Source organism: Ixodes scapularis, unplaced genomic scaffold (assembly GCF_016920785.2).
Source record: "Ixodes scapularis isolate PalLabHiFi unplaced genomic scaffold, ASM1692078v2 PGA_scaffold0__279_contigs__length_252992795, whole genome shotgun sequence".
NCBI classification, from domain to species: Eukaryota; Metazoa; Arthropoda; class Arachnida; order Ixodida; family Ixodidae; genus Ixodes; species Ixodes scapularis.
Window position 1 is genome coordinate 29,760,729 of NW_024609835.1, and position 135,315 is coordinate 29,896,043.

A 135,315-nucleotide genomic window follows, 5' to 3' on the forward strand; every position below is an offset into this window, starting at 1 on the left:
ATTGGGGACATTTTTTTGTTTTTAAAAGCCAAATTCATAAACCTAAACTAAACTAATGTTTGCTGAAAATCGAGGTATATCGTGTGCATCGTTTCAGAGAAGTATCAAGCGAAAACACCACGCAACACATTTGACGTTGTTTCACAACTCGAGACACTGGCTTGCACTGGCTATCAATACCCGGCCGATTGAGTCAAGGCAATCCGCTTTCCAAAGACGTTGTCATGCCGACGATTATCGCGGTCATTTAGGCTTAGGAATGGCCAAATCCAAAAACTATCTTAAAAATTCGGCGAGGTCATTGCTCATGCTTTGCGATTTACGTGAAGTAAGGCGAAGCGAAAGCCTCATGCACCGTTCGGTGCTGACTAACGCTCCCGATATTGCAGCTACAGCGACGTATTAGTTCCAAAGCAAGCGGCGCTCACTCACCGAGGTACCGCCATGTTTCCCCGCATCCCTACCGAGCCAGTCACGTGATTTCAAAATCCTTCTCCTAGGTACTGTGGCTAACTTTAGCTGCGGTTAGCGCTTCGAGCAAACGGGCCCAGATTGCGCGCGCTTCAAAATGCATAAAAAACAATTGTGAGGAAAAATGGCTGAGATGTCACCACTCAAGCAAAAGCGTGCGTGTGTATGAAGGCACTCTATCTTGCCCAAGGTTGATACGACACGTGTCGTGAGAATCGGGAACTAAAACAGCGTGTCTCAGAGAGCTGGCCATGTGTTTGAATGGCGGACGCAAGAACTGAGATCATTTATGAAGATATTGAATAGAATTGCTCCGCGAATGGACCCCTACCGCACACGTGAGTATGACACATAAGGCCTAAAAAGATGCCCCAATATCCGACAATTTTTTTTTCGTTCTGTAAGATAAATTTGATAAGATATGAGTCAGAATGCGCCTCATCTATAGGGCCTCCGAGGCAGTCGTACCTCACAAATAATCTAGAATCTGTTCAAAACAGAGCCATTTGTTTTATTAATAATAATTACCCAACATACACCAGCATATACCAGCATATCAGGGGAAATATCGTAAGGGTGCAGGCAACCTTGTGAATATTAAACATGTTGGATTAACCGGAGAATGGGGTAGAGAAGAAACATCAAAAGGTAGAGGAGACAAAAAGTGGACAGCACGACGTCTCAAACTCAGCTAACTCGTTTATTTAGCCCACCTCCTTATATGGTCTCAACCTCAAGGAGAGCGCCACCAACACAGAAGGACGAAGTCTACACAGTTCAAGCGCCACAGTCCGCATCACACAATCCAAGAATGTGGACAACCTCACAGGTCAACGCGATAAGGCAACGTCCATCCGCCTTCAAACATGAACAAAAGAATCTCTTCTCCTTCTACTCTAAACACAGTTCCCACTTCTGTTTCAAAAAACGCCATTTCAACATACTAACAAAAAAAAACAAAAAAAAATGAAACAGTTCTTAAGCCAACACATAAAAAAAACAAAAAAAAAAGACAGTATTTTAAAGATCGCACTTTAAAGGTCGACAATCACAATCAGGGTCGCACTTGAAGCAACCTAGTTTGCACTTTAAAAAAAATGTTCATTACATTTATATAAAACTCTTTGAACTGCTTCCGAACTGTAGCGAAACCTGGCTTATTCAACACGGTATCCTTTACTAATCTGTTTACATCGTTCCCCTCTTTGTGTATTATTTCAGTCTCCAACCAGAGCGCTATGCACTTGTTATATTCATGAATATGTTTTGCGATTTCCGAGTCTTGTGTATTGTTTTTGACACTTATTTTATGTTCGTTTAATCTGTCATATATCCAGCGTGACGTCTGTCCAACATACCTACACACTCCAATGGTATTTCATGCACTACACCAGTCTCGCAATATACCGACTTTTCCTGGCGGGCCTTTTTGCACTCACTCTCACCTCTTTGAAATCGCGTCCATTTACTTAACCTAAAATCGGAAGTAAAAATCGTGTCCACCTCAGAATACCTCGGGTATGCCTTCAGGTTGTGACAAATTTTATGACAATATGGGATTAGATCAAAACGGTTTCTTTATTTCTGTTCCGTTTCTTTCCTGCCCTTAATAAACCATTTTAATAGCCGTTTGATAAAAATGTCTTTATATCCTACACTAATTAACCTCTCCGCTGCCTTTCTATCGAATCAGTGACCCGACATTTCTAACCCTGCCTCTCAGACTCTGCCTGCCAGAGTATGTCGACGCCCTTGGATACAGTCCTCCATATCACTCGCGGAAAGGACCATATCCATACCAATCGTGGAGTGAACCGCATCCATCGTTTTAACTGCACATAGAAACACCACAGCCCACGCATCGCGGAAACATAAAGAGAAGAACAACGGCGACAGCCGAGCGGAAACTGAGCACGCCCGCTTTCCACACGCCTAAATTCAACGAGCGCGTGCTGGAGCAATACCACCTAGAAAACAAGGCCTGCGCGTTTCCTCTTCTAAGCGTCATTACTAGTAGATACCCTCAGCGCCGCCTAGCTAGCCCCGATGAGCACCATCGACTGCTACGTCGTCTGCTAAATCATCTGCGATGTCGTCTGCTCCACCACCAGCTTCAGTAGTCATGTTCAGAACGAGCGCACATTAATAGGAGGTATTCACTGGACGCCATATTTGAGGGCGATGTTTAGAGCGCATGCTCAAAACGAGCTCAGATTAATAGCCTGCGAAGACAGGCAACCTTGATGGTACTAAATGCACGCTCCGAAAGGGCTGCGGAAGCTCGCCGTCAGCACGTGCTCAGCAGCAGCGCACACGGATATGGCCGCCAATGAATACTCCCTATAGACTGCAAAGACGGGCAATCTTGATGGTGTCGCATGGCTCGCTATCAGCTCGCGCTCAACAGTCGCGAACACAGGTATGGCCGTGAGTGAACCCGACGTATAGTTGTAACGTGGCCCTTAAGCCTGGTTCAGACAGTTGCGTTTGACTGCGTTTGACTGCGTTGCGGCAGCGAGAAACCAGGACATCCCTGCTGCTTATATCGCATACCAAGATGATTCCTTGGATTGGATTCACGCTTCATACGAAGCACGGATGTGCCGGTGACTAGCTTTCCGCACTCGACGCAACGCAGTCAAACGCACTCAAACGAAGTGTCTGAACCGGCCTTTACACTCGGGGAAACTAAGTATTTGAAACCAAATAGTCAGGTGTCACCTTTTACATGGGTACCCTTAACCGTGGTTAACTCAGCTTTAACATCTATTACGCGGTACCACAGCTACCGCACTATACTCTCGGACAGCTATTCCAGAAGTAGTGAAAAGCGCGCGTGCACTGCTTTGATGGGTGCTCAAGATGCTCAAACGGGCGTTCGCCCATAGCTTTGACTGCATAGCCGCAGAATGTTATCCGCAAGTATTGTGCGCTAACTGTGGCTTAGCGAAAGTGCAGTTTAGTGTGCCCGTGTAACAAAGGCATACGTATTGTATACCATAAACAAAGAGCATATGAGCCACACTGGTATTTACTGACGGCAATGGCTGAATTCATGGCTGCTATGTGCGTGCTGACGATCAGCTTCTAAAGTGAGTTTTGCGATGTGCATTCCACACCATCAAGGCCGAACTCGTCGTAGCGAACACCGCAGTCAAATATTACGTCCAGTGAATGCCCCCTATAGTAGCATTTATAGAGGTCCAACTTTATCAATATCTTTTGTATTAGTCAGGGATGGGCAGTATTTCAAATGCAAGTATTTGAAATACGTATTTCAAATACTTTGTGTATTTTACATCTGTATTTCATTACAAATTGGGTAATGTATTTGACGTGTGTATTTAAATACTGAAACGTGGGTATTTCAATTACAATTGTTATAAATACAATTCTGTGGGCGAAAATGCATCCCTCAAATGAATTTTCACTGTCCAGAGCAGGAACAAAACTACGTTCTGCACCGAATGCAGTGTCTCTCAATCAAGCACAAGCGTTTAGTGACTTTGTGATTACGGTACTTGTCCAGGGCAAGAATAGTGACGAAATCGACGTTCACAGGCAGACTGGCTAAATAAGTGCCTGCGACAACTTGTGAAGCGTCCCAGCCCAATTTCCATCCATATTTTTGCCTGGAACATTCTAAATCAGCGGGTCGTCCAGATTTTCGTAACTGGTGCGAGCTGCAACAATAAAAAATTCTCTAGCAAGTGCTGCGCGTCTTGGTCGTCTCGGTTCTTTGCTGGTATATACCAAAATGTAATCGAAAAAAAAAAAAAAACTGCTTGAAGCTTTGTACTTTTTTCACCTATTACGTCCAAGCTGATTATATTTTTTTGTGATTATATTTCTATTACATTACCAGAGCCTCGCACACTAACTCCCGAGTGTGCGATGCAACATTAAAATGAGATACCCAGAAACCCGTTGCAGGTGCCCTGAAGTCGCTGACGCAAATTTTGAGGAATGTATTTAGAAAAGTATTTGGAGGAAACCAAATGCACATGTTTGTATTTGTATCTTGTACTTAAATGCTTTTTTGGAATTTGTATTTCCCTGGTATTCGTCATTGCCAGGGATGGGCAAAATACATGCAAATAAGTATCGAAATACAAATACAAAATACTTCTTCAAAAATGTATTTAATTACAAATCTAGTTACATTTCCAAAAAAGCATTTAAGTACAAGATACAAATACAACCAAATGTATTTGGTCTCCTCCAAATACTTTTCCAAATACATTCCTCAAAATTTGCGTCAGCGACTTCAGGGCACGTGCAACGGGTTTCTGGGTATTTAATTTTAATTTTGCATCGCACACTCGGGAGTTAGTGTGCGATGCTCTAGTAACGTAATAGAAATATAGTAACAAAAAGAAAATGTAATCAGCTTGGACGTAATAGGTGAAAAAGTACAGAGCTTCAAGCAGCTTTTTTTGTCGGTCACATTTTGGTATAGACCAACAAAGAACCGATACGACCAAGACGCGCAGCACTATACTCTGTTTCCCCTTGTTTTCTACCGCAGCAAAGGATACAAGTGCGTGCTCCTTGCTCTAGGGCACATCTCGGCGGCACAAGCTCTCGTGCACCAAGGGCAGCTGCCAACGCGATGGGCTCGCGCTTTTAGCTTTCGCTGCTGTACTACATAAGGTGAAACGGAGTATAGCGAGAGATTTTTTTTATTGTTGCAACTCGCACCAGTTACAAAAATCGGGACGACCCGCGCATTTAAAATCTTCCAGGCAAAAATATGGATAGAAATCAGGCTGGAAAGCATCACAAGTTGTCATAGGCACTTATTTAGCCAGTCTGCCTGTGAACGTCGATTTCGTCACTATTCTTGCCCTAAACTCGCACCGTAATCACAAAATCACTAAACGCTTGTGCTTGATTGAGAGACACTGCGTTCGGTGCAGAATATAGTTTTCTTCCTGCTCTGGACAGTGACAATAAATTTGAGGGATGTGTTTTCGCCCACAAAATTGTATTTAATTACAATTGTATAAATACTCACGTCAAATACATTACCCAATTTGTAATTAAATACAAATGCGAAATACACAAGGTATTTGAAATACGTATTTCAAATAATTGTATTTGAAATACTGCCCATCCCTGGTCATTGCGTAGCGATTTCGCGGCTTTAAGAAAGAGTTCCCTAGAAAAAATAAGAGGATTTTTTGGCCCGCGTAAATAAATTATGCATCGCAGAGAGCTCAAACTTCCTGAGAATGTGACGTTGGTGGTTGGGACAAAACGCGAAAGTTTGACAACATGACCTTACCCAAATAAAGAGGTAATTCACAAATATTAAATCGCTTTATGAGCCGTCGTCCCCCTAAGCCTAATGTTGTTAAAACGAGAAATTACATCCTGGGTGTCTGTAGCGTCCATTTCAGTGAAAAAAAAAACGTTTCAGCAAGGAAGAACACAATATCCTCTTTCTTGCTGACAAGTGTGTACGAGTGATATAAATCACACAAGCGTACACAATGTCGAGCTCTGTTTTGACAATAATACGCTTAGGTGGCCGTCGGCTTATAATGAAATTTCATTTTGGTCAATTATTATTTGACGTGAAACGTACTTTAACCATTTGCTCCGTATTTCGTAAAGCCGCATTTCGTGAAGCGATGGCCTGCGACGTCCCATGATGCAAAGCGCGCAGTGTTGCATTATGGGACTTCACAGACCTAGATACCAGTTCGGTTTCTGCGCTAAATTAAGCGAGGAAGTTAAATTCATATATAGTTCACGTAACATCTGGTCACGTAACATCTGGTCATGTAACATCCGGTAACATGACGTCAATGACACGCTTAATTTAGCTGGAAAATTAACGTCCCGTAACCTAGACGCCAATAAAGTTTCCTCGCTAAATGTAGCGGGGAAATTGACGTCATGTGACCTGATGTTACGTGAAGCGAGAATGTTTTACGAGTGCAACACAATTGCTCGTCAATTTTCCATATGATTTTTTTATCTCGGTAACATCATGTCCTCAAAATTTCGCATTATATCCCCTCCGCTCGAACCACAATCTCACGGAGCTCGATTCTCTGCAAAGCATAGTTAATTCACCCGGACCGAAAAACACGGTGCTTGTTTGTCGAGAACTCCCTCTACTTCTGAAAGGGAACTCATGCCATGCAGTACCAATGCAAAGGGCTAGGCAACTTTGGAATCTTTCAACGGTTGAAGCCAGGAGCATATACTGACCTAATAGACAATTTCGACTAGCGCGTCCTTGTATCCAGGACGACTTCGGCGCCCTCACAGGCTTTATTTTTATCATCGTGACATTTACTTCCGTGGTTATTTGTAGGTACTGGTCTCCATCGTAAGCAAACATCATCTTCTTTAAGCGCAGAACACGGTATAACACGGTGTATATCTCGCATATCTCTCTTGAGCGAAATAAATATAATTATGTTTTGATTGTGTCGTCTTTTCTCCAGCTGTCTGCATAACCCAAGCTTTCGGGGTTCGATGCGACACGCCCTTCGCCTTTGCAATCAGCTAAATGAAGAGCAGCGATTAGTGCATCACGGTAGAGTACACATAGGAGCGACGTAGCGAATGAGGAGCCAAACAAGCACTTACTTCCGTGGCCCCGTTCAGGATTTCCTCACCGGCGGCGTCGGGAACGAACATGGCGTATGCAGCTTTCTTCTTCCTGGGTGAAAATATGGATTTGTGATAAACGATAGGTGTCCCCTGTCGCGTGAGCGCGCCTCGTCTTCGTCGTTGCTGCCAGTTTTCTGTTCACTACTCTGGTCAAGCGATTATAATATTAGGATGCATGGGCCAGCTCGAAGCACGTGGAGCAAAGGCTCGCTCTGCAGAACCCAGGTTGGGTCAAGGCCGAACTGAATTCTCGCGCTTCTTTGTATCTTCGTGCAAGTCGCGTATGCAGTCCTGGCGTGGTAGGGTGTACTAAAACAAAAAAAAAATCTGCCGACCGCGTCGGCATCTCCAGAGAACATAGTTATAGTTGTCCACGTATTCTTCTCTGTCCCTGTCCTTTTGTACGCAACTGTAACTATGTTCCACCTATACCATCTCTCCCTACTGTCTACATTACTACAGTTTATCTGCATAGAAGCTGGGAGCTATGAGGCCCCAGCTATTATGCCGCGCGTGCTTTGGGTGACGCTGCCATCCACAGCGGGGCCATATGGTCGCTCGGCCAGCATTTAGCGAAGCCGGTTTGAGACTACTGAGTCTGTGTGCCGTTACCTGCAGTCTCGGGGTTTCTCGAATCATGGTTTGCGGTGTGTCGGTGTGCTGCGTTTTGTGCTAGCGACACATTATTGTATGACTGCTAGCTGTGCCACAGAAACTAGGGACTCCCAACGATGTCAAATATGGCGAACGAAAAAACGGAGCGGTGGTGCTTCGTACCTTGGTGTAACGTGGGGTACAGCACATGCTCAGAGAAACACTCCTTGTTCCAGATGCCGGGCGACGCCTCTCTAGCTGTTCGCGAAATGCGATAGTCTTATTAAATTAATATATACTCCGTTATGCAATTGCATTTCTTTCTAAAAAAGAAATAAACGGATGTATGAAAAAAATTTGTGGCCTGTGCGATTTGGCAGAGAAAAATTTCTCCAAATGAAATGGTCCTTCAATAATGACATCAGTTGAAATTTCTCTATTTAGCTTGTCAGTCTTGGTGTTTATTTTCATATGATGCATGCTCACTGTATGATACCAATTCATACATCTTCAGTTCAATAAGGTTTGGCTTAGCACGAAGAAGTCAAGAAGAAATCGGTTTTATTAATTCATGATACACGCACAAAAAAAAATGTATCGGGCATTTGCGAGAAAACCAAACCCTATTTATTTGCGCCGCAAAAATAAACTATGAAACGTGAAGAGCTCGAACTCTGTCAGCGTAGCCCCTGTCGTTCGGGCAAGATGCTAAATATTCAGCACCAACCGTTATCTTATTCAAAAGTCATTTTCAGAAATTTTTAATGGGAAAATGGGGCCCGAATTTGCCCGTTTTCGGTTTCTGGTGCCATAGAGCTCCATGTATTCGAGAGCTTCGTCGGCCGCCATTTTTCTATTAAAATCTTCGGGAAATGGCTGATAACATTTGAATAAGATAACAATTGGTGCGAACGGCTGGGGCTACATTCTGACAAAGTTGGAGCTCTCCGCGATGGCTAGTTTATTTTGTGGTGAAAGAAACAAGGTTAGTTTTTCTCGCAGAATTCTGTATTGACACCAGAAAAAAAAATCTAGGTATTTAAAACAAAAATGTAGAGCTGCAAAAAAAAAAAGAAAACTGTTTTGACACTAATGTGGGAGGAAAGCATCACATATCAGATTGTACTCAAAATTCGTTTTCTTGATTCTGGCATATGGTGCACAATCCCTCATTATAAATTATAGACCCGTGATTGCCCGTGCCACACGGGCAACTCGAATGCCATTTACAACGAATGACATTCGTGTGATCAACGAATCGGCTCGTGATCTGTCGCGCGTAGAACGCCCCACGCTCGGAGTGTCGCGCGCTGATTGGCCGATCGCTGAAATGTAATTTCTTGTAAAAGGCATTCGAGTTGCCCGCGTGGCACGAGTATTACTAGAGAGTTTTTGAATAGCGTAAAGACCCTTGCGTCAGCACTGCGTACAACGCACGCTAGCTGTCGACGTAACGTTACGGAGCGCGTTGAACGCGCACTTTTAGTATAGCAGAAGGCAAACGCATAGGTAACGATACGTAAAGACTTGCAGCGCCATCAAGATGTGCTCCTGCGAAGTGCTTCAAGCAATCCAAGGGGGGTATTCGATCAAGCCAATTTAACACAGCAAAACTCCTCGCTTTGCTACGAAGTGCGTGAATCTCTTTCCAGTTGCCTGTTGTAAACGTGTTTTGTCTTTTCTTTTTTTTTTTTTTTAGGGCTGTGCGATCAGCAGTTCGGTCTATGGTTCGCACCAGTGTGTTGTGGGATACCTACTATATTATATTGGCCTCGTCATTTGCTTGTTAGTATACAAGCAATAGGTCGCACCGCTCGCGTACCGACCGCATGGTAAACACCTTTTTGGGTTCGACGGCGTTGCTAACGTTCTTGGCTATCGACACTCATCTTTGTGGACGCTCGAAAGGGTTCGTCGCGTTGATTTCTTTGAGGAGGTTGTGGTTCGCCTGTCGATACCGCCCGATCAGGCCGAGTTCCGCTCGCTCCGAGGAAGTCATACGGGGAAGCGCTACTATTGGGAAAAGGTTTTGTCAGTACTTAAGTTCAGGGTTTGATGAAGAGGAGAGCCAAGTCTGTCTAGTGGTCCGGGTCTTCAGTTGGAGGCCTTGCTCGGCACCGGCTCTAAGTTCGCCTTTCTCCAGCTCCGAACTTCGCGTGTCCTCGCCCGCCCCGAGCCTCGCCCTTTTTTCCTTCTTCTTTCTGTTTTCTCCACAAGGTTGAAGTTATCTTCAATGGTGAAGTGAACCCGTACAACGCGCGCAGCACTTCCATGGTTTGCCTCACCGCCACCATTTTCCAAACTGAAGTAGTCTCGCGCTTTCGCGTGCGCGACGAGAGCAACGAGAATGGCACGCAGGGAACCGCTACGTACGCTCGCAAGAATCGATAGCGAGCGTACGTACGCATAGCTCGCTGCAGTACGTACACATCGCGACACTGTTAGCGTGAACCCGACATGGGCGCATTTGCGCATTTTACTTCAAAATAGTATTAGCGAGCGTGAAATTTTATCGCTTACATTATAAAGCTAAATGAGCTCTTTCCGTAGCAAAAGTAACTTGGATGACATCCTTTAGTTTCAAAGAGAAAAACTGGAAAAACCGGTGATCGCTTGTTCGCGCTAACTGTGTCGCGCTCTGTACGTATGGCTCATGCGCAGTGTGGAGGACGCAGCGTTAACGCTAGCGTAGGGGGCTTGCGTTCGCTCTTATACGCAATACTAAAACTCTCTACTGACCGCTCCCAAACGGCATTTGCTCTTTGAATATGAGTTTCTGCCGGTCACACCAATCGCGCTTTTTCACAAGGGCGTGAGGTAGGATACAACTTATTGTTTCTCACAATCGAGCAGACGAAGACAAACTAAGAATGTGACCTTTTTCACGCCGAGTAAAGCATCACTGCTGCGACCGTCAGGCCTCTGTCACCCTCCGGATGGCCGTGCTCTGCCCCACAGCGCCATCACCGGCGTGCTTACAAATCGCAACAAATTCATGGCCGCCGATGGTACTCCTTCCCATTCTTGTACGCCCAGACCCAGGGCTCCTGGATTTAATTCCCTCCCCTGCCCGTTTCGATCTGGATGAGCATCGTACCGCCGTGCGGTCACATAGCACTAACAGGCTAACAGTCGTATTGCACTGGCTAAATTTCTCATTTAGAGTGAGTAACAATGTCGCTATACTCTGGAAGACTAAACTCCTGCGGTTATACTATTATGTGTTGGACAGGCTAACTGGTACAGGCCTTAGCCCTTTCTGGAACAGCTCAACCCTCGTAGGTCGAAATTTAGATTATGGTACCAAAATACGAATTATTTATTTTTATTTTGTTTTGATAGGAGACGTTGGGTAGATTTTTGTTATACATAATTTTAGGTCATAATGTTTTTATACCTTAGCGCTATACTACGCTTCCCTTGAAGACAGACCGCAGGTGCTTACAGTTGTCCTTGGGAAAATTTATTGAAAATAAAGTGAGACGCGTAGAGCTAATTTTTTTTTTTTTAAAACATAGACGACTTGCATTTTAATACTGTACCAGATCAACGTGCACTCTGCAAGTTAACTGAACTGAACATTTACACCGTTATCATACAATAAATTTTGAAATTTCCTATTAACCGTAAGCAAGTTTCGTACGGTTGGGTGGGAAGATCTACTAGATTAATTGTGTAATCGGGGGTCACAGCGTACTGGGGTCACTTTTATTTCGAGTATATATGAACGACCTCCACACAATTCATCACCTCAGATAAGATTCTTCACAGATTATTGGCTTGTTTATTGTAGCATCATCCACCCAAATGATCAATCATTTTTACAAAACAATCTAAAACTATTATCACTTTGGTACAACACATAACATCTAAAATTTAAGCCAAAAATACTTAATATGTATCATTCGTAAGCCTATCCCCTTCCACACTTTTTCGATACGCACTCAGCAATGCTGACCTAAAGAAAGTTATATCTTATAAGTACCTTGGTGTAACATATATGTAGAGGTCCTCACTTGGAACGACCACATCACTAACATCGTGTCCATTGCATATAAAGCACTAGAGTATACTTTCAATGTAAACTTTTTCGATCATCAAATGCCGTAAAACACTAAACGTATGTAAAACATTTGTTAGATTGAAACTAGAATATGCTAATATCATCTGGTACCCTCTTCAAGCATACCTTCTTAATAAGCTTGAATCTGTCCAAAAATAAAGGATCACGTTACATTGCTCATGACTACTCAAACACACCAAGTGTCACAGCTATTAAAAAAAATTAAGTCTAGTAAGCCATAACACCAAAAGTGCACGTCTTGTCTTTTTTGATGGCATCTACTATTCATCACATGGGTTTCGCCGCATTCATCTCCAAAGCCCGTCCGTCTTAGGCGTTTAGAGTTCAGGGGAGAGTTAAGGGGCCATAGGGTGAAGTTTCTGATTCTGCGTGCGGCGGGGAAGAACGCGGACGGCGTGATTTCCGCTGATTTTGCTAGTCTAAATGTAATCGTATCCCCTGGTGGTTAGCAAGAACATCGACATGGTTCCACATTTTGCCGATGCTGTTCGGATACAGAAAGAAAGTATGCGGATGCGGATCGGATACAGATACAATAATGTAAAAAGTTTGCGGGTGCGGTTCGGATGCGGATACGAAGCCTGCGGGTGCGGATGGGATGCGGATACTCAAACTGTTATCCGCGCAGGGCTCTGCATATAAGGATGAAAATGAGTACTGAATGTAAAAATAAAAAATAAAACGGGGATTCCAATTATAATCAACATAAAAAGAAAACACAATTCATCTAAGGAACACACAAATAACAAACCTCATTATCGCTCACTTTATGGAAACTGAACAGTATATACCCAACAAAATATAACAAGGCGAGTCATGCACATCAAATAAAACAAGGATGAACTTTGAAAAAAAAAGTTTAATACAACGCTTTATTGTGATTAGGAAGCTTTGAAAAATATTATATTGTCGCGTACCAGCAGTATTCATTTTTAAACAAAGGGAACGATTTTGCATAGATCATATAGGGCATTTTATTCAATAGACTAATTGCTTGAGAGCACATACTCTGCCTTCCGCACTTTTTTCTTGTATGGGGTTCCCTTCTTTTAACATGATGGAACGGGTAGGATTCTTCTGTTGCGACTGGGGTGGCGTATAACCTTTTTTGATAGATTAATTGAGATATTTGAAGTAGTATACCTGATTTGCCTTTAAGATCTTGTAGTTAATAAAATGTGGTTCCGTCCGCATTTCTCTTATTTTCCCCTCATAGTTTTCGAATATGCATAGAACATTCTATTAAGATTAGTAATTTATAGTCATCGGATTAGTAATTTATAGTCATATAATATTTCCACAACACATTTTGGAAAAGTGTGTTATAGAACAAACCACCTCGGCAAAAGGCTTCTCACTTTATAAATACAGTCAAAACTCGTGAAAATTCGAAGTTTAGTTTATTTACGTGTGTATTCCATTTTAGTTCTTGGTTAAACCCCACACCCAGAAAGTTTTGATCGGTTACTTGTTCCATTAAATCATCTTCAAACGTAATCTTAAGGAAGTTTGTAAGACGTTTTGTTGCTGGTTTGAAATTCACATATTTTGTTTTGCTTTTGTTTAATTGTAAATCATTGGAACTCAGCCATTTTGAAAGCTTTACAAGATAGGCGTTTGCCCTTTCCTCTAGGCATTCTGGAGTTGCTTCACTGAAAAAAAAACAACATTAGTGTCATCTGCATACAATATTAACTCTGGGAAGCCAGAAATGCTTACGATATAATTTATTTATACTGGAAAATGTAAACGGAATAATATGAAAACCCTGCGGGACACCATGACGCGTTTATTTTTTCTTATTTGATTCTTGATTATCAATTTTTACGTATTGCTGCCAATTTGTTAACTAGATCTTTAGTAATGCGAGCGCGATTTCGCGGATGCCGTAATGTTCTAGTTTTCTGAGCAAAATAGTGTGCTAAACGACGTCGAATGCTTCCCTGAAATCTAAAATCAGTTCGAGTGTAATCAACTTGTCTTCGACATTTGCAACTAATTTCTCTTTTATGTCCAAAAGAGCTTGCTCTGTAGATTTTTCCTTTTGGAACCCGTATTGGGCGGTGGATTTTACACTACGCTTTGTGGAAAACAACTTTCTGGATGAATATTTGTTAGGCCTTCAAATATTTTAGAGAATATTGCCAGTACCCAGATATGGGCCTATAATTTTCAATACTTTTTTTTACTACCGCCTTTGTAAATCAGTCGGGAAAATACCGCTTTCTAACACGCTATTCACAACATTTGATATAGGGCTAATAATTCTAGCTGCATGCTTGAGTGATTGAGCCTTCAGCTCGTCGTGACCGCTGCTACGTCTTTCTTCGTTTTATCAATGAGTGTCTCCATTTCATACATTGTTGTCTGGAAGAACATAATTGAATTTGTTATCTTCGTCGTCATTATCACGTCGGCGTTTGTGTTGCCTTCTAATACCTTATTTCCGCCGATATTTATAAAACTTTACCAGATGTTTTGTGCATAATCTAAGTTACCCTGTTGCGAAAAAAAGAATGAATATGTGGTGAATCGAATCACCCACGTGCGACGCGGCTGGCGCGAGGCACGTCGGCATGCGTGAAAAAGAATGACGAGATAAGGGCGTTTTTTTAGTTTTGGAGCTTGGACTGAGTGATCGCTCATTTCACAGCTACTGCGGGCAACCCGACTCAAGAAATCCGACAGTGACCCCGGCAGCAGCAGCAGCTGCAGCTTTATCCCGAGAGAGACGAGGTCAAATCATCTGCACCACCGGCGTTCGAAGCGCCGCCATCTTGGCTTCCGAGGCTACTGACTACACGATAGCCTCTCTCGGAGCACCACCTCGCTAACACCGGCCACCTCGACAATGGTACATTCGGCATTCCGTTTAAAAGAACGCAAATTGGATTTGCGTTCTGAATTTAAACACCTATAGCACTTTAGTCTACTCTATAATGCGGAAGCGACGTTCACCGACATCAACCGGCACAGCCAAGTCTGAGAAGGTACAGACGGTGCCTCGCCAACCGCCCATGAAGGCGATCTTTGTGTCCAGGTTACATCCGAACACATCTGTGTCGGATATTGAGGATCTGATAACTCCTTTTCTTGAACGTAAATCTGTTAGCGTCACTAAGTTAAAACCAAAATAGCATTCCTATTCATCGTTCCATATCGGATCTAATCAATCTGATTTCGATATCTTGAACAAATCAGAACTTTTGCCAGAGGGATCGATCTTCCATAAATTTTTTGGCAAACTGAACAGTTCGCGAACTAATGAGGTAGCATCTGGAATTGCTGTAAGTGCTTAAGTCACTAGAGGCATATTATCAAAACACGCGGGGATTGCGTTCCAAGTCCAGTGAGTGCATGTCAAATATTTTACTGAGTTGTTTTGACGTCATATGTTTAACCGAGACATGGCTATGTGCCGGCATTTCCGATAGCAGCTATTTCCCTTCAACCTACGATGTGTTTCGACGAAACAGGCCTTCTGCTAACACGGGCATGAAATTCGGGGAGGAGTACTGGTGGCCGTTAAGTCTCCAGTTTAGTGCAGCTGGAAGAAGGATTTGGAAACTTATGCCGAGTGTGTCTGGGTAGAAATACCCACCAGTGACTTGAGTTGACTTTTCTAAATTTCGCGTTCTGATCTACGGTGACTTTAACTTGCCCGGAATTGATTGGTCAACCGGTGTTGCTTCTTGTTCATCATGTGTGACATCTAGGAAAGCCTCTTGGTTACTTTCGTTCATAAATTTCTTTTTTTGATTTTCATCAGTATAATGCACTTGCGAATACGCATAAAAACGTGCTAGATTTATGTTTATCAAATGCTCCGCTTAATCCTACAATTCCCTCTGCGAATCCGTTAGTGCAAGTAGATGCTTATCACCCGCCTTGAATTTCGAAACAAAATTCTGCTTGTCATGCAGGACTCCTGTTAATAGAAGTTCTGCAGCGTATTGCTATTCTCGATGAAATTATCTTGGCTTGTATATATTTATGGAGCAGTTAGACTGGTCGGATGTTTTAAATGACCATATAGCTGATTCAGCTACAGAAACCTTGACATCTATTGTCAAGATTATAATGAATATTTTTATACCGAAACGGTTTACGCGCTCTTCCCATTACCCTTGCTGGTTTTCAAGAGAGTTAAAAATCACCTCACGAAACAAGCTTCACTGTCGTCGTTTGTATAAAAGAACAGGATTAGATGTGTGGTATCAGAAGTCCAGCATTTATTGCGGTTTGGTAAAAAAGCTATACGAAGAAAAGCAACTGTACCTAAATGACATCGAGTATAACCTAAAGAAAAATCCCAAAAGATTTTGGCGCTTCACGAAGCCACATTTTCGTGAAAATAGGTCAAATATTTGCCTCGAAGACGTTAATAGTTATCTGTATTCTCAGCAGTCATGGGTAAGTTACTTTTAAAAGTGATTCGTTAGAGTTACAGTTATTTTCAGAAAACAGTCGCGAAGTTACCGTTACAGTTCCGCAACAAAAGAGTAGCTCGTTGCAGTTACAGTTACATTCAAAAAGTAACGACGTTACATTTCAGTTACTTTCCATAACGCAAAAATTAAGGAAAAACTAGTGTTTGAAAAAAAAAGATATAGATACGAATCAGTCGGGCTTCCACCATAGCGGTAAATTGAAACTTAATCATTCAGCTGGAAAATTGGTCAATATTATGGAAAGAATAAAGACCAAAATTCAACTGAATGTGTTTTCTCAGATTTGAACATGGAGACTTGTTGTCAGAGTACTCCTTGTTGCAAAGTTTGCATACTGGGGTCAAATAGTTAGCAACCACCTTCTCCACAGAAACTACTCTCTGTACGCCGGCCATGCTAGTTCTTTGTTCTCATCAACATCCCTATCCTTGGTAACACTAGCGCATTGCTGGCTCGTTGACGGTTGCGCTGGGTTCATGGACTCCTTTGATATATTTCATTCGTACCCGGCAAACTAGAAACAAGCCCTGCGCCAACAGCAGTAAACTTTGCTTCCATATGTTGAAACCACGCTGGAGTAGTGGCGCAAATCAAAATACGAAACATGCGCAGTGCGGAGTAGTGGCGCTAATCAAAATACGAAACATACGAAGTTCCCTCCGCGTGTATTGTTGTTTCACGGTTGATTCGCCCGATCAAAAAGCGTGCGCAGAAAAAAGAAAATCCGCAACAGAGATACTGCTTCAATATACTAAGATGTAAGTGTTCAGTCACAAAGTACAATCAAGTGCGTAAAGATAACTACATTCTTCTTTTTTTTTTCATCAAATCTACACGTGGCTATATTCCGATAGTTGTTCGCGAGAAAGAACGTATTCTCAAAATAGTGCAAGGCCAACTGACACTCGAAATGTCAGAACAGAGAATTTAGAAAGGGCAAGGAATAGCTAGATTATACTCGTTCAATGATATATTATTCACAAAGAAGTGAAAAGTAACGACAATAGTAACGTCGTTACTTTTATTGTTACCTCAGAAAAAGTAATAGAACTACAGTTAAAAGTTACATTCTTAAGAAAGTAACTCGTTGCAGTTACAAGTTACCGAAAAAGCAACAAAGATACAGTAACACGTTACTAGTAACAGGTTACTACCCAAGACTGGTTCTCAGGCCTATATTGCAACTCGTTTTGCTGAGTATTTCAGTTCGTGCTATTCTTCCTTTTTTACGAGCAGCTCTTTTAGTTCCGTTGACGTTGAGTGTTCCGATTATCCGTCTACAATGGCGGTTTGCATTGAAGACATTTTAGAAGCTATAAAAGAACTGAAACCCAAGCTATCACCCGGCATTGATGGCATACCCAGTTGCGTCACAAAAGGGGGGGGGGGGGGGGGGGCGGACCGCGCCTGGTGCAGCGCTCGGGGGGGTGTCGCGGCGGGCCACGAGAGCGGGAACAGCATGAATAACACTTAACGCGCTCTCTCGTCTGGTAATGCGGCCTTATTGGTTGGGTTGGAGTCCCTTGCTGGGTTGGCACCGCATGAGACAACATGGCTGTCCTTAAACGTGCACGAAAGGGTAGAGTTTTATTTACTTTTCTCAGAGCATGAGGCGTGCCAGTGAACACGATCTATGGGAGCGTCGAGCAAATGAGGATGAGCACACCCTAAGAAAAGTTGGTGAGTTCCCTTTCTTTCAGAACACGGATATGGGCGAACTGCGAACAATAGAATGATCCCAGCGAATGACCAAAGTCAGAATTCGATTTGCTGCGAAAAAAATCTGTTTGCGCAGCAGCAATATACACGACGTTTCACTCGCGCATTGCCCCTGCGCACTAGGTAATTTGTTTTCCAGAAATCCAGTCGCATTCTGAGCTTTTTCATTTGCTGGGATTTCTTCATTGTTAGCCGTGATTGGCTGTCTTCGTGTTCTTTCGGAAAGTAATCTCACAGACTGTTTTCAGAGGGCAGAGCGTGGTTTAACTCGTAATCACAGTCTTTGAAGGGATGGGTAACCAAAGCGTCACGACTATATGTTTTGTTTGTTTTGAACCTTATCAATTAGCTTAATTGTTAGCTTTCAGTTGACCGCAGCTATTGACCAGCTGGACCTTGTTAGGAAAAGCTTACGCGCAGACGCTGGTAGAGTGAATTTGAAAGCTGATGAAACGTTGCCCTAATGAGTCCCAGAGAGGTTCCCTGCACCATATCGGGCGAGTCGAAACGCCCATTAACTTAAAGGACTCGCAACATAGCAGACGACTTCCGTCCATTAACCCAGTTTGATGCCCCAACTTTCACTTCCTTTCAGGCCGTGGCCTTCAGCATCCAGGGGTAGCAGACACAAAACAAAAGACGCGTTCGCTCACACAGCCGCCGAGATTGTTGGGGCCTCTGGACAGGGAACTTCCGGCATCCGGTGGTGATATGTGGCTCGCAAGGGACCCGTTCAAATTAATAACGTTAAAGAAAAAGAAGACAGCATGCCTGAATTAAGCAGGTTCCTATTTCTGAAGGAATTCGGGGAATCGAATTCTTCCTAAAATATTTTTTTTTTAATGACAAAGCTACTTATACTACACAATACTTCGTTTGATTTTAAGTCTGACCGCAGTGGAGGGTACCATTTGATGGGGCCAATCATACAGCGCCAAAAGTGCAGCATCATGGCGCTCGTCGTCTTTGTGCGTTTGCCATCACCAACTATAGACCAATCACAAACAGCAAATGCGACCCAAAGCAGCATTTTTCTTGTTTTGTTTTAGTTTGTAGTGATTGTAAAATGCCCCCCCCCCCCCTCCCCCCAGAGGAGAAATGTTGGCCCCCCGCCACTGGACATTAAGCAGTAGGAGGCGTGCGATATACGATACGGCTTCGTACTTCAATGAACGCACGCGCGTATATTGTTGCACAAAATCTTGGGCTTGTTCTTTGACCGGATTGGCTCGTTTAGATCGAAATCATCTTTAGAAATGCCTAGTCGTCTATGCGGTGCTTGTTCACGCATACACCGCAGCCTTAACCCATCGTTATATTAGCGCTGTATCAGCGCTCCAATGCAGGTGACAGCCCCCTTCCCGCTGCGCTGAATTTACGTTTTACCAGCGCTGAGATGCACGTGTAAACCCGTTTTTAAAGCGTATAAATTGAGGTATTCTAAGTATCGTTCTTCATTTAGAATTGATGAATTCAATCACTTACTGTTTTCATGCGACCGACTACACATTTTTGGAGCGTGGGTCGGGGAAATTTTTCGCTAAATTTAGCGGGAAACATTTCTGCTAAATTAAGCGGGAAATCTTCCCGCTAAAGTTAACAAGAAAATTTTCCCGCTAAGTTTAGCGGGAAATGGACGTCACGTGACCTCACCAGTTCAGTTTCCCCGTCCAATTTAGCAGGGATAATGACGTCGTGACTTCGTGTCACGTTACCCATGAACCAATTCAGCGGCGGGAAGAGAGAAGGGAAGGAGGGAAGGAGGCGGAGGAAGCAAGAGAAGGAGGAGGTGGAGAGGAGGAGGGGAGGGTGCGGGGGAGGAGTGTGGGTATACCCTCCCCACCTCCTCCTCAAGAGCTGCTCTCTAGTTTCGCATTACAAAGATTTGTGAACGTCTTTCGTTTTTTATTGCAACAAATAATACTGCAAGTGAGAGGCGTTGTTGTTCGCCTCTACCAGGAAGCCGCCGCGTCTACCAGAGACTAGGAAACGCCGCGGGGCTTATGAAATTTTATCTCGAAATAACTGAAAAAGAAGACGCCAGAATAAACGCACCAAGTACACTCTAAGAAATGTCTGCGCGTCTACTTCCCCGCAAAACACTCAAAGAGCCAATAGCTGCGTTCTACGAAATCATCTCAGTGAATGATGAGGCGGAACATGCGTTTAGACCTAAAAATGAAATTTGCGCTGTGGCATTACGCAACGCAAAACGTCATGCTTGCGTTGCGTAATGCCACAGCGCAGACTTCATTTTAAGATCTAAACGGATGTTCCGCCTCATCATTCGCTGAGCTGATTTCGTAGATCGCAGGGATTGACTCTTTAAGTGTTTGGCGGGTAAGTAGACGCGCAGGCATTTCTTAAAGTGTACTCAAGATTTCTAGCCCTATGCGATCATCAGGCGACTTAGGCCAGACAGTCTTTCTTTTAGCTATCTTAAATCCCGGCAGTCAAAAGCTTTTGCTCTCTTGCCGTTTAAGAATACTCCCCCCACGGCATCCAAGGCGCAGTGCATCGGCTATGACGTTTCTTTTATCGCTCAACGCCGCTCACCAATCACGTCATATTGGCATTGCGCCACCGATGGCTCGCCGACCGTATCTATAGTCGAGCACACCGCCGCCGCCTTCCGGGACTTTATATAAATGGTGTAGCGTGAACGTTTATCTACACAAGAGGACCGACCGTCATCAGTCGACTTGAGTTGATACAGCGTACGTACAGAACCTTGCTCGTTTTATAGTCCTTTTTTGACGAGGTGTGTGGGAGCGGGAGACGCGTGTATTTTAATTTGCTTTCCAAGGCCCGTTCACAGACTTGCGTTTGCTTACGACCAGATCTTGAAATGTTTTACGACGAGATAACACACTGGCACACTGGCGCCATCTCTGAGATGATCTTGGAACTAAACTTCACTAAAACAAAGGCTTCGCGGTAAATTTCGAGATCGTATGCAGGTGCTATAGGAGAAATTGTCGTATATAACATTGTCGAAAGTTTTTCGAGCCGAAACACAAAGAATTCGAGCCAAACACAAAGAGTGGTATACGAAATAAATCTCCCGGAAACATGGAAGTGCCAGATAGCGCCAGCGTGTCCCCTCGTCGCAATGGTTTTTAAGAGGTTTTAGGCACACGGTTCTGAGCAATTAAAAATGTGAACCAGCCTTTAGTTTTTTTGTTTTTTTTTGTGGGGGGGGGGGGGGGGGTATGCATTAAAAAGATGCATATATACATAGAAAACGCTTCTGTATGCAAGAGAGTGACCACGTTAGTGCAGATCGTTGAGAAAGTGTATCTCGGGTTATCTACGGATAGATCTATGCAAGCTACGGGGAACCGTTGGAGGAACTACGGCTCTAAGTAGAACGTTTTGCTCAGTGTCCCATTGTGGATGTTCGTTTTAAACTCAAACATGTAATGACCAATTTTTTTTTCTTCAAACTATTTTTGTTTTGTTTTCTGTTTCTTTCTCAATTTCTCGCTTTGGTTATAATGTCTAAAAAACCACCAATTTCTCCCAATACAACATTTATTATGTGTCCCTCTCGACAGCCTCGTCATTTGCCGAGACTGCACTTATTGGCTCTCCCAGCGTTTGGCAGGAAAGTAGACGCGTTGACAATTTTGAAGGTAAATTCTGCACGAAGGAGAACTTGTAATTAGGTTTGCATTCCGAATCTAAACATCGATTACACTTAAAGGCGTACACAACACAAAGTCTCTAACACGGCTTAAAATATGTCCAACCAACACTAGCTAGTTTGCGCAAGAATTTCTTGTTCACCAACTACACGTTTATCTTTTTAACCAGCCAGCCAACACAGCTCACGAAATACCATATAATGCCTGTAACTTCTAAAGTATGGTTTTTGAGAGAAATGTTCCTATATAAGCCTCCGAATACATAGTTGGCACCTAAGTAAAAAGAAAACAACAACAACAAACAAAATTTTGGAGATTGACAATTTGTTATAGAGCTCTTTGGCTGAAGCGTTTGTCACTGTATAGTGTCTTTGTGTTCGAAACTAATTTTCTCGTGAACACTTTTATATACTAACACGCGTTTCTGATGTAACACCGCTGTGGTGGCGCTGCTGTCGGCACAGCGCATGCGCAGATGCTTCTTTTAAAACAATTCTGGTTTCTGGGCACGCACATCGCCCACCCATAAAATGTAGGCAGGTGTTGACTTGTTTGTACGTAAATAGCGCCTAGTGGTCTATATTAGCAGCACCAAGATATTTTGTTCTCGCACTTTTACGGTTTCCGTTCGTGAAGTCCCGACAAAGATTTCCCTCGCCGTGACTTGCAGGATTTGCCTCACCCGAAAGCGGCGATTGGCCAGGCGTTATAGGTTTACAGATAGGTAGGGTTTGGCCAATCGGGAATGCCGACCAAAGCGACGCTTTTGGACGCGCTCATCGCTTTTTGTTCACTGATTGCTTGAGAACACAGGCCTATTATCTTCGCGCTTCTTGCTTTGGGATTGCTTTTTTGTGTTGATAATTGTTAATGTCGTAATCTCACTGACTGCGGAGTAGCGATAATGCGATGCTTGGGAATAGCAGTGATGGAAAATTTATCGTTCGTCACAATATTGCGCGATATATTTCTTGCCTTTTTCAGTGCATATTTTTTCTTCCAGAATCGCAATGATATCGCCACAGCAGAATAAAAAAAAAAAATGAAAATGAATATCGTAATTTGTTTTTCTATGACGTTCACTGGCATAGAATGCGACAAAACATATTTTCCTTCTTTAAATAAAAAATTGTTTAGCCGTGTGGACGATATTTATGAAACTTAATTTATGCAACTTAGGGTAATTCATAATTCCGCGGCCACTTCTATAACCTTCGAAGCACTGCAGACCATTTCTGCTGTGAAACATGACCAAGGATCGACATTCCACTTGCCTGCATGGAGGGCCAAATCACGGTTATTTATATACTCTCAGAGGTTTCCCATGTGTACTGCACCGTGATGCACACGGTACACCAATTATCGGACCTTTGGTAGTCAGTCAATCACTGAAAAGGCGCTCGATCGGCAACATTTACCGAAGAAGCAAAGGGAAGCACAAAAGTATACAGCATATTGCCGAACCGTTCCTACTGAAGAAAATGTAATAGATAGGCCAGCTGGCGAAAGATAAAAAAATACTAAAACCAGAAACTGAGGAGAAAAAAGTAAACAAAAGGTCTCCACGATCCGAAGAAAAATACCTGTCGTACATCTTTTTTTTCTTTTTTTTCTTCCTTTCTCGGTTTTTGTTTTTTCGATTGCTGTACCTATAGTGCAAGGAAGTGTTCTAAAAAGTGCATTTGGCGCATGTGAACACAAAGAGGGGCCCGCCAACCAAATGGTAACATAGATGACGCGTTTGGGGGTAACACAGCCAGGTTCACTGCGTCATTGGGAGTTTTAGAATAACGTACGCAATTTTAGCGCACGCTAGCGCTAAATTTAGCGCTTGTATTAGCGCCCGCGACGCAAGAGAGTTTTAGAATAGCGTTTCTCCGTCGCGACGCAAAAGCCCAAGCATCTCGCGCTTGTGACGCCGCCAAGATACAGTCACAATTTTTATTTCACACACGAAATGCTGTAACTTTAGAAAGAAACAAGTTTTTTGGCCCAGAGTACCATTTTAGATTTGTTTAAACGCGAGAATGCGACTCGAGCGGTTGACCGGTCGTGCCCGCTTGCGTCGCCTCGGCAAGAGAGGTCTCGTGTACTGACCTTCGCACATCGTACCTTCGCCGAGAAGTGTTCGCGCGTGGCAAGCATCATGTTGCCGGTGATCGTTGCCGAACCGAGTACAATTTCGTCTCGTATTGAAAATCGCAGTCGCGAGGATGCCGCCGACGTTGCACTCACGACGCCGCCAAAGCAGCCGCCGACATAATCCCGGAAGGCGCCATTTTTGCTTAACTCCGCTCGTCTTGGCTTTAGCCTACTTCTCATCATGAATCCTCACTGGAGAAGCGCAAAGGCTCTTTGCGTACGCACGCTATTTCCGAGAAATAGCGCACGCTAAAATTGCGCACGCAAAGCACAAAACCTGGTTTGCGTTCGGAGCATGCGCAGTGGCGACAACGCTAATCTTTGCGAGCGCAAAGCTTTAGCGTGCGCTATTCTAAAACTCCCTATTGGTTGAGGTCGGGGGTAACACAATCGCGCGAGGTGCGCAAGGATGAGACGAACTTTCGCGGCGTATTGCCTATTGCGGAGCTTCTCAGAAGTAAACATTTGTTTCTCGAAAACAAATACATAAAATAATTAACTAGTTTTTTTGTTTGTTTGTTTGTTTGTTTTGGTTGGCGTTTGAGTTATTTGGTTTCATATTTTTATGCCGCGTCTGTTTCTTTTAGAGCTTTGTGTCATCCAGCAGAGAAGCACATTTAAAACCTGCAGCGTAGGGTGTGCAGCAATATTTCAAAATATCTAAAATGACGAATTCCAGGTTTAAATTTGGTAACGATCAATTTGTTGCCGCACAAAATCAAAATTTCCTGGGAGTAAATTCAACCGCGGCCGGTGCTCAGAGCGTACCAATTATTAGGTTCTTTTCACTCTGTCTGGTCAAGAAGTCAAGTTCGGTACTGTGCTCCAATTATCATTGAGTATCAGTGTCAAACCGGAGGCATATAGCTTAGCGTCACGCTATGTCAACACCGCTTGTAGATCTTTTCGCACTTATACGTTGGTTCGTGGCAGTTCAACGCTGTGAGCGCACGTGACTGCTCGACCCGAGCGTTGCTGCTCAACCCCAGAAGATCGCCCGACACTCACACGGCACTACGTTTACATTTAAATGCAAGAGTAGTGCCTCGAATTAAAAAAAATATACAACACGTGCCTTCTTCTGCTTCTTACCCAATCCCAATCGTCACATCTAGGCTGAAAACAGCACTAAACGTTAACACTAGCACTTCGTACAGTGCAGAGCAACAAGGTCACGCCAATATAATAAAAATTGTGAGGGAGGGATCGAATCAACAGCCGCTCGATACATTATAGAGCCCTTAGCGTGACTGCGGTGCCCGGAAACGCGCCTCCGGCTGGTGTGTTTACCGCGTCCAAAAAAGTGTTTCTTCGATTTCCACCCGATGACGTCACACAAGTGTCATAATATCGCCGGTAGCGATCCTGGCGGCGTCCCAACAGCTGTGGTGTGTACGTGGCAGACGCCCGTTCTGCTGCAGGTTGCTCTTCAGCTCGACAGTCCGCGGAAGCTTCGGCAGTCGGTAGTTGCGACGCTGGCGACGAAGGCGACACTCGCGTTCGCTCATTTTTTTTTTTGTCGGTACTTCTAGTGCCAACCGCCAGGATCGCGACATCTGAAAGCATGACACTCCGGCTTTTAGGACGTCATTTGTTGCCACTTCGCGAGCAATTTTTTGATGGATGGGCGGTATAGGACGCTAAGCACGCCAGTCGGAGAAGCGCTCTAGGCATTCTAGTCACTTCACGGGGGAGAGTAAGCACAACTCGTCAGCACCTATGCTGTTCAACCACTCGAAAAATGGCTGAGTCACTGGGCTTTGGAGGCACGTCCGGCGTCAGATATACGCGGAAGAGAGCTATTGCGCGTGCTCAGAACGGGATCCATAGCCTAATAGACAAAGATGGCAGCGCGCAGGAGGCGGTTATTGAAACGGACTATCTGTAGCCCCTAATTTTTGAAGAAAAAAAAAAATTCACGGGTCAGTGGCGAGTTTCGAGCACCTCATTATCACTCTGCAGCCAGTCAGATAGTTGCATTAAACGATAAGAACCTCGAAAAAGGAATAGCGAGGCGAAAATCGTAAACATAATAAACGACACCCCGCGTTTTTTTAAATTTCAAATCATTGTAGGTGGCCTTAGTTAAATGCGTTGAAACAGAATCGATTATGATGCCACTTAATGTTCCCAGTGGTATATTAAACGAAAACTAATCACTGGTGTACCAAGTATAATCCTTGGCAGTATACACTCAGAGACTAGAGAGTGTGCATTTCGTCACGTGCCACTGAGACGTCAAAGGCACACGTCATCCCAGCTCCTCAGGATTAGTAACCGAACCACACGCGCGTATGACGACCTCGACCTCACAAAAGAAATCTCCGATGGTCGGTGATTTTCCCGGAGCACCAGGGACAACCGAGCGGATCACGATCACAATCGTCATTTCCGACCCGACGGCAGCTCACATCGGCGGCCAGCCGCCGCGCTGCTCCCGTCTTGCCGACTTGAGGTAAACGGCGCGTCGTTTATATGCAACCTTGAAAGTGAAACTGGTCTCGGAGGTGGCTCGTCGTCGGCTCGCTAAGCTCCGACGGCGCATCGATGATCCGTGTGGCGGCGGCGACGGCGGCGTTAGTGGCGGACCTCAGCCTACAAGGCCGTCCGGGAGTTTTGAGCAACTCGGGCGGAAAGATTTTGTGTCTACGGGTGATTCGCGAGTGCGTGTGTGTCGCGGCGTGCGTTAAGGCGTCGCCACGTGTTGCGCATGCGCCGGGAAATACACGATAGAGAGTGTAAGCAGAAGTAAGCTTGACGTCCTCTTCGAGGAGTGTGTTATCTACTGCTCCTGTGCGCTGCTGTCGGGTGATTTGGCGAGAGCGACGTCAGGGAGTTCAGGTGTCCAGAGGCTGCTTTGGAGGTTCTAGGCTGCTGGCAGAGGTAAAGTGACCCACGGCTTATTTTTCCCAAGAAAAGTGGGCGAGGGCGGGGGTGACCTATGCCTATTTGGGCCTTGCCCGAAGGGCTTCCTTAGCTGGGTTTCGCACTTTTATTGACTTCAGGTGAGAATTCGCCTTTGCTTTTAAGAGGCGTTTTTGTGGTCGCTTGTTTTTCACAGAGAGATATATAACACGTCTTCTTTTTTCGGTAGTTATAGAAGAAATATATATTTTTATTATATTATAACAATGCTGAAATTAAGATTTTAGCAACCGTATAACCAACCTTGATTTCTCCACATTATATAATAATATTATAAAAATTAGATATAAATACAATACTAAAACTATTTGCGTAATAATTTATTTGTTTGTTTCTAAGGGTTGACTTGATTTTATATGATAGCGTAGAAGCCATGGGTGCTCGTTGACGAACACTTTGGCGTAGTATAAATATCGCAAGTACGCCAATCACATTTTCGGCATTTAGACAGACACTTTTTCTTAAATTATCTCTAGAGGTTTTCCACAAAAAAGCACTTGAATTATTTATATTTTTTTTTGGCAGGTAGACACAAGGAATAGCAATGCCTTTACGTAAACCACCTATAGTAAAATGAAAACATGATTGTCAATTTTTTTTTGCTTTTTTTTTAACCGAAATGTCAGTATATTAAGTTTGTGGATGGTGTCTCTCTAAATTTTCCAGGTTGTTTTGTAGAAAGTTAATCTAATGACTTAGAACCACGCGTAAACGTTTGTACTAAACTTATTATTGAATTGAATTAAATTTCTTTAAATAGTATCTATAAATATATCTCCGTTCTACCTGAACGTGACAATTGAAACCGTAAATAATTGTTGTCCAGAACAAATCCCTGATCCGGGAGACAAGCTTGAATATGTCTGGAACTTTTGTTAACTAAAGCCGAACAATACAGTTAAACAACCTTTTGAAAGCTAACTTCTATTATGGCATAATATACAGTCAACTCCTACAGCGAAAAAAAATTAATTAAGTAAAAAATAGTTAAAATATTATAACATTTGCGCTCATATCATCGTGTGTTTCCGCTGCGATTCTTTGGCAGAGTATAATAAAATATAAATACAATTACAAAACAACTTAACTAAAACATCATGCTTTAGTTGCAACAAAGCATTTATGAGTAATTATGATTCAACTGAATCATTATGATTTGTTTCTTTTTGCCTGAGCCAGTCGTATTTTTCGCTTGCGTTAAAATGTTCTTCCCTATATCTTGGGATGCATTTAAAAGTAACGAGGAAAATGAGATTGGAAACGCCTGGCGTAATAAGCCATGAAGCGGCTATTCCCAGGTTGTATTCTTTGTCATGTTGACCTCGATCTCTTCCCACTTCAAGCAAAGCTTGTTGGTAGACACATGACCAAATGGCAACTTATGCGAGTACGCAATTTGAAGTCCCAAAAGAACTTGAAGGGAATCACGTGCGCGTTTTATCAGTCGTGTGAATTCTTTAAGATTTGTAATCCTAAACATTGTTTTTTGCGCACATTAAAAGTTTCGCTACCGATATTTTGTCGGAATGCCGTCTCTTCAAAAATCCAATAAAACTCGACAACCCCCAAAATATTACGAGCTCAATAAATGAAAACTTGTATTATGTGTAAGAAGGTACCCAATGACATTGGTTCATGGCAGCGGAAAAAAGTATTTTTTATTCTATCGTTACAGCTGGACATGTAACTAACCTTGCTTGACTGAAGTTATAAAGCCTGAAGAGGGCATGGAGTGAGTCACATATAGATATTCTAGTTGAATTGGAGGAATGCGCCAATTGCTTGGACTTTAATAAAATGAGTCGTGGCTAATTAAAACCACGCATTAGCTACATAATAATATGCTGACGGTGTGGTAGGTTATAAAGAAAAGTTTTTTCTTAATGCCTTCAGCGTTTAACGGTGAGCTTATGCAAAACCCCTGCAGTTTGCATGCTTCATATTATTAAGACCCTGGTTCGGACTCAGTAATTCAACCGATTGAAGTAACACGAAACATATCAGAACTGCCCCTACAACCTCGACAAAGAGAACAAATCTTCCTCCTTTATATTTACCTGAGATGTGAATCCGCACCAACAAATACTTCCAGAAAATGGAAATAATTTTAAAATATATATTTTTCAGCTAGCACAGCACGTCTGGCAGCACTGGGCCGACGTATCCCTGTACCGAGAGCTGGGCGGCGGAGCCTGGCCGCCATTGGCCATTCCCCGCCGTCAATTTCCCGGTACTGGCAGATATAGGCCCAGTGCTAGCCAAAATGCTGTGCTAGCCAGGTTATAACCTTTGCTACAGACGTATTGTACTTGCCTACAAAGTTTAATTATTTAAACCGTAACAGAATCTCTCACACTGGTACAAAATATTCACGCCATTATTATATAGGATTACCTACGTACGTAAACTTTAACGACCCTCTGAACACGCTTCTTATCAAACGAGCGCATCATATCTTATTTAGTTTCATTTTGTTTTCACAAATGTGTGTCAGACGTGATACTTTTTTAAGTGCTACTCTTCTCTTATTATACCTGTAGGCCAACCTTAAGCTGCTACTAAATGGAGAAAAATATAATATCCGCGAGTTCAGTGACATATTTTTCTTTTTCAGGCACGATGCACTTACTTATCTTGTCTACTTCATGATACTATATAAAAAAATAGGCTGAATGCGTAAGCGACTTATTTATATGAATATATGCATAAACAAGGATGCACATAAAATGATCTGTGTTGATTTAACAGTATTTCAGAGCGGAACCGTAATCAAAATGTGCAGATGAACAAAACTAAGCATATAGATATAATTCGATGAGATATCTTTAGAAACCAAATTTACATAAAAAAGCACACCCTGTGTCATACTGCAAATATTTTTTTTTAATAAGGAGCTTCCTAAACTGAACATTTTTTTAAGTGCGGCTTATACATCTATACAATTCTATTAACAAAAATATTGATATTTCGATTTCTCTAGCAAATTATATCTCCACGGCATTTTAAGTGACATAAAAATATTTTTAGATCAGTACTAACGTGCTTAACCAAATTCGTGAATGAAACGCGAAATTATATGTTACTTTTGATTTTGCTTTTTCCTTAAGGAGTTTGTCAGTGAGCACCAAATGTTTCAACTTTTTTCTTGTTGACCAATGCGTTGTAAGGTCGCAAGAATTCAATATTGGAACTACTTTGCGACATGCTGCGCAACGGTTAATCGTTTTTTGAAGTGACGGAATCGTTGTTCCAGGCTTTGTGTCAGTGAAACGGTGGGAAGAATCATTAATCAATTACTTTTTGTAGATATATGAATAGGTTGCGTAGCACATATAATACATTGCGATATTTTTCTTAGTTCACAGCTTTAGACTTGCGGTTGGGATTTTAAATAACGAGTGATGTAGAACAGAAGTATAAATACTTCTCGGAGTGAAAAGGACCATGGGGAACATTATATATATTTGAAAGGCACAAGTTTAAGTGAGAAAGGTTGAATAATGTAGGTAGATCTAATAGTTTTTGTTAATTACATGATAATTATGAATTGTTAAATACTTGTCCATTTATTTTCTAGGCCTTTGAGATAATATTATGGTGAGTCGGCTGTGAGCAGAAGAACTAAATACATAAACCCTCCCTCAACACAATATCACACTAAAAAAGAAAAACGAGTTATGCACGCTTAACTCGACGAAAGTGTTTCCTGTTTCTAAATATTTGGCGCCATGTGTTTTCCAGGTAGAAATTGGCGATGCTGCCTCTCGGGAGGCGTGTTCGAGATTATATCTAAAATTCTTTGGAACTCTTTCCATGCGGACAGCACATTTCCGGCTACGCAGACAGCACGCAACAAAACATTCCGAGCAACGGCTTAAACACATGTACGTCGGCACATGCTAGAGCTGCCGGAACAACTGATAAAGAAGGAAACAACAGGAAACAGCGGGTATCTTGTTACAATATTGTTGTTATGTTGACGAATCTTTCTGCTACAAGCGGGGCTTGAGATCAGATCCTAAATTGAAGGACATGCATTATGCTTAGCTCATCTGAATTAAAAAAAGAAAAAAAAGTAATTGCTGGTTTTATGAAAAAAAGGGTTTTTTAGACATGCTTTTGTTGATTTCTAACTTCAGCAAAAAACAACGTCCCGCTCTAGACAAGCGGTACCTTATCGTTTGCATGATAGCTCAAGAGTTCATCTTATTAAGCGATCATGCTAATTTGCTTAAATTATTCTACTTGCATTTAAGGAAATTGAGAGCGCTCATCCTTTATTCTACTCTATGAAACATAGATTAAAAACAACGGAAGTATGCGTTTGATGGTTGCGCGAAAAAAGGAATTGCTGAATATTTCTCTCTAGTAGAAAACGCCTTCTTTTTATTTGATTTTGGGGGGCTCACATTTTTATACTTTTAAATATTCAATGCACCACATACACTCTAAAAAAAGCCCGTGCGTCTACTTTCCCGCACAATACTCTGAGAGCCAATCACCGGAACTTACTTCCTCAGCTCAGCGAATGACGATACCGAAGAATAAGTTTAGACCAAAAAACGCAGTCTGAGTTCTGACATTAAGCAATGCAAGCGTCACGTTTTGCATTGCTTAATGTCACAACTCAGACTGAGTTTTTTGGTCTAAACATATGTTTCGGCATCGTCATTTGCCGAGCTGCCTTCGTAAATAGCCGTGTTGGCTCTCCAAGTATTGTGCGGGAAAGCGGACGCACGGGCTTTTTGTAGAGTGTAAACTCTAAAAATCGCCCGTGCGTCTATTTTCTCGCACAACACTCAGAGAGTCGACCAAGGCAACTTACGGAGGGAGCTCAGCAAATGGCGATGCCGAAACTTATGATTAGACAAAAAAAAAAAAAAAACGCAGTCCAAGTTGTGACATTGAGCAACGCAAAACGTCACGCTTGCATTGCTTAATGTCAGAACTCGGACTGCGTTTTTTGGTCTAAACCTGTGTTTCGGCATTGTCATTCGCTGAGCTGCCTCCGTAAATTGCGGCGATTGGCTCTCCGAGTGTTGTGCGGCAAAGAAGACGCACGGGCTTTTTGTAGAGTGATATGGGCCCCTATGTAGTAAACCGTTCTGCGATATGTTAAGAAACCGATTTTAGGGGTCCGTTCAAACACTCTTATGAGATTCCTGCGCGTCTATTCACCCGCAAAACACTCGAAGAGCCAATCTCAGCGATCTACGAAATCAGCTCAGCGAATGATGAGGCGGAACATCTGTTTAACCTCAAAATTAAGTCTGCGCTTTGGCATTACGCAATGCAAGCATGTCCCTTTGCACTGCGTAATGCCACAGCGCAGACTTAATTTTATGTCTAAACGGATGCTCCGCCTGATCATTCGCTGAGCTGATTTCGTAGATCGCTGAGATTGGCTCTTCGAGTGTTTTGTGGGTAAGTAGACGCGCAGGCATTTCTTAGAGTTAAGGAACAGCCTGCCTGTAGTTCACTGCTCTGTAGATCATTTTGAAAGTTGTATAGCGTTTAATGTCGGGCCATTACATTGAATGTAGTGCTTTTGAAGCCTATTGAAAATGTATAAATCGCATATTGTATCTTTTTAGCCATCAGGTTATGTATGAAGAGAATCGTCTGTCACTGATGAAAATAAAATATTAACATTAAGATCACTCAGGACTTTATAAAATGTTAACGTTCTTTAATTTAAGTAAAAATAACGGAATACAAGGAGTTAAATTTCTAGAAGGCTTCACACTTATGTTTCTTGAATAAACTCAACGATTGTTTCGTGTTTTGATGTAGATAAATATTGTTTTCTTTAACCTCTAGATTGTCTGCGAAACTTGCTGTAATTTAGAAGAAGATATAAACAAGCATTTACCAAAAAAACAAAAATCCGGCTATGATTTTTATCTTTTGCTGAGCAAAGTTTATTAACCTAGCTTTTAATGTTTTAAGTGCATTTTGGATATACACGTGTTGATGTGCCCCTATTGTAGGTCGGTCATCAAGGAAGGATAAACGCCCAAAGCCCAAAGCGAGAAGTGTAGCCATCTAAACCAGCAGCTTCAACTTGCCGATAGCTTTCTAACCTTAAATATCAACAAAACACGAACGTGGTTAAAGCTGGTAGGAGTAATTTGTAGAAAAACTTTCCGCGAGTCTCGTACCTGCTTTGACTACCCTCTTGTTTCTTAATTCTGGAACTCTGGATGCTCTCCAAGTCGGAGCTCGCATTGGATATCTGAAGTTTTTCCAGGGCCGGTTAAAAGAATCGTCAGCTGACACTCTGGAGCTTTTAGTAGACACTTCTTTAAAAATATTCAGTTGTTCGTAATTTCTGGCATCTAGTTAACTTTATAACCGACTTCGCAGGATCTCCTTTACACCATGACAAGGACGTGGCTTCTGACGGCGTGCCTCCTGGCCTACGCCGCTAAGAGTACCTACGGACAGCGCGGCGGTTTTAACCCACTGGGCTCCTTGGGATCCCTGGGTTCCCTAGGCTCCGTGGGATCGAGTCTGAATCCTGTCAATATCGGCACTCAGACCTGGGACCAGACGTTCGGGAAGCTGACAAATACCACTTCTGGAGATATTGCAAGGCGGTTCACCGAAAGGCAAGTCCGTCTTGGAGGCTGCACCGAATAGACTGATATAACGAGCTTGCCTTCAATACTTTATATTTGAAATTGAGCTCCAAAGCTTGTGCTTCAAAGGTTGTTCCGGTCATCACCTTCAACTTTGCAACGCCAATTTCTTATCAGATGTGTTCGCAATGTTTTGTACCTTAGTTCTGTATTGGTTTTTAAATTGGGAATATCGAGGGTTTTAAACTGTTGCATGCAGTAGTTTAGCAGTTGCGACGCCTTGCTCGGCCTTTTATAATGTATTATTTTTTTCAGGTAATAAAGTGTATTATCAGTACTTAATATTTTGTTCCAGTAAAATTTTTCCCGCAGTCAAATAAATACCATTTCGCCTAAATTAAACAATTAGGACACAAAATTCCTAATTGTTGGAAGTAGTACAATGGTGACTTATTAGAAAAAGTGAGTGGATACGTTGTTCTTGCCCTTTTCTGCAAATAGATTGCAAGAACTTCGTACAGGACAGTACTGGCGAAAGGGATTTGTGATAGCAGCAGTGCAGCGTTGTAGGTGGTGATAAATACAGGTTGAATTACTTCAGCAATATATGTGACTAAATATTGTTTGATGAAATACGTATGTTGCGGCAGCGCAAAACTAAACGCAAGCATGATTAGGCGAGGGTTATGAATAAGTTAATCAGTTTTAAGAGTTGTGAACACAAGATCGGTGGGGTATATATGTTGAAAACGAAAAGGGTAGAATGACGAGACGATGAATACGGGAGTAATGGTTTAGTGGGACAAACTTCGCTATTCTGAGTTAGTTTTAGGTCAGAGCGAAAAAGCTAGAAAGGAGTAGAATGCTCAGGTTTGCCTTAATATACATTCGCCTTACTAAATTAGGAGCCTCTGCGTGTATACTACCACCAGATATAGTCAAAGCACCATTCATGGGCTTGTTTTAAAAACCTCAACGAGTCAGAAGGATGATATATTTAAATCTTCCAAAAGCTACGCAACCTTATTTGCAAAATATGGTGATACTTTGTTTTCAATAAAATGGCGTGACAAAAAAACTGCGATTAGTACTCTTCGTTTTTTCTCACGTCATTCGTGGATTAAAAGAAAATCAAAGATTGTTTTACGCCATTACGAGTAGTATGCAGGAATCTTTTTCTGAGAGGATACAGCATAGGAGGACAGCAGAAACATTCGAACAGAAGGAGGGGAATACAAGTAAAGTGTATGTCTATCTCTAATGTACATTTATGAAACACCGTGCCAGCCTCATTTGAAACCTTGAACTGGACAATCCATTAAAAATACGTCACTTGTATTTTAATTATACAGTTTAGTTGCCACTAAGACAAAGGTTCAAGTAATAGGTTTTTCTACTTCAGATTGAAATTGGTTTTTGTTGAGGTCAAGTTGGGTGAAAATATTGCGGCGGCGTGAGCTCTCATCTTTCGCCTGACTAAAAAAGACACGTTATCCTTTACTACGCTGACGTCCGCTGTGCTCAGAGTAATGTTTAAGCTTATTGCCCCCAAGAACATTCTATGCGACTTTGTTTACATGAGGCATGAAAGGAGGGGGAGAGAGGGGGGGGGGGGGGGTTGGCAGATATCAAACAGAATGCTCTGGCAAGAAATACTTGTTAACTTGAACAAAACATAAAAAAGGAGGCTCTGGAAAATAATTCTAATTTGTAGTAACAAGCATGGGGTAAATAAAATACTTAAAATTAAAAGACAAAAAAAAAAACGCACATATCAGACGGTTGCGCAGGAATTTCCCATCTCCAAAATACGCTTCTTTCTACTTGATCTTTATAATTATTTACAGTGCCATCCCCGGCGTTCGCCACCGAATCGTCACGGATGTCCCCCTGGGCGGTCACAAGCTGGCCGAAGTGTTTCAGGACGCCAACGACACTGTGCTCGACTGCAACCTCCTCGGTGACAAGTAAGTATTGTACCCAATGCCGCGTCAGTGCGTAGTATATCTGCTCGGCGGGAGTTGCGCAGACTATAATGCCAGCAATTTGGGACAACTCATTAAAGAGGCACTCAGGTGGATTCCGAGATTGTCTATTTATGGTGATAACTCAATCCTGCGCGCTCTAAACATCCTAAAAAACCCCGAAAGTATACTGATGGACGGCCGATTTCGTTATTAAAATCTTATCAGAGATCGTGACATGCCCCTCTCTCTGCGCCTTAAAGCAGACACCAGGGGTGACGTAGCACGATGTTTTTATACAATTATTCCTTTAATACGTTTTCTACACCAAACTATTTGACGTTTTTGGTCAAATTATAAAGAACGACGTGCCTAAAAAGAACACTAATAGTAAAGGCCCGTGCGCACAGTGGTGTTTGAGAGCGTGTGAGTGCGTTTGACTGCGTTGCGTCGAGAAAGGAAAGCCAGTCACCGGCGCATCAGTGCTTCGTATAAAGCGGGGAATCCAGTTCGAAGAATATATAACTTGGCAAGCGATATAAGAAGCTGAAATATCCTAGTTTCTCGCAGCCGAAACGCAGTAAAACGCAATCAAGTGCTCTCAAACGCAGCTGTGCATAGACCCTTAATGTTAGGAATCTCCACGCTATTGACAATTTTCAGAGGTGTAATTTTATGGAGATGGCGGGTACCGATGTTTGGACCCGAGAGAAACTAGTGCCCGTGATTTTCTAATGCTGTAAGTGTATTTAAACGTATTCCCATCTAGCACTCGAGAACTGGTATTTTTTATTTACTAAAAGAAAAAAAAAAACATTGTGCCACCAAAAACAAGCTTCTACAAGAAGCACGTGAGTTCCCCTCTAAAGGCCAACGAACAACCAGAAAGGGAGAAACTCTCGCTCCATTTCTCCTTTCTATATGAGAAAGAAGGAGAGCTTCCTTCGTGCCGTGAGTAGCTCAAATACCCGCTCCTGCGGGGAGAGGAGTGGAGAAAACGCGAGGGGGAATGGAAAGAAGAAAACTGGGAACCGGTTTTCTAACCGGCAGAACACGATTCTGCAGGTTGTCCATTAAGCAAATAGAGGAAGGTGGAGGGAACAAATATTTTTACAATGATGCTTTCGTTCTCTTATTTGGTCTAATAGGCGGAGGATTTCTCACCTTGTGTTCAAAACTAGTTAACTCTATATTTATTCATAATAAAACTACTTTTTGAAAATTCCAGTTCTTCCTTCGATATTTGAACAACACAAACGCACTACGTATGCGGAGTGCAAGTTCAAATGCTTCTTGTGCGGAGGTTGTGGTCACGACAGGACGCCGAGCTCGAATTAGTTCTGAATGAAGGATAGTGGGTAGACCTGAAGGCAGCTTGCTTTGAGGTCGGCCCACTATTCTTCAATCAGAGCCAGTCAGAGTTCGGCGTCTTTCTGACTTCACCATAATCCAAACGAGCACAGTGAATTCGCCTTGATCCTACGCTTTTTTTGTGTGTGTAATTGGTTCAGTCGGTAATAGGTTAATCTATGAAGACATCGAGCGCCGTGACGACACATTTTGGCGCTGCGTGATTGGCTTAATCGGATCGTAGCGTCGGCTGCGGTCGTACTTAAAGTGAAACGGAAAACAGGATCGGCACTTAGGGGCCTTTAAACTCGTAAAATACAAAGTTGGGGCCGAAGTTGGCGGACCGCGCCGATTGGCTTTCCCCGACGTTGACTTCGCGCTTTATTCGCCGACGTTCAATCGGCTCGCTCCGCGAACGTTCGTCTCCAACTTTCTGTTTGACGAGTTTAGGGCCCACAAATGGTAAACAATGGCTTCGTACCATACTATACAAAATGAATTTTGATTTTTTTCCATCGACTTAAATTGAGTTAGATTCATTCGCTCACGCAGTGGATAATTGTGAAGGCACTGTCTGCTTTCGTTGTTTGAGGTACACGATGTTTAGGGGTTAAAAGCGCTGAAAGCGACGGACGAGTAGAAGAGACACATACCACAGAGCGCTACTTGCAACTGGTTTAATGTTGGAAAAACAAACGTACCGTGAAACCAACAAGACACACATCCGATTCAGTTCCAACCGCCGCTTATCACATTTCGTACTCGTGCACTGTGCATGATCGTAAAAACGATAACTCCGATTCAAACAGGGTCATCGATGGGGCACTTACACATGTACCTTCGTCACACTCGGAAATAAAAACCGCTTCCGTTATCTCCCTTGTCTTTCTATGTTGTATTCTAGCACAAAATAGAAAGACAAGGGAGATAACGGAAGAGTTTTTTTATTTCCGAGTGTGACGAAGGTACATGTGTAAGTGCCCCATCGATAGCCCTGTTTGAATCGGAGTTATCGTTTTTACGATCATGCACGGTGTAAGAGTACGAAATGTGATAAGCGGCGGTTGGAGCTGAATCGGATGTGTGTCTTGTTGGTTTCGCGGTACGTGTGTTTTTCCAACATTGAACCAGTTGCAAGTAGCGCTTTGTGATGTGTGTCTCTCCAACTCGTCCGTCGTTTTAAGCGCTATTAACCCCTAAATATGTTCAACCAACTTGCCCAAATCCAAACCCTTCTGAGTTACACGACCATTTCTTTCCAGGGTTCTCATCGAGAGTGCTCTGGCGGTGATTCCCGAAAGCCTCCTCACGAAAGTGACGCCAGAAGAGATGCAGTATTTCCTGGACCTGTGTCACAACAGGGACCCCAATGCCAAAAAGGGAGGCCTAAAATCCTTCTTTGAATTCATCGGCGACATCTTCAAGAGCCTCTTCATATTCCCCGGTGGGTGCGCTGCCCCTGCACACGGGATGAACCCGACGGAGCGTCTCCTCGGCGCTTTTAAAGCGATGGCTTTATAAAGAAACCCCACACGGACGTCGATTCCTCGTGACTCTGTCGGTCGTACCGTAGCAAGGCGCACGGAGCGAGTGTTTTGACGTCATAGCAAATGCGACCAATTGCGTTGTGCCGCGCTGAATAAGAGTAGGAAATAAGTGATGCGCCTAAATTTTTTTCAGTAGTATCAGTAGTATCTCCGTATCAGTTGAATAACTTAGTAAGCGCGGATGCCTTTCAAAGTACCGGTCGTTAACAAGCCCATAAAGTGCTAGTGCACCTTTATTGTATTTGATTAGCCTCTAAGTCTGGTGATTTTTTCAACCGTCAACGTTGGAGATCATCGTACCGGCATACGTTTGTGTATCACTACTGCGTGATGCACATTAAATATTTCAGGCTAGCATTTGCACTGCACAGGCTCAATTTCTCGTCTACGCGGAGTCATCAGGCGCCCACTGACACGCAACAGAGTTACTCCAATGGTGAAGTCGTCTTTTTGTAAAACAAGGAAAGTTGCTGCATGTGAGGGCATGCAGTCAAACGTTTTTAAAGGGACACTGACAGGGTATTTATGCTCGCCGAGGTTTTTAGTTGTACGTGACATGTGAGAGCCCAGCTACTCAGAACAGAATTTGCGGCTCGAAATTCGGTTTCATTCTTCCCGAAAACCACCGTTCAAAAACTGGCCGGTTTGAGTCGCGCTCACTTTCTTTTCTGTGGTCACGGGCCGTTTTTTAAGGTTTAGACACGACCACCAAATTTAATCAAAGTCGTGGGTCATTGAAGGCACACAGTCGATATTAAAAATATAAAAATAATATGAAGACCATTTTTTTGTTGCTTCCAAAAAGCTGCAAATACGTTGATTGAACACAAAAAAGTTACACAGACAACCGGAAGCATTATGTGCGCTCACTGCGTAATTCTCACCATGGCGTCGTTTCGCGTATCGTGGAAGTCGCGGATGGCAGCGGATGACGGGCGTGGGACCTCTACTTCAGAACTGTCGTTCGTGGTACCGGTGAATTCTGTCTTTTTTCGAAAGAGAAATTTTTGACCGATCAAAAGAATTGGTATTTGTCCCGTACGACACGCCCGACCACCAAGCCGATTACAAGAAAACGTCGCCGAGCCGCCGCCCCTTCTCGTGGCTGAAGACATCGATCGCGCAAACGTCAAGCACGAAGTGCGTACTTCGAGTTAAATATGCACGCGTACCATTTCTTTACTAGTTGCGAATGTCGCCAATGAGTGGCAATGCCTGACTTTGAGCGGGGAGTACCTCTGCTGGAGGGGAATCGACAGCAAACTTTCCGACGTACAGACGTACAGTAGACCAGCTGTATTACCACGAGCAGTTCCCCCTGTAGCTCAATGGAAAAGACGTCTGCTTCACACGCAGCGGTCCCGGGTTCAATCCCTGGCCCACTGCGAGAAGGGGCCCGGGATCAGTTACATATCTTTTATTAGAATTAGCACTGAAAAAAAAAATTTTTGGACAATACGTCACGGAACTACATGGTATGGGATTCCCTTTTTGACACCGGCGTACTCAATGTAGTCACTTTCCACAAAATGCAAGCAGCATACGATTCGAATAGCGTCCGCTTTCCGAGGTGCCCGTAACTGTTCTACAGGAATTGCAGCCAGCCATTGGTCCTGATCCCGTTTATCTTTCGGAAACTTGTGCAGCCTCTGCCGCACAATGCCACTTTCAGATGCAGGAAATGTTCACGCAACATCTTGAGGGTATTCATTTGGAGCCGATCATGAGAATTCACCACGGGCACTCACTACTCCCATCTCCATCTTCAATGTACAAAACAATTCATCTTGAAGTACAGAACAGAGAGCGGAACAAACAAAACTGCAAAGGAATCGCACGGCAAACGGTTCCCGAAACGCATTTCGTCTGCTGCACGCGAAAAAGAAAAAAAAACAAATGCGCACGGTTGGGTGTAGCTACGTGACTTCCGCCATTTTTCTCTCTCCTCTCCGACCGCCGTGCGGAGGTTTTGGTTTCGATTTCGAGCAGTTGCGTTTTTTTTGCTTTATTAAAAATATATGTAACTCTGTGGGAAAATATTAATTGGCCAGTTTCTGACACCATAACAAATCGGCTGGCAAAAAATGGAAAAAAAAATTTTTTTTTGGGGGGGTGTTAGTGTTTCTTTAAATGTGGCAGCTTTATAGGGTGGGTTTTGCTCCTAGTTCGGGAGGTGCCTAAGGCAAGAAGCAGGATGACCCCGAGCCTTTCAGTGCTGGGGTTGGTGGTGCTCTTAGTTGAGGCGGTACCTAAGGCAGGCTTTTGTAAGGAAACAGATTACGTCACACAACTGTCTTTTCGTGATGCAGCTAGCGCTTGTCGTTGGCGCCACCCGGATACAAAGCCTGTGCGGGAGATTTTTGGGTCACCAACACAGGGAAGCGCACTGTCCTCAATTTCGACTCCTCCTTGTTCCGCGCGCTATTTCTACACCAGCTGAATCCGCTCCTCTCTGTCTTTCCCTTTCTTCTTCTCTCGGTTCCCCACGCTTTCTCGCACATCCTGCGTCTACTCCTCCCGTTCCTGCGTGCTGGGTCCGTACCTTAGTCAGCACCGCACTCGGATTCCCACGCCGGTGACTGGAGTTCGATCCCTGGCACCGAGTGCCGTTTTTTCTTCCAGATCGTTTAGCGATTACGGACTGACGGACCTACAGGTTCTGTGCTTACGTGGTTCCTGAGGTTGGTTAGCCCCATAAGTTAGCGCGTTAAAAGATGGTTTTGTCAGATACCCCAGATTCGGCTGATGACCTTCGTAATCGATTGCAGGTACCAAGTGGTGCGGAGCCGGAGACGTGGCCAAGAACTACGACGACCTGGGAGTGAACAAGGCGACGGACATGTGCTGCCGAGAACACGACCACTCGGGAGAGAGCATCGAGGCACTGAAGTCCAAGCACGGCATCACCAACACAAACCTCTACACAATGTAAGAAACACCGGGGGGCAAACGTTTAGTTTTTATTCGTTTCCACCGGCGCAGATTCTTGCGTAGTCTAGCTTGGATATACGGTTGGAGCCCTAAAGCGGTCACACCGAATGTAGGAGAGTCATACTTAATCAAAGCCTTATGCACTTTCAATCATCGTGCTGCAGAAAGATCACCAATCTGAACACGTGAACGGTGTCTTATTTTATGGAAGCGCTATCCTGGCAGCGGGTGAAGAACTGCTCCATGGCGTATGTTCGATTAAACAGCCAGCTCAAGTTTGAAATCACGGCAGAACCGTGGACACCGAAGCAAGCAACCTTTTTTCCGATAAGCTCCTGCAGGCGTACAACCCCTTCTTTCGCCTTGCTTCCAACTTTCGCTGTTTCGGTGGGCATCGTCCCGCACAACCAGTATTTTCAGTGCCTATTTTTGTGCGTATTTCGTATAGTTTGATTATTTGTTTTCTAATATAGGTAGTATAAAGCACACAAGACGGGGTTGTTTCTCTGGTGCTTTGCTGTCGAAATGTACGAAGGTCATATTCCGCTGATTAAATTGAGACAAACGTCGTTCCCTGGCTCAGCCCGTGGTCGTGGTACAGCAAACCCACCTCGCTTTTTTTGTCCCCAGCTAGACGCTATCCACTCTTTTCCGGCGTCTCCTTGGCATGCCGAACATGCTGAGCTTCAGTGAGACGACACTTCTGTTCAGCGATGCCCTGCTCAAGTCGTTCCTTCTTTGCGTGAGGCAGTGCAAGGACGACTAAAACACTTTCAGCGAGTGAATACCTTCAAAAGTAGAAGAGATGGATAGATAGACGGTATTGGATACACCCTTTATATCGGTCGGTAGCTTGCGCCACCTGGCCTAGAAACATTTACACCACTCCGCTTTAAACCTCGTTATACATTTTTTTTTATATCGTTAAACCACCTACTCCACCGCGCTTCTCTAAACGTTCACCAACAATTTTCATGCCTTCGTTTGTGATGGCAACTTTTTTCTTTTCCCGTTGTTCCATCCACGCCAGCAAACCCAAGCGCACCCGCAAGGTTAGTTATATTTGAGAAAAGGCATGTCGAACCAACGTGCGCTTCAAAACCACATGTTCTAGCTGCTCACAGTCAGCATGGCACCCGGAAAATAGATCCCTATTTTTTTTTTTTTTTTAAATTTAGTCCTAAATGTTTTTGTTCGTAACACTTCCGCTCTCGCCTCAAACAGGAAAGAGCTTCCCGATAGATTATATAACGCCTGTTTTTTTCCAATGTCATTTTTCTGTTGTGACTTGTCCACTGGTACAACTGATATCTCACGCATTCTTCCTTCCCTCATTTTGCGGTCTGCTTCTTTTACATCATTTTTCACTTAACTATTCTCCTCAGCCTCATCACTAGTCTGTCTGTATTTAAATGACAGCTTTGAGGTATAATTTGTTAATTGTGTGTTTATATACTTCAATGTATAATTTCTCGTGTACTTTTGGTGCCTACCTTAATTTCAGCTAACATTTGTTTAAATTTCGATTGGCATATTTCTTCTCTGATCCCAAAGAACGACCAGCGTATGTGCCCCCTTAGACCAGCCTCTGTGCCTCATTTGGACTTTTCTTATACGCTCCCAGTGCCAATCTGTATATATCTATGCCCGAAGGTCGAACTTAAAATCCCAATTGAACCGACGATTTTATGCACAGTGCCCTATAGCCAAAAATAGTCCAAGCATCATCACTCCTTTGCACGTACCCTGCCACTTCATGTCAATTACAATTCCACAGGGCCTTGAGTTTCATAATTGCATGAATCTATTTTCCCTTTCCTAATTATATTTCCTTCTAACTACCCATAAATAATTCCTTTTTTCATTGAGTCGTACCTCCAGATGTTTGCTTTTTTCTACGTGGTCTATCGCAATGTCTTGCATATTCAGGCTTTCCCCCTTTTTGGCGTTAAACGCCGTTACTCAAGACTTGTCACCCCTAACACTCAGGTCCGAGAAGTTCCCTTTCTTTCCATATATCTTCGTTAGTTCCTGAATTGTATTTCAGATATTTGTCAAACGTACTATGTATTGTGACCTTTTTGAATTTGTTCCCTCTGTTGGAAGCTGCGTAATCTTTGCACAATGGCGAACATCAACGCAAACTCCTTGCGTTTGATTGCAGCTCGGCTGTACGAACCCTCGTGTAATGTGAGCGAAAGTTGGACCTGCCCGCTGGCGCCACCCGCCCGTTTCGCGGTGTCGGCTGGTAAATGAAATCTTTTTTTTTTTTTTTTTAATTTAATAATTACCGCTTCACAATTCCTCCGGTTTGTGCAACAGTTAAGACTCCGGCTCAGAATCTCAAGTCCTGGGTTCAATTGCCCTTGGGAGACTTTCGGAGTTTTGTTCCTTTTTCTCAACTTATCCACTTACTACTATCACGTGCATTCGCATTCATTTCTTGTTGCAGATCAGGATTTCCCCGTGGGAGAGGGGGGGGGGGGGGAGTCTCCAGAAAGAAATTGCTTTGCATTTAATACCAATCAAAGCCAATACAACGGCACGAGGCCAATGCCTTTTCACGGGTGGGGGAATGTTGGAGTGCCCTTCCTTTGTAGTTCAGAGACAGCTCCCTAGACGACGCTCATTACGCGAAAAGTATGCATTATGCCTGGTTGCCAATTTACGCTTGCCACCACCTCCCAGCGTGAAGGTGCACATTTGACTGTTGAAACTGTGAATGATTAGATAACTCAAACACTAAGGCGCTTTATGTTTTTTTTATTGAAGGAGCTTTTTAATAGCTGACGATTTTGACAGTCACCTATGCACTCTAGTGCGACGTGCGCGGTTGACAGTGTATGTCGCCTGGCAGACGAAATTGCTGAGTTGTACCCGGTTCAGCCGCATTTGTTGCCGTTAGCAAGCAGCCTAGCTCCTTTACTCGGGCTCATTTATTGATCACTATGTGATGGAGTTGTTATTCTTCTAATGACAGGATAGCGCTGCCAGGAGATAAGATAGAGTTTGCACATTCCGTATAGGTTTGATGAGCACTGTACTCTCCTTCATCATAAGTCTACAGGGAGCTTTAAAGGGCAAAGTACGTATACAAACAGGCAGCAGATAGAGTAAAAACGCTAGTTTATGAGTGGAGGCGGGATTTATAGCGCCTGGTTGGTTTAGCCGCTGTTAACGCACGCTAAGATAGAAGCCGATCTTTCTGACATTGCGCTTTTGACACTACTTGATTGGATCCATGAGATAGTAGCCTCATCTAGACCTTGACTTAAGTGAAGCAGAAATGCCTCAAGGGTCACAACGCGCAGTTTTGCAGGCACCCACAAGCATTAGGCTCGGTCAAAATTGTCTTCTTTCAATATGCGCTAACTTTACTACGACTGCCATCTGAATAGAAATCAGAAAATATGCACTAATCCCTGATGTTGTTCTTTTTTTTTTTTGTCGTCCAGGACGAATTGCAAGGACGACCGCAAGTTCTACAACTGCTTGTTAAATGACAGCAGCCTTCCATCTGCTGCTGTCGGAAAACTGTTTTTTAATGTTCTTCGCACCAAGTGCTTCGACTACGCCTATCCCAAGAAATGCGTAAACAATAACCAGTAAGTATCGTGTCTGCAGAGGCACGAGAGCCATTCTTCAGTCCTGAACAGAGTTCAGAAATTTACTTTTTTCAGCGAAGTGCATAATTCGAAGAAATATGTTTTAAAAGACTCAGATTATTATGCAAATAACTCCGGAGTTAATTGGTGGCATCCCTGGTCTCCATGTTTTATTGAAACTTTCCTATATCTCAATGGCTGCTCTTATTATGGCCGTTATTAGTACAACGACCCAAGATATTGGCTTCTACATGAGCTCCCTGTATTTTCCGAACAAAAAGAATGTAAATACAGTTAACTGTGCAGCAAAAACGTGAGAGCGGGCTTCTTAATGATGCAATGGAAAATACGCCGGCGAGCTTGTTAATTAACTCGACAGGGTGAAACAACGAGACGCCAGGCTCTTTAAATCGACCGGAAAATTCGGTTTCTTAACCTATCGCGCTACGACTTAGTGCAGCACTGCCCACAGATGGTGCATTTTTTTTTCTTTTTTGTAAAATTTGCGAAGAGCGAACTTACCTGAGGAAAAAGTAAAGAAAGAAAAGGCTTAGCTCCTATGGAAGAGCAGCGACGCCACCGGTCTGCAAACAACACGGCGCCGTTTCGCACGGGAGACAATAGATGGCGCAACAAACGCCGCCAACGAGCGAGCATACGGCGCCGAGAGCAGGCCTTTTTAGCAGACGATCTTTTCGACTCAAAAGCGGCGCGCGTTCCGCAGGCGGTGGCAGCCGGAGAAACAAAAAAGACAGGCGCGGTAACAGCAAGGAACTGCAGTTCCTTGTCTGCAAAAGGTTCGGCTCTCGCGTCGTCTGCACGTTCGTTGGCGGCAGTTGGCGTCGCGACCCCTTGCGCCATCTCTTGTGTCCCTTGCGAAACGGCGCCGTGTTGTTTGAAGACCGGTGGCGTCGCTGCGTTTCCATAGGAGCTAAGCCTTTTTCTTTCTTTAATTTTTCCTCAGGTAAGTTCGCTTTTTGCAAATTTAACAAAAAAAAAAATGTACCATCTGTGGGCAACGCTCACAAAGTCGTAGCGCGATAGGTTAAGAAACCGAATTTTCTGGTCGATTTAAAGAGCCTGGCGTCTCCTTGTTTTAACCTGTATAATTGAAAACTTTTTAAAGCCGTGTGTGTGTGTGCTTGTGTGTTCATTTTGTATTACATCCAGTCTTGTTTTTTTTATTGTGGAGTTTGGTCTTCGCACGGCAAACGCAGACTACACATTTCCTCTCAAAAATAAACCCCGAAGCGATTGTAGTTATACTAGTGAAAATAATATTTTAAGGTCTCGAAAGGTGCGAGTCACCGGAACAAAAAGCCAGAAATAAAAGGCCGTTTTTGACTATATTTCCACGCAATGACGCCGTGCTGCAGAAGCGGACTGTGCTGCAAAAGCGCATGTCTTTTGCTGCATCGGCCAAGTTCAATTTTGATTCGGGACGCAAATCCATGAAAGATGGCGTTATACGCAGAACCACGCATGTCTGGCACTGGGATGGTGCCATGAACGCATCTATGAGCGGTGTACTAACCGTGCCACTGCATCCGCCAATCGATTGCGTCTAATAGCATAGATACTGGGAAAGGCAGCATATCGCCTATAAATTATAAACATAGCACTGTAGCGCCGATGATTACGGAAGGAGCCTGGTTCTGCTGTACTTCGCTCCGCAGCAGTATATTCATCCGTATGGGCGGCTCGGGCGCCACCGCAAAAGCGATGCATGCATCTATTCAAATTGTGTGCCGCTGCTTATGCAACCGGCGTAAAACTGCAGTATTTTTCACCGACCTCGTTGTTTAACGTAACTTGTTGGCATTACGGAGACGCTAAAAGACGGTTGCCAAGTTCTGCGGCCTGGACTTAATCGAGGCAGCCGTCGCTCCAGTCGAAACTGCGTTAGAAATGCCACAATATCGGTCGGTGATAATCACGTGACCCTTTAAAGAGATGTAAATACTGTTGCAGGTTCTACATCCCGCTGGTTACCGAAAAATGCAAGGAATACCGGCTCGACGAATCGGAGCCCAAAAAGTGGCAAACCTTCTCGCCTCCTAACTTTGCCAAGGACTACATGAACAGGAAGAAGAGCCAGCCGACCCAAGCGCCTCCCATGACTCCCGTGAAGGGACCGGAAACGGGGGCCCAGAACCCCAACCCCGCGGTTCCGGTCACCACCGAAGAACCCGAAGAGGAGCCCGTCTGGGAGGAAGAACCGGACACTTGGAACCTCATCGAAGACAGCGACATCAGCCCCGACGCGACGGAGGAACCAGTGTACGACGAGTCCCAGGAAGCGGCACCCACGACAAAAAAGCCAGTGATCCCCATTCCTGGACCCCTCGGCAAATCGAAGCTTTTCGGAGACCTGGGCAAATGAGAGCAGATTACTTTTTTTTTGTAACTATAGTCACTGTCCACTTAGGAAACGCAAAGCGTGGTCCATTTTGTCTACGCATCTTGCGTTGTGATTGGGCCTTCGGCGTTTTATAGACTAATGCCGCTATCTGATTGGCGGCGGAGTAATAATAAGATGCACAGGACTCGCTATGCACGCTATGTTTACGCAGGCTGTGTACACCTTAAACATAGGGTGTATGCACCCTATGTTTTCTTAAGCTGTCACTGACTATACTAAAATTTACCGGTGAAGCGAGCTAGCGAAGCTCCGCCATATTTACACTCGTTACTGTTACCATTGAACAGATGCTTAGCACAGAGAACCGAATCTTGTTCACCAAGACCCGGTTTCGCAAGGTGACGGCAATATGTTGTATGGTTTTACTTTTTGCTAGGATGAATGCTGGCGCTGATGTTTCAAATAAAGAGCATTTCTATGATGCCTACAAGTGTCGATATCGTGATTTTAAGCAAAACAAAGAAGCAAGAAAAAAAGAACTGAAAGAATTTAAAAGTGTTTTTTTCCGTTCTCGGTTTCTCAATTTATTAAAAAATGCCCTCTGGCAAAACTAAAAATAAAAATCTTGTTTACGCATAAGTAAGCACCTCCGCTTACTTGCGAAACACAATACAAAGTCCTGATATTTGTCTATGAGGGAATTATCACTCGGCCATATAATATCCTGAAATGTCGTCGATGTTATGGCGAGCAAAGTACTTTGAGGGATTTTAAAGATTTCCGATCTTTTCCTCAGTGTTCACCAGGGCGGTGGGGAGACAGTAGATGGCGCTTTCATACCTGCGCCCGAGGGCAGACCATGCTTCGGGGAACGTACTTACGGCAACTCATGGGTGCAGGCTTTAATTGTCTTGACTAAGAATCGGGAAAAAAGCTTGAGCGTTCTTCTGCTTCGAAAACATTTAAGATTATGATCACTTGCTATCTGAGGGGTGATTTGTATATAAAATTATAAGACAGCACAATGACAGAGACAAAGTTTTTGTAGTTTAACTTTGAACGATTTCGCCGTGGCGATGGGTATCGAGCGGCCGCAGAAGTTTGAAGTCAACAGACGGTGAGATACGTACTTTTACTCGGGTCACTGATGGCCGATATGTTGACGATTTGAGCCACGAGGACCGGTGGGCTCGTCGGCTCTTTTTAATCGACTTCTATTGGCCTCGATATTGACCTAGACGTGGCGCTAGTGTCGCGCTATCATCATCATCAAAGTGGAAATAGAAGCGTGGCCGCCCTACACGGAGTTATAAATACTAGGAGGGGGCAAGTCGCAGTATATGTGGAGCCTAGTCATAAAAAGTTTAAACGATATTGTGCCCAAAGTGACCGCAGATCTCTCTTCTAATTGGTGCGCGTGACATGTCAAGTGCGAGATGGATGGCTGATCGTAGGATTCCTTGCAGGCTTGGGTTGCGCTCGTCCGGTAGGTTTAATCAGATCGAATGCTACGCATGAAGCAAGGAAGCAAGCGGTTGAGATTATAATGCAGTTAAAGGCAAAGGTGCAAGCGATGTTTAGGCGGGTCACGAGCAGACGACACACAGGTGCTGGTACACGGGACGATCAGGGCAATCACCACAACGGGGAAAACGAAAGCCTGGCGTCGCGGGGACCACGGTGTCCGGGGCGCTAATTTCCTCCGGCTACGGGATGGGCGCTTGCAGCGTGGTCGACTGCCGCAATCGAACTAGGTTTTCTTCAGCGGGGGTTACCTTTCACTGGTAAGCCCTTGACGTATTACACACGCATAGTTTTACGATAACAAGAATCGATCAAAAATTCTTTTAAATTTCCGACGATCGCCGAACTGTGGAAACAATGGATTTCGTCCGTTGGTCGCAGCGGTGGCCGGACCGCATCGAAGTGGAGCGTGGTGTGCTCCGTGCACTTCTAATTGTAAATAAAACATCTCTCAACCTCGAGTCAAGTTGAGTTGGTTCAATTTGTCACGACCGCAATAAAACGTCCCTGCATAGCCGCCGCAACGAAAAGAAAAAGTCGAACATATTGTAGCCTGATATAACATATGAGAGCGACGAGAGCGCAGCTATAATTTGCAGGCGAGCGCGGAAATCATCGCCGTAAAAATGCGTAAGTATTGGTCCAATCTGTCGGGTCGACAGATTCACACAATAATGTGTGTATATAATTTATGCTTGCTTTGGCTACAGCAGAAATTAGTGGCCAGAATATAAAGGAACACTCCCCGCAGATGCACGGTACATTACCCAAAACACTCCAACAGACTTCGTTACAGCGCTGACGTTCCACGTTGAATACTATCGCTTTCAGCATGGTAACGGTCTGTAGAAAACAGAAGGCATAACGAAGCGCAGCAGGCCTAGAGTTGGTCGGCTGGGCGCGGGCCACAGTTTCTAGCTGTGATGACTGATAAATGAAACCCACCAGCACCACGCCCCCTGCTACCCGCAATCATCAACCATGCGACGGTCACTTGCTGCGCCGATAAGTGAGGAGTTTAAGGAGGAAAATGAGAAAGAGGCGGTGCGTCAAGGGAGCATGGCTTGTGGAGGCTACGCGGCTGACGCCTACCTTTCTAATCTCCTTGCCGCCCCGTATAAGGTATCCAAGTTCACGTGCGAGACGGTGTAGATTCCTGCGTTTATTTTGTCGTATAGTATCGGTGAGAAAACATTTTAGCGGAAAATGGTGCTTTACTGTTCGGTGCTTCGGTAAAGATCGAATCGTATTACCAGCGTACGGCCTAAAAATAAATTACCGCTCATCTGGATGCGTCGTCCACTCTAGGCAGACGTTGGGAAGCATGGATCACCACGACGGATGTCTGTCTCACGGTTTAACTGCTCTTATGTTAAATATATTTTTTTTTCAAATAGATATACCGCACGCAGTACAGTGCGTGAGAATTCAACAAAACAATGAATTCCAACCCATAATACTGGTACTGTGGGCTGTGAAATCGCAGGTTCTATGCATTTTTTTAACTTTTAGCTTTTGCAGTAGTAGGGAGTTTTAGTAGACCGTGTTTCCCCCTCCGCTAAGCCCCTCCGCTACCCGGAACTCTGCAGCCAAAGCCATCAGCGCGCAGGCGCAGTGGCGGTTTCTTTGTAGCGGAGGGCTAGCGGAGGGGAAAACACAGTCTACTAAAACTTCCTAATATAAATTCCGGATTTTCCGGACTATAGTGCGCGGACTATACACGTTTAAAAGTTGAAAGTTCACCCGATGCGGACAATCTACAGGTGTGGCCTATAAAATTATTTGTTTTTTTCTCGATTGTTCACTGTGGCAAGACGCGAAATATCTTATGAGTAACAGGCCATATTCATGTTGATTTATGTACGATAAAGCTTCTTTGTGAACTAATAGAGGACATTTTTCAAAGTGTGCTGTGTTTTATACTTTTTACTTTCGGACTAGGCCCTAAATGTGGACTATGCAGGCGGTGCGGATTATGTACCGGGTGCGGACTATCTAAGCAAATATTTTTATTTTTGACCCCAAATTTGCCCCTGCTGACTATGCCCCGGGAAATACGGTACTTCGCACGAAAATAAGCTAGTGCTGTATTAGAAATTGCCATGCTATTGAGTTCCGCTGCAGCCATTGTTTCCTTTTACTGCGCCATTGTGTGGGTAAGTTTTCCGGAGTCGGAACAATTCTACTTTGTTGGGATGAGGAGAGTGTGCGTCTTCTAGTTACGATCCGGAATATGTTCGTTAACACGACAACTTAAACAAGTGAAACATCCTATTGTAATATGTCTGCCGCGAGTGGAACAAACGAGTGTAACCGAGCAACGCAGTACCGTGCTTTTCTTGGTAGTTTGGGTTTTCCCCCTTTAATTTTCTCGGTGAGGGCCGCGGATGTCAAGAGGCTAATATTATAAATTGATGACTAAATAATCTTCTATTCAAACATACTAGACTCTGCAACTTCAATAAATGACCCGCAACACGATACAGACAGCATCGGCCGCAGCGCCACTATTTTACTGATGAGGACTAGCGACTCTCAGGAGACTTACCGATCACCTTCCGCCCTCACCTAACGCATATCGGCACTGGGCAGTTCAACTATCAACCTTCATATTATTAGAGTGATGTTTTAATCACAATATTTTTTCCAGTTTAATCAGACTCTTGTGCCGAAGAAAGTCTGAAAAAAGGAGAAAAAAAACGGACTGTTGTATTATTTCTGACATGCTTATTTCTTTTAGGACAGACTTGCACGGTAAACCACTTCAGCATGCTTGTGAACGCCATGGAGGGTCATTATACTGTCTAAATAATAACTTAAAGATTCCTTCACTTTTAATGGCTTCCCGTATGCATATTTCTAGAGGCGTCACAACCTGAAGTTTAAAATGTAAATGCAAAATGCCATTTATGGCATAGTAAAAATAGTAAAAGAACGCGTGGTTTTAACGTATTTCATGTAGTATGACTGGAAAAGAATCAATTAACGAATTTATTGATTGATTAGTCAATTGAAGGGTGTTGATCAGTCAAATTTATTTTTTAATAAACCGCCAGCTCCAATCGAGATTCAACTTTTTACAAACGCTATGGATTGTGTGAAAGATGAAAATTATGCAAGACAAAGGTTCTACAAACCGCAGCACTAAGATTATGGGAGCATCCGACTTAACATAAATCGTTTGCTGAATTTCCACACGTGTGAAGCGATACAACATAATCTTTAGTAAGTAGGAACAACAAAAACAAAAAGTGTTTAATAAGGAGAGGTCAGCTCAGCCGGAAACGGACTTTCGTCGTCGAAATCCATGCTTCTGAATGTGCGCCCATAGCAGACGACGCACAGCGGTGTCCCCGTTTACGCACGTTTCCCATTTCTGCCGCACGGAGGCGACACGGTCCGATCTCGAGGTAAATTCTTCTGGCAGAAAAAAAACATACGAGCGCACCGACCCAGTTAGGCTAAATTCGCAAATATCTGATTTTTGAAAAGCCCCCGCCTCTTCTCTCCCTTATCTTTCCGAGCGGCCCTGTAGAACCCTAGGAGATGTATAGGATTATTAGCGGCGCGGTGTTTTGGTTACGGCCGCCGTGGTTACGGCCTACTATGTTCCCTCTCGTGACGTCATTACCTTCTGAACAACAAGCTCGATGGTGTTTGTAATTAGCATGGTGGAAGCTCGAAATCATTGCGCTCTGAAACCGACAGTGCCAACACCGACAAAATTTAAGTTCTTACATTGCTCTTAATTCCGCTGATAAGAAATCCTTAGCTGAGAGCATACGGCCAATCGTGGAAGGCCAACCACTGCGACGCGTTCGATCGCGCACGTTGTCAATAGTCGATGACAGGTCATAAGAGCTTGGTAGCTGCTCCAACTTCAGCACGAGCTCGTAGCCTTCTGCTAGGCTTTGGCAGCGCGTGCTACAAGGTGTTTTCAAAGGCAGAAACTGGCGCTCGAAGCTGACCATCCACCTGATTCGTAATCGATTACCAACAATAACGAGGATGAGTATTTGTTTTCATAAGGGTTTGAGCACGATGTGGCAAACCTCTAAGACGCCACAGCCACTTCAATGTCTGCATGATGTCTGCATGATGCCCGCATTGGAGCAGCGTGGTCGTGCCAACTTGTTCGGTCACGAAAATACATTTACTTGTGATTTGCTTAATTGTTTCTCTGTTCAAAGTGAATCTCCATCAATGTGGAGAGGGAACGGCGTGTATACACGGCAGGACTGCAGACTTCGCTCCATAATCCCATTCAGTTGTCGGCGTTCGTCTCTCTTCTGCCGGTTAACAAATTGGCCCAGTGGAAGTGGCATTTTACACCTGGTAAAAATAACTTTCTTCTGTATTAACACCTAATCGCTAGGCTTAAAAAAAGTAATTTAATAAATTGCTTCAGAGGGGTATGATACACCATTGCACGGAGCACATTTTATCAAAATACTTACGTATGGCTATGCGTCAAGAAAAGTACCGATCTATCGTCTGATGAATGTTGACCGGTGTAAATGCCATGCTGGTCTCAATTAACTAAGTAGGATGTAAATCTGTACCGAAAATTTATTGCGGCATTGTAATATTTTAATGAGTTCTTTTTTGAAAGTTCTTTTGTTTGTCAGTTATCTAGATTAAACCAAAAGTAAAAGCCTAGAGTATTTTGGTATCGGGTTCTGATCGAATGCCATATGCGGAGTGTCCTCAGATTTTCAGAAAAGAAGCAGTGACCCAGCCAAGTACTGGTTTGTCAAATATTTGTTGTTAATCTGAGGAAGACACATCATATATCATAAAATCTTACCTTTGTGGACCATCACATGCAAAGAAAGAATTTACTTTTTCACCTTTTTGTGGGACGCCAGAGAGGAAAATTTGGCATCAAGCAGTGAAGGAAAAAGAAGACAATCCAAGAAGCGGCCGTTGCGTCAAGTGACCTCACACAGCGGCTCGTAAAGGTCGCATTATTGGAGCTCTTGGAAGTTTCTACTACGGACAGTCGGCTTCTAAAGGCGGTGAGATTATCTTCAACGGTATTCGTAGCCGGTGTTTTAGCAACGAAATTCCGCCTTTATGACGTGATAAACTTTTTATTTCCCCGTCATCATAGGATTTTGTAAATGGTAAATTAAGACGAGCTAATGCAACACACATAGGCCGAATCAGCGCAGCCTGGGTGCATCGCTGGGTGCATCTTCTGTATCGTCACATACAAAGTAAAAAATCTGGGGTAGAAAAAATCATCTTGTTCACAGTTTGTTCCTTAATTCTCGGTGCCCCGCTTACCGTGTTCAACGATGGGTGTGGTCACTAACGCGAGCCATGTACAAAACAATTCATCGTGAGCTATGGAAAACTTTGATAGTGTGGAAGGAAGGTTATTGCAGGTCGCTTTCAGCACGCACAAAGCAGCAATGGAGGCGGTATTTACTGGTCGTCATAACTGAGTCATCGAGCACCGTGGTCTGCGGTAGCTGAGCACGTGCTGACGACGAGCTTCCATTGTTCTATGCAACGTGCATTTCGCACCACCAACATAGCCGGTCTTACGAACGCTTAACTACGAAATCCTTCTGAGAATGCGCAGTGAGCATTGAACTCAAATATAAGGCGCCCAGTGTATATTCCTAAAGATACAGTGACTTTAAATACCCCTAAGCCCTGGTTTATTCACAAACTACTATTGCTCTGTGCGTTGCGGTCTTCCTCACCACACTCACAAAAGCTCCTGCTTGCATACAGCCCTGCGTTGAACGCATAGTGTCAAGTCTTGGTCTATATTTAATAGGTTTAGCCAGCAAGAAGGGCTAGGAATATTGAAACCAAACGGTGTTTTAGTCTTACATCAAATTCACATGGCAGCGTAAAGGGACCTTTAGCGTAGGTACCTTAGCTGACGGTACCTGTAGTAAATGGCGTTCTTGATCGCACGCATTGATCTCTATGTCCATTTTATGGATCACGTTTGAACAGCTCCGAATATGGACGGTAATGCGGCCACGGTCGACTATCTTTTTGGTAGAGTTATATTATCTCTAGCAATCATAGTAATATGGCGTACAGCGCTATGGCGGCAGGTTGCGATAAATATAGTTGTAGGTCTAGTACACTGTACCGCGGCTGATATTTTGTGCTTGATTGAAGTTGTTCGACGAAGCGGATTCTTGAAACCTGGCGTGAACGGTAGCCCCATCTTTGAGGACCCGGTGAAAGTTCTACGAAAGCGTAGCACCGGGAAAAAGCAGCGCAGATCGCATCGTAAGCAGACGCTGTACCAGTGTCTGCTTTCGATGCTTGTTTCGATGCAACTTTCGATGCGTGCTGTGCTGCTTTTCCCTGGTGCTCCGATTTCATGAAACATTCACCGGGTCCTCAAAGATCGGGTTGCCGTTCATGCCGGGTTTCAACAATATGTTTCGTCGAACAATTTCAATCAAGAACGAAATATCACCCACAGCTATTTTTATGGCAGCCTGCCACCGCAACTGCCACAACGCTGTCTGCCATGGATGGATGATAGTGGCTGCAGCAGCTGTACCTTGGCTAGAAGTAATATAACTCTACCAAAAAGATGGCCGCCAGTGGCCTCATTCGCGGAGCGGGCAAACGCGATCTAGCGAGTAGACATAGAGATCAGTGATCACACGATAAATAAACTGAGTACCTCAAATTGATGTGGATTGCGTTCCTGCTAAACCGCAAGAGGAGCACATGATAATTATTTCTCAAGATCGGTTCGACGCGCAGTTATTGATTATTGTGTGTGAAATATCACATTTGATTCCTAAATATTATATGTGTTTTGTGACAATTTTTTTTTCTCTACGTCTAAGGGCGCACCTAAGTGAGTCTTTCTTTAAAACGTCCGACCTGTCTGGCCGCTGTCCCTAAATCATCTGCGGTTACGAATTTTCATTGCAAGGTGGGCGACCTTTTTCTGTTTAGCAGCTCCATTTTTCCGCAGTTCTCACTAAAATAGCTAAATAGTGCCAGACAGAAACGAACCGCGTCGGAGTCTCACGGTTACGCCAGTCGCACCATCGAAAGGGATGGACGACGGCGAGAATGAAAGGTCCTGGGCGTGAGAGTCGGACGACTCATCTACAAACCTGAAAAAGAGCTCGCAGTGGTCCATCGCGTTCGGGTTCGTAGCAGACATCGTTTTCCACGGGCCGTCGTTGCTACCTGCTAGCAGGAATATGCGTTCCTCGTTAATGTATTATTCCATCACATTTGTGTTCACAATTATTTCATAATTTGCTACTTATATATTCAATTTGTCACGACGCGTTAAACAAGTAATATTTATATATCTGTGATTTTTATTTTGAGTTCGTGGGCCAAGCTCCCTGTAGCTGTAAAGGGAGCTTGGCGAGGTCCGTTTAACACAAGACCTCCCTTAGCGAAAGGGATCATTGTGAGCCATGTGATTACGATCTTCAGCTCCCTTTACTACCGGTACATGTGCCAAAGGTACCTTTACGCTGCCGTGTGAATTGGATGTTAGTGGCAAAATGGCGTCCACCCCTTTTTGCCACGAAGGGGACGTGACCTCAGGCGCCTTGGCAGTTTGCAATTTTAAAGACGCCAACCCATCTTTGTCCTGGCATATAACCTTAGAAAAAACGATGAGCGACCTATGTGGCCATAAGTGGATTAAGAAAAAAACACAAAAAAACAAAGATTACATCTGTATCGTAGCACTAGGTAGGCGTTTTACTCTATCTCGCGTCAATACAGGTTGTCAAGGGCTTATATAATTTTGTGTCTTCCACCTCTTTTTTTTTTTTTGGGGGGGGGGGGGGGTATTTTTTGTGTGCGGCACTTTTTGTCTGAAACTCGGAGCATCTGTGAACGACCAATCACCTAAACGCCCTTTTTCTTTTTTCTTTCTTATTTAATTCTTAAATGATATAAATGTATATTGAAACAAATTTTAAAAGTTTTTCATGCTTCATGAATACGAGATTCACCGCACAACGTTACCAGATCCCTTTTGAAATTGGACGTTTTATTTCACGAAGTATACAGGAGGAGAAATTGAGGGACAGCTTTCTCTTCTGATGAGGAGATCGTGAGCTCGTAAAAAAGATAAGGGTAGGACAAAATTTTTGCACAAGCGTTGTTTTTCTAAGAGTGCTGTAAGCGCTCAATATGATACAATAACTGCCGTGGTGAAAAGTTTTTACTAAAAAAATGTCGCAATCTTCTCACGTTAACTACACAAGAGACTGACGGTTAATCCTTTCAGAAGCTCCCATCATCATGCCAAAAACTGCACTGTTTGGTTGGCTGCTGATCTATGCTTCGCAAGAATCAGTCTGGACAATAAAAGCATCCTCTCAGACTGGATCAAACCTAAATGAAAAGCGAAAAATTCTCACCAATCAAACGTGGGACTTCAGCTTCGAAAAGCTCGCAAGGAAGACGTCCCTCTATAGGGCCAAGTTGTCATATGAAAAGTAAGGTTCCAAATTTTAAAATATGATTTTATCGATTTTAAGACTTTCTGGTGAAAGTAAAGTGAAAAATTATGCGATTCATTACGGAAAAATGCCTTTTAACAGATTTGAAGAACTGGTGATGATTTGGCAATTCTTGGGCAGGCGAAAAGCTGGGAAACTCGAGTGTTAATTGTAACCTTATACCTTCGTAACCATCTTTTGCTGCTCTTCTTTTAACCCATTCAGACAAAAATAACTATGGCTGACATTGTGCACCAACGGTAATGTGATCCCAGTGACAAAACTTGTACGCATTTTCTCATTGAGACTGCAGTGCCATTGAATTATGATGCCGACTGCCCTGAACTTAAAATAACTAAAAAACCGTAATTTATTTTCTTTTTTTCTGTCTTAAAGTAAACTACAAATATCAGACAACGCGTATTCTGCGTAAATCCAGCTTCTATACCGAGAATGCGCCTACATGCGTGTGCTTCTGAAAGATACTCAAGGTTAAAGCTCTCACCTTATCTCTAGTACGTCAATAAAAGTGAAGATAACGCCGTTAACCGGACACTTCCTCTTATCAGAGAGCTATCACGCCCACGCGATGTAGATAAGAATGTGCAAACGGTAAATTTCTCATGAAAGTCTTTCAAAAGCATGAGCAACAGAGTACCTACAGAGGTATTGCACACAAACAAAGAGATGATGCTGACCTCCCCCACTTCATAAAACTAATGATTTTGACGTTTTACTCTTTGAAATGGTCATCGTCAACGATATCTTCATATTTTAATAAAGGAAGTGGTTCTTAACAATGCGGAGTGTTAGTAGGTCTCGTTTCTGTAAACAGTATGGGTATCGTGAGTTCGCACTATACTTCATTTGAGCTTAAGTCCACAAGCGCGGACGCTGCGAGCTAATGGGGCCAATCAAGCAGAGCAAAAATCGCAAGTCTATACAGCGATAATAGAACAGGTGCAGAAACATGAAAAATATCAAGATTGTGCGCTCTTTTAGCCCTCTGATTGGTACCACAGCCTCGTAGGTTCGGCTGAGTCTAAAGCCTAAGGTGATACAAAGTATAGCACCTTGAGGAGTGCTTTCAAGTGCGCAGACAGCGATTCGGGCCTTTGAAAACGATTCGGTTCAACTTCCTATTGTGTTAACATTTTATAGAGACGGCTGTTAGTAGCATCTGGACTATATACACGTAATTTCCGGACTCAGCTTTCTTTCAAGCAAAGCGTTGCTCCATGCGAACACAAAGCCCGGAGAGCTAAAATCCTACATAACACGACTTCATTATATTTCTGACCAATGTGAAAAGAAAGCCACTGCAATTAAGCGCTCTGAACTGACTCTCCTTTTTTAATCATGCCATCTCCTGAATCTATATATCTTTTCTTTTGTGCTTGGTGTTTTTTCCTGATTGCTGTGTTCGAAATGCATGCTTTATCTCCACTATTCATGCGACGTAATTTTTTATTGCCCTTCCTCGTTTCCACATTTATTTTGTACTGAAGAATGAAATAAACAATGAAAAAGTTTTTTCAAGCCAGTGGAATGGAGTGCTAGTGGAGATTCGTTGTTAACTCTTCCTGCTTCATCTTAATTTTATACCAAAATATCGTTCGAGTTGGTGCGTCCTGCGTCAGGAATTGTCATATCTGACGATATTTAAAATCTTGCACATAATTCTGCTGACGTTTTGGGGAGGTTTTTGTGCTACATATATCTTATGTATAGGAAACCTTTAAAATAAAAAATAAAAAGAAGTGCTCTCAATTCTTTCAGCTCCAACGTAACGCAACGAATGTTCACTGACTATTTTAACGAGGGCTATAGTTTCGTGCAGCTTTTCCAAGACTCAAACGGCAGCATTATTGATTGCAACATTTCTTCAGAAAGGTGAGTTTCTTATTTTCTAGGGTTTTCCGGATGCTTTTTATGCGTAAACCCTAAATTTAAACAGTAAGTGATAAAAAAAAAACACGTGAGAAGCGCGGACCGGTCTGTGATCAGAAGGGATATTTCTAGGGTGTGTGAAAGATTTGATGTAGATTAGGAGTCTAATAAAACACTTAGAAAGGACACCTCACGTTTTAAAACAGAATATCGAAACGTGCCATACATTTGGGATACATGATCTAGCTGGCTTCCGTAAAAAAAGAACACCGTTATGAATACTTTGGTTTATGCTGCTAAAAATCCATTGTGAAAATTCTAAGCAGAGCAGAATTAAAGGCTAAGCCGATAAACGACATACTGCCGATTCGGCTCCCGAGTGCTTCGCTGGGATCACACTTGCAGAACATCTTCGAGGGTATAACTTATAAAAATGGCCATCTGAGTTATCTCCCTATTCTCATGCCATGTTTAGTTATGCCTTTTCTGTGATCAGAGCTCTTAGTATACGCCAGAAAATATCTTGTTTGCAGGTCCGTCGTAGAAAAACTGGTCAAGAGCACCCACGACCGAAACGTTACAAGAGTAACAAAAAAAGAAATGAATGCTTATGTCGACTTGTGCGAGCAACGGACTGTGACCATAGGGAGGGAGTCCCGTAAAATCTTATTTCAGAGCAGCAACCAGCAGCACTCACACACCTTTCCCGGTAAGAAAACACTCGGTACACAGAAATGCGACTGTTGTACGAATGTATGAGAGAAAAACCAACAGTAAAATCTACCTGTACCCTGTTAAAGAGTAGTGTTTAATTTTGTTGTAAAAAACAGGGGGAGTCCTGGCCCGGCTATAAAAAGCTGAGCGATATGTTGGATTTCCCTCGATGCAGCAGGCACGTCGATCATTGCAGTTGTTTCAATCACTTATGTCAGTAACAAGGACTAGAGGTACCGCGCAAAAAGCAGTGCGAATCGCGTAAATTATTTTTGAGTAAATTATTAATCTAAGGATATTAACGGCTACCTTACACCAACTGCATTTAATTGATTAAGATCCCTGGCGCACAAACGATAAATAATTACAATTATATATTAGTCTTAGAAAGGAATGTAATTATTTGGTTATTAGACACTTTTCAAAAGTTCATCGAGCAACAATGGCGATCACGATTGCTTGCTCAAGAAGCGCGTGATTGGATCCGAGTCTTCGCCGAACGGTGACGTCAGCGCTCGTGTCCAGTACATGCTGAGAGTATGCATGTGTACAAGCAATGGCGGACAGCCTTTGGCGCGGAATTTTCAAAAGGGTCTATAACTTTTCATTCCAAGCTAATAGGCTTTAGTAATGGTGATGTAATACTGTTTTTTTTTCTGCACTGAGATGCATTTGTCTATTTATATGTTGTCTTACAGTTGAGTGATTATACTGCGTTTTACATCCTTAATATTTTGAGCCGTTTTTGCTTTGCCTGCTTTATCAATTGTCTGATAATGAAAGTTACGTATCAGTTGCTGAAATATCTGCTATTAAAATCGCGATTACTATTTTTTTATTAAAGCCGTTGAGAGTAAAATGTTCAATTAGATGTAGTAGGCTCTGAAAAAAATCTAATGGTGGGCAAACTTCTAATTATTATAAAAAAAAGGTCGACATGAGTCGTGACAAAATAGTAAATGTACACATCACAATCACATCATCCTGATTTTTTCTTTTATTCTGGGAGTGTAACTCACTCTTTCTTTATACGGGCAGGTCCGTATGTAGTGAGAGTTTGGTCAGTCGGAGGAGGCGGCGGGAGAAGTGGAGCGGCGAAAGTGGCGGTGCTGCCAGCGTCGCATACTCCTCTTGTGGTGATCCTGAGAAGTAAAAATAGCTGAGATGACTTAAAAAAAGACGCGTACCGTGGCGCAGGTATCTTTTGCTACTGGATGAGGCTGAAAGTATATGAAGATATAATTACAAGGGATCACTGGACAAAGAAAGTTTCAAGTTGCTGAGTACGTTTACTGAGCCAGAAAAGGCGACATTGAAGAGAAACGTTTTCTGAAACACGAGGCGAAACTGCGAACACAGGGTTCGCGTTCGGGGTTAGGGTCAAGACCCACAAGGAGCCGAGTCCGCGGTTTTTACCGTCCACTACCTCGTGACCCTCGTTAAAGAGAAAGATTGAGTACATTCTGAATGTCATCGTGACGACAACGTCACGTGGGCTGGGCCTTAAGTTACGAAGAGTCGCAAATTTGAAATATAGCACGCAGAACTGAAATTCTTGAATACCCACAAGTTGTGTCTGGGGAATATAAGTTAAAAGGAGCGGTGCAACGACATTTAACTGGAATGTTTTTCACTTTACACGAGCTTACTGGCACTAGTGGGACTCAAGGATACCCGCACGCAACGCCACTGGCCAAGAAACGCCTTTGTTGCGGTGTAATTTCAAGGACAAAATCGATCATTTTCATTCAATCTCCCTTTGCAAAATTTGATGACGTAACGTGGGGATTGAAGTACTCCCAAGTGGCGATATTTGAATGCGGTTCATAGATTGGACCCGAGCATTGCGTGGGAACTGGATTTGGACTCGTAATAATTACTAGATCGAGAAGCATTCGGATAGTGGCATATGTTAATCGCTGCAACGACGACAGTGAGCCGAGCCATAACAATGTCTGGAACTCAGCGCGTGTCCTGTGCTTTGCCAACCCCAGCGCAAGGCTATGATCAACATTCGCGGCATATAATCGGCTCCAGATCACGTGGCCGCTTGTTCTGGCTGCGAGTTGAGGGGGTGAACGCTGCTCGTTTTTCTTTAATTTTTTTTTTATTACTTCTATTGCGTGGGGTGAAAAACGAACGCGTGTTTCGGATCCGTTTTAAGGGGTATTTGCGCCAAGTACAAAATTGTTGCATTGCCCCTTTAAGCTCATAGCATTCGCTAAAGGAATATTCGTGACTCGTGCTTGTTCACAAGTGCACTAAATCAACGCGCTTAAGGTTAATGAAAAAATTTCATCCAGTGACGTGCACTTATTTTCGCCCTATTCTTACCAAATTATGACCGAACTCTTTACATAGTATAAACGACTTGATTTTCGCGAATTTCCCGGATCGCCTACAGTTCGTGAAAAATAGGCCCCGTGAACAATTACGGTAAAATATAAACACATTCGTGTCTATATTGAGATCCCACTGCGTCGTGAAAATTATAGCCCGAAAATGATTTCAAAACTTCAGCTTTAACCTAAATCGCGAAATATTGAGCCCGCGGAAAATAGGTCGTCTACAGTATACGGTTATCTCTTCGGACAACCTTCAGCGCCCTTACGAGTGGGTCGTGGTTTGTACACTTGAAACTGCGTATTCATAATCGGCACCTTCCAGCAGTCTCAACGCTTTTAAAGTCTCAGTTGATGGCAGAAGTATAATGAGAAAGACACTCAGTGTAATTTCGGGTGTCAGCGATTTTGTGAAAAGAAGATTTATGGTGACAAAGCAATTATGTAAGTGATATTATAATACTAAGATCTCTCACTACGACTGAAGCTAAAAAGCTTCAACTATAACTCTCTTAGACAAATTACTCTTAGTAAAAAAATCATAATTACAAATCACTTGATAGAGCAATAAATCTACGCCAATACCAAAATATAACCGAAGTATTGCGAAAAGGTGTCCACCGCTTTTTTTCACCGAGATCGCATCGATTTCCTAACACAACGCCAATCTTACTTCTCATTGTTTGATCTGATTAGAAGAGGGTTAGTGGTTGGTGTTCTGAACAGTTCACATAACAGGGTAAGCCCAGGGACGTATGAGTACGTGTATAGAGCCTTTTGGTAGTGATAGGTTATAGCTAAAAACCAATGCTTCCACTATAAAAAAAGAGATAAAACGCTTTACTTCCAGTGAATAGAACAACGTGTTCTGTTTAATTCAATACCCGGATTCGACGCAGGAACAAATTGGTGCGGGTTTGGGAACACGTCAAAGAACAACAACGACCTGGGGTTCTTTCGAAGAACGGATGAATGCTGTCGCGAGCACGACCGCTCACTCGACAACATACCGGCTTTCCAGACAAAACATGGCATTACAAACCGGAACCTCTACACGATGTACGTTTTCCTGCCTGCAGCGATTTCTATCCTCTGTCTTTAAGATTCAGCATCTATACATTGGCAGCCTAAAGAAACCAGGCAATGGCGAGCCCCAGGGCTAGGAACTATGGCTTCGCAGTTAATAAAAACACGGCGTAAGGAGATACGAACGACGAAGAATAAAATTGGGAAGATAATAAGGGGCTCTGTATTTTTATTTAAGCTGTCGTTGACGATATACTTTCCAGCAGAATACGTAAATAATCCCTTAATCTACTGAAAGACCTAGAAAGTTTCAGATTTTCAACAGGTCATCGAGATACTTATGCAACCTTAGAAATGACATCCGGGTGCATGCCCGCGATGTACTAGAAACAAACTTTTTTTTAACCAGCTTATCCCATACATTATCCCAATGTTGATAAATTCACAGCTCATCATGCAAACTTCACAGACCCACACACGCAAATATGTCGCTCCCAAAAAGTAGCAAAGCGTACGCCATACGTACGAACACGCATAATGGATTTAGCCCGAAGCCCTTTCTTGGAATGCTGTTTTGATCGATTGGAATGCTGCTTTGCTGTTTAAAACATTGTTCACTCGCAGTCGCCAAATTAAGTCCAACAATGTCACTATAAACACTGAATGATCATTCCAGCGTGGCCCTAATTAGTATTTAATTAGGATATAAACTTCCGAAGCACAATCGCTTCTCCGTTCTCAAAGTGCTGAAATCAAAACGAACCTTGTTCCTTTTGTTTCTTCAATGGCGCGCCGTGTTTGGCAGAAAGCATGAATCGCTTACCACACTTTTTCTTTGCGAAGCGGAATTAAAAACAAACTAACCAGTGTCCGCTGTTTACTCTGGTGGATTTCTTTGTCACATTGTTCACAGAAAGAGAGCGCTATGCCTTTAAATTTAATAAGTTAAACACTGCCACTAATATAATCTTCGATACAAAGTTGCGATCGCCCTGTGAAAGCGCCAAATTTTCAGGTCTATTCTTCAACTCACCTGGGGATGCATGCCACCTTACATATGTTAAAGCTATAGCCATCATTCAGCGATAAACAAATTGAATACCCCCTTTTTCAAGACATTTCTTTTTATTTCTTAGTTTTCATTTTTTGGTAAATGAAAAATATCACAAAAGCTCGCGAGTTTACTCTTGAATATTTGAACTCCTACAGCTAGGATATACGAAATAAAACTCTAGTCCCAGCTCCTATACAGACGGATAATAATATACATGTTTACGTTCCTGTATTTACCATTTCTTGGGAAATTGCAGGACAAACTGCCAAGACGACTGCAAGTTCTACAACTGTTTGCTAAATCTTCGCCTGCTGTCTTCACTATTTGTCGGTGAATTCTTCTTCAATATTATTAGTGCCAAATGCTTTGCCTACACGTATCCAAAAGGGTAAGTTTAGGCTGAAAATATATAATTCAGCTCCTCCTAAATGTCTATCTGTTGTAATACTCAAGAGGTATTGTTGGGTAGGTTAACAACATGCCGCTTGTTCAGTAAGAGCGCCCCCTCAGCAATGCCTGCTTCTACACTGCACGTGACTTGTCTGGGAAGTTTCAGTATCGGATGTCTTTGGGTTCACACATTTCGGCGTGGTCGTTTCGGTATATGATTGCTTGGATACGTAGTAGGCGTTGTGCCTCTAATTTTTCGCTTTATATAATATTGAAACAAATTTGCAAAAAACGATACTGTTTCCGACAAGTCAAAACCGTGGAGATTCTGCTCACGGCTGATTTTGCAAGCATAAAATTACATCGAAATATAAGATTTTTCTCCTGGGTAAGCTTTCTGTGATCTTACCATAAAATACATAGGTGTTAAAATTCCATTTGTAATTTCTTATTTAAAGAAGCATAATAAATAACCTTGTCGTTCGTTTCGAAATACATGTATGATCTTCAGATGTGAGCACTCATACCTGTCTATCATTTGTTTTTGGGAGACTGAGGCAAGATAAATAATTACTTCCTTCACATTGACAAGTTAAAGATATGTATTTAAAATGCTTCTGATTATATCAAGAATGAATAATTTGAAGCAACGCATAAAACGCCTATCACATATATACTTGTTAACTTAGAGCTCTCTGTATTTAATATAACATTTAATATTGTGTTTTATATTAACTTAAAAGAGACACGGCTTATCTCGTTAAAATATTGTCTTGTTCTATTGAGCTACAAAGTCCATATACAAGTAAAAAAAACTGTACTCAAGAAGCTACGTTGCATAGATGCAGAAGTCGCGTTAAAAGCGAAAACATTTTAGTCAAGGGTTGGTAGTCAATATCTTTATGTATAATAATGTATGTAAGTAAACCGTTTCGCAGCTTCTCGCTGCTGGTCATATTCAATTCGAGGAATGAAAGCCTAAATCCTCCTTCGCTTGCTGGATAGAAAGAAGCCGACACAAATGTTCTACTTCCAACAAGTAGGCGATCAACAGGAACACGAACTGCAATCGGTTTGACTAAAATCCGGGATGCACAACCCGTTTGCCAATAAAACTAGCTATACTGAATCTGAAAAATAATTTATAAATTGCACAGTCCCGTCCAGTTTCTGCAAGTTGTTAAAACTAAAGTAACAGCAGCACTAAAATGAGGTGACGGAATGTAACCCTTGACAACTGAATAAGAAATGTATTTCGAAGAAAGTGAAAAATAATATAAGGTTAAAGTGTTTATAAGAAAAATAAAAAAATATATAAAAAACTGCGAAAATTCTTTAACCTCTAATAATTAAACCAAGCGCCTATAAATGATGTAATATTAGACGTGTCGGGAAGTATTTAGTCCCAAAACAAGATGTGCTTTGATATGTAAGTCAAGGGAAATATAAACCGAATAATCCTTATGTAACGAAACAGGCTCATACCAAAATACCCGATGGCAAAACGACACTTACCGAAATGTCTTCACCAAGTCGCCCTCCAAAATCGTTTGGCACCAAAACTTCCTGGCTGACAATCAAAGTACAAATCATTTATTTTACTCGATGAGCTGGGTCGATGAAAGCGATGACCGGTACTGTGCGCCAATAGGCAGTTTTAGTCGAGCGTTACCGCGCATTACGGGGGACACGGTGCGGAGCCTGGCGCGCGCAAAGGAGCATGTATTGGTACCACAGCAGAAGATGACGGTACCACTGCCGCTCCGTACGGCAGCGCCATGTTAAAAGTACCTAATAAATATAGTGTCAAAGGACAGAGAACATTAAAGACGTTTATAATTCTCTGAAATGACGAGGAGAAGGGGGGGAGGGTACGGAGGGATGGTACGTCCTTGCTCCCCCTCCGTACCCACCCCTCCTCCTCTCCTGCTCCCTAACCATTTCGGGGGGAAATTTTCGCTAAATTTCCCGCTAAATTAAGCAAAAATTTCTCCGCTAAAATTAGCGGGGAAATATTCCCGCTAAATTTAGCGAGAAAGTTACCAATATTTTCCCGCTAAATTCAGCAGGCCATTTAGCACAATTTTCCCGCTAAATTTATCGGAAAGAATTTACCGCTAAATTTAGCCCGGAAATGAAGGGAAAATTTCCCGCTAGATATAACGGGGAAACTGGGTTGGTGCTGAGGTCACGTGACGTCTACTTCCCTGCTAAATTTAGCAAACAATATCTGAGAAATTTTTCCGCTAAATTCAACGTAACGTCACGTGACGTCACGTTTCCCGTAATGACGTCTCACTGACGTCACGTTTCCCATAATGACGTCTCACGTGACGTCACGTGCGATGTCATGAGGGAAATATTTACCCACTTAATTAAGCATAAAATTTCCCGTCAAATTAGCAAAAAATTTTCCGGCAAAATTTAGCGAGACAGTTTTACCCTCGTGACGTCACAAGTGACGTCACGTGTGACGTTAATATGTGAAACGTCCCATAATGTAACGCGCGGTTACGCCGATCCCGACGCCGCTCAAAACGGAAACGGGCGCCTAACAGCTGCGCTCTAAAAACAATATTTTCAAAATTTTACTGAGGGTTGCAATGAGTGTAATAATGCTCGCCTTCCCAACAAGTAGAGGTTAATACAGACAGACTCACACACACAAACAATCAATGACTCGTCAAGCGCATCGCGGGGAAATATGCATACAGTCTTTTCTTAGAACACGTAATGGTATTATTTAAACGTAAACATTTTTCGACAGAGGTCTGTCTGGTTAGGGAGAAATTGAGATTTTTTTTGCGGACTCTAACCAAAGTTTTATTTAAAAAAAAAAAAAAAAAAACACATCGGGTTTATGTGTTTTTTTTTTTTTAAATAAAACTTTGGTTAGAGTCCGCAAAAAATCTGTCAATGGTATTATTGGTAAATTTTCACTTTACCGGATGCGCACGGTCTAGGTAGTTTTTGTGTACGTACTGCACCACGATGCACTCAGAACGTGGTTGATCAGTGTTACTTTTGCGACTTCCTCTAATAAGGATAGCGATTGGTATCGTGTATTAATACAAGATTCCCGTCGTTCAAATGGCAAAAAAAAAAGGACTATAGATTTGCATCAGAGAGAACTAATCGTTCATGGAACGTTTGACCACTCTACCTGATTATATTGCATGAGCTGACATAATTTATGTAAAAGTTAATTAACTGGTGTTTTTTGTTTATTGTGATGCAATAACACTCCATTTCCTAGTAAGTCCGACAGCAACTAACGCTATATGGTTCGATGGTGCCAGCCCAGAAGCGCAAAAAGTTCACCGTTATGGTGCTCTTTCTTCGTTCACCATCTGCAGCTACCAAGCACTTTCAGTTATTACGCCGTGATCCTGTGCTTTCTTTTTGTATGTAATGGGTTTTCATGGTGACGGAAAAAACACAAAGACTAAAGCTGTGAGAATGCCCTTTTAGCATTGCATGGTTGGCTCTACCGGATCATAGCATTGGCTGCTGTCGTAACTAATGTGAAACAAAGTATATGATCGGGGATTTATTGTAGTAAAAAAACGGCTAAAATAAAAAAAAACAATAATAAATAAAACACTAAAACAGGGTTACATTTTTGTTTTCCTCCTAGGCGCAACGTCTCGCCCTTAAAAGAAAAATGCGAATGGAATCAGCTTGGACGTCCGGGCCCGATGGAGTGGCGGATATTTTCTCCGCCCAACTTCTGGATGGATTTCCTAAAAAAGAAACGAGATCAACACGAATGGATATAATGAGTAATACGTCGAAAGTCGACTGCGTTCTTCGAGAATATTGAATGCTTGAGAAATATCTGAATATGTATATTGTTTCTTTTCTATTTTTTTTTTCCATTCATCTTGAGATGTCATTTCTGTAATGTGCATCGTGCCGGCCATGTCCCGCGTAATCCAGCAATATATCGCGAACTGATATATAAAGCTAGGCCAAATAAAATGTGTTTCTATTTCGATTTGCCCCGCGAGACCGATTCAAATAAAAAAAAAAAAAAAACTTGCGAGCATAACCTAGGAAAAAATAGATATGAGCCATTCTTTTCTGTGGAGGTGGATGACCAGCGAAGCTGTTTAGCACACGACGCAGACGATACACAGGATTTTGAACAAAGGTAAGAAACACATCTATTGTCTTGATTGGTGGTCATTGTGGCGAAAGGTACGCACACACATGTCGAGGACTATTGCCGCCCTGAAAGGCCGGAGGAAACTAGACACGCGCTACGGTATCGCCACACGGCGGAAGGAAAGGAAACTAGGCACGGAAGCGGCTTGGAACGACGACAAAGAGAGGGCGTTGGGAGCCCTCTTTTGGTTTTTGTTGACGCACACGAAAAATACACAGAACCTTAGCAATAAGCAACTTCGGTTAAAAAAAAAAACTTGTGATAGTTTACAGCTGCGAATTTAGTATTTGGATTAGTGCGTGTGGCAGGACGCACCTCTTTGAGAAGCCCTATTAGGCTTTGGGATATTTTAACAGCTCTGTGACATCGAGGCATTCAGTGGGCTTCATTGGTTTCCAGTATTTCCTAGAACACTTCAGAGAATCGTCTTCAACTTTCAGATAATGCTTAGCTCTGACACTTTGACTTCTTATTGCAAGCGGTTGCACGACACTCGTGGGGAGTGAACAAGGTTCATCTTATTCCGCTGACGTCATCTAGAATAATCAGCCAGTGCGTCAAAGGACGAGTTAAATGCTGCCGCAGGTTAACGTTGAAGAGAAGCCTGGAGCATACCCTTTATAAAAACAATAAGACGTGGTATTTACACTAAAACACAAGTAGTAGCAGAAAGAAGAGCACTTGGTTTACCCGGGAGACACAACCAATAAATCATCACGATTTTTGTCTGTCGTTCTCTTGCAATAAAAATGTGTCTCCAAAACAATGCGGCGGAACGTACTCATCGCAGTAATCAGCGAAAGCTGTAGAATCGTTCTGTACATTGTGGTAACGTCCAGATCATTGCGGTTAATTCATTTATGCCGTTCGACAATTGCGGCCGGTCGTCATAAACACTGAAATTTGAGGTATTCTAACACTTTAGTCCCCCGACTGATACAGTTTACTACTTGTAGCAAGTGATTCTTTATTTCTTTCTTGACGAAACAGGAGCTCCTGCTTTACAGTCAATCAGAGGCGCACCACAAACAATTTGCAATGAATCGCAACGCTCGATAAGGCAGTTTGTTATAGCTTTGTATATTTAACATTTATGTGCTATATATAAGGAGCTCAGCGAGCCCAATAAGATCTATTGTTCTTGCCTTCTTTCCAAACATCCTTAGGAATATACATTCGAGTGATACACTTTCTCTATTTTACAGAAACTAAAAAGGGGTGTGTTTGAAGCTGTTGAGACGAACATTAGCATTTAAAAAAGTAAACTTAAAAGAAATCATTTCTCGTCATTTCAAAATGTGTCATACTCACGTGCCATCGACTCTAGTTTTCTCATCGACTCCACAGCTGTCAAATCTGCTATCGCAGGTAACTTGTCGACTAAAACACTTTCCAACTACAACGTTAGTCAACATCACTGGTAGTTGCCCTGGTTCAGCGTCACGTCTCTAACATTATCAATTACGTTTTTCCTATGCACTCCAATCTGTCACTGAGTGCACCCTTGCAACGTAATTGAACACACTAATTGGTTTCCTTTCATCAGCTAAGCCAGTGTAAAAAAAAGTCAAAGCCGTTTACAACTTCCTGTAACGCCGAATTGGAGCGCAGCTCTTGAGGAGGAGGAGTGGAGGGTATATTCCTCCTCCTCCTTCGTGATCATGCCTGCTAGTCCTCCTCCCCTCCTGCTCCCCCTCCCTCTCTTCCGAGTACTTGTGTAGCCTGTTTCCTGAAAATAAGTCACATGACTTCAGCGGGGGGTCACGTGACCCCCCCGGACCATACTAGACAATGAGGGGAGGAGGAGGAGGGGGAGGAGGAGGAGGGCAGGGGTCCGGGGGGTCACGTGACCTCGAGGGAACGGGATCACATGACCTTGGGCGGGCCGTCAAGTGACCGGCGGGGGAGGGGAGTCACCCCCAGGGGTCACGTGACCTTGGCGGGGGAGGAGGGGGGAGGAGGAGGAGCGGAGGGGGAGAAGGAGGGGAGGGGCGACGCCGACGCCGACGCCGCACAGGCTGGAAACGAGTCATGTGACCCCCTCCCCCCGAGGTCACGTGACCCGCCCGGACCATACTACACAATGAGGGGAGGAGGAGGAGAAGGAGGGGGAGGAGGAGGAGGGGAGGGGGAGGAGGAGGGGAGGGGGAGGAGGAGGAGAGGGAGGGGCGCGGTTACGCCGACGGCGACGCCAACGGCGACGCCGACGCCGCTCAGGCTGGAAACGGGCCCCTAAGAGCTGCGCTCTAAAAAAAAAAAAAAAGACTAACGAAGTTTTAATAAAAAGGACTGGACTCCTCCTTGCCATTCCGGGTATGACCATTGTGTTGAAACAAAACTAAATATTCTCATGGATTCTGCTGATGAAACAGCCTGAATGTGTCGTACGTACGTTGAAAAATCCGGGAGTTTAAAAAAAAAAACTATAAAGTTTTTGTTTTTTCGCGTTTGCAAGAGCAAAACAAGATCCTCTTAGTAGAGGCGTTTGTGGGGAGAGCCTTTCGTGCTCTTCTAAACCTCAACCAAACTTCTAGCGCGGAGGTGTAACGGTGGGGCCCTTTTATGGTTTCCTTCGGAACACCGTAAACATAATTTGCCATGCTGTGACATCACGAGGTGTAATCCAGACTACTGATTAACTTTGACTGTGACAGTGACAAGCACAGTGGAAGTTTGGAGTCATCACATTCTTATACACACACCCTAAAATTGACAGTCTGACCTTACTGTTATTTCCGTCAATAACATCAAAATGAATTCGGCTACACACGTCATGCTGGATGTTTGTCCAATCGCGAAAGGTCGATCAAAACGAAGAGTTTGGTTGCGCACGTTGCCAATCGCCACTGACAAATCAAGAAAGGCAAACCGTGCCGAGATCCGAGGTAGGGATTTGAGGTAGTTGGTACTTGAGCGTGACAAAACAGCGCACAGAAACGGAGGAAAACACAATTACAGGTAGAACGAAAGCGCCCTGTGAAAAAACTCAAATTACTACTTTACTACAGCTTTTTTTTTGTGTGTAACGAGCTTTTCTTCTCTTATCTCCAATCTTCCTTTCGTTAATCCTAACATTCTGGTGAGCCTGGGCGTCTAATATATCTGCAGTGTAAGGGTACCATCTGGGCGCATGAAAAAGGGTACGTGCCCTCAAAAATTACTTTGCCTGGCGGGATTGATGGCCCCTCAACTGGACACTCAAAAAGAATTCGCAAAATCTTACGGTCTGAGTACTACCAACAAGCTCGGTTCGTCAAAAAGTGCCCGAGGACGGTATGCGCAGCACAAAAGGGAGCTCCACTAAAACTCCGACCGTTCTACTTTGCTCAGAACAAGTTGGTGGGAGTTACCAACAAGGAAGAAGGTTCCACCTCCAACATGCAGTTTTTCATTCCTTGGGGGGCATACAAATTCCACCTTCAACGAGAAAGGTTCTAAGCCTTAGATTAAAGTTCTGCACACCGCCTAATCTTCAGCCTCCTCAGGTTTCGATATTTTCGAACCGAACTGAGGTTCTAATTCGAAATATTTCGATATTTTCTACCATACAGAGATTCGAACTCGACCGTCGAGTTTCGAATTCGAAAGGTTCGAAGCTTTCACGGTTTCTAAAAGTTCGGGTTCGATTATTTTGAATATTTTTTTACTTGAGGGTCGAGAAAATTGAAGATTTCGAATTTTCTTAGCTTGAACTGCGAGAGATTTGAATGTTTCGAATTTCTTTAAATCTCAAATTCGAAAAATTGAAAGTGTAAGAAGACGGAAAAAAGGGGACAGGACAACGTATCAAATTAAACTCAGGACAACGTCTCAAACTCAACTCAGCTGAAAACTCAGCTCAGGAAAACGTCTCAAAGTCAACCCAGCTGAGTTTGAGACGTTGTCCTGTCCCTTTTTTTCTTTCTTAATTCTTACACTGTTTGTTTTGAATTTCATTCCCAGTCTCAGGATTTTGCATCATGATCAACATACACCAGCTTGCCTCCACCTTGACAACTTTTTAGTTTGTAATTGCTTTCGAGGTTTATTTTCCGGGACGGAAGAAACGCCGAGCAAAAAGCATATTAGTCGACACAACTTGAGATCGAAGAGCGTTCTACCCAGGGTGTAAGATAGACAGGTGGGGAAACGGCCCATAGAAGCCTACCGCAGCGCCGTGACCGGATTGTGTACTCGTCTGCTTGCGGGTACCCCTGATTAGCGACAGATGGCGCTGCGGCGAGAGGAAAAAAATTGGATAATGATTTGCATGGAACTTTATTGGAGAGTGCGCAAAATAAACCGAGAGCACGACAGTCCTCCATTGAAAATCCACGGGAAATCATCTCCGTCAGTTTAGCCGGTCGCCACCGGTCGCCCACCCGGAGTGAGAGTTCGCGGTGCTCCACATAGATGGCGCCACAAAAAAAAGAGAAACCCGAGGGGACACAATCCGGTCGCTCATTTGGCTCTCGTTTCTCCACCTGTCTATCTTACACCCTGGTTCTACCATACCGGCGGCGTCGGAAGAGGAAAAACGGGGGGAGGGTGGGGGGACTCCAGTCTTTCCCCCCCTTCCACCCCGATATTTCGGACTGGTAAAGAAAACAATACGGGGAAAGAGGGCATGGTCGAGCTTATTTTAATCTAAAATTATTTATGCATATGCATACATACTGTCGCTCTTCACTGCATAAAAGATCGCGTAAATGGTCATTGCTAGAAACTCGTTGTCAGAAGGCACTACTCGTCACTTGCTTTGTTTTTTCGGAAGTTCAAAGCTATGTTTTTCTGACCTAAATAACTGTGCCATTGGTAAAAAATAATAAATAAATAAACCTAACAATAAATTAAAAAGATAAAAAGCTGGAGAAAAAGTGAAAGCCGTTTACAAATCCCTGTAACGCCGAATTGGAGCGCAGCTCTTGAGGAGGAGGAGTGAAGGGTACTGAGGGGAGGGTAGACCCCTCCTCCTCCCCTCATTCTTTAATATGCTCCGGGGGGGCGGTCACGTGACCTCGGGGGGGGGGGGGGGTGTCACGTGACTTCAAGGAGGGGGGTCACGTGACCTCGGGGGGTCACGTGACCTCAGAGGGGTCACGTGACCTGGGGGTCACGTGGGGGTCACCTTGGGGTCACGTGACCTTGAGATGACCTTGGGAGGGGTCACGTGACCTGGGGGTCACGTGGGGGTCACCTTGGGGTCACGTGACCTTGAGATGACCTTGGGAGGGGTCACGTGACCTCGGGGGTCACGTGACCTCAGAGGGGTCACGTGACGGGGGTCACGTGACCTTCAAAGGGTCACGTGGGGTCTTGGGGTCACGTGACCTTGAGATGACCTTGGGAGGGGTCACGTGACCTTGGGAGTCACGTGGGGTCACGTGACCTTGAGATGACCTTGGGAGGGGTCACATGACCTTGGGGGTCACGTGACCTTGGGGGTCACGTGACCTTGGGATGACCTTGGTTACGCCGACGGCGACGGCGACGGCGACGCCGCTCAAGCCGGGAACGGGCCCCTAAGAGCTGCGCTCTAAAAAAAAACTATCAAGAACCCGCCGGAAGTGTAGTATTCTTGCATATTCAGAGGCCCAGAACTACGAAACAAGTTTCTCCTACCAAAATGGGGAATCGGACGTTTCGGTACCGGACATTTCGGTACCGGACGATTTGCTGCGGACGTTTCGGTGCGCGGTCGTTTCGGTACGTGGTCATTTCGGTACGTAGTAATTCCAGTACCCGTTATTTCAGTTAAATGCGCCGCTGATCTTGACCTGCGCTGCTGACCCATGTATCTCGCTGCTGCATACAACAAAAACAAGAGGTGTACCTTCCTTTTTTTTTTTTAGAGCGCAGCTCTTAGGGGCCCGTTTCCGGCTTGAGCGGCGTCGGCGTCGCCGTCGCCGTCGGCGTAACCGCGAGGTCACGTGACCCGCCCGAGGTCACGTGACACCCCTAGGTCACGTGACACCCCTAGGTCACGTGACCCCCTTAGGTCACGTGACCCCCAGAAGTCGCGTGATCCTCTGAGGTCACGTGACCCCCTGAAGTCACGTGACTTCTGGGGGTCACGTGACCCACCCAGGTCACGTGACACCCCTTGGTCACGTGACCGCCTAAGGTCGTGACCCCTTAAGGTCACGTGAGCCTCTGAGGTCACGTGACCCCCTGAGGTCACGTGACCCCCTTGAGGTCACGTGACCTCAAGCAGTCACCTATCCCTCAGTACGCTTCCATCTTCCTCCTCAAGAGCTGCGCTCTTACCGGCGTTACTGGGAATTGTAAACGGCTTTCATTTTTTTACTTCGTACTCGCGACGTTTTGTCTAGCCTCTGACTATACATGGCTTGAATAACGTGACGTCATTCAGAGAACTCTTCGATGACGACCAGAGAAGAGAGGAAGAAGGAGATCCCCTCTTATTATGATCCTCTTTTGTGCCTTCCGGATTTGCACAGACGTCGCTATTCTCCCCCCAGAAGATTATATAAAATTAACGCGTAACTCAATTGTTTTACAAAAGCAGGTTCCCTCTCCTCCTCTTACATTGTGGTCAAAAGTATGCGATGTGACGTCCCGTGCAAGCCACGTATATAAGAGGGTTAGTTTTCCTGTCCGTCATTGCCTGTTTTCGCGCATCGGGGCTAAAGCTTCGGTGATGGCTTCCTTTTTACCAAGCAAACGAGGAGAACTCAAGCTTTTATTCGATGGGTTCGAATACGACAAGCAAAGAGAACGGCGACAAGGTATGTACGGTCTTATGTTTTGTAAAAAATACATGCATTATGACTTGCATTGAAATGCTAGCCACTTAAGCATGACTATCAGTGAACGTTGATACTCAAACACAAACTTTTCTATGTCGGCTTACTCTGCCAAGTACCCGTTATTGGAAAGAGTCGTCCCATCTAGCTTTCAGGATGCAAACTTCTTACTTTATTAAGACGCATGCAAACACAAAATTTGCCACGAAAGAAGTATTTAGTTTACATCTATATTACGATCTTCCATGCATATGACTCCTGGAAGCAGATACTGATGCATTGCATGACGATCTTGCAAATCTACTGGCAGTGTAGTCGAAAGCTTGAATATAAGGCCCGAGCCCCACACCATCAACGGAGGCGTGGTCAAAACGGTGAACGACCATACACACTGCTCGAACAAGAGGCGAAATTTGCTTACGCCGCCATGAAGGAAAGGTCTCGCCAGACGGAAAAAAACAAACCAGTGCATCGTCGGCAATTTCTAGGAAGCAACGTCTGCGGAGTCACGGTGCTACCTGCTTTCCCAAGCAACCATAAAAAGAAGCCTGAGGTGAGTTCGAGCTGGTAATTAGCTTCGATAATCAACTCACTCGTAGTTCTATGCAAAAGTCAATGTTTTACATGATTATTGTTTTTATGCATGTGCAGAGGATGGGTCCCTATCAAAACGCCGAAAATCAAGAGGCCGGATTATGAAAAGGCCGAACGTCAGTACGCCGAAAAATTGAAATGCCAAAAAATTTAAATGCCGAGTAATGAAAATGCCGAATAACCAAAATGCCGAAAAGACATAACGCCGAAAACCATGTGAAAGAGAAAGGACGCTGTTTGTAACTACCGTTTGTTCGTTTTCCGACAGAACACTATCCACTGACACGAGCCTGTGTAACTCGTTCTTAACGACACCAATATCAGTAGATTAAACTGATGTAAAATTTAGTATTCTTCTTTCTGTCGTAAAGCTAGTCACACCAGTCGGCCAAAACAACTCTCATTGGTCAGCAAAAAAAAAACAAAAAAAAAAAAAACAGCGCTGTTCAGTGTTTAGAGTACAAGAGCAGCAGCAATGTGCGGCAGTAATCATTTCGTCGATGGAGCCATCAGAGGCCAACCCCGCCGATCACAAAGCAAGAAGCAAAAGTTGCGCGAAAATCGTTTGGCAACTGTTCTGGGCAACCGGGACAATGTCGATGTTCTAAGCTTTCTTCAAGGAATTGCACACAGCTTATCTGTCTAAAATGCAATAAACAAGGAATCGCGCTGCTATGCGACGAGATATGCAGTGATATATTTTTCCTTTTTTGAAGGCTTGAACCATGCGAAGGGAAGCTCTCGGGGACAACCTTTCATGGCCATTAGAAAAGAGGGCAAAAGCGCGCACATCGACCGGCGGAACCTCTCCCCTAACTTTGACCACATTGCCAAAAAAATTTATCGTGCCAAAAAAGTTTACCTTTCTTTATAACGAGGTGATGGTTTAGCATTTTGAAGTTTCGATGTTTTGACTTTTCGGTTTCTCGAATTTTCGACTTTTTGAATTTTCGGAGTTTTGAATGCCACCCGTAGAGGACGTTTCCTCTATATCGCGAGTTAAATTACATTATGTGCAGAACAATTTATAACTTAGGAGCGAAATCATCTTAAAGGGAAACTGAAGCGGTTTTGTATTTGAGAAAGAAACACTTAATTTGTCTTCATTTGGCCTCCGGAATCACGAATATCAAAATTATTTTTCAATTTGGTGCACGGAGGCTACAGAAAATGGTTTAAAGTACTGTTGAAGCCCATCCTTCCCGGAGTGTGACGTCATATACAGGGTTTTCGGAATCTGCTCTCGCGCATCTTCAGCGCCTATAAAAGGTATGCACGCGCACTTTTGCTATTTTCAAAAAGGTCAGAAAGAGGCGTCACGACTGGTGTCAGTGCGGGGGAAGCTTTGCAATAGCACGCGCTGTCCACACGAGCGACACGCGTATGACGTCACGAGTGGTCGGAGGGTTTTCATGTTTTCTCGCGTTTAGTTACATCTTCGGGGAAAGCGAACGTGATATTCAGATTCACGGGATAAAAATACTTTAGAATTCACCTCTAAATCATATTTTTCAAGAACCTTTTTAGCTTCCCTTTTAAGTCGGGGCAGGGCGGTCCTGGGCTCGTGTCGGCGTGATCGCCTTCTCCTTCCCCGCTGGCCGGTCACTACACATGGATGTAAACGATGGCGGATATAAGGGGAAGCAAGATTGTTCACTTGGAATGAAGAGCGTGTTGATATGGGTAAAGTATAAATAAGGGACGAACATGAAAGACGAGGATGGAAAATATGCCACCCTCCTAGCCATGAAATACACCTCTCCCATTTCAACAGTAATGGCAATACCTTATTGATAAACTGTTATTGCTTTTCATTTCTAGGAGAATTCGGGCCCACGAGACACGGCCTCATCCGTTGCCCTCCCGCCTGCAAAACGTCGTGATTTCAGACGAATACGCCGTGAACAAGGATGGAGCACCGTTTCTTCTCCATGATTCCGGTGCGACTGACGCAGAGCGCTTCATTGGGTTCTGTAGCCCAGACATGCTGGCGCTGCTAGGCTCTTCACGGCAGTGGTTTGCAGATGGAACCTTCAAAGTGGCACCTGCTCTCTTCTACCAGCTGTATACAGTTCACTGCAAGATTAACGGCGCGGTCATTCCTGCTGTGTATGTTTTGATGAGGTCTAAAGAGCAAGTGTGCCGCTGCTGATCCTTCCACCGTTCAACTGGACTTCGAACAAGCAACTATTAACGCATTTAGGAGGGTGTTTCTTTCTTGTCGAGCTTTTGGCTGCTTCTTCCATCTGTACGAATGCGTGTACAAAAAGTTGCAGAGCGAGGGTCTTCAAGAGTCGTATTGGGTTGTCGGCTCGTTTAACCTGATGGCACGCATGATCCCTGCTATCGCCCTCGTACCCGAAGGGGACGCCTTTGATGCCTTCGAGGTGTTATCGATGATGCCAGGATTTCCTCCGGAGTTGCTACCGGTCCTGGGTTACTTTGAGGACAATTTTCTGGGACGACTGACAGTCCGGGGCCGAAGGGATCCAAGGTTTCCAGCCTCACTTTGGAACCACCTTGCAACCGTGCTCCGTGGCGATGCAAAAATAACGAACTCTGTAGAAGCGTTGCACCGAGGGTTTCAGACCCACGTCCAATGTCACCAGCCAAGCCTGTGGAATTTCCTGGCCGTCTTGCAGAAAGAAGACGCCCTGAACCTGCACCGCCTCGAGCGTTTCATTATGGGGGTTGAAGAGAAATCGGCGAAGAAATATAGAGACTCCGCTTCTCGGCGTCAGACGCTCGCGGCGCGCTTTGGAAGACCGGGCATCATCGGCTATCTGAAAGGTGTAGCTAACAACGTTTCGTTTTAGCATAATGTACCATTGTCGAGATTTTCTTGTTATTAAAACTGTGTGCCTCCACTGACTTTCATTTGTTTCTCCACGTCATTGATAATGATCTTTAATCTGGAATAAAACTTGAACACGCCAACTACTTTCTGAATTATTTAGAGATTCTGCTTGTAACATGTATGTATGACTGACAATAGAACTGACATATACGCAAGTTCTCACATTTGCAGAGAACATGCCCGTTTCCTTCCAGCACAGCACTCAGTGTTTATATCAGAAATTTCGTAAACAACTTCAGATATTATCTATTTGTAAAAATAGACTTACTCGTTAAAGTGTTATCTTAAATGTGAGTAGATAATGTATATCGGCCAGAAATTTTTAAATTAGAAAAAAAACATACCTTCGGGTGCTCTCACAACCAAAATTTCCCAAGGCACTGTTCGCCGAAATTATCGGTACCGAAATGTCCGGTACCTAAAAAACCACGTACCGAAATGTCCGGTACCGAAACGACCGCGTCCCGAAACGACCGCGTACCGAAATGTATGCACCGAAACGTCCGGTCCCGAATTGTCCGGTACCGGAACATCCTAGACCCGTCTTATATAACCTCCCCCGGACGTCGAACGTCGCCACCGCCACAACGGTTGATTACTGAACTACAGACAATACACCGGAATGATAATACACCGAACCGCGACCAATACCTAAAAAAAAAAAGAAAAGAAAAGCGTTATACAAACAGAAACACAAGGTCGTCACCACCGCACCCGGAAGGACTTTGACGCGGACAATGTTACACCAGCACTTGGAAACCCAAAAAGACTGCCTCAAACTCCCCCCCCCCCCCCCCCCCTTCCCCCTGAACTGAGCCTTGAATCACACACAGTCGCCAACAATGCCCCCCATTACGATCCCGAACCCAACAATGCAAACAACTGCGAAGCAGCCTCCTCTCCTTTTACGTTCACCCCACACTTGGTCTTTACAGTCGAAGAAACTTTTTTGACTCACTTCCAATTTGCAGTGACGCTTGGGTAATGCGATTTCGCGATGTTTTTATGCGAACAATTTCTCGCACAACACGTCTCATCTCCTCACGCTCTTTGTGTACGATTTCTGTCTCTGACCAGTTCGCTGTACATGCATTACACTCCTGGAGAAGCCTCGCTAGTTCAGAGTGTGAAGCGTTAATCCGCACATTCCGTTTATGTTCTGTCAACCTATCGTTAATGCATTTTGCAGTGTGACCAACATATTTAAAGCCGCATTTCAAAGGAATTTCATACAGTACTCCACTGACACATAGAACAGATATGTCGCGATGCATTTTTTTACATTCTTTCTGTCCCGCCTCAAAAGGGAATCACGGAGAAAAGCTCACCGGAGAAAAGCTCACAGGAGAAAAGCTCACCGGAGATAAGCTCACCGGAGAAAAGCTCACCGCAAAACCTGCGGATGCGGAAAAAAGCTCACCGATTTTTTTTTTCTTCTTTTTTATTGAGGCTGTTGGACATGCGTAACATATATCAATTTATTATCACCTAAGTTCGTCAGGCTTGTCAAAAAGAAAATGTCCTTTTTTGTATTATTTGCCAAGTTTATTAAGTATATTGCTCCCAAATTAATAATGGCGGGCCAGTGTTTTCTTCGGCTTACTCTCTAGGAAACTAAAGCCTAACTGAAAATTTTATGAACTTGAATGACATGAAAGAGTTCGAAAACTTAAGTCTCCCTAAAACCTAAAAATCGAAACTGTCAACACCGAAAATCCGAAAGCGCATGCGCAACAACGCGGTGCCTGAAATTCTCTTTGAAGCTTTTATTAACCTTTGAAAACAGGATAAAACAGTTAGTAGGATATCGAGGCTTCTTCCTTCCACGGACATGCACGTTTTCTAGCCGTTCGTGCTGGTGTTTCCGCGCGTTGCCTTTGTGTGATAGTGCCCTTCTAAGGTCAGCCACTCATGACTTTCAGAGCTGCACACTGGCACCGTTGTTACTCGCGACCTATATAAGAAATAGTCTTCTGTAAGGTAGCGAATAGGGCGAGTTGGTAAACGTTATACATGATGAAAACCGCTCAAACGACGACGACGGAGTGAAGACAACAAACACGACAGGACGAAACTGTTCTCGCAACTAAAGTTTTCTTAGTGAAATTAACAGAAAAAAAAACAACGTAGCCGACACTGACTGCATCAACAAATACCTACTTAACTATTAGGCACTACAAAACGTTTGGAGCTGAAACGGTTCACACACCGCTATATTAGCTCACAAAGAACAAACCTTTTTAATTGACAGAGCTACCGACGGCGCACCCTCAGTTGGCAATAAATTGTTGTCTGTTTTACCGGTGTACGGTATCATTTTTGCGGCTTCATTAATATAAAAATGGGTGATTACTAATTTCTGAGGAATTAGCAAATATGTCCAATGACCTTCAAGAATATTACAAGAAAGAGGACATAGTTTAAAAAAAAATCGGTGAGCTTTTCTCCGCATCTGCCGGTTTTGCAGTGAGCTTTTCTCCGGTGAGCTTATCTACGGTGACCTTTTCTCCGGTGAGCTTTCCTCCGCCGCCCCTCAAAAGGAGTCAGTTTAGCAAATTTGAAATCACATGTGAAAACGGTGCTAACCCCAAATCTCTTTGCACATGCTTTCAAGTTGTGCGAAACGCCGTAAAAATATGGAATGGCAGACCTTGAACCATTTTAGAAATCTTCCCCCATGAGTAAATTTATTCCTCAACGTGAAAAACAATAAATCCATTATTTTGTATTCTGCAGATGGTAAGGATATGTACTGTCTGTGGCTTTAATTTAAATGCGATATCTCAAATAATTTAGACGAAAAAATTACCAAGTTTAGGACATTATTGTCCGTAGATATAAGTTTAGATATTTCTTCGAAACTCGCCTTAAACAAAAATAATTATATCTTTAGACGACACTTACCTGGGCCATACATAGATCATTCTTAAAAAGTTTAACATCTCTACCATAAATAATTTCGGCTATAGCGCGCTTCAAATATGGCACAAAAAACAATCGTCAAAAACCCGTCGTCCTTCCTCACCCTTTCGGAAATTTATTTCCTTAAAACTAAGCATGCCAAAACATTGAAATAAACGACATTGTCTTTCGCAAGGAATGCGGCACCGCATGCAAAACTGCGAAGGAAAAAAATGACGAATGTACTTCACTGCTTGAATCTAAATGGAACCACCCGCCGGTCTTTCGAAGGTTGACGAACTTCGAACTTTTACACTAAATGTTCGAAGTTCATTGAACTTTTCAATTTTTAAGAATCAAAATTTCAATCATTTTCGAATTCTTTCGACTAATAATTGTCGAAAGTTCTAAAATTATCAAATGTTTTAGTGTAGGAAGTTCAAAAGTTCGAAAAGCTTCGAACATTTTAGTGCTAGAAGTTCGAATGCTCGAAAATCATCGAATTTTTTAGTTTATCAAGTTCGAAAGCTCAATAAGCATCGCTTTTGCAGCGTATTAAGTTTGCAATTTCGAAAAGTGTCGAACTTCTTAGTTTAACAAGTTCGAAGATTCGACTTCGATATAGAAAGTTCGAAAATTTGAAATATTTCGACCCTTCGAACCGCTTGATTCGATCATCGAGCCTTCGGTTCGAAAAAAGTTCGCGGCATCTTTAATCCTAACATAACATGTGAGACCGCGGACGTCTACACATCGACGACGTTCTCTCGCACGGGCGCGTTTACGCCGCCGAGTGTTGGCTGTTTGCTCCAGCGTATGCTTTTGCCGCCCAATTCCTGCGTGCAAAGGCACAGAAAGTCCAGGGAACGAGACCGAAGGTGAGAAAGAACAGGTGGCAAGGAGCGCGATCACATGTTCCCCAGCCCATTCGCGAGTTGTCGAACGTGCTGCACTTTAACCGCGACTTCAGCGAAATTGCGAGGTTTATCACTGATGTACTCGCCCTCTCCCGGAGCCAAAGCCACCTGCGATAATACACGTGCACCTGGTTGCATGCAGCATGAATTACGCAATCCTATCTCCAAGCAACATAGACGCTAGATAAATTGTATCTTTCCTGCTATTACAAAACGTGTTGTCGCACTGCAATACAGACAATCCGATTATCGATCACCACTCATCATTTGTTATTTTGCCTAAACGCTTTCTTCGTTAGTTTCATCAAAAGCGGCACAAAGTTTTGCGCACGCCAGCAGAGTATCTCTGGTAGATGCGCCGAACGCAATATGCCGAGGTGAGGACGAAGGCGTAACTCGATGAAATAGGAGTGAACTGTCGCCAGTGCTGCTTTCAAATAAAGTGTGCTTATTACATAACATCAAAATTGCATTTTTAAAGAGGCACATGAACATGCTCAGCGTCTTAGCGTAAACTAAAATCTTCTAAAAAAAAAAAGAATTCAATGTCTTTTGCCGAACAACTTCTGCAGATTGCAGTCATTGGTTCCCTAATGTTTTGTAGAAAAATAGATGAATAGGCCTTTCGTAGTGCAGAAGCGAAAAATAAGAACAGCTCGAAAATAGCTGTGGAGGGAGAGCCGAACACACAATAAATCGGTAACCACTGACGCCGCTTTGATAGATACAGATAAAGTCAATCATTCGAATACACACATGGTGACGGCATCTAGCGACGTTGCTTCAACGGGTCAAATCTTATAGCTGACTCCTACCCAGTAAATCACGCGAACTCCCGCAAGGAGTCAGATGGGGCGCCATATTTCTGTGCTTTCGCGTTAACTGGCGCGCAGTCAAACTTTAGTCAACCCTGGAGTAAACGAGGGAACTTGCAACGCGTGCTGGATTTTTAATATCTAGTCATTATATTCAGTGTGGCGTTTCTAATAATACAATGTCCCGGCAGTGCGCATGAGATTAACTGGGCTTACCTCTATTCGCCTTCTGCGTTTTGTACCCAGGTGTAGGCAGGCATCCCTAGTTACGCTCTATAAGCCTTTTTCGGAAGTCTTGCAATACTATAATGTTTGTTATCTTAACAAATATATGTGATATATTAAGCGACCCGACGAGTGGGCAATCCTTTCAGGAAGTTAAACAAGTTTCTAATTGGAAGCATGTTTATATTTACTCTGTAAAAATTACTCATTAAATTTTAGTATATTCTTTGACTGATCGTGAAGATCATGCTATATCACGTCTCCCTGTACGTATAACTCGCTTGCACAGTCTGCATGACCTCTTCCGTGATGAGATTTTCAAAAGTTGTTTAAAACATCTGCTTTTTTTAAATATTAATGTTTAACAAGATCAAATAACAGAGCAGAAGTCAAATAAAAAGTCAAGCAAAACTTGCAAGTTAGGGCTTTGTGCTTGTTGGCAGTCAAAAGTCTGAAGGTGGCTTTTCTGCGTGACCTTATAGATCACTATAAAATGTCCATATTAACTGCGCATGCAATAGCCTAAAGTAAAACGGTTACCTATCGTAAAATATTATTGGCAAGAAAAATACACATCCATATTTTCCGCCGTTCCGCCGTTTTCGGTCGCCACGTATTTTCGCGCCAAACTTTTTTTTTTTTTTTTTTCTCGTGAAACATTTGCGCATATTTTCACAAGGTGGGAGGACGAGAATGGGCTTCTGGTGCTGAAGTTGGCTGAAGATCTCGTCTTGGAAGTAGCAAACCTCGGAGCCTCGTGTGGAGGTCAGTTTATTTTGGAGTGAGCGGGAGTGTACAGCGTGCATTAACTACGCATCAGTCTCACATAAGCTGGCCCGTTATCCTGTCCACGCTCACATAGATTAATCTGGCGAACACAGTGTTGGAGAAATCTTAACCATATAAAATTAGAGTGCTCCAAATAAACGTGGAAAATTAAGCGAGAGCCCGACCTGCAGACGACCCGTAACCAACTTCCTCCACTGAATATAGACAGTCTTAATGGAGTTCGAGAACAGTTACAGGAGAAAGAACGCCTCTGGCTATACTAAATATGTGGCAGTACTAAAGCGGCTCCCCAGAAAACATTCAGTGAAGGACCGTGGTGGTCGACGGCAGAGAAGGCGTTGGTGTCACGTACAAACCGCCATCAGGCTACGACAGGAATTGAACGGACAGCACCGCATGGCCCTATATGGAGGGCTTAACGACGAAGCTACAATAACGTGGAACATGTATTAGATACAGAAGCATGCCGCAAACCAACTTGTACAGGATAAAGTGAGTCAGGCTAACTTGGGCGTTATGGCATACATTTATTCAAGTGGTAAAGATGCACCCAAAAAGTTATGGAGATACCTCGGAACTCTGAATGGATAAGATCAGCAACGAATTATTCTTGACGAGGACACAAGACTGCCCAAGGTGAGACTGGCACAAAACCTTACGGATAACCTGAGCGAAGTGTTTTAGCCTTGGGGAGCAGTGTCACTTCAAGATCCCCACCCCCAGCAGAGTGCAGACTGTACGCCGGACAACATTTACAGTGTGGCGATCAGCAGAGTGTCAGTGATACACGGGCTGGCTCACATCAAGAGCAATACCGCCCAGGGATTAGACGAGATTTCAGCAGCTGTCCTCAAAGTCTCGAGGAAAGATTCTAGCGATCAGTTCGCAGAAATATTCGAGAACATTGTCTCCACAACGGAAGTCATTCCGCGGGAGTGGAGGTGCAGAAAAGTTGTTCTGGTACCAAAAAGAGGTTGCGTCCCTCAGTATCTCAGGAACTATAGATCACTAACCGTTACCAGCACAATAGAGGGGCTACTTTGGGAACTTCAAGGAGGCTTTCGATGATGACGTCGATTGGAAGATCAACTTTGTACTCTCACACAATGCATCAAATTGGCCAGAAAAGACTCACATTTGCAATGCAGTGGTGTGTGTCCCAGCAGATATACGCGCCTATATGGAGCGTCTGAAAACAGAAGTCGGGCGTCAGGGTCGGGCTGCCATGGTGCAGTTGCAAATGAGGCCGCCCAGGGTGACCTGGGCTGGTCCTCCTTCGAGGCTCGAGAGGTAACCGGCAAAATAGCTTACGACGGACGCCTTCGCCACGTGGACAGCTGCCGTTGGGCCAAGAAACGTTTCACGTACAGCCACTTATCTGGATTACGAACCCTTCGGCAGAAGCGCCTCTATCAGCTCGAACGCAAGTAGGGAATTTTCGCTAACCCCGCACAAGCATCGATGGCGACAGAGTGGGAATCAGAGGTCCGGAAAAAGGTTCGTGACCAAAGAACAAGCAGTGCCTCCAAGACGCCCAAACCAAGTCGTCGCTGTATGAGTACGTGATATACACGCAGACCACCACGTCGGTGACGCGGCTGCATGACAGTAGTCTACACTGTTAGCAAGTCCCGTGTATTTGGCGAATATTTGGGGTGAAAAACACGCCATTTACACAAATTACCATAAATTTACACTATGAGTAACGGATAATTCGTTCAGAAATCATGCGAGGTTGTAAAAAACGTGTTTTGGTTCGGTCATACACGCATAACCGTGTAGCCGACCTCGAAAACACGCATCGCCCCCGGCGACGACCGCGGCATTGCCGGCTATCGAAGCACCGAATGCTTGGGGACACACTTAGAAAGGACCGTCGAGACCAATGCGGCGGAAAGAAACATGTCTCGGAGACAGATATGCACCAAAAGCAATTGCGCCATGTCGCCGGACGTTGGCGAAACCTGGCTTACCGGCCTTACCGGGCTCGCCGCCATCTTCTGGTCAATGGCAATGCGGCTTGCCTCATGTCGCCCATGTTTGTATTTAGTTTAGGGGTCCTGATAACAGTTTCTTAGACACCGCAAATAAAGTTATGGGTCTAATTATTCGTTCCAAACAGTTAAAATGGATATAAAAAGCGTGTCCTCGATGTGAACACGTAACATTGCAGTTGGTTTCGTTTTTGCTTCAACCTTCAACTGCAAGCGATCTGGCCACGGCGCACGTGCAACGCCGATGTACGCTGGAAGCAAGCGCCGGTTGGCTTTCGTTTTTTTTTTGTTTGACCGGAGAAAATCTGGCAAGTACGCATGTCGCCGCTACTGTTTTGGTTTGACAGGACGCGAGAAGCTTCGCATAGAGCTTCGGAGTTTGCAAGCACATAGTGAAGACGTGACCGGAGAAGTGCCCCTGTGATGTTCTTGGAAGACGGAAAGTAGCATTCGTAATCGTCGTGTGTGCTTTGAAAGCGAAGGGAGTCACAGGGTCCACGAGTTCGCAACCACAAGCCAAGGTTCACGACAGCGCGGCGTTGACTTCGGCGATCTCGTTCTGTTTGGTGCAACCCGGCGATGCGAAAAAGAGCTGAAACATTCGTCGTGTGTGGTGCGGTGCTTTATATTCCGGGTCTGTTTGAACCACGCTTTTAACACGGAGCGCAAATTGTTTGTTGCGTGGTGGAGGTTCAACGGGTACAGTCCCGTCGTCGTCAGCTGATCCGGTCCAGCTGGTCCGGGAGGACGCAGCGAGCGTTTTAAAAGTAAATCTTCCCTCGTTCCGTTTCCTACTGTGGAAGTATCCCGACACATACCGTGAGTAAGAAGCAGCGGGCGTTTTCAACAAAATTACGTTGTTTTAATTGAATAATGGACTCCGGATTGTTGTCTTAAATCTGCCGTTTCTTATGCTTCGTGTTGGACTGCGTTTGCATAGCGACGCACACCGCTCGAGTAGATGATTCGGTCCTGCAACGAGTTTGTTGCGGCAATCATGCGGCGTGAATAAATAAGGGCAAGGTTTCCTACCTGCCCACAGATGCATGTACTGAGACAATTTTTTATGTTGTGAACGTAGTGCTCTTTCTTTATTTTGGAAGACGCGTTGGTGCATTTATTATGGTACAATCACTTGAGAGTTGAGAAATTAGAGAGCGAGCAAGCTTTCTCAACTTTGTCTCTTTCTCTCTGGCACTGCCCTGTTTCAGTTTCAGTAGGCATATCTACTAGCAGGTACAAACTGCTCTAAAGCAGGTAAAAACGGGAAGCTTAGGACGGTGCGGACTCCGTGTTTCACGCTTTTCGCAAGGTGACAGGGTAAATGCTTTTGTGAGATATGCGGAATATGCAAGCGATTTTGTTATGCCCGTCGTTTACGTCTCTCCAGCAAAACGAATAAGATGATCTACTACAAAGGTGCAATCACAAGCCAAGATTTAAGATAGCAGTCGTTTGCTTCGGTGATCCGTGTAGCTGTATTTTACCCTGCTCTCTGCAACACCGTGTCATGACGAAGAGCTGGAATGGTCACGGTTTGTGCTGGCCTCCCGGTTGACAGAAACCCGCGTCGCCCGCATCGGCACCGAGTGCGCTTGGGCTGTTGATGCTCCAGCCTTTCATCCGCGGCTTGTCGCCAGCTCATCCTGCTGCTCAACGGTGAGGAAGCGGCGAGAGTAACCTCGGAAGTGAATGTAAATCCTCGTTCATTCAGTTATCCGGTGTCAAAGTGTGGAAGATGTCCAACGTGTACTGAGGGCGGGAACTACGAGCGTTTTGCCTTGCTTTTATAACCGAAACCAGACCAACGAGATAACTGCCTTGCGTACTCTAAAATGACGGAAGCAATAAGTTTCAACAGGTCGAGTACGTCACCGGGGATGTAGGCGAGACGGTGCACACTGTTTAAACGCTTGCAGTATCCACGAGTGGTACCAGGAAAGCGACGTCAACAGAGAAGGAGCTCGCGATTCAGCATAATACACTGCTACGGGCCCGTGTATCTTCAACGTTCGGGGTGGTGGCAGTATAAAAAAAAGACGCATCAGCGCCCCACACCAGTGTTCACGAATAACACCGGTCACAAACTCCCAAGCCCCACCGCTCTTCTCGACACCGACACGACATACGACAACAAACTGCATCAAAACGCCCCAAAAGTGAAGGCGTCTGCTCCCGTACTGCAACTGCTGCAACTAGCGGAAGTGAAGTGTTGGGCGGATGTCCGGATGTCCTTCACAAAAATATATAAAAAATGCTTTGCGCAAGGATCATTTCTATTTATTATTGTATACGTAATGAAAAAATCCCAATAATTTGTTTTTCTATCTGATTCATGCTAGTCGGACTGCTCATAACACTGGTCAAGCAAGAAAATAACAAAAATTTGAACTTTTTCATGACCGGTTTAAGATTTATTGTTAACATATCATTATTTATTGCAACGGACTAACATTATAGATTTTGCCTCCATACTTTTTATATGCAAACAGTTCTAACACACGGCTGTCCATTGCGCCGTGTTTTGTGTATTCTACTATAAATCTGTAATGGTCAGTGACCAAGGAGCTCACCCGCACATGTCAAGCTTATATGCGCCGCGGGGAGAAATGGATATCGAGTAGGAAGTGTCGGGCGTTGTGGCGGTTGTTGTGTTTGTGTATATGTCGGTGCTGTGTAGCTGTGTGCTGTGTTGCCTGCGTTGTATGTAGGGTGTGGGGACCCTCTCCCTGGCTCCTCCGCTCTCCGTGACCTTGCCGGTCCCCGCCGCCGTATTGTCGGGCGCTCCTTCGTTCCCTGTGACCTTCCCGTTTGCAGTCGCCGTCCTGTCGCGGAACGTCCGAGCTCTCCGGGAGGAACGGGGCAAGCGCCCCCTCACCCAACGCTGACGTCGGAGGGTCGGCTCGCAGCAAGGTTCCCGATTGGACGGTCGGCGGGACAAGGACTTGGGAAGGTCTTAAGAGGGGAACGGAGACAAAGGAAGAGGGCTTGGGCTGCCGACTTCACAAAGGACCGGTCACGGAGGCGAGCTCGGACGGCGCTGGACGCTGGCGCAGGGAGTGCGGGCACTACCTACGTCGAGTGGCGGACTCGACAAACGGACCGGACAGCGACCCTGGACGACGATGACGCGGTGTGGACGACCACCGCTGGGACTCGGAGAAGCTGCTGTGGCAGCGGACTCTCCCCCGGCCTCGCTGATGACCGTCCCCCGATCCCGAAACCCCCCAAGGCAATGAGTGAGTGAATAAACCCTTTTGCCGAGAGCGAAGTATTGAAGTGTCATATTCACCCGGGAACAGGGTCTGTGGGAATCGGAGTTGGAAGATGCCCGCATAAACTGGCGCCGCAACGTGGGGCCTGATTCTTGATCAGGCAGGCATTCCGATTTCTAACCTGTTTCCGGTTGAATTAGGGCACTGTTTCGCGCTCTTTTTGGGGGTCATCTTTGTCGCGGGAGCGCCGCAAGAAGTTTCGTTGCGGGAGCGCCGCACGGAGGCCCTGACATTATCGCCTGTCTGACTAGGAGGCGCGGATTTTGACCGCTGTTTTAAGGGATTAACCCTTTTGCCCAGCCTGTCAGGAATTTACTTATCCCCCGTTACGAGAAGCGCTTTGAGTGTTTGCTGTTCAGCGCACCGTTCGATGCCCTGGCAGGTTGATCCTGCTACGCAAAAGCGCTGTGTGCGTCGAAATTACCGCACCCCTCGAGGCATGTAGCGTCGGGCGTCACCCCACCTACGCCTCCGGCCGTCCACGTCTGCTGGGAAAGATACCGGCTCACGGTTTGGGGGATATGACGCGCCTAACCGCCTTTGTTCGCGTATCGATGTAATGGTTTGTAACGCTTGTTACGGATCGGACGCGTTAAAGAGGCATCGCTCTGGGTGGACAACGCTCCCATTGCGGACGGCGGTTGCATGGGCTGTGTTTGGAAATTATTCCCGCATTGCATTTTGTCCGGGAGGAGAGTAGCGTCTCGGTTTGATCACATGCTAGCTCCCAGTTGGCCTTGCTTGAGCTGTCGGCGCGGTTTTGGGCGTCGTTAGTTTACAGCGTTTTAAGGTACGGATACGCTCTTGTGGTTCCGACCAAGATCGCTTTGAACGAGTACCTTGTGGCCAGAGGCTACATTTAGGGGCTGAGCCCACTAAATTGTGCCGGATACGCGATGTCTGGTGCGTAGACATCGAAATCCCGAAAGCCACAGAGTTTCCGTGTTCACTTATCAGTGGCTGTGCGTGTGTAATGCTCCGTGGAGTCCAGTGTGACGCGATGGGCATGACCCGTGCGTATCTGGTTGTAGAGTCGTGAGGTTGATCCCGTTTGATTGTGCGCACAGTTGGTTCCGGATCCTCACACCGCCATATCGATGGTTGAGCCTCGAGGCGGGAGTTACTCTTTATTTCGTTTTCTCCGTCTCCGGAGGAGCGGCGGCCAGCGCGCGCTTTGCGCTGCCGCCGGATACGGCTCTCGGCCGCGGTTGGGTTCGCGTTGGGACGCGAGGGCGTAGAGAGCGTAATTGGTCGTGCAGAGGCCTGGATTAGAGATAAATTATAAATTTAGGGGAGAAAAGACAGCTAGGTGAGGAAAGAGCTGGGCTCGTGCAGTGAAAACCTGCACGAGGGGAGTGGCGGTCTTGCGATGATGTGAAGAGTTGTTCATAGTTTTATCCTGTACAGATGCGCGGTTGGCCCGGGAAAACGTACGGTTCACGTCGGCGGGTACGTGCCCGGGAAGCCTAGAAATTATGGCAGCGGCATGGCCGTCGGCGGCCTATAACTGTTGTGCGTTGGGTCAGCCCGTCGCTGTACTAACTGCAGCCTTTGCATGAATGGGTAGCGGGTGTTGGAATGCGGCGGTAAACGCTGTAGACACTTCGACGCTGCGGAAACTGTTTATGCAGAGCAAATATAGTTTATTAGCTCGTCCATTTCCAAGACTGGCCGGTTAGATTATTTGGCATTTCGGTATCGCGCTCGTTGCGCGGAAGTTGAAAGGTGCGCGTGTGGGATACTTACATTGTTCGGACCCTGCCAGCCCTCACAGTCGCAACAAGACTTTTCAGTCATGCGGCGTGTTGACTTGGCTGGGGGCGAGCTTTGTGCGTAACCTACTGCGTTTGTATGTGGACACGTTGCTCGATTCGAGAACGTTGCAGAGTCGCGAGACGCGTTGACGGCGTACCTTTATTGCTCGATCCCGGCCGGCCTTGACATCAGCTGGAAGACTTTTTAGTTATGCGGTGTCGGGGTTTGGCCGGGGGAGAACTCTAACGTGCGTCGATGCGCTTGTCGCGGTTATCGAGCCCGTGCGGGGTTCGGTGCGGACCGCCGTTACGCGCTCATCGCTCCTGTTGGGTGGTCGCCTCCGAGCGGTGAAGCGGTAACGTCTGGTACATGCCCAAACGTTACGGAAAATAGCCGTGTAAATAGGCTGTCCAATGAGATCTGCTGTTCGCATGATCCAGGTACTGTTCCCTTTGTACTGGTGTAAGTGGCCGGTACCACGGAACAACGGCCTCTCAGTAAGGTGATTACCCCTTCTGATGAAGGCGTGGTGCGCAGCTTGGCTGTAGCGTGTTTGTAGCTCGGGTAGCGCGAACGCCGAGTGCATGAGTGCCCGTCATGGGTTGTTGGCAGCGTGTTTTTTCGAGTCGCACCTCGCGAACGGGACTGGATTTGTGACCGTTTCTGTTTTACGGAAGGTTATTCTCAGTTTTTGAGGTTTTGTGCGTTCTTCGCGAGTGTGTTGGAGATTAGTATTGTTGTCAGAGGTGTGCGGTTCTGACGCTCTGGTAGATTGCTTACTGTTCTAAAAGAATGCGGTTGAGTTTGATAGGAGCAAATGTTGTATAGTGGGCGTATGTACGATTTGAGTATACAATGAGTGCTCACGCTTTTTAGTTCAGGAATAGATTTCCTCTTATGTACCTCTTGAACGTGTAGCGTGACGTTCTTGATGATTGCCTGCCTGTTGGTATTGAAATGAAGAGTTTTGTTTTTATCTCGTGGCATGTCCAACGATCGAAAGATTTTGGTTTCGTCTCGCTGTCTGATATAGCGTGCCGCTATTCGTTTTTGCGCATTTCGCTGTCTGTTCCATTAGGGACGGAAGCGAACTTTAAGTGCCGGCGTGTTGTGTGTGCCTGAGTGCCCGTCCGTGTTGTGAGCTGTGGTGCTCCGGACCAGTTCGTGGACCGTGCTCCGTCGGTCACGAGCTTCCCAGTGAATGGACGTTCACCGCTGACCTGCTTGGTTTGATGCCATCATCATCATCATCGAGGGTGCTCGTCGTCATCGGTGACACTCAGCTGAACGAGCTCCCTGCCAAGGGTCCTGGGGACCACGCAACCTCAAGCCCCCCGGGGTCCGAGCCTTGAGGGAGGGGAGGTGTGGGGACCCTCTCCCTGGCTCCTCCGCTCTCCGTGACCTTGCCGGTCCCCGCCGCCGTATTGTCGGGCGCTCCTTCGTTCCCTGTGACCTTCCCGTTTCCAGTCGCCGTCCGGTCGCGGAACGTCCGAGCTCTCCGGGAGGGACGGGGCAAGCGCCCCCTCACCCAGCGCTGACGTCGGAGGATCGGCTCGCAGCAAGGTTCCCGATTGGACGGTCGGCGGGACAAGGACTTGGGAAGGTCTTAAAAGGGGCACGGAGACAAAGGAAGAGGGCTTGGGCTGCCGACTTCACAAGGGACCGGTCACGGAGGCGAGCTCGGACGGCGCTGGACGCTGGCGCAGGGAGTGCGGGCACTACCTACGTCGAGTGGCGGACTCGACAAACGGACCGGACAGCGACCCTGGACGACGATGTTCCCATGACGCGGTGTGGACGACCACCGCTGGGACTCGGAGAAGCTGCTGTGGCAGCGGACTCTCCCCCGGCCTCGGTGATGACCGTCCCCCGATCCCGAAACCCCCCCAAGGCAATGAGCGAGTGAATAAACCCTTTTGCCGAGAGCGAAGTATTGAAGTGTCATATTCACCCGGGAACAGGGTCTGTGGGAATCGGAGTTGGAAGATGCCCGCAAGGGTTGCTGTGTGGTCGTGGTCGTTCACAGTGTTAACAGACTCGTCTTTTTTTTTAAAAACAGGCTGCTAGAAATCTCGATAGGTGGCGCAAGTTACCGCCCGATTCTAAATAGTTTGCTCAAGTTATTTATCCATGTGAGTTCGGCATTCGTTTTTTTCTCCTTGTTTTTTTTTTTTTTTTTTTTTTTTGTCTAGCGGCTTGTTGAAGCTACCGACGCCGCCGACCGCCGACAACACACGTACGTACCTTTGCAAGTAGCTACGTCCGCCGCTTGGAGACTTCACTGTGTATAAAAGACATCGAACGAGAACTAACGCGCCCTGTGTGCTTTCAATTCGGCTGAAAGGCGCGCGGCTCGCTGGGCTCGTCTCTCGCCTGTTCTCGGCCGCTGGCCGCCATGTTTCATAAGGAACACGCTCGAAACGGTTTTGCGGAAGGCAGACACGGTGTAGCGTGTTAAGTTTACACAGCACCTCATGTGTAGACGAAAAACACAGATGGCCTCGTGTAAAACGAACACGTTTCGACGTGTCCGCTATGGGACAACGGTTTACACGTCTGGGCATGTTATTTTTGCTAACAGTGTAGGCACTCGCCTGCTGTTTGGAGCTAAAGCGGGGGCCTGCCGGAGGCTGCCTTACAAGCGGCGGTTTGACAACACCGTGACCACGAGTGTGTGCAGGTGGTGCGAGGCCCATGACGAAACAGTGGCACATATCGTTCTAGATCTCCACAACGCATTAAGTTTGTCTATTTTCGTGCGAAGTTACCAATGAAGAAAAAATTGCCACGGGTATTCGCTGCTTCCAATGTCAAAAATTATGTGCCACCTCATGTGTGAAGGACATTTTCTTTGCGTGGGCAAGATATTACACCTTTCAGGGCGCAATTTGAGGGCTCACATGAAGAAAACACTGTCAGGCAGAACACGATTGCGCCTTCGCGCTATGTTTAAAAAAGGGGCATTGTACAAAAATTCCACAACACAGCTATGTTTCAGTGCTATGGTTTTTATCAAACAATTTATTTTGTTTATGCGATTCCCATTTCTCATGAATGTATTGCTTATAACCGTGTTTTGTCAAAGAGGCGAGCGGCTAATCCCGCTAAGATCGTCTCCGGATGAAGAAGCAAAAGGCCATGTCGAATCACGTACGTTACTGCGATGTTCAGTATGCTCTGGAAGAAGTAAACTGTGCACATGCAAATCTGACGCTATTTTTGTAATTTATAGAAGCGGAGATACAAAAAAAAAAGACTTCTCGCGCTTGCGAAAGAAAAAAGAGGAGAGCGTCTTAGCGCAAATAACGTCGACTTCTGTCACCGTTATGAACGGTGCACAAATTTCAATTGCTAGCGCCGAAACGACTAAGGTCTTCTGTGACTTCTGCGATAACCTCCTATTTCCCGTTGAACCCACTGGACCGTCTTGCAACTCCTTCCATTTTTTTAATCTTTTATGTTTAATTCTTTTTATGTTTGAGGCGACGCTACGCCGCCGCGTTCTTTCTTCCTCCTGCTCTGAAGTTTTTTTTTTTTTTTTTTGGTGCTTTGTTTGTTTATGTGAAGTTCGAACCATCGAGTATATTGTTTTGCATTGTTTGGATTAGTCTTTGCTCTGTTTCCTTCAGTTCGGCGCTTACTACCACCAGTTCGTCTGCTACGCTATGCCCGGATATTTTGAGGGCCGCCTGCAATTTTGTTGTTGTTGTTTTCTTTCACTGTCGTCTGCGATAACCTCCTATTTCGGTCTTCGATTGAGTTTCTAAACCAAAATATTCATATGTGCTTCTTAATATTTAATAAATATATTAAAAAAAAAGATGAACCTTGGTATATATTTCTAGTGGCATTTTGTTTGTGTACGCGGACACGCATGGCTATGGGTCATCGTTTGTTGATCAACCCGCCGCCTTCGGGCATACACCAGCGCATACTTGGCGATGCCAGGCATGCCATTTGCTGCGTACCACTGCAAAAACAAGTTTTTGTAATGTGGTACGAAATTCCACTTCCGCTTCTTGAAGACCGAAGAAATGTGAGCAATTAAGTTGCTGCAGCATTTCAAATTAAACTGGAAGGGCTATTCAAGTCTTGCTTGCAGATCGCCACTGACGCCTCAACAGACGATAATGACAACTCCTCGGAGATCGCGGAGAACTTCGCGGACGAGAGGCCAGATGCACAACTGAACACCCAGTTCTATGTAGCCGGGTGGGCAGCCAGTCAGATCTGTCATTATGCTTGTCAAGTTCAGCTGAAATCAGAAACATAGAACAAATCGAAAGACCTTCTGTTGAAGAACAAGAAATATTGGAGTGTGAAAATTGCAAAACCTTCCGACTTAGCTCGCAGACTAGCCGGCGACATCAGCCGTGCCTAGCTTCGATACGCATTTCACTGATATATTGCACCCGGCAAGAGTTCAGCTGACTTGTGACCGCTGATCGACACTTAACATAAAGGCACGGTGTCCCAATATTGCCTGGACACGTACACCAACAAGTACTTGAATGTACTTTCGAACTGCTTCGTCAAGCGAGCAAATAAAAAACCTGCCAAAGTCAGTAGGAAAAGAAATGGCAAAGCGAAAAAGGTCACACACTGCTAGCACGTAGCAGATTGCAGAGTGCGGCTGTTATTTACCGGGCTGTGTGAGCTGGACTATGTTATACCTTTCTCCTGTTTTGCTTTTAGTTCCTACCAACAGCTTGAAAGCAAATAAACATACGTGTAACAGGCAACTAAAAAAAAAGAGAACCTCTTTTTTTATTTTTTGTCGTGCTGCTTCAGCTTTGTTTGTTGTACAGTCACCGACGGCGACCACTCCCTGTTCATTTTCAATGCTCCTACCGACGTCCCGCTTTCCATAAGCGCCACAAAGTTCGTCGTCTTTGAAGGAGGTACTTACTAAGTGATTGGTATGTTTGTATCATCTGCTAACTCTGTTTTATTCGCCGTTGTTCGCGACTGTTACCTATTTCTTTTTATTTTCGTCTGGCATGGCAACCCCATTTTTGCTGCAAAGTTCGGGAAGTATTAGCACGGTCATTTTTCTCGGTAATTTTGTTTAGGTTATGCTCAAGTAGGTTGGTGCGCTTACTCTGGTAATCTCAAGAAGTTGTTTGGGCACGTTTTAATGGCCACCTATTCAGGTGAGAAATTATGACAGAGTAGTCTGTAACGGGTCAACAGTAACCTTTTACGACGTGGTTCGAGTAGCGAAACGCATTTTGTCCGCCTCCCAGTGGCGCTTCAAACGCGCGTGATAGGCATCCTGCGTTGCCCAGGAGGCACTGCGAAGGATGACTTGTTAGAACTTGTTTTGGGCAGTACAAACTTGAGCGACTCAAACTGCTACACATATAGGGAGCGTGCGGCACCTAAAGGGGGCGCGTCGATCCAACTGATGTTCCCGCCAAACGACTCTGTTGGGAACCACACCACGGCGCCACTGTCTTGTCGCACGCTTCTCATTATCACTTCGCAGCCAACCAGATTGCGGCGTTACTCATTGTGAGGGCCGAAGAAGCAATCAGGCAGCGCATGAATATAATAAGCCCTGCAGTTCTTTGTCAGTGAGAACGGCAGGGCATATTATGTTCATGCTCTGCCTGATTCCTTCTTCGGACTTCATAATTAGTGACACCGCACTCTGATTGGCTGCGGAGCGATAATGAAAAGCGTGCGACAATAACGCACGCTTTTCGTTATCTGATAATCTGATTGGCTGCGGAGTGATAATAGAGAGCATGCCACACCTAAGTGGGCGCGCCGATCCAACTGATGTTCCCGCCAAACGACTCTGCTGGGAGCCGCAACGCGACGTTACTGTCTTGTCGTACGCTTCCCATAGAAGCGTGCCTGCTCTGGCGTGAAACACGATAACGAAAGAAACTTAAAAAAAAAAAAAAAACAGAAAAATGTTAACACCGTCGTAGCACAGGCCAAAGTATTCTAACGATAAGAGCGTGAACAAAGAAACGCCGTATCACGCGTCCCAAACAAACATAAAGGGGAAGAAAGAAAACAAAAAGGTTGGGACGCGAGATGTTCTAACGTCACTACTTAGAGATAGGAGACGCGTACCCTAGCGGCGGTGGCATGAATCTGAAACATTGGATTGTCTCGCAGAGTTGAATGTAGCCGATTTCGGACGTCCCAAGGTATTTTTCCGTTCTTGTGCGCTACAAAGAAGGAAAAAAATCACGGCGAAGGCGCCACAATAGTGGGAGTCCCAACCAAATGAGCTTGTACTACCCAAAACGAGGGCGCCACAGTTTGTTCAAAGCTTCAGCGCCGGAGGCCCTTCGAGACCGCTGAATAATTTGCTCCGTCTTTGTTTCTGCGCGCGTTATTATTTGACTCTCCTTGCAGTTGCGATCAGTGGGTTCCATTTTCCAAGCGAACTGTCTGTAATGAATTGTTTCAGCTGTTGGGGAGAAGAAATAGGACTCGCAAAGCTCGAGGAACCCTCGCGGAGCCTATACCTTTCCAATGCATCTTCTGCTTCCATAAACTCCGAGTCCGCTAGAGGCGCCACTGTCGCGTTCGCCGCCGCTCCCATGGGTTTTCGGAGGAGTTTCCAGTACTGGCGAGCTATATAGTATTTCATACCATAATCCTCAGGTGACAGTCGATGGAGAGTCGTGCCTAGTTCGGAGGTAATCGCGAGTGGCGAGTATTACTTAGTCTAGCATGCTATACACTCTAAAAAAAGTCTGTGCATCTACTTTCACGCACAACACTCGGAGAACCAATCAGCACAGCTTTCGGAAACAGCTCAGCGAATGACGATACCGAAACACGTGTTTAGACCAAGAAACGCAGACTGAGTTGTGACAATAAGCAATGCAAGCGTGACGTTTTGCATTGCTTAATGTCACAACTCAGACTGCGTTTTTTGGTCTAAACATATGTATACTTTAATTATAGTTTTAATGAACGTTGTGCTTTAGCGGTGCGTTCCGCCATTAATTGAGTCTGGTAAATAATTTGTTCTCAATCAATCTACACTTTTAAGATATAGTGTGTACATTAAAAATATAGTTCAGCCATAATCTCCGAAGCTCATCCTAGATGTACAAAAACAGTGCATTTTTATAGTATCGCTTTCTGCCATGGCTTACGGTAGTACAAAGCGATACTCTAGCAGAAAGCGTGGGAATCGCTTTCTGTCCTGGCAGAAACCGATACCATACACAGTTCCACAAAAACAGACAAGGGGGCGCTCGCCTTTCCCCCAAAACTTTGGTTCTAGCCTTTTAGTATGTGCGTTTACATTCATCATTATATCTGGAAGGTTAACGCTTGCTTTTCACCGAACAGCTGCTAGTATTTTCGTAGTCGCCATCATTTTTTCTTATCCACCGGATACGATTCTCTACTTTGTACCTAATTTTATTTCCCCTTTCCCCTTTCCTTTCTCTCAGAGATGGTACATGCGTATAAAGTTACCCAAGGGCCAACATTCCGCTTGCCTTTTCAGCAGATAAAGCGCATTTGAACATAGATAGTATTCAGGCATTTTGCACAGCGTCATCTCTGCTCATCTGTCCTTTCCTGGTGCAAATAGGTAAAGACATTCTTTGTGAACTCATACAATCTTAGGAACCCCGAGCTTACGCCGCACGTGAATGCTGCTAGGACGAAATCATTGCTCTTTACCTAAGCAGATCCTTTGAATGAGAAGGATGTGCCACGCCTCAATAAATATGTAGTCCAGGTGTGCAAAATGGGAGCCGAACCCCTTTTGCTGCTGAAATTGCATGACCATTAGAGCACGATGGCAATCAACAATCGCATTGGCAGAACCAACTCGATAGAGACCATTGATTGCTATTCCGTGAGTGCCGCCAAGCACATATGCATGCAGAATCATTGGTAATGAAGAGGAATACTCATATTTCCTACCACTTTTATTTAACACTTTTTTACTGGTGATAATTTTGTGTACTTTATGTTTTTATTTCGTTTTTCCAGGACGACATTTCTATTCTACTTTTCACTACCAAGAAAATGTTACAGGGACTCCATTTTTCTGGAGCCGCAGTGCTCCTCTGTTTGGTAATTTCTTGCCCCCGGACATTGGCTCAGGGGAACGCGATGCTGTCTAACGTATCTGTCGCCGACGTTGCCAAGGAACTCGCAAATATGTAAGTTATGGTGTGTTTTAAATTAGAAGGGCAATTAGCACCACGGCCCAATCACCAAGTAGTCTGAATGGTAAAACTGTGTCCCTTTGTTTACCAATGAGACTGCGTGATCATTGAACCGTAATAAGGTTCAGCGTTCAGGTCGACTACACTGATTAATAAAAAAATCAATTGTTAGTGTTATTAAACATCGCAAGGTTGTACGTAAAACAGAGGTAGTTGTTATTTTCTTGAATTGAGCTCCAGTAATTGTTTGCGCCTTTTGGAAAAGGTATTGCAACCTAAATATAGCTGAGTACTTTCATAAAACAGATGGAAGGTAAATCGAATAAAAATGACTCTTCACGTAATCTCCCGATAGCAGGATTTAGGATGAGTCCCTGACCTTTGCAAAATAGCTAAACTATAAGTTTCTAAATTATTGGCTATTAGTATATTTTGTTTTCTAAACAAATGAAGTGCCATTTTAAGGTTTTGCAATACAAAGCTGTTAAAAAAGACACATTAAGAACAACTTCAGTCCGCCAAAGTCAAACCTCAGGTATTTTATCTCAAAAGCAGTCGAATATCTTGCTGTTTACATGTTTTGTTTAATTCTTGTTCCGTTAGGCAACATCGAAATGCTCATGATATACTTTTTTGGCTCATCTACGAGTAAGGCAAACTAGAACATGTAAATATATATATTTTAAGCTACCACTTCTACTTAAAGCAGCGCGCTGAAGTTACGCCTTTTTTTGTCCGGCAACTGGTACTTTGTTGTACTTATCTTGAAATAAAAAAGATGCAACCCGAGCTTTTTATGTTCTATTTTACTTGCAAGTCCGGCCGTCTGATATAAGATTTTACTCACACTTTCCGATTAATAACTGCCTTTTTCGTATTCCAAGTCCTGCGATATCGGTGATGACGTTCGCGGTATTCTGTTCCGATCATAATTTAGAAAAATGTTCATGATTAACAAATGGAAAATTAATAATAATGAAAAACATTGTTCTAATATTTACCATGCCATATATGGTTCCAGGTCTATCCCCGGCGTTAGTCACAAGATCACCACAGACGTGCAGGACGGAGGTCATAAGCTGGTTGAAATATTCCAAGATTCAAATGGCACTGTTCTTGGTTGCAATGCCCTCGGTGACAAGTAAGTAGATAGATAAAAAGCCCCTTCTTTAGCTACAACAAAAAATATAAACTACTAATTTAGGATACAATTTTTATTAGTTTTTTTATTGCAATCAAACATGATTATCGATTGCGTTGAAATTGATGGCTACCTATTGTCACCAAAACGTCCAACGCTATCCATAAATCAGGAACACACCGCAGTCATAAAAGCCCCTATGTGTAGAGTAAACCGTAATTCAATCGCAACACCAATCATTCGCCTTATCAACCAATACGACAGGAAGTCGAATCCGTATTACGCCATGATGACCATGCAATCTTTATGGAAGCTTGATGCCGATAGACCTTGCCACTGGTTTAACCCAATAAAGGCAAATAACAGGTGTTCAATTGGCATCACGGGTAAGACTCTTCGCAGAAACTTCTGAGTGCGTAGAGTCAAACGATTAGATTCACAAGCTATATTGCAACGAATGACGATTGACGGGGCGACGAATGACTGAAAGAAACTAAACGTTTAACGGGGCGAACACTCGCCTAAAACAAACAAAGCAGAAGGCTAGCTTTGCAGGCATCGATGGGTGAATAACGGCAGGATCGAGCGCTGGGGCGAGACCGACTTCGTAGGGTGCGGCGGAGCTTCTTTTGGGCCCTCCCTGGGATCCTAGAACATTCTACCTTATTTTTTTGTTTTTGAAGTATACATTCTAAGCATGAACAATGTACACTGTTCTCCAACGCTATATAATCTTCTACTTACCTAAATAAAGAAAAAGAGACAAGCGGGGGCAGGAATCGAAGGCCTGCGCACGCGGCAAAAGGCATAAAATATTGAAAGAAATAAATTGAGTCCAGGAGAGAGGTTATTCGTAAACAAGAACGACCGAAATATGTACAATAAACGAGCTGAAAACAGATTTTAAAAGAAAGCTAAAAGCGATTTTAATTTTATTAGCACGAATATTATTGATATATCACAGCGAAGTATATTAATTCGCAAACCGCGGCAATGCCTCTGACATACTGAAGTTGAATGCGTGTGAGGCTGGAACAGACTGGGAAAACGTTTTCCTAAATGTGTGCTTGTAAAGCTCAGTCTCGCAAAAATGTAAACCGATCGAACGTAGCTCCTAATAAAGTGTTATACAGAAACAAAGCACTCTCCGAACATTTAATAGAAAAAAAAACAAAACGTTTTTGAGCTTTAACGTGCAAACCGGAGGGGAACAAAATCAACAGGATTATGAACATATTGAGATCTAGTTTTAAAAACCAGTTAGGGCGTTTTATTGCGCTATGGTTAGCGAATTGCCGTACAAATTTAATTCTTGTTCATGATACTTCTATCCCATCTGCGCGTCCCCTTGTAAAAGTGTTACCGGTTCGCCATATACAATTTCTGATAAAATAGTTAAGCTAACCTCACAAGTCTTAATTCACGGAGAAATATTCTTGTAAGTTTAGAATAATTCGTAAAGCAATTTAAAAGAAATATTTTAATTGATCCTATATCACACATTTAGTACTAGTCTTTGAACTTTGTAGACAAAAAAAAAAAAAGCTCCATTTGTTTTGTTTTAGGGCGCTTTTGAGTCTACTTGCCTAATTTCTACTTTAGAGATGTCCAACTCTGGTATACTTGTTTTAAAATTACCTTAAGCGTGATCCCAAGAAAATTATTGCAGAGCGTTTATCCTTTACATACACTTACACAAAGTATGACGCAGACAGATTTTACTGCACTATAGACGTACATCCTCTCATGGTCTGGAATACATGTTGAATTTTGGAGTTGCACTAGATTTAATTTATTTTTGTCGTTCGACATCCTGTTGAACTCTGCTTCGAACCCTTTTTTCAAGCGTGTGGAAAACGCAGATGCGAATGCAGCAAGTCATTTCGTTTCTTTTTAACAAATATCCGAGTCGCCAAACAGCCAACAAAATGTTAGACAACGCCATATTGTGTTCTTTATCATCCTTAGGCTGGGCTGCATCGCCCCTGGACCGTGTGTTCAAACTGCGGGTTCACTGAATCTTTACGTTGAACACTGGATATTTGTGGCGCAGCGCGTCAGACTCATCCCGATCTTTTTAGAAAGCGAGTCACGTGGTCCGATCTCTAAACCAACTGAACTCACTGACGTCAGTCCACTGCGGTGACGCTGCTGTTGGTACTGCGCATACGCAGACGCTTCACTCCGCCCGAAGTTGGTTTCTGCGCAGGCGCAGTGCCCACACTTTGTATGGGCGAAGCGGGCTTGTTTGGAAACACTGTTTTGTTGTATGTATATATCCCGCCTACGAAAGGGTAACGGATGCCTTTTCGCTCGCCGCCGCTATCGGAATTCGTGTTGGTCATTCTTGGGGCTGCCCCTAAGCACGGCGCAAGTGATAACGCGACAGTCTTGCTGGTCACATGCCGTTTCAAACTGATGCGTGCCGTGAAACCAAGTTTTTCAAGGGTGTCTAAATAAATTCTATGTTCGTCGCTCCGAGTACCAGAACTCCAGGCAGGCTTCTGCAGAGAAGCCCATAAGAGTTATGTACTCTGGAAGCCGCCACGAAGCCGGTAACACTCTCGGCTGTTTGTTTTTTCTCGGGGATGTGAATTCGATTGGCGAAGATATCGAGAGTTAGATGCTTCGCTTTCTCCAGATTTTTCGCCGAACAATTCGGTGTTTACCCAGTACAAAGTCTTTGAACTGGATCCTTTGCGTCGCCAAACTTAACCCAGCACGGGGCGCCGGCTGGACGGGAGGGTCGCATGATGGCGTTCTCTCCTAGGACGCAGGTTCAATAGGTACTTTATTAATTGAACACGATATACCAGGATTCTTAGATAGATATTGAAGAGACAAGATAACGACCCTAAGGATGCCATCACTGGGTTCCAAGCACCGTTGCTATCAGCAAAAGGAGATGCCACAGTGTACAGCAGCAACCTGCACATAAAGAGCCTGCGTTTTTATCGCCAATTAATCTTTGTGATGTGTGTTTTTAGTCAATCGCAAAAAATGGTGTACGCTATCAATTGGCCTTTGCAAACTGTTTTTTTTTTATTTTTTGTTTTTTTTGTTTGCTGGGTTGTACACGCACTTTGCCAAAACCTAATAGACACTTGTCCGAATTGTTCAGTAGGTTTCTTCAACATGTGGCATTTTGCACATGCGTTTATCGTCTAATACAAGGTGTATTTCGCCAAGGAGGTAATTAAAGACTCGTTCATACGTCTGCAACAAGCGCATTAGCTAATACTGCGTCCGTTGTGACCGGAGCGGTCGGAACGACCGCTTTGCGAAACGTGTACACAGTCTTGCAACCACTGCAACAAGCGCAGCAGGTCGTCAGCACGGCGGCCGCTTCTCTGTCGCCGTCAGCTGTTTCCGCGATGCTTCTAAAAAAAAAAGGGGATGCAGTGCCACTCACTATCGTTACAGAAAATAGACAGAGAGTTTTTAAAAGCCTCAAGCTTTATTAATATTTATTTTTCTAGGGTAATCTCGCAGGGCAGAGTGTATGAATTAAAGAAAAGAAAACGATGCAATGCGCCGTCTTGGACGATCACGACTCGCACGGCTCTACCAATAGTACATATCTCACCACACGCTGCCTCTACGACTACAGAAGACGATATAATTTAATAAAACTTTGGTTGGGGCTAGTTGGTTAACTTCATATCGATTAAAGGGTTAAAAGGCGCGAACAAACAGGACGAAAAAAGGCACACGAAAGTTTGTAGTGTGCTCAAAAAGACATCTAAGAAAATACACCAATTGCGTTACTAAGGTGGTTTATGAGATTCCTTTTAGTTGCGGCCAAGTTTACATCGGTCAGACTGGCCGATGCTTTAATGAAAGAGCGCGCGAACACAAGCTTGCCGTACACAATAATTCGGGCGGTCATCTTGCGGAGCACTGCGAACGATAGGGGTGCGAACCTTTGTTTGAGCTCAAAAGATTTATCAAGAAAGGAAATAAAAAAATGGAAAGAGAACTCATCGAAGCTTTCTGTATACACAAAGCGGCTGACAGATGCGTAAGCATGCTATCTCTTTATCTGTTAACCAAAGAAATTGTGTTTTTTGAAGGATGTGTGTAATGAGCGATAGGAATTTTTATCAATTTCATGTGTTTAGGCGATTGGGATCGAGTTGGACGATGACTCGTGTTTCAATAAATCAGTTGGAAGTTGGCGCCTACCCGTGTCGTGCGTGTGTCTTTTTTCGTCCTGTTTGTTTGCGCCTTTTAACCTTTTAATCGATATAATTTAGCAGCGATAAAGAAACGTAAATATCTGATTTCATGATCACGTAGACGTGGCGAGCGTTCAGCAATGCGATCACTAATAACCTTTCTCGGGGCATGAAAAGGCATCAGCATTTGCATCATTCAAACAAGCTCCAGACGTGGACAGTCCTGTTACATACACCGCGCAAGCGGACTCCGGCCGCAGGGGTGAAACACGGTACAGCACATTTTGGAGTGGGAAAACTCGGTGCCCGACCGTCGGGGGACCGTCGGCTCAAGAGCCAGACGTCTTAATGGATTTTCTTTCGCGTACGTGAAGTACGTGAAGACAACTCGCCGAGTGGTCTATGTCGGGTGCTAGTAAAGGGACCACGTCTTTCGGTCTGCCTTGTTGGCTTTTTCATTAAACTTATGTAGTCCTCGTTGAAGGTCTACGCCGGGCAATGTTCGAGGACAAAAATAAAAAAAAAACTGAAAGCTGTTTACAACTCCATGTAACACCGAATTAGAGCGCAGCTCTTGAGGAGGAGGAGGGGAATGTACGGATAGGAGGCTGGAATTACAAAATTTGGCGGGGAAAATTTTTCGTTAAATATGGCGGGAAAATGTTCTGCTAAATTTGGCGGAAAAGTTTTCCGCTAAATTTAGCGGGAAAAAGTTTCCGCTAGATTTAGCGGGTACATTTTTTCCGCTGGATTTAGCGGGGAACTTTTCAGCTAGATTTAGCGGGGAAAGTTTTTGCTAAATTTAGCGCCTCGCCAAGTCCTGTACTGCTTGCGTCAGTGTGACTTTCGATGTTTGCAAATTGATCAAAGTGTCCGATTATCGAAGGCGCCCGGAGCCTTCGTTCGAGCTCGTCGGAGGCCAACTATCGTTCCTCTCTCTACTCAAACTTGACGGCATCCTTCGTAAGGTATGTCAGCGGCTCGGACAGTTTGGCGACGCCCCGAGCGAAGCATCTGTAGACCATTCTATCTAGCGCTCTCTGGGCGGTGCCATTTTGCTCGACAGCAGCGCCCTCTTCATACATCTGGGAAATTCAGCGGGTTCGGCGGGGCAAAACGAGAGAAAGGGCACGAGCCCAACTCCCCTAGCAGACGATGAACAGGCAGGTTGCCATTGTCCATCTTTGGGCTGTACCGGCAGGCTTTACGGAACATCAAACTCTCGCTTGTGGCTGCTGTTGTGAAGTGGTTCGCGTTCTTAGAATAGTTATGGCTACTCCAAAATCAGCATACAACTCTTTGTTGTTCTATTTCGGTAAAGGATCAACTAGCATATCTTTTTTCCGTTACTTAAATAGCAGTTGAGTCTGCCGGCAGTACTACCCTCAACTACTGCGTGTATTGCGGCAGGAGAGCACGCTTTTATTTATTTTTTCAGACATCCACTCATGGTTGCTAAAGGCCTACACCAGTATAAACTTTGTAGTAAAAAAGGTACAGCAACCGGGTTTACTTTTCGCCGGAGAGACCGGCCAATGTGACACAAAATACACTATTTTTTTTTTATTTGCACGCACGTAACAGCGCAATTGGACCCTGCAAGTCTTTATATCTAGCATAGTATTACGCGATAACTGACATACCAAAATCTGCGCATCTGCGCTTGAAATTTCCGAAATGACGTGATTTTAAACAGAGTTTGTACGCCAGCCGGATGCTAGGTACAGCCCACTCGGCGGAGCAGACGACATGCGAGTGAGAGGGAGAGTGCATTTGCTATGACCCCAATGGAACGGTCTATAGTAGGCGCAAAGCCCAAGAAATCTTCTGACGGCCTTTATTGTCCGTTGGGCGGGGAAACTCGGCTATGGCGGACTTCTTCGGAAGGTCAGGGCGTACAGCTTTGCTACTCATGACATGGTTTAGTAATTTCAGTTCACCATAGGCGAACCGTCACTTCGTCGTAGTGAGTGTCAATTCCGCGGTCTTGATGGCTTGAAGCACGGCCCAAAGTCGCCTTAAATGTTCGTAAAAGCCGCTTGAAAATACCACGACGTCGTTCTGGTAGGAAAGACAGCTTTGCCAATTAAGGCCAGCCAGCACTGTGTCCAAAACTCGCTGAAATATTGCCGGGGCTGTGCATAGTCCGAAAGCATTACATTAAATTCGTACAGTCTGTCCGGCGTAACGAAGGCTGCCTTCTTGCGATCTCGTTCGTCGAATTCGATCTTTCAGTAGCCGCTCTACACCTCCATTGACGAAAAACATTAAACGTGGCGCAGCCAATTTAGGGTATCATCGATTCGGGGAGGCGGGTATACATCTTTTTCTGTCACGGTATTTAGTCGATGGTAGTCCACGCAGAACCTCAGTGTTCCGTCCTTCTTTATAAGAACAACTGGATACACCCATAGACTGCATGAAGGTAGAATAATGTCGTCGTCGAGTATTTTTTGACCCTGTTCTTGTATCACCTCCCTTTCTTTTAAGGATACCCGGTATAGGAACACGTGAATAGGCATATCATTGTTCTTAGTATTGATGTGGTGCCTTGCTACCTTGGCTTGTCGCATCCTTGATGACGTCGCGGAGCACCCGCTGAACTTCGCTGAGAAGGTCAACTAGCCGCCGCCGCTTTGAAGCGTGCAGCTCGGGCTCGACATCCCGCTGCGAAGGTGGCGTCCTGTTAGACTGCGACGGCGAAAGTTCTTCGGATATTTTAGTAATGGTGGCTGACGCTTTAAGTTGCTTGAGGTATCCCACGGAGGTATACACTTCACTAGGTGCGTCGACCTGTTGGCAGTTCAACACGAGAAGAGTATCACGCCCTTCTTGGAAATCCGCAATGCCTCGTGCGACGCCAATTCCTTTTCCCAGGAGCAGTTGAACGCTGCCTACCAGAAGAGCTTCCCTTCACGTGGCTGCATTGGTCCCTGTGGGTACAAGAACGCTCGAACGCGGCGGCAGGTGCGACGCCGCGTTCGAGCGTCAAATGCGACGCCAATTCCTACCGCTGCTGCCGTTACTTTGGACTTCTCCGTTGTTGGGACAACTTTTCAGAGCGTCACCTTGTTCTCTTCTAGGTCGATGTCAGCGCCGCCCTCGCATAGAAATTCCATCCCAAGGATAACGTCCTAAGCGCAGTTCAGTAGAACAACGAACTTCACCGGGCAGGCCTTGCCGTGAATCTCGACATGAGCGGTGCACTTTCCGACTGCTGCAATGAGGTGGCCTCAGCGGTTGGTATTTGAGGTCCGTCCCATGGCGTCGTAACCTTTTGGAGGCGTCGAGAATCTCCCACTCAAAACGGACTAGTCCGCTCCGATGTCCACGAGTACCGACGCTTCGTGGCTGTCGACGACAACGTTGAGATTATTGGCACTGTTTTCCGGAAGCGTCGTTTTGATACGTGGAGTCGCAAGAGTGAGAGCTCTCTGTCGTATTTGGGGGCTGTTTACGTTGTCGGCCTACGGCAACTTTACCTCCAGGGGTACCTGCTTCTAGTTTTCCCGGCGAGACACAGGCAAACAGGCTCTCTCAGAGGGATCCAAGTGGAGGCGATGCCGGGTAGTGGGGTGACGGCGAACGGAAACAGCGGCGCGGAGATGGTCCCGGGAATTGCGACTGGAGGAGGTATTTGTCGATGTCCCAAGATCACTCGGCGTACCTTGGGTGTGGGTCGCTCGGCTGAAAACCTCGGAGCCCAAACTGGCGGGAGTAGCAGCGGCGATAGACATGGCCAGCCCCATGACAATGGAAGCATATTGGGTGCCGTTCTGCAGTGCTCCACACGTCGGTCTATCGAAGCCTATGTTGATCCTGGTGGGCAGTGAAGAGTGGCGAAAGGGCCTCTCGTCGAGGTTCCACCGAGTACTTCCTGCAAGTAGGGTGACGAGCTGCGTCTGCGTAGCTCAGGGCCGGTGGTTCCGGAGCGGCGTTGACGAGAAGCTCCGCTGGATCGCTTTCTGGACTTCTTCCCGAACAACCTCAGCGATTGAGGGCGAAGCTGGCCTTGCGGCAGCAAGTAGGAGTTTCCTTAGTTCTTCCGGGACGACGTCCCGGTCATGTCGCGGAGGTCCGGGGTTTCGCAGCAGGAGGGCGAGAGGGCAGCGGCGGCGAGAATTCGCTGGCAATAGGAGGCGCAGGCTTGGAGGGAGCGCTCGATATTCGTTACATCACTGACGAAGGCTTCGGTGGTAGTCGGTGGGTTGCACATGAGGCCCCCAAATGTCATTTCTCACACCGCGCATCAAAATTCGTAGCTTCTTTTCGTCAGTGGCCCGAAGGTCGGCACGGGTGCTTAGGCGCCGGACCTTCAATGATGCTCATGACAGTTTCGTTTGGGCCCTGGGTTCGCCCTTGAAGAAGGTCTTCGGCCCTCTTCCGTCAATGGTGGCTGGTGAACGTCTGTTTCAGCTCGTTTTGGCAGGCGGTCCAAAAGGATAAGGAGGTCTCGTAATTCTCAAACCAGTACCCGCCCGTTTCTTTGTGCGCGAAGTACAGATTCTGCAGGCGTTTTTCTTTCATCCATAGGTTGTGCCGGGCCACTTGTTTGTATTTCAGTAGTCAGTCCTCGACGTATTCAAAAAGCTCACGGTAGAAGGGCGCGGGCGTACGTGCAGCGACGGGTTGGACGACGACGGGCGGGGTGGTCATGGCTAGTTTTGCTCTTGGCTGGCAAGGGACCTAACTCCGGGGACTTCTTTTGAGTGCGTCGGCGCTTGCTCATGTGTCGGCTTCCTCTTTCAAAAGTCTTCTTTCGCTGAGGAGAGAGCTAGCACTGCAGTCACACGTAGGGGTACGCTCTAAGGGTTGCGTTACCTCGCACCTCCACCAGAATGTAACGTGTGACAGCGATGAGGTAGGAGAAAACGGAATGAACTAAAGATTTAAGCGTGCGAACTTGTGCCAGAAACGAAAAAGATAACACACGTCGGGAAAGTAGCAGCAAGCGTCGACGACGGAAGTAGCAAGGGACGGTGCGTCAGCGTCAGACTTGGAAGTAATCCGTTAGAAGTAACGGAACTACTTGTAATTAATTACTTTTCTAGTAATTTTGTAATTAATCCTTTACTTTCTTGAAAATGTAATTTGTAATCTGATTTCATTACTTTTTCAGTAACGCTTTACTGAAATTACTTGTTACAATTCTTCCGCCCGTCAAAGAGAAAAATAGAGTGGAAGAATGGCGATCCAAGGACACAACGGGGGTTCGCTCACGAAGAGATCTAGTGCTGGCGAAGGAAAGGAATTCACGGAAACCGCGACAGCCCAGCCAGAGCCCGTACACCCACCCCGCAGACAAAAAAAGAAATTGTAACAAGACCTTGACCCTGTTCGTCTTTGACAGCGCTGTGAAAGCTAAATACTGGCTGGACCAACCAGCTTTGTGGCTTCTGTCACTTGACTTCGCACTAGCGGATGCGTAAGGCCCAAACATAAGGAAGCGATGGCAGCAGCTCATTGGAACAGAAAAAAAAGTAGCATCAACACTACTGTCAGTTCAAACAGTAACTTTGAACAGCAGGCGAAAAGGTGGCCGGGGAGCACAGCCAAAATGACTTGGGATTTCGAAGCCGAACCCATATTCCTAGAAACGAGAATGTTGGGGTTCTCGTCAGCGAATTGTGCCTGCGGGAACTTACTCCGACATTTTAGGGAAAGGGAACACCAGCCCGAGTTTTCTGAGAATAAACAGTGGCTGACTTGGACACTGTAAGGTGCCTACACAGGCGTTAAAGCAGCGTAAGGCGGCAGTAAACGCGTGAGGTACATTGAAGCCTGCTGTTCATTGACAATTGTGCTTTTTTAATATTTTCTAAACGGGAAAATCAACTTACTTGAAAGATTGTGGATGAATATTTCGTGTGAAGTTTCGGTTTTGATTAGTTTGATGATCAAGAAAAAAGATCAAGTAGGTCAAAGCCGGATAACAACCTTCTACAAGCGGTACTCTGAAATCTGCCCAAACGCAAATACCGCATGTAGGTCTTACAGCCTGTTGGTTTTAGTGGCTAAACCAGCCCCTACTGAGGCAATACATATCAATCGTAGAAAAACCACATCTTCGGGAGAGTCGTGTTCTAAAGTTTCCCGGTGCCATATTTCGAATGGTGTGCGTGCCTCCGCCACCCATGTGCATTCATCACATGTTCATGGGATTCAGTTCTGTCCCGGTGGACAGCGCTAGATTCGTTTATATCGAACACCTGTTCCAGTCCTTTAGAGCTTTAAAGATCCACCGTCGTAAAATTATTATCCTAAAATAATCGGTAGATATAGTACTGAATCTGTTTTATTTTTGATGGGGCCCGAAATTCCCCCCACAAACACGCAAAAGATTTTGCAGGTATTTTTCGTGTTTCTTTAAAGTAACGCAAAAGTAATTGAGTAAAGTAACGAAGTAATTAATCAGTTACTTTTTACGGGGAGCAATTTGTAACGGTAATCCACTACTTTTTAGGCCAAGTAATTGTAATTGTAATTAATTACTTTTTTGGAGTAACGGGCACAAGTCTGGTCAGCGTGAAGCGTGTTTCACATGCAGCGATTTTGGCCCTAAAGCGTGTTTCACATGCAGTGATTTTGGCCCTAGAGCGGCGCGATTTCTGCCGTCGCGGCGCTCGTGCCGCTCAACCGCTGGTGCTGGCCAAAGCGCCGCGACGGCAGAAATCGCGCCACTCTAGGGCCAAAACCGCTGCATGTGAAACACGCTTAAAGCGGCGTGATTTCTGCCGTCGCGGCGCTCGTGCCACTCAACCGCTGGTGCTGGCAGGAGCGCCGCGACGCCAGAAATCGCGCCGCTCTGGGGCCAAAACCGCTGCATGTGAACTAGGCTTAACAGCTGGCTATCGCGAGACAGAATCGGTGAATGCACCCACAATACCGTGCACGGCTCTTTATCTACTATGCACGTCATCTCGGATATATCACCCAGAAAGCTCAAAAAAGAGCAAGGGCGAGACTGTGTAGGGATCATTCTGCCCTCCTTTCCACTTATGCTCGGGGTAAGAGCATATTCGAACCTTCCAGATGAACGGAGAACATATCTTCTCGATCATGTACGCGGCAATATTCTTTTCTCCTCGTTCTTATGTCCTTTTTTGTTTCGTAAAATGATTAGCATGTTTTAATACGCCGGAAGAAATGGCAATGAATGCACACCGAGGGAGTTGCAAAATTCCATGACGTACCTGATGTTCTGCAGAGATCTCATCGACACCGTACTGAACGTCACGCCGAAGGAAATAGTGACGAACGTAAAGCAAGATGAAATGCAGTACTTCTTGGAGTTGTGCGACAATAGCACGGAAAACGGCACGCAGGATCCACTAAAATCAATTTTCGACTTTATCCTCAAAACCTTGCAGAGCCTCCTCATATACCCAGGTAAGGCAGAAAAATAATATAAAATTGATAAATAAGCCTTTTTTTTAATTGCAATTTTTTTTATATTCAAGGCAGTCACTCTGTCTTTTTTTTTTGTTTTTTTTTTATTTGGCGTACCTACACAAAATCAGAATAAGTTGTAAGCAAAATTCAGAAACCCAAGTGCATATGCAAAAATAGTGCTAATCGCACAAAGTAATGCATAACGTCATGATGTATGCACATTACTACCCAAATTATAGCTTTGAGTTGTAGTTGATGCAGGGAGTTGGAAATGAGATGGAACTTCAGGAATTGAACTTTTTTTTTCTACCTGACGGAAAATATATTTGGGGTCTATTTTTCACTTGCTTTCTTTGCCTTTTTTTCTCCACAGGCAAATGCCCCGGATCCTAAATCGTTGGTACAAAAAAATAGTTTATCGGTTGTACATTCAGCCATTTAAGGTGCAGCTCCGCCGGGTTAATTGTTTTTCCTTTTTAAGAGCTAGAATTCCTCGAAGAAAAGCCAAATAGTCATCGAAGGGAAGGGTGCCCAATTGTGGAACCTTATGTTTCAATGTGAACCCCCCCTCCTTTCTCTTTAAATGTTTACGTAATGTACGATTAAACCGCTCAAATTAATTCAGACAGACGTTTTTCACACCATCTTTATGTTCAGAGTTTATGTACGTATATTTATAGTACCTTCTTAAAAAAAGTAGGTTGTACTGGACCTCACTTAAGTCGAAACTACTAGTGCCTGGAACACGTCTCCGATTAGTGTGTTTGGCGTCCTATGCAAAGAGCGAGTCGTTTACTTCTTGAGCTGGAGTTGGGGGTACGTAAGTACCGTGCCGAGCTTTTATTGACTGACTGAAAAAAAAATAGCTGGTAGATCTCAATGCTGCATGCTTTGAGGTCTACCCCCTATTTTTTCAATCTGCGAATAAGAGCTCGGCCTTGTTCTGACGTCACCGTAATTCCTGCTCAAGAAGCAGACGACTTGCTCTTCGCATTTCACTCAACCATCCAAATTCGTTCCGATGTTTCAAGAAATTGCGTGAAAAGAGCCGGCATGCCACACTGTCGGATGTCGCATTAACGGCGGTTGGTCGTAGGAATGCTGGGGAAAACGGCGACGAGACGCCAGGATCGATATTGTCGCGGCGTACTGTCTTGGGTCTGTTTTGGTTACCGTTTACTCTTTTACTTCGGGTCGGACTTCAGGAGAACAGGCGTCTGCCACACAGAAACAAATAAACGCTGTACGTTTTTTTTTTAATTTTTGGATTGATTTTTGGAACTGTAATTGTATGTAGAGAAAGATTAACGCGTGGCTCTTATGGTACGAACGCCAAGGAATCACTCTAGGCGGTTTTTGGTGAAAGTACAGAAATTGTTGCACCTCCCGCCCCTTTCAATCGCAGTCATGACGAGGATTTAAAGCGTCCGCATCATAAACATCGTATAGACGGAGTTTCCGACTGTGCAGGAACAAAATGGTGCGGAGCCGGAAATATTGCCAAGAACTACGACGACCTCGGGAGCCAGAGAGGAACGGACATGTGCTGCCGTACTCACGACCACTCTTCCGATAATATAGCACCCTTTCAGTCGGAGCACGGCGTCACCAATTTCCAGATTTTCACAATGTGAGAAATCGGGATTCAATACCTCTACTTCAGATTAGTGGGGCTGCCACAGTAATTACTTAAGCAGAGATAGTGAGTGAGCTACGAAGGTGTCAAAGAAATAACATAATTGAGCTATTGCATAGTAAAACATAACTTGTTAATAGGGAGTTCTCGTAGAACGCGTTAGGCCCTCCGCTAAGCCCTCCGCATCGAAGAAGCCTCTACCGCCCTGAGCGACGATGGCCTTGACTGTAGAGTTCCGGATATCGTAGCTGGTTGCGGAGAGCGTTGCGGGACGCCGAAAGCGATATACAAAAACTCCATAATTGAGAAGAAACAATTTGCGTGGATAGTTTTTTAGTTTTTTCTTTTTGTGGAATTCTCGGAGAAGCCATTTCCGAAATTATAAATAAGAAAATGTTCATTTATGAATAAGCCTGACACTAAAGACTCTAACCTATGTGAGGGCAATCATTCCTGTCTTTAACAAGCTAAAAATGCAATTGAATTAATTACATTTCCCGCGAAATACTCGGATAGCTCATTACGGCTATATACGGATGGAGATTCAAAGAATGACAAATGCAGATGAACGCTTTGAAAAATAATGATGTCTGCAATGTGGCAGTGAGCGAGCGGAGAATATTTAAAATATTCTGCGGGGCTCTGTCCTGGAGATATATTTTTTAAACATTTATCCGTCCTCATTGCTTGCTAAACACTTGCCGTAGATATCAAGGATTCTTTCAGAGTGTGTTTAATGAAAAGGTAGATGCAGAAACTTTTGAGGTTGTCTACGAAAATACTGGATGTATAATTCTCTGCGGTGCACAACCAAAACCATTAACTCGACTTAAGTTCATTTTTAGTTTGTTTTGTGAAGGACAAGGATGGCCTGTATCACGTCCCTTTTATGTGGCTGGGGAAGGGGCACGAGGCATCGACCATTGTTTTTTTCCACTAACCTTTTAACAAAAGCGAATCAAGATGCTTACCAGGATGCCCAATGATCGATTTGATTTAAAAAGGGTTAGTGAAAAAAGTTCCGAGTCGGTGCAGCGTATATTCACAGGCTGCTGAAAGGGCATAAGAAAAAGTATGCCTTCACCCCCCTCCCCCAACCCTCCCCGCCATCAAAGTTATTGGGAAGAACCTGACACCTTGCGGTGTATTAGAAGGCAAGTACTTAGGATCAGCGAAAACGATAATACTACAATTGCGGCAAAGTATCATGTTCTTTTTATTTATACTCTCACGCAAGTTGCTTTCATTTTTCCTCGGAATTTCAGGACGAACTGCCGGGACGACTGCGAGCTCTACAACTGCTTGTTGAACGTAAGCAACGCGACATCTGACGCCGTCGGAGAGATCTACTTCAACATCCTAGAATCCAACTGTTTTGCCTATGGTTATCCACAAAAATGCGTTCAGTACAACGTGTACGTGTCCGTCTCATATATCTTTTCAATGGGGTATAATGAATCTCTGGTGCCGTCTTAGATAAATGCGGGTAATAACAACTTGAAAAGCGATTGATCAATGGCAAAGAATATTGAAGCGGGCATTGCGAAAGTCTTACATCTTTCTTGTGTGTCTCTGTGGTGGAAATGTATAAGCTTCAAATAAGCCTTTCTCAGCGGTAATGCAATTAATGCAAAGGTGCAAGTAAGCTGGGCAAGGATCACAATTTCAAATACTGGAGAAGGGGAATAAGGGGACAAAGACCAAATAGAAATCTCTAAGTATCGCTAGGAGACTGGTGCACGACTAAAAAAATCCGCCCATCCTTGGTATCGAACCAGGGACCTCTCCATCACCACTGGAGCGCTCTACCAACTGAGCAAAACCAGGAGTTAGACGTCAGTAGAGCAAGCGGGTTTTATCAGCCGCCACCATTCTGGCTTCAGCAAGGTTGAACAGCCTGCACGTTTAATGTTATGATGATAATGCAATTAATGCAAAGGTAAAGCGATGTGGACAAGAATAAGGATAATAATCCTTGAAGAAAGAGAACCCCTTTTTCCAGGGATTGTTAACGTAACACCTAGATCTGTTTGCAGATTTATGTTTGTCATTATTCCCCCTTGTTCCCCTTCTCATTGGATTATGATCATAAAGCCCTGGTTCTTTTGAAGGCTGTTTTCGCTTTTATTAGGAAACGCAGCTGCACTCTACCGGTGGTGGCTACATGTCTTGAAACAGTATGGGATTTAGAAACCGCCTTATTACTCCACGTTGCGCTTATAATGTGCAGACTAACTGAAACGTAAAACGTACCATTCTTTGTGAAGGCAGGGAAGAACGGAAATCATTTAAAGTTTTTTGTTTTGTTTTGTTTTTTGAGATGGCCTGAAAATGAAACACCTTGAAACCATCGTTTGAAAATGAAACATTAATTTAAAAAAGTGGTATTTCTTTTTTGATAAAATTACAGATTTATTAGGTACTGTTTTGCGTAGCTGCATCATTGTCACCTACAATTGGTTATGAAGTCAAAGAAGCAAATGATGGTGTAGACATCGATACGAGAATCTGCATGAATTGCAAATAATATCTCCCAACTAGCACAAGATGGGGTATCCATACGGTGTCCACGTGGACACGGGCGCTCGGGCAGCCCCAGCGAAACCCACGTTTGTCTCACGTAGGCGCAGCGTGGGCATGCCAAACTTGGGGTTTTCGGCCGATGTGGGACCCTCCTGGGTCCCACATCGGCTCGGCTACTCGACGGCAGGCCTAATTTGGGCTACCCGTGCAATACCATCGTGCCCCCCCCCCTCTTGGCTATGCGGGCGCAAATTTAGTGCAAATAAGGGCTTCAGGGGAGGAAAGTATGGGCATGTCCATCTTGGGCTGCTCGTGCATTACCTCCATGGGTCCCACCCCGGCAATGCGGGGGTAGAGTTCGTGAAGATACGGGCAAAGAGTGGGCACGCCCGAACTGGGCTACCCATGTAAAACCCCCATGGGTCCCACGTGGGCTGTAAGGGGTCGAATTACGATGATGTGGGCTCCACGGCGGCGAAGCGTGCGCATGCCCGACCTGGGCTGCCCATTTGAAACCACCATGGGTCCCACCTCGGCTCTGCAAGGGCAAAGTTTGAGAAAGAAGAGGGATCCACGGCGGGAAAGCGCGGGCATGCCCAACTTGGGCTGCCCTTTTAAGACACCCGTAGGCCCATCCTCAGGCTTGCGGAGGCCAAGTGAGTAGAGCTGTAGGCTCTACTGCCGTAAAGCGTGGGCTGCCCATATAAAACCCCCGTGGGTCCCACCTCAGCTCTACGGAGGCCAAATGCAATGACGTGGGCTCCACGGCGGCTAAGCGTGGGCTTGCCCGGCTTGGGCTGCCCAAGTGGAACCCCCGTGGGACCCTCCTCGGCTACGCGGGGGCAAAGTTAGCAACGGTGTGTGCTCCACGGTGGCACATCATGGGCATGCCCGACTGGGGCGGCTCACGCTTTGTCTTTTGTTTTGTTGTATTGATGAAATTATTATCGATAATAAAAAATTGAATGGAAAGATATTGCAAATATAATGAATCCAGTTTCTTAGTGTGAGCGAATGTGAAACAGAGCATGACCTGGTTGATTTTGTCATGGGCAGGGCAAAAACTTTGCTTAATTCTATAAAAGTTTAATGATTAATATACTAAAAAAATGTTCTCGACATTGACGGCTTTGCACTGAAAACGTTTCAAAAACACTTAGTAAGATTTTGTCTTAGATAACAAATAATGTGCTACAAACGGGAATATTTCCTAACCAGTTAAATATTGCTGGAGTTAGCCCAGCGCGGGGAAAAATAAATTGTTCAATCCTCGGCTGATTTCAATTCCGCCAATTCATTCAACAATATTTGAAAATGTAATTACGCTAAATTAGAGGTGTTTTTATGTACACATAATAGCCATATGATAAATGAGGCACCAATATGAATTTCAAAACCCTAAATCTACAGTACAAGCCCTACTCCACGGAAAAGGCAAAATTATAAAGAATATTGAAGATAGATTTTATACAATGTTCGTTTTTAGACTTTACAATTGTATTTTACACAATACAGCTGAATATCTTATTGATTAAACTTCAATATAATGGAATACGTGGCCTGGCACTAAAACTAATTGAAAGTTATTTAAAGAATCGATATTAATATCTGGATTTAAATTATGCAGCTTCTGATGAGTTAGAGTTACAATACGGAGTGTCGCACGAATTCATTCTAGGCGCATTGTTATTTCTTATTTAAGTAAATGACATGGCAGACATGCAGGATTCTCCAGAACATATAATGTAAACAGACGACACGGATGCGTTGTTCAAAGCACAGTCTAAATATACATTACACATAATGGCCAACGAATACTTTGAAAAGCTGGAAAGCTTGCTTAACTGTAAAATATTATAACTTAGTTATAACACATCATATTTCGTCCAATCAACATGCAAGACAAAACGTCTATACTAATTAATTTTGATGGAATGCCTTTAGACCAGGTCAAAGGACAAAATACCAAGTGTATTGTATAATGAGGACTTCAAGCGGTCGACGCATACAAACGACCCTGGTTCTGAACTATCAAAATCAATAGGATGTGCCTATAGAATTCATAACCTACTCCCTCTATGTTAAAAATTGTATAATATTATTCTTTGTGTTACTCAAACTCTAATACGGTGCATTAGTGTGGGGCGATTTTGTGGCGATCTATAACAAAAAACGAATGCTTCAAAAACAGATACACCGCATGCTCGATAATTTTCAGGCTAACTTGCGAGACTTGAGTACAGACCCACTGTTTGGAAGAATACACTCTACTTAAGGCTTATCAAATATGATCTTTAAATTTCTTCAGCTTATTAAAGAAAAGAAGCTATACCTAAACCCCAAAGAAGCGTTTGCTCAGGACGTGCCCTGCGAAGAAAATATCTAAAAAAAAATCCAAAGTTAGAACAAATTACCACAAGCGACACTTTAACTATAAAGTTTCCTCCTTGTTAACTCTAATTGAAGGAGTAAACTTTGAGTGTTTCATATTTTCAGGAGAAATATTAAAGAACTCCTGGTGGCTAGGGATATCGTTTATGAATAACGTTGAAAATGTGCAAAAGTCATTTTAGACGTAGATAGTATTGTTTTCAACCACATTTAATCTGGCACAGGTGCTTGTTATTCATTGGTTTGGTTCTGCACGTGAATTTGCGGATGTCCTGTTCTGCGCTGTACTGTAGGGGGAAGTAGAGGCCTCGTAAAACTGAAACACAAGTTCTTTCTGTCCTCCCCCCTCCCCCTCGCTTGTTATTCACTGGTTTGGTTCTGTATGCGCATTTTAAAATGTTCTGCTTTGCGCAGTACTGTAAGAGGTAGAAGCCTCGTAAAACTGAAATGGCAGCATTTTTTTATTCCTCCCCCTCCCCCTGATTTGAAGGAAATAACCTATTAAAAAAAGGAGAAATAGTAATCTATATTTTAATTTTGGATACTGAAAAGCAGTATTTAGGCTTCCTACTCTCCTGTAGTAGTTTATTTTAGCGCACTAAAGGGTATGCGATTAAAAAAATCTCAATTTACTCCAGCCGAAAATTCGTTTCGTGGTCACTTTAACTTATCACCTATATTACAGGCTCCAACTGCCGCGTGTGCCTACCTCTCCTCGCGTGCCCTCGCGAGCCATCTTTTTTCTCTTCAGTGCTCCAGAGTATACTGTACTTATTGATGACACGTTACGTATACAATATACCCTTTACTGGCTTCTAAACATATTACAGCAATCGCCCCTTAAATATTCTATTTTAAGCGTTAGAGGACATTGGAGATGAAGGTCGCTGTCCATTTGTTTTCGTTTTTGGTAGATGACGTGTGGTAATTCAGTGAACAACATCTACCTCAACGTTTACATTGCTCATTAGTTTGTTCTTAAAATATTAATGTTTCTTGCATATACCTTTTTTTTACCGCAGCGGATTCAAACTAAGAGAAAAAAAGATAATTGCTCGTGATTTTCAAGAACACTGGTTTTTCCCAATCTCCGAAACTAAGTGTTCAGAAACTTTGGTTAAATAGAAACAGGAAAAATGATATTATAGTTCCCGAAGAAACCGCATGGCAGGCAGGTTTATTATCAGACATAATTCTAAAATGGTAACAAAAGAAATGGCAGCTTCCTGTACGCAAAGTCAAATCAACGGTGGTTCTCAAACGCCTACAATGAACTTTAGGCAGCAGACATGGCTAATTTACGCATATTACAAATTACGTCTGATTTTAACATGTATCCATGCAATTTGAAAAGTAACCTTTGATGGGGTTGCGTTAAAATTATTGAGAAAAAACACAACAGTATTGAACTTTTTCTTTGACCAAGAAAAACTGAAGCTTCACTGGAAGAAATTTTTAGGAAGAAATCTTTAGGAAGAAATCTTTAGGAAGAAATCTTTATCTATAGATTTATTTTAATGTTAACCCGAATCACAGACAGCACTAAACCGGGTACCTTTCAAACAAAGGCTTGAACGTTGTTCAGAGATGTTCTGTATAGGAGAATTGCCTTTAGTCCACGTGTTCTAGCAGATTTGCTTTCGGAGCATTGGTTTTCACTGAACAGTTGTACGAGATGCGCTAAAGGAGATGTGGAAAAGGCGGAGAGCCTTTTCCAGATCTCCTGAAGCACAGAAGATGTGCCTTTAGTTGGCATGTTCTATGATATTTGCTTTCGGAGCTTTGGCTTCAATAGAACAGTTGTAGGAGATGTGCTACAGGAGATGTGGAAAAGGCGTTTACGCACTACTTCTCGCGCATGATAGTCGGAGTCTTGGTCACTTTTCTGTTCTCGTGCTGCTGAGTCCTTCCACCTACTCTCCTTAGCGCGGCGTGCTTGCCAATCCCGCGCTCCTTATACGAGAGCGTATCTTGCGCGTGATCCGGCCATGTTTCTTTGGGGGATGGGGAGACTGAGCAAGATGACGCCCGCGGCCACTACTTTTTTTTGTAGACGCGGGTGGCCGGGGAGGGGGGGGGGGGGGGTGGCAGAGAGAGCGACAGCACGTCTTGGAACAGATGTCGTCGTTGTGCCAGGGTCGACGGCGATGGAAAGAAATTTCCATCGCCGTGAAAAGAAGGGGGGAGAGATAGCACGGCGGTGCTATCTCTCCCCCCTTAATAACGTGGATTTTAGAGTATGATTGCAGCCGGATTTTGCCATTAAGTGGCACGAGCAACTACCGCCGTACGAAGCATCCCAGATATAAAAATAAGATAAATTAGAGATGAAGCGATTGTCTTTAGATGCGTACATTTCGCAGATATGATTAAGTCACCGTTTGTATATATCTCAAAGTTGATACCAATAAAAAACATGATGTTTGTCTTTTTATAAATATGTTTTTCTCTTGCAGGATCTACATCCCTTTGCTCACCAGTCTTTGCAAGGAGTACGCGCCGGACACTTCCGGGACGCAGGAATGGCGGACTTACTCTCCAGTCAGTTACTCGGGCGATGACCAGCCAAGAAATTGCTCTCAGTATAACGAAACTGGGTAGCCGTTCGGCCAACATTCAGGTGCTGGCAGAAGACGTCGCCCTAATGTTTTTTTTCTTTTTTTTTTCTTGCACGAGCATCATTGCTGCTTCAAAGTCAAGAAACGGCGTCCGAGGGAGAGAGAGAGAGAAACGGAGAGAGAGAAATAAAAAAAAATGCACTGTAATAATGAGCACAAATTAAGTGTGTAATGTTTTCATTTCTCGGTGTGCTAAGGCGTTTTGATCTTCTAGTTGGTCCGACACTAGCCAGGCACTCCGGGAAGTGGGAGGGGAGTTAGGGAGGTATAGGGGTGGGATAAGTACAATGTTTCAGATTGGCGTATAGGGAGGGACAGCTAGGGCAGGAGGGATCGAAACGGTGTTGAAAGTGGTAGAGCCTAGTTGGAGTTATACCCCATTCAAACGGTCAGCATAAAGGTACTTTTAACATAGGTCCCTTTGCTATCGGCGAATCAGCCCGTGCTCTTGAGTCGCCAGCACACGCCACGCGCGGAAGATCGTTAATTGATTGGCCGCTGAGAATAAAGGTTTCTTAGCTAAAGGTACCTTTATGGTCGTGTGAATGGGGTATTAGAATACTGGTTGCGCCAAGCCCTTCATAAAGGGAATGGCATTTATTGCTCATTTGTGGTCCAATTAAGTGTCATAAAGGGAATGAACATAAAGGGAATGGCATAAGAAGAGTCATTTAAAGGGCAACTCCGCTTCTTTTCCAGTAGTACAAAACTATACAGTTCTCTTTGTTATCATCTACAAAACCCCCATGGCAAGTATTACGACGGAATTCCGCCTAGAAGTTCATTAAAATCGCTGTCAAAGTTTAACAAGCACGAATCCGCTGGTTTTGAATGAGACATGCGGGCCAGACAACACTGCCCGGCTGCATTTCCGCTTCCTCCAAATTCCTTCTCCCGGCACGTCCGCGACGTCATCAAACATGTACAGCTTCTTTTTTTTTTTTCAATTTTGTTTTCTTTCCCGGAGAGAGCACGGGTGGCGCCAGCGCCGTGAAAGACGTGAGTGACGCGCTCGGCCGGCCCGGCGCTCGACTATTGATACTCCTGATAAGCCGATCGCCTCGTTGAGCGCGGCTTGTGTGTTCAGTGCGCATACTTTTGAACACCAAGTAAAAGGAGGAGAGGGAGGCTGCTTTTGTAAGAATTTTGAGTGACAGGTTAATCTTCTATAACCTTCTGGGAGGAGATAGCGACGCCTGTGCTAATCCAGGAGGCACAAAGGAGGATCCTGATAAGAGGGGAGCTCCTTCTTCCCCTTGTATATCACGTGGGTGTACATGCTTAGTGATGCCGAATATACAATGTTGTCCGGCTTTGCCACCGTTTCGGTTTCGGTTTGTGATCATGGCTAGAGTAAAATTACACGAAAAATATTTTATTTTTCGCGAAACAAAAGATCGGGGATTGTTTTTGAGTGCTTCAAAAAGCAAAATCGGCCACTATCTCAAAATTTTTGAAATTAAGCGGAGTTGCCTTTTAATCAACTGTTAACCCGTTCGATCTGTTCTCATCAGTTATTAATGCTCTGGAACATCTCCTTAGCACGGTAGTGCCTCGCTGCTGCAAATCCCAAAGTTGCCGTCGCCATTTGACAAATATAAATTAATATCAAGTCCTAGTTGTAAGCTACCTGCAACTCTTGATTTAAGAAAACTCGAGACAGGGGAAACAAGAAGCACAAACACGACGAAGTTTCAAAACACAGCTGCGAATTCATTTTTCTGACTCGTAGTTTTTATAGAATGACCCCCACCATCACTTGAACTTTTTGCCATCAACCCCACGATAGGCATCCAATGACGTTGGATGGAGTTCCGACAAAAAAAGACACGTGACATATAATTGTCCTTTTTGTCAGACCTCCCTCCATCGTCATTGGATGTCTATCGTGGGGCTGACGGTAAGAAGTTCCGGTGATGGTGGGTGTCGTTCTATAAAAAGGACGAGTCAGAAAAATAGATTCGCCGCTGTGTTTTGAGACTTTGTCCTGTTTGCCCTTCTTATTTCCCCTGTCTTAAGTCATGAACGTAAATCAGGTCGCCTGCGCTTTATCACTCATTTCAGTACCTGCAGGTACCGGTCTATTATGTAAATACTTTGGGGGACATTTACTTTTTTATAATTTTAAATTTATGTGAAGGAATATTTTATGCATGGCTGTAAGTGGACATTTTCTCTGGACACCTGGTGTACCATCAATACGCGTGATGAATATTTTATGTACAACATTAACTCCTTATACATTTTGGACGAGACTAGCTCGTCCACATACAGCCACCCTTAAGCCGTAAAGGACGAGCAGAACTCGTCCGCGCACCCTCATTCGCCCCTTGGCTGTTTTGGATGACCCAGGACCGTTCAGAGCTTAGTCGGCGCTGCCGAGAGATGGCAGTACATGTACTGTAATATTTGTTTTACTGTAGACGTTTTATTAACTCACGACAGATTAAAAAATGCAATTTAGAGTAAAATCTGAAAAAAAGCGACGAAGAGATTAAGAATAGGCTAGTTACTGAAGAAATCGCATTTCTATCTATAAGTACCGTCCTAATTTGTATCCTGCTTGAAAGGCATTGGTGGTGTTTACGTCAACACAATAAAAAAGTGCACAAAATGTTATTTTCCGTTTGATAAAAAGCCGAAGTTTCTATTCACATGAATCGGTTCATAGACAACTACCGCGTAAAATAGGCCACTGAACCTTGAGCGGAAATTACATGCCGCTTCATTAACTCTGATAAAATGAGAAAGCAGCTTAGAATAAGAGTCTGCTTCTGTTCAGCCGTGCATTATAAACTCCAACAACATTCTGGGTAAAGCAAAGAAAAAAAGAATAAATACAGGGCAACCAATGCCTCCTTACCCATACACGCGTTTCAATACTTGTGCTCCTCTGGTGGCGGTAGACTTAGTTCACCACTGACGCTTGTGCGAAAGTGAGAGCCAGAAATATAAAAAAGGCGTCTTTTCAATGATTCCGAATTGTTATCGTAAAATGAAGTGTTATTCCAAACGGGGAATTAGGCTTTAACTTTTTGCAGCTAAAAGCGTTTGACTTTTTATATTAATAAGAAAGTCATACAATCGGATACGGCTATCGATGTGTTTGTTTTGTTTGCCATCCCCAAATAACTAAGTAGGTGTAATTTTAAAATAACTCGTGGATTTTATTTGTCTAGCTTTGTGAAAAAGAAGCTTCAAAGAAGCCTTTCAGTGCCAGCTACCTTTTTGTTAGCAAAGATCATCAGAAACTGGAGATGGCTAAGCTCAAAACAATCGTTCATAACAAGCATATAATGGCACAAAAATCATGCAGCAGACTACAGAACTGAAAGAGCAGAGTCGCGAAGTACGGCAACATGCCACGGCAACAAGATACAGACATTATGAATGCTGTGGATGTATGCATAGTAGATGAATAGCTGATAGTCCGTCGTTCCTTCCCTCGCAAAACAAATACATTAAAATCATAGCTCTCCTATACTTTTATTAAAATGCAAAGGGAAACTATTTTTAATTAGAACTAGACTTTTTCTGGTTTATAATTTCTTCATTCACCCTTCGGAGTCGTTATTAAATTCATAACTCAGCCAAAATTACAAGAGCTTGAAAAATGGTTTGTAGAGCATGCACACAGATAAGACACTCCGTAAACAAAATGCTTCGAAGCCTGTCCAGATTGTAGTCTAAGAAATGAGCCCTGCAATAATAAAAAAAAAACAAAAAAACATTTTGATGGTGGTGTAGTCAACGTTTTGCGTGGCTATACACTTAACACTATTTAGCTATGCTGAAGTAAACGCTCAATATATCAAATACAAATATTTTAATGTGTTTAAATTTTAGGCGGTTATTTTCGCGCCTCTAATTAGTTTGACAAATGATTGATTGATGTTTTATAATAGGATTCATAAACTGAAAACAATTTAATATTAATTTTTTTTTAAATATTAATTTTTTTTTTTAATATTTTTTTGTGTATTACTTTTTGTTTTTGCCTTGAGCACCTCAACGCCATTCCACGCCAACCAGATCATGGTGGCGCTGTGCGCGCCCTCAAAACGGTGAATTTATCTATTCGGAATTCGTGCCTCTACCTCACGTTATAGTTCAAAATGTACCGGTTGGATTATATTCAAAACCAGCCAGCATTTACGAGGTTGCCGGTAAAGTTATCCTGTGTGCAAGGCCGGGAATGATTTCCCCCCTTTTCTAACCTCTCCCCTCTAAGTTGCACGTGTGTTGGAAGGTTTGTCTGTGGGCGCTTCGTATGGCTCTTCTGCAAGTAAAAGCCGTCATTCGCCAGATCTGTTTGAGGTCTTTTTTTACAAATCTTCGCATCAGCCGGATGCGGATTTGTTTGTAGCTCGAACAGGTTAAAATACGTTTGTTTACACGTACACTCTCACAAGACTCAAGATTTGTTCGGCAGCATCAGTGAGGTAAAGGGGCTTAGAGTGATAAACGGGCAGCTGAAAGTGACCCCACCCGCAGCCGCCATGTTGCACATTTTTGACCCCTAGACACGTGACCTCATGGTTATACGCCTAGATTTTTACAGGGTATTGGTGTTTATTACAGTACCGGCGAGATAAGTTATGTTTCGTTTGTTTTTAAGTCCAAAATATGCTTTTACAACGAAAACTCGGGCAGCTTTGCAATGCATCCTGATTTGAACGCACACAAAACAGCCATCCTATTCTTGCAGTTACTGAGGATGCGTTGGAGTTTCCAAATAGCAACAACACGTGTCAGCACGGAAACATCGTGATTTTACTGTTTTTAAGATGTATGGTTTTGACAACAAGGGGGTGAGGTGCGCATGAGCGATGTGGGAGGGGGGGAGGGGGGCGGGATGTTTTTTTTTGTGTCGTTTGAGGTTTCAATAAACATATCAATTCGGAGTCAGCGCTTGTCCGTCGTGCGTGTTTTCTTACTCTGTCCTCGTCTTTTGAACCTATTCAAATCAGGATGAGTAACTACCAGCCAGCCTACTTTTTCACCACTCTGGTTTGCAATGACTCCGCTTAAGGCCGTCAGCGGTGGTGCAGTATATTGGGTTTTTATCAGAGATAGACACTGATATCTGGGGCTAATAATATTTAAAATAGTTTGTCATGATTTGTAGAAAGGTCGCAATACAAATGTCGGCTCAGTTTTGCGTAAAAGCCTCAGGATTTGGTGAGGTCACGTGTCTAGTGGTCAAAATTGTAAAACATGATAACAGCCAGGGGGGGGGGGGGGGGGGGGGGAGTCATTTTTGCCTAGTGAATGTCACACCAGTTTATCACTCTACTCCCCACTACATCGTGGGCAATATAGACCATTTCATTTCGCGTTCTCAGGGCGGCGCCATTTCGTTACACCTCAGCGTCCTCTCCACACATTCAGGAAGTTCAGCAGGTTCGACCGGGTAAAAGGAGAGAGATGGCACGCCCCCGATTCTGCTAGCAGACAACAAATCGGGAGGTTGCCGTTCTGCATCTTCGGGCTGTACCGGCAGGCTGTACCGAACATCAAACACTCGCTCGTGGCTGCCGTTGTGAAGTGGTTCGCGTTAGAATGTTTGTTGCTACTCCAAAATCAGCCTCTAACGCTCAGTTGTTTTATTTCAGTAAATGATCAACTCGCGTATCTTTGTGCCGTTACTCTAATTGCAGTGGAGTCGGCTGGCAGTACTTTCCTCAACCACTGCGTCTATTGCGTGAAGACAACACACTTTTATTTATTATTCGAGACTTCCACTCATTGTCGCTAAAGGCCTACACCAGTATTAAATTTGTATAACGTAATAGAATGCGATCACCAGCACGGTGACCGCATTCTATTGTGTTATATTCTGCAGGGATCTTATTGATGTTGTACTGGACGTCATTACGATAATTGGGTTGTGTGGATGGTCAGACAGGGTGTGGTTGGTCAGCCATTTCAAAGTTACAACAATTCACTCACTGTAGTGGAGAAATATAGCCAGTACAATACAAACGCTAGCCTGCGGTCTTGAACGTGCACTAAGCAGTAGTGGTACACGACCGTACGGCGGTACGATGCGCTTCCAGATCGAAACGGGCAAGGATGGGGATCGAACCCAAGATCTTTGGGTTCTGCAGCGCGAGTTTTCGCTCCACGCGCTCCGAGCTGATGTGCGCTAGCCCGCAAGGCCACCGATCCCCTGGACGTCACACCTGTGGACATGGTGACGGAAGTAGACCAAAACAAAATGCAGTACTTCTTGGACTTGTGCGACAGTCGGAACCACGTGATCACACAGAGCCAAGCCGTCACGTTGAACCAAAGCGTCACGCTTACATCGATTTTCGACGTTCGTAAAACCGCTATAAAGATTCTTCTCATATACGCCAGTAAGCCAACAAAAATTAAATAAAATAAACATATCTGTTTGGGGCACCAACAATACTTAGAGAGACCACGAAGGCAATTTAATTTGTGTTTTAAAAAAGGTGTCTTGGGACGCATTGGTGTCATGGCATGCCACTCAATTTTTCTAAAAACTTTGTGCATCGTATTTTTGTGCCTGCAAATAAATTTGCGTACCGAAACAAATATTCAAATTTCTTTCCTTTTTCGCCCCTGGAGAGGGAAGTGACGTCGAGGAGTACTGTCGGTATTGGTAGGGGTTAGTGGCCACTCAGCGCGGTTTCCACGGTTGTTTATAGTGTATGACGGATAGTAAGGGAACCCTAAAAGAAATGAACGACAACACCGCGCTTGCAAACGAGTTGTGGCTCCCGTTCAGCGATATCACGCCGACTGAACGGGAGATGCTGCTCAGGACGCAGAACTCTGGATTGGCGCATTACGAGGGCGCCCCAGACCTGCCTCCGAATCCTCGGTCGCCGCCTCAGAGCAAAACTCCGCCCTACTCGCCGACGCCGCCGCAACACCGTTGCGACAATACAGTGCTTAAAGGGACAATGAAGGCGATTTTATTAATTTTTTTTAAATTGTGTTTTTAGGCTTCTTGCGAACCTGGCATACTGCCCAATTTATTATAGAGATTTGTGACGCGTATTTCTGTACCTACGAAAGAACTAAAGAAACCGAAACTTTGCGTTTCTCGTTTTTGGGCATCCGAAAACGGAAATGGCGTAGGGAGTGACGTCACATGTGAATTGTCGGTACCGGTAGCATTTAGGGCGTCGAGACTCTGGTTACCGCGGTGGGTTATAGCAGCGCGGTTGCGCGGCCGTTTCGTCGGACCAACATTGAAGGCAATGCCGCTCTCGCGAGCGAATTCGGGCTCCCGTTCAGTGAGCTGACACCAACAGAACAAGAGATGCTCCTAAGAACACGGAACTCTGGAATTCCTCTTTACAAGGACGCCCCAGAATTGCCGCCGACCCAGAGTAATTCGCCTCACACCTACGCCCAGACTTCGACTAACCTGAAGGTTCTGTTCGAAGTCTCCTGACCGAAAATGTAGCGAACAAATTCTGACGCCATCGCCGAGACCTCTGCGCAAGACAACGCTGTTCAACCACAGACTTCGCAATGCTTCATCGCTTGGGAGTAGGTGAAAACTAGCGTCGCCCGAACGATCATGGGTCTTCAGTCGACCGTTTCAACATCCTTCAACAGCGCACAAATTTGGCATGACTACCGCTTTGCAGAATCCCTCGAGTGCCGTGTTTCTAAAGTAAACACGGCACCAACATCTGAAACCAGAACCAAAAAAAAAAAAAAAAACTCCCGCGTGCTCCGCGCTTTGTTGTTTATTTTATATATTTTGTTTGCCCATAGTTTCTCGTTGCCTGTTTCGCGTGCAGTGTAGCAAAGAGAAAAATAATTATGATGATTATTTACGGTTTAGTTATCATTTTCGGTTCGATTTATAGTTTTCATGGTTATTCAAGTGTAATTAGAACAGTGTTCATAAAAACCACGAACTAAAGCGTGACCGAGGGCACGTTTCTCGTTTCCACCAATCGCTGACACGTCTCTTGTGACGTCACGCTTCCAGGCCCCGCAGGGTCACGTGACCTCCGCTTCTGCTGGTTTCTCCCGCAACGCTCGGGGCGCCGCCTCGATCGATCCCGGTACGATTATTACCGTGACTGTTTAATTGATTTGCGCGGCACACAAGCGCCGGTTTTGGCTGAAATTTGGGCAACGTGGCCTGAGGCGTGCCGGGAACCCAGTTCAATCGCCAAAAAAATACCCGAAATTGCCTTCATTGTCCCTTTAAAGGCGCATAAAACACTTGAATGCGGCATGGTTGAAGAGACGCCAGTTCGCAAAGCGAAATAACAGTCAAAAAGTAGACGAGCTGGTGAACAATCATAATTAAGAAAAAAAAAAAAAACCTTGAGACAAGGAAACAAAAAGGTACATACCCGCCACCGTCTCAAGACCACAGCATGCAGCTGTCATTTACTTCCACAAGTCTACTTTGTCATCCTTCGTACAAATTATACACATTCAGCACCGTGTCTATCGTCGCCGTTAGGACATGTATTAATTAGAATGCGACAAGAAAGAAAAAATAAAGACGACAAGGAAGAAGAGATAGTTGGTGTGCTCAAGGCTTTCTTAAGGTCTGTTCACACGATGCATCGTTTAGGCGCGCAACAGTTTCGCGACACTCAAGTTTCGCGAAATGTACTCGTTCACACGTACCGCTTCACGTGCAACAACGATGACGTTTAGACTCGCGAAAATAGTTTGGGTGTTGACCATAAAGTGGCGCTTCAGTTGAAAGCCAACATCATCATCATCACCATTAGCCATTCAGCGTCGTGTTCTCCATCTCCCGCCACATTCTAAGATCAATACGCAGGCGAGCTGGTGAACAATCAAAATTAAGAAATAAAACCTTAAGACAAGGAAACAAAAAGGAACATACACACCACCGTCCTAAAACCAGCACAGCATACAGCTATCATTTACTTCCATTTACTTAATTTACTCTTAAATTGTCATTTACTCGTTGTTGAACTGTCATTTACTGCCATTTACTTTATTTACTGTTGAATATGTATAATTTGGATGGAGGTTGACAAAGAAGAAGACTGTTGTGGAACTAAATGAGAGCTGTACGCTGTGCTGGTTTAGAGACGGTACTGTGTACGTCCCTTTTTGTTTCCTTGTCTCAAGATTTTATTTCTTAATTATGACTAAAATAGACGCGAATTATCATCATCACCAATTACGTCTTCGTCCATCGCTGGATTTTTTTCCGATATGCTACTCACTTTTCCTTCAGTGGTGCTTGACGTGCTTGCGGAAGCGCCGGCAGTATCCATCGTTCGTGGTTTCGGTTTTTTTCGGATTTGGCTCGGCTACAACACTGGCAGTGAAGTGGTCTTCTCAAACAGCTCGCTCCCCCTTCAAAGGCCACGTGAGAGCGTTTCTGAGCGTCCATTGGCGGCGCCCTCAGAGTGATTGACAGGACTCGGCGAAGTTTCAGCAAAAGCTCGCTCCAGAAGCGAGGTGTGCGCGCAACTTTTTTTAGATGCGCGCGTCCTTTTCGAACTCGTTCAGACGGCGCAACCATGGGCGTACCAACCGGGGGGGCAAGGGGGGCACTTGCCCCCCCAGTTTTCAGAGCGGGGGGGCAAGGCATGTGTTTTGCCCCCCCTGAAACAGCCGCCACTGGGCAGGGCAAACACTGGCCGGCGGCGCCCGAGGACTGGCAGGCGATAGAAACCCGAGGATTGGCAGGCGAAACACTGGCAGGCGATACAAACCCTAGCAACGGCGCTCACGCCGGATTGGCAGGTTTGTGGAGATAGGCGCTGCCGCCGTCAACATATGCAGTGGTTACAATGCGAGTTTCCGAAGCGGTAGCGTAACTTAGTTGTAAGATGTCTACCTCATACGTAGCAGACCACGGTTCTATCTACGCTTTGGACTTCTATTTTTTTTTGTTTTTTGTTTTCGTCGAACATTTTGTATTGTGGAGGCATTTGGCGATATTTACATTTTTTTTTTTTTTTTACAATTAGCGCTGAAAGAAAAACGAATGTTGTGGACGCGCTGAACTAAATTGTATGGGACTCTCTTTACTGATGTGGATGGGGGATAGTGGGGCTTGGGTTGCCGGCTGCAAAGCGGCGCGTACGGGGGTAGAAGGGGGGAGGGGGTTAACGCTCGTTGAGTGATATACGCGCCGTCCGAATTCGATATTTAAGTTTCCGCACGTTGCCGAACGGCCAATCCGGCGTGAGCGTCGGTGCTAGAGGGCCTAACACCTGCGCCGTAAAAGTTGGTGATGAACCGAATCTGCCGAACTTCAGATGCGGCAAATTTCCGCACATGCCGAAATTTAGAAGGTAAGTTCGACAAAGATTCGATAAAAATTCGGCAAATGTCTGCGCACGCGCACGAACGCGACGGGGCCATGGATCGCAAATGGACGCCGCGCAGTTGCGCGGTTACCATCGCTTTAGTACAACCAGCGGTTACGGCGAGGTCTGGAGTAGGCGGCACGGTAACTGGGCGTTCGTGAGCTTTTGCGAGTGTGGTTGTCTTCAATATTTTCTGCCTCAAGAACACAAGTCGACGAGTAATTTACGCGGCTCACTGCGAAAGTGACAGGCGGTGCATTCTGGATAACGTGATTTTCATTTGATCTTTCCATTCATGAAACGAGGTAGTTGAAGCATTGACTGACAACTGGACAATTACGCTCAGTGCCCGCAGCCCACTGCCGTCAAACGGGAGAGTCACGAAGCTTGCCAGAATTAGGGCTGGGAAGTCGATCCAGTAATCTATCGATTAATCTACTAATGATTTAATCGTGATTAATTTTTAACCGTTTAATCGGTAAAATTTTGACGAAACTAAAACGGTTGAAAGTCAGCGCTATCACCACGCAGAGAGAACGAGTACATCTGTATGAAGAGCCAACTTTAGGCTAAATTTTAGCCTAAAGTAAGCTGTAGGGGCGAGATTACTAACCTCAGACAATTGGATTAGCTTACACGTGTCCCGTCTAGTTCAACGCCGTTTGAGTGTCTGTTTAGCGCAGCGGAGGCAATTGTGAACAATCAAGGAAGGTCGCTCTTGCCGGAGAATATCAACGAACCTCTTTTCCTCGTGCAGATAAAGTAATGACCTGTGAGCGTGAGTGTCTTTGAACTGTTCTGAATTACACATGGAGGCCGATTCGAAATCCAGATGGTATATTCCGCCGTTTGTCACAAATTCAACAAAATCAAAAACCAATTTTCTTTTTTTTATACTTTGTATGAGAACGAACGAGGCCGATTAGTTGATTAATTAATCCATTGAAAGGTCGCGATTAATCGGGTTAAACGTTTTAATCGACGCCCAGCCCTAGCCAGAATGTATGGGATGCAGCTGGCATCCTCGTCATAATGGGATACATGTTTTCCCCCTTCTTTTTTCTTTTTACGCACTTTCTGTAGTGCGTATATTCTGTACATTTATTTGTCTGTTTGTTTTTTCACATGTAGTGGCGGGCTGGCAGGCGCTCTGAGTAAGGGTTTTCAGCTATCTGCCTAGCCCCGCACACCACCACATGGGCCCCTCCCACTATGTGCAAATAAAATTATTATTTTTATTATAAAAGTCCCATTTTCGGCTTACAAGTAGTTTGTGCCAAAACAGAATAATATTGCGTTTTAGTTCGCATTATTTCGCGATTTTCATGTATCTGCATAAAACTAAACACAGAACTTTCATGCTCGACGTTGGATATCCGATATTCCTAACTCTCCTCATCTTTTTGAACGTCCGTGTGTGTCCTAACACCAGAAACCGGAATTTGAAAGGCTAAAAACGGCACGTTGCGAATATGGAACGCGCACTTTCTTGCCAAGTTGGCGTCAAGTGGCTCAGATCGAAAAACATGCATATTTACAATATTGCTATCTCTTCAGGTGAAGGCTCAGCAACCGTTGCAATCGTATTCGCGCACGAAACGGCGACTTCCAGAGAAAGTAAGAACGTAGTGATTGCTTTTATTTTAAAAATGTAAACACACATCCAGGCCTGCGCTGATGAAGTCTTAAAATCAAAACTCTCGTAGCGTGATTCATGACTGCGGCGGCTGCTACCCAACCTCGTTGTCACGCCACTTTCTGGAAGCAGACACTAAAATTGCAAAAGTAAACACACAAAAGCGACACCGATACAATTATCTTGCAGATTATCACCTTATTTAGTAATAACTGTGTCAATAGGCACTACTAGTTGCTTTTAAGTTAAGAAGAAAAAACAAACAAAAAAACGTAAACCTTTTACCAAATCTTTGTCGAATATTTGCCAAATCTATAGAAAAGTTTGGCAAAAGTTCGGCTCCGCCGAATCGGCGCCGAACTTTCGATTCGGCAAAAGTTCGGCCCATCACTAGTAAAATAGTAGAAATTTGCGACCGGAGGGGGGGGGGGGGGGGGGGGAGTGGAGGGGAGGGGAGGGGGAGCGGGGGTTGTCTTGCCCCCCCACTCAAAAACAAGTTGGTACGCCACTGGGCGCAACCATTTCGCGAAACTACGTTTCGCGACACTAGATGCGCGAGAAAAATGCATCGTGTGAACGGGCCTTTAGTGAGTGTTCATGCTGTTGAATCTGTATAATTTGGATGGAGGACGACAAAGAAGAAGACATGTGGAAGGAAGTAAATGACGGCAGTGTTCTCGAGGTTATAGAGGCAAGAGCGGCGCCCGCTTACAATGGACCGCGTGAAGACGGTCGATGTGGATGGCCGCGAGGGGAGAACGTGGCCGCTGAAGTTCCGGGCCCTAAAAAAATTGGTGGCATATATGTGCGATGAAACAAGGAGAAGTTGAGGCTGAGGCGGTACGCTTTGCCTGAACGTAGCACCGTAGCACTTTTCTTTGTGGTGTAGTGGTGAGGAGTCTTCAGCGATCCGTTGCCGTCTCGGTCATGAATGCAAGGAAAAAGACGGATACACTGCTTCGCGCCGGAATACAGATCGGGCTACCCGGATAACAAGGACAGCCGGAGCACCAGCGATCGTAAGCCGTCGCTGCTTCGTGCGCCAGTGGAGGTGTCGCGCAGATTACAATGGGAACAAAATCTTCAACGAAAAGATAAACGCCTCGCCGAAGCATCAGCAGTGTGCGAGAGACATTTTGAACCGCGCCTTATCCTTCGAGACTATGTGCACATCGCCAATGGCGAAGAGGTTAGGATTCTATGCCGGAAAATGTTTTGGGGAATTTGGAGTCTTTTTGTGTAGTATGTTTCTGAGTAGCTGTTATGTGCTTTCTGTGCATGTCGATGAAGTGTATTACCATTTTTAAGAGGTCATAAACCACTGTGTTGAGAATATATATATATATATTTATATCAGGGGCTGTTGAAGTTTGTGTTCATATTGCATTTTATTACTTCATGTACTAGTTCCAGTCGACATATTTTTCCTCATAAACTGCCTTCTACGACAGACAATTTGCTATATGTCCGCTAGTTGCAGCGGCACCTTGGCTGTTCCCAAACGCGTTCGGCCTTGCCCCTTACACAACGCTGGTCCCCGCATCAGCAACACTTTGACAAAAAACAATACACAAGCTTATGGTTCCGTTCACCATTCAAAAAATGCGAGATTTATTGAGATTTATTAGTCTTTTTTTCGTTATATCAGTATCACGTGCTCTCTCTCGTAGCTATTAAGAGTGCAGCCCAAGTAATAGCGTTACTGAACGATCTGTTAGTACTGGGAAGGGGGGGGGGGAGTCGATATTAATCAAATGATCTTCCTAATAAATACGCGAATATTGAAAGGAGAGGATAGCGCACACTCTAGAGGCATTCATCCAAGGGCAGAACTTCAATTTTTCAAATTGGCAAATGTTCCGCTTCGCGAAAACCTCCAGTCGAACC

At 44.5% G+C, this 135,315-nt stretch overlaps 3 protein-coding genes across 4 annotated transcripts; all 3 read left to right on the top strand.

Moving 5' to 3' along the window:
- Window positions 1–14,508: 14,508 nt before the first annotated feature.
- On the top strand, window positions 14,509–47,488 carry LOC8040959. 2 transcript variants are annotated; one of them, XM_029983677.4, is made up of 7 exons: window positions 14,509–14,633; window positions 33,030–33,274; window positions 35,092–35,211; window positions 37,821–38,002; window positions 40,874–41,033; window positions 44,492–44,641; window positions 46,613–47,488. In XM_029983677.4, exons 1-7 carry the CDS (start codon window positions 14,631–14,633, stop codon window positions 47,022–47,024), a joined length of 1,272 nt encoding a protein of 423 aa, XP_029839537.2. In that variant the 5' UTR covers window positions 14,509–14,630; the 3' UTR covers window positions 47,025–47,488. The 2 variants fall into 2 exon arrangements, with proteins under 2 accessions (XP_029839537.2, XP_029839550.2); XM_029983690.4 differs by lacking the exon at window positions 14,509–14,633 and adding an exon at window positions 26,126–26,621.
- Window positions 47,489–62,696: 15,208 nt separating this feature from the next.
- Window positions 62,697–100,751, top strand: LOC120838810 (phospholipase A2-like). Its single transcript, XM_040208880.1, has 4 exons — window positions 62,697–62,700; window positions 62,841–63,000; window positions 64,278–64,409; window positions 100,628–100,751. The coding sequence occupies exons 1-4, from the start codon at window positions 62,697–62,699 to the stop codon at window positions 100,749–100,751; spliced, it is 420 nt and encodes a 139-aa protein (XP_040064814.1).
- Window positions 100,752–112,121: 11,370 nt separating this feature from the next.
- LOC8040958 (phospholipase A2-like) lies at window positions 112,122–121,468 on the top strand. Its single transcript, XM_029983781.2, has 4 exons — window positions 112,122–112,314; window positions 113,788–113,947; window positions 115,219–115,368; window positions 121,324–121,468. Exons 1-4 carry the CDS (start codon window positions 112,122–112,124, stop codon window positions 121,466–121,468), a joined length of 648 nt encoding a protein of 215 aa, XP_029839641.2.
- The last annotated feature ends 13,847 nt before the right edge of the window (window positions 121,469–135,315 follow it).

Coding starts and splice junctions, on each gene's coding strand:
- LOC8040959 (XM_029983677.4), top strand. Junction 35,212..37,820: donor TGCAACCTCCTCGGTGACAA/GTAAGTATTGTA, acceptor ATTTCTTTCCAG/GGTTCTCATCGAGAGTGCTC. Junction 38,003..40,873: donor GAGCCTCTTCATATTCCCCG/GTGGGTGCGCTG, acceptor AATCGATTGCAG/GTACCAAGTGGTGCGGAGCC.
- LOC120838810 (XM_040208880.1), top strand. Junction 63,001..64,277: donor AACCGGAACCTCTACACGAT/GTACGTTTTCCT, acceptor GGGAAATTGCAG/GACAAACTGCCAAGACGACT. Junction 64,410..100,627: donor GCCTACACGTATCCAAAAGG/GTAAGTTTAGGC, acceptor ATATGGTTCCAG/GTCTATCCCCGGCGTTAGTC.
- LOC8040958 (XM_029983781.2), top strand. CDS start 112,122: ATGTTCTGCAGAGATCTCATCGACACCGTACTGAACGTCACGCCGAAG. Junction 112,315..113,787: donor GAGCCTCCTCATATACCCAG/GTAAGGCAGAAA, acceptor CCGACTGTGCAG/GAACAAAATGGTGCGGAGCC. Junction 113,948..115,218: donor AATTTCCAGATTTTCACAAT/GTGAGAAATCGG, acceptor TCGGAATTTCAG/GACGAACTGCCGGGACGACT.